The 144,179-nt window shown below is 42.3% G+C and overlaps 5 protein-coding genes and 1 pseudogene across 8 annotated transcripts in view; 3 read left to right on the top strand and 3 right to left on the bottom strand.

Annotated features, from left to right (window-relative positions):
• The window catches only part of LOC143295846 (protein kintoun-like), a 10,478-nt gene extending 9,386 nt beyond the window's left edge, over positions 1 to 1,092 (bottom strand). Inside the window, exon 1 of the mRNA XM_076607497.1 lies at positions 1 to 1,092. This exon is cut by the window's left edge and continues 553 nt beyond it. Within this exon, the coding sequence (XP_076463612.1) occupies positions 1 to 1,085 (1,085 nt within the window). The 5' untranslated portion in view covers positions 1,086 to 1,092.
• A 12,909-nt stretch (positions 1,093 to 14,001) lies between these two features.
• On the bottom strand, positions 14,002 to 19,361 carry LOC143295845 (small nuclear ribonucleoprotein Sm D2-like). Its single transcript, XM_076607496.1, has 3 exons — positions 19,229 to 19,361; positions 17,371 to 17,550; positions 14,002 to 14,823 (listed from the first exon to the last, which is right to left on the bottom strand). The coding sequence occupies exons 1-3, from the start codon at positions 19,231 to 19,233 to the stop codon at positions 14,649 to 14,651; spliced, it is 360 nt and encodes a 119-aa protein (XP_076463611.1). The 5' UTR covers positions 19,234 to 19,361; the 3' UTR covers positions 14,002 to 14,648.
• Positions 19,362 to 21,812: 2,451 nt separating this feature from the next.
• Positions 21,813 to 33,251, bottom strand: LOC143296507 (carboxylesterase NlhH-like). The gene is made up of 8 exons (XM_076608476.1): positions 32,611 to 33,251; positions 31,757 to 31,889; positions 30,963 to 31,087; positions 29,240 to 29,337; positions 26,680 to 26,774; positions 25,894 to 26,039; positions 24,475 to 24,561; positions 21,813 to 22,046 (listed from the first exon to the last, which is right to left on the bottom strand). The coding sequence occupies exons 1-8, from the start codon at positions 32,978 to 32,980 to the stop codon at positions 21,979 to 21,981; spliced, it is 1,122 nt and encodes a 373-aa protein (XP_076464591.1). The 5' UTR covers positions 32,981 to 33,251; the 3' UTR covers positions 21,813 to 21,978.
• A 2,802-nt stretch (positions 33,252 to 36,053) lies between these two features.
• Positions 36,054 to 77,818, top strand: LOC143296296 (uncharacterized). Its single transcript, XM_076608147.1, has 22 exons — positions 36,054 to 36,153; positions 36,927 to 37,191; positions 37,795 to 37,932; positions 38,613 to 38,709; positions 39,337 to 39,447; positions 39,811 to 40,319; positions 42,833 to 44,316; positions 46,038 to 46,074; positions 47,241 to 47,522; positions 47,953 to 48,618; positions 49,976 to 50,252; positions 50,655 to 50,798; positions 51,521 to 52,622; positions 53,220 to 53,409; positions 53,953 to 54,072; positions 54,915 to 55,091; positions 55,567 to 55,650; positions 56,052 to 56,135; positions 58,319 to 58,417; positions 71,066 to 71,114; positions 71,922 to 72,046; positions 72,697 to 77,818. Exons 2-22 carry the CDS (start codon positions 36,955 to 36,957, stop codon positions 72,841 to 72,843), a joined length of 6,159 nt encoding a protein of 2,052 aa, XP_076464262.1. The 5' UTR covers positions 36,054 to 36,153; positions 36,927 to 36,954; the 3' UTR covers positions 72,844 to 77,818.
• Positions 77,819 to 106,932: 29,114 nt separating this feature from the next.
• LOC143296297 (uncharacterized) lies at positions 106,933 to 120,795 on the top strand (annotated as a pseudogene). Its single transcript, XR_013057118.1, has 4 exons — positions 106,933 to 107,232; positions 107,493 to 107,597; positions 112,392 to 112,633; positions 120,526 to 120,795. The product of XR_013057118.1 is annotated as an uncharacterized LOC143296297 (transcript).
• Positions 120,796 to 125,781: 4,986 nt separating this feature from the next.
• Positions 125,782 to 144,179, top strand: part of LOC143295747 (transmembrane protein 87A-like) — an 87,056-nt gene continuing 68,658 nt past the window's right edge. Inside the window, exons 1-10 of one of the 3 annotated variants that reach the window (XM_076607369.1) lie at positions 125,782 to 126,105; positions 127,632 to 127,692; positions 128,093 to 128,205; positions 133,209 to 133,325; positions 134,971 to 135,021; positions 135,550 to 135,876; positions 136,775 to 136,804; positions 137,890 to 137,989; positions 140,915 to 141,100; positions 142,382 to 142,444. In XM_076607369.1, coding sequence (XP_076463484.1) covers positions 126,055 to 126,105; positions 127,632 to 127,692; positions 128,093 to 128,205; positions 133,209 to 133,325; positions 134,971 to 135,021; positions 135,550 to 135,876; positions 136,775 to 136,804; positions 137,890 to 137,989; positions 140,915 to 141,100; positions 142,382 to 142,444 — 1,099 coding nt within the window. In that variant the 5' untranslated portion in view covers positions 125,782 to 126,054. The remainder of the gene's footprint in view (positions 126,106 to 127,631; positions 127,693 to 128,092; positions 128,206 to 133,208; positions 133,326 to 134,970; positions 135,022 to 135,549; positions 135,877 to 136,774; positions 136,805 to 137,889; positions 137,990 to 140,914; positions 141,101 to 142,381; positions 142,445 to 144,179) is intronic. The other 2 variants (XM_076607368.1, XM_076607370.1) reach the window with 2 other exon arrangements.

The raw sequence follows: 144,179 nt of genomic DNA on the forward strand, positions 1-144,179 counted from the left end.
TCTGGAATGACAGGCAGAGTCACTGTTAATGTTCGCTTCTGTTTGTCAAACTTGGCACTGCCATTTGCCTCATCGACCGGGAAAGGCAAAGGCAGATCCAAACGGTAAGCTGCTGGTGCTGATGATTCAAGTACCAGACGCTTTTCAAAGATGTCCAAGTTTGCCTGAGCAGCAGATTTCAACAGCGGCAATTCAATCTTGATCACCAATTCACATGGCCTTGTGCTTGTTTTTGCATCTGGAGCATTGCGATATTCTTGCATATCGAACTGGGAGCGATGAACAATTGTGTATTTGGGGTGAGTAGCGTCATCTTTATTTCCTTCCGTTTTGTTTCCAGCCTTCTTTTCTCTGTCCTTATTAACATTCTTCTTCGCAAGCTCTTCTCGCTCCTTCATTTTCTCTTGAGTGGTTTTATTGTCGTATGGGTATGGCATGTCTTTTAGTATACCACTGGAATCGGGCGATGGTTGTGGTCCTGCGGAGCTGCGGTTTCTTACAACTGTCGCTGACGGTACTCCTTTGAACTGCATTTTGGGTTTCTTGATATTTTTTCTATCCAAACAGACCCCGAATTGTTTCTCAATGCCATCCAGCGCCGTGTCTTCTACCATTTTCTTGAACCTGGCGTTATTCTCCGCCATGCGATAGGTATCTGGGTGGATAACAAAATCGAAGACTTGACACGTTTTCTTTTGCTTATCGTAATCTTCTCTTGGGGGGGCAAAGGAATGAGGAATATGCCACATAAGTCCTGTCTTACCGTCAGCGCCTGTCTTCCTTTCAGAGTTTGGTTTGTCAATCTTGTCGCTCTTGCTGATATTGATGAACGCCTTCTTGTCCCCATCAACGCTCGTCTTCAAAACGTGACCTGGTTCAGGCCGGATGAAAGTGATGTCCATTCCTCGCTCTCTTTCCATTTGTGCGATCTCTTCCTCGTACCGACGACGGTTTTCTGGATCAGATATCTCTTCAGCATACTCGCAAAACATTTTCCTGAACTTTTCATCTTTCAACGCTTCTTTAATGCGCTGAATTTCGTCTTGAGAGATGTTGAGGTCTTCGAGTTTCGAGCTCGATGCCATGTTGTTGCAGAAGTTAGTTTACACACGCTAGCAGACATGCGCTGTCGCCTTGCTCGGAAAAGGGGAATAATTCCTCAAGGTCACTGAAGTTTCCAGAAGTCACGTGGCTAACTGACCAAACCTCGCGTCACAAACACACGTGTACATTATGTCACTACCGGTACATTGCCATCTATTTTACAAGCTATGAATGAAATAAGCGATCGAGACGGATATCTCTGCCCCTGTCAGACTGAGAAGAGGACACCTACAGCAGCTGAGCCGCATCCAGTGTAGGACCCAATACAGAGGATCCTCCTTTCTGCCTAGAACCATAGCAGACTGGAATGCGCTGCCCGAAACAGCGGCAATGGCAGCCGACACCCTTGACACCTTCAAGTCAAGGGTGCCCCAAGAAAACTGAAAACCACAAAAAACTAGTTAGATAGAGTAGGTAGGATTAGGCATCCTCCTCCCAAATACCCCTACTCTTAAGAACATTTTGATTTTTTAATTTATTTTTGGGCCCAACCGCGGCCTCCCTTCTGGAGGACTGGGATCAGATCAGCTAGCTCCTGAGTGGGGTTCAAGAAAGAGCTAAAAGTAGTAGTCAGCTGATAAAACCCACATAGAGTATGCATAATGTTAACTTGATCCCTCATCTCTCTTGTTCTTTATCTTTTCTATACGACAGCATCTCAGCCGTCAGTCTATCCCCACGCAACCCTCTAGTTGCGGCACGGCAGAGTAATCGACATGACGAATGACGGTGGCCGTCAAATGGATGATGATGATGAATTGATAGTGACTATCAAACCTATCAAGAGCATAAGTTATTCATTTCATTATTTGGTGAATACTGTCGGCCTGATTATGAATCATATTTGGCTATGTTACAAAGCCCACGGCCGGGCTTATATAATTACGATCTGATCAGCGTATCCTCCTGTTTTGTATTATTTTAAATTTATTGTTTCATGATGCAAAGCCTGGGAAAAATCGAAGCAATAATGAGTTCCTGTAATCAGTTTACCCAACTAAAGATAATAGACAACATCATATCGGTTGCTGACATGAAACCATCATGGTTGTTGTCTCGTTCGTCATCAGTTTATCAGATGGATTCCCCCGTCTCCCGGCTCGACGAACTTGAAGGCGGCAGTACATCGCAGGTCCTCGGCCACTCCGTAGAGCTTCCGGGCTGCTGGGATTGGGTCGGGCTAGGTTTTCTCTCGGAGCGCTTGGTGGAGCGGGCAGGACTGCAGCATTGAGATGTTCTGTTGTCTGGCTGCCTTAGTTCTGCAGGGGCGGCACTGCTCTGTGTGGCCGATACGGGGTTACGTGTATAGGTGGTGTTTCGGGTGGTTGTGGCCTGTCCCGGCTGAGCCTGAAAATGGCTAACCGGTTGCTCTCGACGAGTCAGCAGGTATTACGGGTCTGCTCTGTTGTGGTGTGGGTGCTGCCGCTACTTCCACTTGTTCTGCAGCTTGGCCTTAGTGATGGTCCTGGATTCAGAGTAGCTGGTAGACTGACCTGTCCATCTGCTCTTTCGTAGTGCATTCCTTTGCCATGAGGGAGTCAGCAGTCTCGTTGCCAAGCACGTTGCAGTGTGAGGGAATCCACTGTAGGGTGACTGTGTGACTTGTGCAGAAGGAGGCGAGAGAGGAGGACAGATCGTTGAGTTCTGGATCTGTTGGACCAAAGGGCCTGTAAGATGGACAGCCGGAGCGTCGGTCAGGAAGACAACGTTGTGGCTGGCGTAGGGGCTGACCTCGATGTGGGCTGCTGCTGTTTTGAAGGCTTCTGCTTCGGCTCTGTAATTGGTAGAGTACAGGCCGGTAGCGAGGCAGATCTTTTCTTCTCTGCATCCTTGATACCGGCTGAACGTAGACTCCTGCCCCTCTGTTTCGGCCGAATGGCATCTGCCGCAGAGCCGTCAGTGTAGACATGAGTCCAGAACTCTTTGAGAAACTGTGTGGGGAGGTGTTCAAAGGTGAGGGACTTTCTTTCAGGGCCGCTTTGGGAATCTTTGGGGCCAACACCAGGGATGCTGCACTGGGTGAGGGGAGGGGTTCATTCGCTCACTCCAGGCAGGGACGGCAAGACACCGGGGTATCACTTTGGGGGCATGGTCAAGGATATCCTGATGTTGCCGTTCTAGGATCCTGCTCTGGTGTACGAAGCTCCCTCTCTCCAGCTGTCCTTTTGTCACAGTTGGCTGGGACAGTCTGTCCTTCATGGGGTGGCCTTGCAACCTCTTCAGTTGAACTTGGCAGCCTGAGTCAGGAGTTTGGCGTCTCTGCAGTCCTCAAGGGGCTGGAGCTCTGTGATGGTTTCAAGCTCCTGAACTGGCGTAGACCTCATGGCCCATATGATGATACGGGTTGCTTGATTCTGAACCTTGCTGATCCGTTCAAAGTTGGACTTGGCCGTAGTGCCCCATGCAGTCATGCCATACTCCAGCACTAGCCTGACTCTACTAGTGTACAGCCTCCTGAGGGTTGTGTTGTCTGCGCCCCATGTTGTTCCTGCCAGCTTCTTCATGAGGGCAAAGTCGTACTTTTGCTCTTGATTCTGCCTTCTCTGCTTGCTTCTTCCACGTCAGGCATTTGTCAAAAGTGGCTCCCAGGTACTGTACGTGGGGTTGTTCTCAGCAAGCAGAGTCTGTCCATTGATGCGCAAGTTGGCCTTCTGTTCTTTGGTTGAAAGGCTGAAAACAGTGAGTAGCCTTCTTTTACTGAGAGATCGATTTAACTTGGTAGTCATTAAGTGTAAGTGGTCTTTTTACATTAATTGTCACCAGCCACTGTTTTGTCCAGCTTTCAAGAACATTGAGCGCCTGCTGTAGTCTGTAGTTGGCAGTTGTGAGGTATTCTTCAGAGCACCATAGGACAAGATCGTCTGCATAGATGGCTCCCTGGACTTGGCGTGGCATATCTTTGACGATGTCGTTGATAAAGACGAGGAATAGTGTGGGGCTGAGGACACCTCTTTGAGGGACTCCTTCTCTCAGTGTCTTCTTCCGACTGTACGTTCCATTGACATGGACTCGGGTCTTCCTATTGTTCAGGTACTGCGAGATCCACTGGTACATACATCCAGCCACACCACTCTTCTGGAGCTTCCTCTCGAGGCCATCCTTCCAGACTTTGTTGTATGCCTTTTCCATGTCTATCCACACTATCAGTGTATGCTGTTTGTCCTGGAAGCCGACCTCGATCTTCTGGGCTATGTAGGTCACTTGGCCCTCAGTGGAATGATGTTGGCGGAAGCCTGCCTGCTCTGGAGTAATGATGTTCTTCTCCAGGTGCCAAACTAGACGCAAGTTGATCATACGCTCGAAGAGCTTGCCCACGCAGCTGGTGAGGCTGATTGGGCGATAACTATCAGCCCTGGCTCTGTCTTTGCCCTTCTTGTGGATGGGCACCATGTCAGCTTCTCACCAGCTCTGTGGAACATGCCCCGTCTTCCAACGGTTGTTGAAAAGAGCAAGAAGTTTGGTCTTTGCTTTGGTGCCAAGGTGTTTTAGCATTTCATTGGTGACTTTGTCAGGACCTGGAGATTTTTTTGTCCTGCAGACTTTATGGCTTCTTCAAACTCCTTCAGTTTGAAAGGCCTGTCCATATATTCCGGTTGGTCTTGGTCATCCTGATGATTCTTCATTTCATCATGGACTTATGATTAAATTCCACACCATATGATGAACTTTGTTGTTTTCCTGTTTGCAAATATGTGATCTATGAATGTGGGGATAGTAGGTGTGCATATTGTGGTATATGCATTTTGACATTTTTCTTAGATTTGTACATTATGTTCAACACATCAGATAGTAATGGACAGGGGGAGTGGGAGCACTGAGTCGTAAGAAGAATTAGAATTTTACATACAATTACAGGCACTGCAGGAATGTGTGTCCTTGATGTGGCACATTCAATTGTATTCTAACAGTCTTGCTGGTTCTCCCTCTGAAGCATCTACATTTAAATCTCCAATCTTTGACTAAATGATTAGGAGTTAACAGTTTCTATTCCGACATAAGCAAACATGATTATTCAGCATAAGCGGAACGTACCAGTATATATTACTTGGGGCCGACATATTGTGGTATGCTGCGACGTTGAAATCTCAATTGCCACGAAAGTATGCTTTTCAGAGCCTTTCTGTGTATTCATTCACAATCACTTCGTATTTCACTTATTTTATGATTAATATCCTCACACCTCAAAGGGTCCACAACCTAAACTACACAAAATGCAACCTTCTAAAGAAGAACCTGTTTTTGAAACTTAAAATATTTTTTATAGTAACTTCCTCCTTTTTAGTGTGATTCAGCAGTCATGATAACTTTTGCCAAAACCAGAGCATTTCAATCAAACAGAATGCGTAAAACAAATTCTATTGCACTGTTACGAAATAATTAAGTCGAAAAAAAAAAAAAAAACAGAAAAGAAAGAAGCAGATAAATAGCTGTTGAAGCTCTTGTCTCATGGCAGAGGTGGGATGGCTGAGAACATGCTGTTGAACTGGATTGCTGATTCTGTCCATGTAGAAACATTATCCTGTGGGACTCCATGTGGTTACTGCACAATACCCTGGTAATAACAATAATGGACATCTGTACAGCATTTTTTTTTTCAGAAATACTGCTCAAAGCGCTTTACATTTCATTCCCTGCTCCCCTCTCAATAGCCATCCACCCCCTCCCATATACACACACAGAGAAACAGGTACCAGAATACAATCACGCAACTGAACATTGGAAACCACCCACACAGCCATGAAGCCCTCAAAATAATGCATCCCTGCAACACCCACTCAGGTATGCACACACACACACACAAATACACGGACAATCGAAAGCACCCCGCCACTCACAAATGGCAAATGACTTCCCCACAAAAAAGCATGCATCTGAAACCAGATCATACCAAGACCAGCACTGGAAAATTACTGTTGTTGGAAAAGACCTGTTTTCAGAGCAGGTTTAAAAGATCTCAGCGAGACAGAATGTCACAAATTTCTGGCAGTTTGTTCCACAATGACAGACCCTGAAAAGAGAAAGATCTCGGACTGTTGCTTCTTCTTTACAGCAGGGATTTTTGATGGTCTGGTATCAGAAGCAGAACGAAGGCGACGAGTTGGAATGTACACTTGAAGGTGGTCAGACAGGGCAGACTTTTGTCAAGTTTACAAAGTTCTGTAGGCTTAGAAAACTTTTTTTTTTACTCTGTTCTTTCATGCAACTTGAGTAAATAATATCAAATGAAAAGAGATTTTTTTAAACACAATCGTTTCTTGTCATAAATTTGACCCATGGTCAACACATTAAATCATTTGCACAAATGGTTTACTCTGCAAATGGTGAGCGCAAAGTGCATCAAATCTAGTCCAAAATGAGTGGATAACAATCTGTATATCATTATGAATATGGACAAACCAAAGTTCTGCTATTTGTATTACCACTGTGGCAATAAGCTGGAGTTAAAAAATAGGACGACAGAGTCTGAAAGTTCAATTCCTGATCAGGTTTGTTAAGAGGCAGTCACTGGTGCATGTTTCATAATGCTTATCAAATTTTTATCAATCATTCAATTTCTCTTTTTACATCTTTCTTTATGAAAAAGGCAGAGACTGCTTTCTGGATCTTGTGACCTTAAGGCTGGATGCATAGTGGACCCAGAACGAATTCGGCTGACTGCCGTGTCACGCCTGACTGCCTGGGTCCATGAAAGCATGCATGGTAGAACCAGGCAGAGCTGGGCTGGAACTGGCAGCCCACACGTTCCCTTGGAACTCAACAAAATGACTTGCACGATGTAACAAAAATTGTTATTGTAGTGGTAGTGGTGGTGGAAGAAAAGAAACATTATGTGTTCAACACGCCATTTTGCTGTGCACTCAATCTGTGAGAGAGAGAGAGAGAGAGAGAGTGATTACTGAACTGCAATTTGTTGAAGAAATAACAAATCTATACTTAAACTAATTAAAGGTCTAATAAACCTATTCATTTTCATAGCCAGATATGGCTCCACTTTCATTAGGGATTTCATTCTTAGCAATCTGAATGTGTGAGAGGGAGGAGAGAAAGAAGAGAGGTAACTGCAATTTCTTGTACAAATTAAATCAGAATTGTGTTATAAAGTTTATCTATTCATATTTATTGCCAAACATGGTTCCACTTTCATTACATAGTTCGTTTTTAGCAATCTGAACAAAAGAGAGTGAGAGAAAAAGATGTTTGTTTTACAGTGTTTTTTTTTTCCTCCAAGGATTACATAAAAATTGGAAAAGTGAAAGTGCTTGAATGTTTAATTAATAGGAGGAGTTTGTATTATACTCCATGTTTGGTGATACATATACTTACCATGTCAAACTGATGCAAATTTAGCAATAGGCAATGGGCTTGTCTTTGGCCCATTTACCGAGTGGCTACAGTGACAAAGAATCCCCTTTGGCCGGTCACCCTAGGCAATCGAAAGCCCATAAAGTTATAAGGTCTGAACATTCCAGTGCTCCTCGAAGACATGCCTGAGACACGAGTGCTGAAACACGGATGGCATGGGCGGCATTCGGTTTGCTGTTAAGATATGATATCCCAAAAGAGTGTATAATACAAACTCCCTTATGGTGTCAATTCTTGTAATCTATTGAACAGGAGATTAAGAAACTATAACCTACCTTTTTGCCGAGTGCATATATGTATACTCAACTTGCAAGAATTCAAGCAAAGGTGGAGGAGGGGAAGGGCCTACGGTTCTGTTCATAGCCCTTTGAAACGAGAGTGAGTGTTATCCGTGACAAGGAAATCTTGGAATCCTAAGCCTGATCATCGATATCCCTGGAGTAGAAGGAAAGGGTCTAGGTAGCAGGCAAAAGATAGTCCTCCAATGGCTCAAGCTTGCGATGATGATCAACACCGACAAGTCTATGGCCACTCTCTGGTTCCTGTACATAAAGGACTACTGCACCTTGTGAGCTGAATAGGCTGTACAAAGGTTGGGACACCTAGTGTTTTTTGTGTCATGGCAGACCGTGTCCCTCGTCAATCTAAAATAGGTAGATGAGAACCCTGAGGAAGCATGAGCGAGAACGTTGCCAGTAGTATTTCGAGGCAGTAACGGGCAAATGTTCTCTACTTGGGCACAACACAGCCATTTCTCAGTGAGAAGTCAGTAAGACTCGGTGTCTCTGTCTCCTAGCATGAACTTGGAAGAAACGAGAGTATGGAACCATCTCTGTGGAAGGCCAGATCTTGTGGCATTCCACTAAGACATGAATCTCGCTTCTACGATGGCTGTGGCCAGCAACAGAAGGAAAGTGGTCTTGAGGGTGAGCAGGTCAAAAGGAATAGTCCCCAATGGCTCGAAGGGCTGTTTTCGAATGAAATCCAACACCAGGAACAAGTCCCAGAGGGGCACTCTTCTGGGATTCCTAGCTTCCTTCAGAGAGGGGCCCCTAGCCACCTCTCTGAGCTGGAAATCCGCTTCAAAGGCGGGACCACCTAGCTGTTTGATTGTGGTACAGATGGCAGACCTGTACCCTCGTTCAGAACTAGCAGACAGGTTGAGAACCGAGGAGCAGTGAGCCAGAAAGTTGGCCAGCTGCATGCTCGTAGGCTTAGTAGGGGGAATGTTCTGAGCTGCACACCAACGCAGCCATTTCTTCCAGTGAAAGTCATACAAAGTCTCCGTTCCCTCCCTCCCTCCTTGCTTTGGTGACTATGGAGAGGGTCAGAGGAGGCACCCCCCTGGGTCAGAGGCCGACACAGAGGCCAACCGAGGGGTGGAAGACTTCAATGGTGATGCTGACAGTTCCGACCGCACAGCAGCCACGCGTGCAGGTGCAGCAGTTGAGGACTGGAGTGAGGAATGACCGACGAGGCTGCCTCAGCAGATGAGGTTTGGTTTCCAGTTCCAGGGGTGGAACATGTGTCAGGGACTGAAGGACCGGAAACCAGGGCTGGGCTGGCCATTTCGGCGCAATGAGGATCAGCTGCGGGCGTTCCAACCTGGCTTTCCGTATCACCTTGGACAGGATTGGAAAGGGAGAAAACGCGTAGGCAATCAGACTGCTCCAGTCTAGAAAGAGAGCATCCACTGCCCACGCTTCTGGGTCGGCGACCGGAGAGACATAAGTGGGAAGTCTCTTGTTGAACTTTGTCGCAAAAAGGTCCACCATCGGCTGGAACCACTGTTCCCACACCCCCTGAAGGGTGTCCTTGTCCAGGGTCCACTCTGTGTGGATGACACTCTTGGACCTGCTGAAAGCATCTGCCAAGATGTTGTCTTTTCCTGCTATGTGTCTCGCTGAAAGTGCAATGCCCTTGCTGTGGCACCAACGGAGGAGAGCCTCGGTCCGCAGGGAGAGGTCTGCCGAGTGCGCTCCCCCCCCTTTGTTCACGTAACATGCGACCGTCGTTTTGTCCGTGAACAAGCGGATGGTCTTGCCAGTGGCCTCCCCCATGAAGTGCAGGAGAGCCCTGCGAACTGCCTCCAGTTCCAGAACATTGATGTGGCATAGGCGCTCCTCCGGGGACCAAGTCCCTGCTGCATGGAGTGAGTCCATGTGGGCTTCCCAGCCCAGGGAGGAGGCGTCTGTGAATAGTGCCACCTGAAGAGTAGGTGGGGCTATGGGCACCCCCTGTGTCGGAAGAGGGGTGGTTAACCACTCTGATGTCACCTCGAGGAACCACTCGCCCAGACATATCAGGGTATCCCATGGCTGAGTGCTCTGGGACCACCGTAATCTGAGTGCCCTCTGAAGAGGGCGCTTGAGAACCCTGCCCAGGGGAATGAGAGGTGCCATGGACTCCATCATGCCCAGGAGGGAAGAAAGTGTCCGCGCTGTTGCTTGGGAGGAACGGCGCAAGTGGCTGAGGAGGCCTGCCAGACGGTCCCATTTATCTGGCGTCGGAGAGACTATCATAGACCGCGTGTCGAATCTCATCCCTAAGAAGTCGAAGGACTGACTCGGGGACAGATCGCATTTCTCCTGGTTCGTGATGAAGCCCAGTTCAGAGCAAAGGTCTAGAAGTCTGGCTGTATGACTCTGGCACAGGGCCTGTGACTGGGCCAGAATAAGCCAGTCGTCCAGGTACACACAGAGATGAATGGATTCCGACCGGACGATGGATACCAATTCCCGCACACCTTGGTAAACAGGAAAGGGGCAAGGGACAGACCAAATGGGAGGACCGAGAACTGGAACACCTTGTCCCTCCACACGAACCTCAGGTACCGACGGGATGCCGGATGGATGAGGATATGAAAATAAGCATCTTTCAGATGGATGGAGGTAGCCCAATCGCCCCGTTGAATGGTCTCCCAAATCTGTGCCTGTGTGTCCATCTTGAAATTGATTTTGGGGAGGAATTTGTTAAGGGTGGACAAGTCCAAGACTGGCCTCCACCCTCCCGAGACTGGGGCCCGGGTCCGAGAGTTGAGATATCGCCCCTATAAGGAGTAGGTGCGATATCTCTTTCTCTAAGACGCTCTCCTGCTCCGTCGAGCTGGGCACATGAGGAGGAGGAGTGGATCTTAGAGGGGGGCGGTCCTCCACCCAAGGCAGCATGTACCCCGACTCTAGCACCGATACAATCCAGTCGTTGAGTCCCAGAGCACGCCACTGATGTGCATGCCGGGACAAGTTTCCTACTTGGAGGGGCTGAACGACTGGCGGTGCTGAATCGGGGCCCAGTCATTGGGGGTGCTGCCTTCTGGCCTTGGGCATGGCCGGTTGGCTTGGACAGACATGAGGTGGTTTATTCCTCTGCCGCTGATTCTGTGCATGCCGCTTTGACTTAGGTGGCGTGGTATATGGAGGGGCCCTGGTGGCGGGTCTCTTCAATGGCATAGAACCCTGGCGCCCCTGGGAGGTGTGGGCTAAATATGAGGCCACCTCCCTGTTTGTCTCTGCCCTGTGGCTGACAAAATGGGGCTCATACTGGCCAAAGAGGGAGTGCTGCTGTGCTGGGATGGACCGCAGGGCAGCACTCTCCTCTACTGGAATGTTAGAGAGGCGGAGAACAGCATCACGCCACGCTAGCACAGTATTGAAGTGAAGGCTGGTAGCTGTGTCTGCAGCTGCCGTGAGACCAGAAGCTACCCTACTGCCAAAAGTGTTTAACCTTGGGTCGGTGAAGAGGCCAGGCGGGACTGAGGAAGGAGACCCCATGTCCTGATGAACCGGACGTTGTTCCCACAGCTCATTGGCCAATTTGTCCCACTCTGCTAACGTTTTAAAGGAAAGAGTAGCTGAGGTGGGGAAGGTAGTGCGCTGTGAGACCAACATCCTGTCCTGCGCGGAGTGCTCTGCTTCCCTGTAGGCAGGGTGGTCCTGTGTGTACTAGGACCACACCCCTCCCTTAGAGGAATCTTTCAGGAAGCGCCTGGGGCAGAGAGGGACCCCCTGCCTGGAGGAGGGATGGAAGCAGCACCCCTGACAGTGCGGGCTGGCTTATTAAGCCATTCCTGCGCCATTTCTGGCACTCTGAGTTGCCTTGTGGTTCTGGAGTTAGAGTCACATGGCCGAAGGAGGGTCAAGGGTAACAAAGTTGCCTGAGGGACTGATTCGGCATGTGTGACCCAATTGGGGAGGGTCAGTTCGAGCTCGGCAAAGTCCGAGTTTGGTTCAGGCTGGTCCCTAGGGAGGCGTGGGCTCAATCTGTCCCCCTGGGATGGGGGCGAAGGGTGCTCATCCGCTTGTTCGTCCTCATCCGAAGACAGGAGCTCCCACTCATGTTCACAGTCCATCCCCTGCTGGGTGCCATCCCAAGTGGATGTACCCACTGGGGCGTCCTGTGAGCTGTGGTCAGCCCAGCGGGATGAGCTGGGACGATCCCGAGCAGGGACCATGGCCGCAGCTGTTATGTCCTTGACACCTGAAGCGGGTGGGGAGCGTGTGGACCGTAGGTCCAACCATGCTGGGGATGGTGGGTGCCACACCTTCTCAGAGAGGGCGTCCCTGGACGCCATAGGGACCCACGAGTGATGTGAGGGGACAAACACCCACTCATCTCCCTTTAGGACCGAGGGCTGGGTAGGTGGGAACCGCAGGCTCCCACAGGCTGAGCGGGGCCCCTGGGCAGCCGTCGGTCCTGAAAAGGAAGCCGTTGTGACCGTGGAGGTCACCTGTGGGTTGACAGAGGACCGATTTGAGGCTGGAGTGGCAATATTGGTCGAGGAGCTCGACCTGCCCGACAAGAAGTCAATCCCACTTGTCGGGGCTGTGTGTGTCACCCTGTGATCTGTGCTGGGTTGGGTCCGGTGGGGAGCAGACAAGGGGTTGGTCCCTGGTCCTCCCGGCAACCCAGCATGCACCATAGGTGCACCCCAGTACGGGTAGAATGGGGGTAACCACCCGTGGGCACCAGCCATCCTGTGACCCCAACCCCAAGCGTCACTGGCGCCTTGACCTCGATGAAGGGAAAAACCTGGCCAAGTCGGAGGGAGGTCAGGTCAACTTGGGTGTCAGACCCGCCCAAAGACGAGCGGTCTGACTGCCCGGAACCGCCTGACATGCGCGGGCCTCCCCCAGCAGGGGAGACCGGCCGGATAGCGGGAAGACCTGCAGAGCAGGTTGCCATGCACCCCGAATCCCCTCCCATGGGGAGACTCGGATGGCTTGGCCCGGGGTGGGCAAAGTAGAGGTCCCCCCCCGGAATCAAATTTTCCTCTCCCCCAGAAGAAGGTGGGGGAGGGGGGTCGACCGAGAAGGGAGGAGGGGGAACAGCACTGGGGCCCCTGAGGGCCGTCTCCGTGTGGGGACCCGGGTAACGGCGGGGGGCGGCCTCCCCTTGGGAGTTCGCACCCAGCCGCGAGTCCCCACCACCAAGAGAGGACTTGCTACTCCCCCCTCTACCTGCCTCGCGCTGGGACGCCTCAGGAGGCGACGCTCATATCCCTTTCCCCCTGGTCCCCTTCATGACCGTTTTACTGGAATGAGCGTCACCTCCGCGATCAGAGTCTAAAGACGCATCGCCGCGGTCCCTATCGGGAGGAATCATGAGCTCCGGGCCTGGAAGAGTCTCTTGCCGAGTCTCAGTCCCAGCATCATGATGCCTGCCTTCGTAGGATGGCATACAAGGCATGGTACCCGCGCGTAGGCACCCAGCGAAAATCCGATCCCCAGCAGAGAAAGGAAAGACAGGATCGACTTAGAGGTAGAAAAAAACGAACGAATCGAGGGGGCCGAGTCAAAACGAGTACACAGAATGTAAGAATAATATACAGACAAGCCGCATGCAGCAAAATAACGCCAAATGAACACGCTTAATAGCCAAAAAAAACCGTAAGACGAGACAGAGCGAAAACCTGACAAGATGGCGTGGAGAGCCTTGGCCAAAGGAATGGCGCTTATAGCTTTTATAGGCGTTTGATTGGCTAAGAGCGGACCGGGCAAGAAGGGGCGTCTTTTCACTGTTAGCCGCGCGAAATTTGGCCAAGCAGAGCAAACTGATAGGCCTAGTTTGCATCAGTTTGACATGGTACAGTATATGACACCAAAAGTTTCATTAGAGGAAAACTGTAATCGCTCATGGTATTTTCTTGATGCAACAAAGTGTGTGTGCACTCACACATCTCTGTGTGAGGCATCATAAGAGAGAGAGAGAGAGCGAGAGAAACCCTCAGAGTGTGTGAAAGAACTTTCAATGCTGTTACTGACCATGTGAAGGATCTGGTCTTATAATTGATTGTATGCAAAGCTGAAGAAGGGCTGAAGAGAAATTGAAAACAAACTGCAAGGTAAAGTGTGGTCATAATAAATACAGTTAGCTCAGATGCAGAACTGAGAAAAAAAACACAGCAAGTTTTAAATGTACTAGAAGGCATAAGCGAAGGAGAGGCAGTGAGAGTTGAGGACAAAAAAAAGAAAAAAAAAAAGAGATAAGTCAAACAAAAATGTCTTGTCACACATCCACACAGTCAGGAATGTAGAATTCTGGACAGGTGTCTTTGGACATTTAATGATTTATTAAAAATAAAAACAAGTGTAACCTGCAAAACGTTTCTGTTAAAAATAACCAACTGATCCAATCATCTGCCAGCTGCCATATTCTGTTCACTGATACAGTGATAACAAGTGTTGAAATCTTGTTTGTTTTGTTTGAAATCTATTTTTATTTTCAAAAATAGATTCCTAATATGTACTACATCTTTCAAGTCTGTTCTTACAATTAATTAACATTTCTAGTCTCTCAGTTGGTTTCAAATCCATTATCAATGGCCTAAGAAATTTTCCTCCAGGAACTGTAGTTCACTTCCATTTCAATTAGATGTGTGCTCTCCCTTCTTATGGTCATGCATGTCATATGTTCCTTTTGTTTTGTTTTGCTATAAAAAAAATATAAAAAAGTTTAATATCTTTTTATTATTTTTTTTATCTTTATTTTTTTAAACATACTCCCCTTGAAACAAAACAACCACAAATCTGCACAACACTCAAAGTGCAACAAACAACATTGACCTGCGTTTTTCAGTTCTTCACCACGATGAATGTGAAAACCTTTTTATCTCATGACAAAATGACAATGAAATGAATACCCTCCCAATGTCTCCTCACACTCACACAAAAACAGTTCCAAGTCTATTTTGCAGATGCCAATGGATTTTTAAGCACCAAAATCACAGAATCTCCTCTGAGGAACATTTTGGAAATGAAACGATCCTTGTTGACAGGTTTAGACTTCTTCTTGCCTTTGCCTGTCTTGGGAACCTCTGTCCACATCTCCTTCACATTCTCCAGCACCATGTTGCAATGCCTGAAAACAAAGAGAGAAAAACATTTATTCATGTCCTTTCATCTTTGATCTACCCATATCGGCATATTGCCAAATTAATATCTTGCTCATCCCTCATTTTCTGAACTTTTTTGTTACAGTGGGCAGACAGAGAATGTCCTGCTTCTGATCTGAGCTGCTTCAATTCAGTTCAAGCAAACTTATGTGCAGTGAACCTGTCTACCCCAGCATTTTGATATGAAACTGCTCTCTTCACTGTTCCTTTGTAAGTTTGATGTTAAAATTAAAAGCAATAAAACAGAGAGAATAATATTTAATTTAATAATGATACATACACTGAGGCTTCTCAAAGTGTCAAGCTGGCTCCAGAAAAACACATGTCATTTGAGTGATCAGAATGATGGCTTTAACCCCTAGGCTGCCTATATGACGAGATAACTCCTCATCGCAAGCATGTACGCTTTGCTGCCACAATGACGAGATAACTCGTCATCGAAATATTCTGACTTTTTCCTGGTTTGCATTCAGTTCGCTGACAAAAATAGTGGTAGCTTTAGCCTGGGGAATCTTTCTAGAGTCTATTCATAGCTAGAAACACCATCTACGTCATGAGGCAGTCCTTTATTTGAACATTTTGGTTGAGTTACTGTCCCAGTGTTTGCCTAGTTCCTCTCCTTGCTTGCTCAACAAAATGTCGGACCGACACCGTGCTCAAGACATGCAATCGTGGCGAACTAAATCAACCAAGATTGCTTTCTTTAGCCGATGCTCAGACTGAACTGAAGCGTAAATTTGAAGAAGACAGTGATGAACATTTATAGGATGATTTGATAGAAAATAAAGGAAGCAATCAAGAGAGTGGCCAAGATACGACTATCAGTGAGTGATGCCAGCTGTACAGACATTAGCAGATGATAGAACATGACCGAATTATTAGCAGGACACAGTGTGAGCAATATTCTTGACACTCAACCAACGCAGTCTGATGAGAACTGGATAAAGTGACTGTGTGAGAGGGGTGAAGAGGAGGAGGGTGGAGACTGAGGAGGCGTGGCCTCACATCCATATTATCACTTGGAGAAGTCACAATGCATTATGTATCTATCTAAAAAAAAAATTTAAAAAAAGAAAAAAAATATATATACTGTGGTTGTACTTCTAGTATGATTTGTGTTTGCAGATATCCATTTGTCCACAAAACAGGATATTTTAGTGCAAATTACTTGACTAATGTTTGTAATGAACAAGTTGAAAATGTGACAAAAAACAAAACACTCACTTGCAGCTTAGTCTTCCATGAAGGACTATGTCTCACACACTAGAAGTCAAATTGCACTGGGACTTAGTGCTGTAGCCTTGGGGCTAACTAGCCTTTGGGATCTGTCCCAATGGTGAGTCCTAAGGCCCTCTTGATCGAGGGACTGGGGATGCAACTTGGGCAAAACACTCTCTACTATAAATTGTATAATCAAATTACAGCCCAAACAGTCGGGACAGCAGCTGCCTCCTCTGCTTCACCCGTATGAAGAGCACAGGAACAGGAGTCATGATGGCTGCCGGAAAAAGAGGGTGCTAGTCAGGGGGGCAAAGGCGAGGTTACCTACTTCCGGGAGGTTATCAGCCGTAGCTACTTTCGTTTTCTCCGCATAGGCGGATAGTAGTTTGCACAGGACAGGAATGTCAGACCCCTTCCGGAGTCTGCACTAGTGGGTCACGGTTAAGTATGTGTAATTAAACACTGATTTCAAAACAACAGCATGTCCCTAAAAATATATAAAATGGGAAAACAGCATGTGTTTTGTATTCTTTATTCATTAAGAAAATATATACTTTTATGGGTCTTTCTCCAATAACAAAGAGCACAGAATTTTTTGAAAATTTTTACCCGTTTTTGTGAAAAGAACATGGTAAATAGATTTACACCCAAGACGTACGGCGCGCAAAATTTTAGGCGATGTACGGGTATGGTTAACATGTCTATATAATTCAAATCTTATATTCTCATAAATGTGATCATTCAATTCTTGCAATCTACAATCAAACAGTCTTGTACAAACCAGATGTTAAAATCTACGAATTTTCTTTACATCCCCATTCAACCAACTTTTGTTACCCAGTTTACTTTTCACCTGGCATTGAAGTTGAATAATGTGTTATATGCTTTCCTTGGTAACTTAACTGCTACATCTGCGTTAATTTTACTAGTACCTTTTACATCTAACCATCAAATTCAAGTACACTAACTGGGCATCAGTTGCAGTGTGTTAGTCTCAACATATCAAAGCATATGGTGTTTAAAATGAATGACAGACACAGTAAAAGTCAAATCATATATTCTGGGGAGGTAGAGTGGTCAATGTAGGAAGAATGATGTGGTTTTTTTCCACTCTCATCTGTCCATATTGAAAATCACCAAACTGATTTTTGTGGCGATCAAGTCAAATAACCCTTTCAGCCTATGAAACCCTGTGTCAAAACAGAAAAAAAAGAAGAAAAAAAGAAAAAAAAGCAGTACCAATATAGCTAGTTATTCAGTGTGGGTGTGATTACAAAATGCATATGCGATACCTGTCAAAAGCCTTCACTCTGGCTAGCAGCTTTTTGTTGTTGCGGCAGTTGATGAGCACTTGTGTGTTGTTTTTCACAGATTGGGTCAGCACTGACAATGGACCTGTGTTGAACTCTTCTTGTTCCCGGGCCTGAAGCTCCTCAGGAGACATATCACTTTTAGGCTTGGCTGATAAAGCTCTGTGCAAGAAAGTACAGACACACTCTGACAGCAAGGCCAACATACACAATTGCAACTAATATTTTTTTTAATCTTTTAAAAAAAAAAAGAAAAAAAAAAAGTATATATATATATATATATATATATATATATATATATATAAAAGGGGGGGTGGGAGGGTGGGGGGGCATGGGAAGACTGGGACACACTGTTAAGTATCACACACTTCATTGTTACGTATTTGGGTGTGCTGCTCTAAATTCCTGACCAACATTTCAAGTGTTTTTATCTCTTGGGCCCAGCTGATGCCATCATTTCATTTTGATACTGACAGGGAGCGTAGAGCGGAAGCCTTGTCAGTGGTCCCAAACTTAAACGGGCGCAATAGCTGAGTAGTTAAAGCGTTGGACTGTCAATCTGAGGGTCCCAGGTTCGATTCATGGTGACGGCGCATGGTGGGTAAAGGGTGGAGATTTTTACGATCTCCCAGGTCAACATATGTGCAGACCTGCTAGTGCCTGAACCCCCTGCGTGCGTATATGCAAACAGAAGATCAAATACGCACATTAAAGATCCTGTAATCCATGTCAGCGTTCAGTGGGTTATGGAAACATGAACATACCCAACATGCACACCCCCAAAAACGGAGTATGGCTGCCTACATGGCAGGGTAAAAACGGTCATACACGTAAAAGCCCACTCGTGTGCATACGAGTGAACGTGGGAGTTGCAGCCCACGAACGCAGAAGAAGAAGAAGTCCCAAACTTAAATGGACTCTATGCCTTACAGTAACACACATACACACTTTACTAAGACAACTGAATGATAAAGATTACTTTTCTGGTTTTCTTTTCCAATCCTGATCCTCTGAAAATGCCAATTTTTCTTCTTCTTTTTAAAACTTCATCCTCTAGACTAAAGGCCATTTTGGCCAAAAGCATTAATAGGAAACATTGTTTTTTCTTAAGATTATGTGTACGAGCAGGTGTGCAGTGTGTATGTATGATGTATCAAAGTTTCTGAATGGCAGGAAAGCACAAAACTTACCCATGCAAGGGAATTATCCACTGATTTGCACAAATGGACACACTGATTTGCAAGTATGGGCAACTTGCAACAGGCAAGTGCAAAAAGAAGTTGACCTCCTGCATTAAAAGTGTGGTCATTCATTAACTTAATGCCTTACCCTTACTTTTTGTTTTAGGATACATTGTTAACATGAACGGATGAAGCGACAAGCCGACCACTTTAGTCCTTACTGCTCGGTTCTTTCCACACATATTATGTATCAGGCGTTCATGCTCAGCTCATCGAGTCATTCTTATCCATGATCTGAAACAAACGCTGACCAAGGAAGGGGGAAGCAGTGATGTTTATATTGATTGGATATCTTCTTACCTATTTCCATCGTGTCGCTATTTACATGTAATCGTTCTATGTACTTTAACTGGCTGTACTATAAAACCTGAAAACACAACCAGTTTACTGTTCCCAGCCCTTTCTTTAGTGTGTTTCTAGCTTTATAAGAAGATAAAAGACTGAAGAAAAATTTGCTGCACATCGAATTCGAAAATGGAACAAGACTCGTTGCGTGCAAGGCATGGGACATAATCGTGGGATGTATAGATAAAAACTACCAGCTTAATCTCATACATACGATAATAATCTAAATTTCTTAGAATATTTCTAATACTTACGCCATGCTTGCTGATTTAGATGGATAAAATAACCACTGCAGATTTTATCACAACGCTGCGATTTCGTTTTTGGCGGAAACGGAATTGCTCACATGGGCATCTTTTTACAGGAATTTGGCCCAGGTTCGATTCCCGATAAATAAAGTGAATTTGAATTCCAGTTAGTGTTCTAATCCCCTCTTTATGTGTCGGTGTATGTCACTGACATACTATTCCTACATCTCAGTGGCTGTCACGAATGCCATGGATCTGTCACTGGGGTGACGGACCGCCTGGGAACGTGTCACTGACCGCCGCGGCGGGGGTGCAGTTCCGTTTTTTTTTTATTCTCAACTTTTTTTTACTTCAGTCCTTTACTCTTTCTTTCCCTGGATTTTCAGGATCTCCCCTTTTTTCGATCTTCATTCGCTCTTCTCACGCTAATTGTAGTATTTAATGCTCAATGATGGAGTGATGGCCTCAGTAGAGCCGGTTACGCGTCCACCTAGGACTGAAGCGAGCCGGAGAATCTGTGCGCGCTGGTTCGAATCACGGCTCAGCCGCCGATACTTTCTTCTCCTCCACTTGACCTTGAGTGGTAGTCTGGACGCTAGTCATTCGAATGAGACGATAAACCGAGGTCCCGTGTCAGTGCAGCACTGATGCACTTCAGTAGTGCACGTAACTTGTGAAGAACCCATGGCAACAAAAGCCGCCGGGTTGTTCCTGGCAAACTTTTGTAGAAAAATCCACGTTCGGCAGGAAAAAAACAAATACCTTACTGGCACTGCACGCAGGAAAAAATACAAATGGGTGGCGCTGTTGTGTAGCGATTGACGCGCTGTCCCTGGGGAGAGCAGCGCGAATTTCACACAGAGCCTCGGAAATCTGTTGTGACAACTGAACTGAAAAGACTCAGTGAGAAATACAACGACTATGATCCAGTACAATACAATACAATATATTTAGAACTCAAAATAAAATGTTATGGCTGACTGCTTCATTCTTCTTCTTTTCTTCCGTCTCTACAATAAAAACTGGAAGAAATGAACTGATAGTGTGTAGACCGGTATTGACGGATGCCCTTCAGTTTGCGGGGGTGTCTGGCCTGGAACTTGAATCGCGTTGTTTGGCTCTCGATTTTATACTACTTGCTTTTTCTGAAACGAGGGGTTTTGTGAACATCTGATTATCTGTCTTTCTATCTGTCTGAGTAGCTGTTGTGGTCAGTCTTGTTCTCCAGTGTGAATGCGTGTGCACTAGTGGTCACGGCGGCCACTGAGTAGATGTCAGTGGACTGTGTAGTGATCTGCCGGAGAAGACATCAGTTATACTTTATGTAATATCTGATTAGTATTTAAGTAATTTATTTACTTGTGATCATGATAAGAGAGGCAAACTCGGGAAAGAGAAAGTAGCGATCGCTGCCGGGTAGTTCCGAGAGTTTCAGGCTTCATGATTATCAGTAAATTTCACTCGCCCAGGCCAGACGATCATATCCACTGACGGACGTACACCGATGGGCCATACCGACCATGCACTGACGTTGAAAACACCGGTTTAGTCACCGAGCACCGTCGGGCCCGGTTAGTATACCTACTTGGAGAGTACGTGACCGCCTGGGAATGCCACTGCATGTGCTCTTGGCATTCTTTTCGTCATTCTGTTTTCCAAGTCAACTTCAGTCACTTTTTTTTTTAATCGATATCTCTAACCCCTTTGTCCTTTCCCATTTATTTCCCTGGATTTTCTAGATGTAAGATTTTCATTCGTTTTTTTCAAGTTCACTGTGATTTCATTTTCTATACTTAGAACTGACCAATAATAAACAGTTATGTCTGACTGCACATTTGGCGCTCAGTGGATTTTCAATTAAAAACAAAACAAAAAAAACTTGGTAATTCTGAAATGAGAACACGGAAATCTGTAAGATTTATCCACTTAATTGGTGTTTAATTAACCGGCTGCTTCAGTCACTACTGCGTTGAAGGTGGTGGTCATCACATCAGCATCCCTATCAAGCGCTACTCAGTGTAGCATTGGTGCAAACTTTCCGCAGTTGTTGCTTTGAAGGATTCACAGATAGAAGGATCCTTCAGTCTGTCTAGGCTGACTTTCAGTCTTGTGTTTCTGGGCTTGATCTTTTTGAGCTCAGTTGACTCAGAAGTTGATCACTTTCAATGTCGGCACCAGAGAACGTCCTGGTTTTTGCTCTGCTGATGCCCGACTAGAATCGATGCTGTACCAGGTCCGTCTGTTTTCGATCTGGTTGTGATATGATCCACCTAGCGCATGCCTTCATGAAGTCTTGTGCCGAGTTTTATGTGCAACTACTCAGTGAATCTATCAATATAGTGTTCTGACCTGTGTCTTCGTTACCCAAATTAACGTTCAACATATCTTTATAATTGATAGACAAGACTGAAGTAACACAAAAGGACAGGATGCTGATGATGAACAGAACTGAACTATGTTCAGTCACAAGGTCACAAAACGCACAAGCGCACACCAACGCAAACACAAAATATGCACACTCGTAAACGCACTCACCAAACACCGAAAACTGGTTGCTTTTCATAATGCTGTTTACTGTGAAAGGACAGGGTGGAGGAAAGTCATAATAAATGCAGCAATCAAACGTGGGCCTACCTAGGAAGGAAAAAAAACAAGTATGAATTTTGTTTCATATTCAAGGGGTGAAATTTGAAACTCGACTACCTCGTAATATCTATACACAACATCCATCACCCGAAGAAGACCGCCATGATAACTCATTGAAACTGACGAATAAAGTTCACTGTCTGCATGTAGGGGTCCACAGCCAGATCCCAGAAATGATCTGAAACGCGAGCAGAGAAACAATGTTGATTCCCTTCCCCCATCATTTTCAGGGCGAGGTTGTCAGTTGGTAGCTTACTGTTACTTTCACCACCAGTTCCAATACGGTTTCCCAGAGGGGCGTTGGGGTTTGCATGGAGGGGGAGGTTCTGAGGAGAGAGACAAAAATCTTCTTCTTCTTCTTCTTCTTCTGCGTTCGTGGGCTGCAACTCCCACGTTCACTCGTATGCACACGAGTGGGCTTTTACGTGTATGACCGTTTTTACCCCGCCGTGTAGGCAGCCATACTCTGTTTTTGGGGGTGTGCATGCTGGGTATGTTCATGTTTCCATAACCCACTGAACGCTGACATGGATTACAGGACCTTAAACGTGCGTATTTGATCTTCTGCTTGCATATACACACAAAGGGGGTTCAGGCACTAGCAGGGCTGCACATATGTTGACCTGGGAGATCGTAAAAATCTCCACCCTTTACCGGAGACAAAAATCGCACAAGTACATTTGAGCAATGAAAAACCCAGGAAAATGACACTTGTGCTTCATCAAACATGAAAAACATACACACACAAACCCTCAGAAAAACAACAATAAAGAAACAAGCTGTCCGTGGAAGGAATAATGCATGAAACTGAAGGTTCTCTCCCCCCCCCTCTCTCTCTCTCTCTCTCGTGCCAACGAAGTCAGGCGCGTAACAATAAAGAAACAGCTGTACGTGGAAGGAATAATGCGTGAAACTGAAGGTTCTCTTCCTCTCTCTCTCTTTCCCTCGTGCCAACGAAGCAGTCAGGCGCATTGTTGCACTATTTAAAAATGAATGAAAGAAAGAAAAAATTGTGCTCTCCAATGACTTTCACGCAAATGAGGCCACAAATGAAGAATAAAAACCCAAAACAAAAAAGAATGTTTAAAAAAAGTAGTACGTGTATGTACCACAGTGGGCTTACTTCAGTTAAGACGCCAACGAATTAACGAGGGCAGTGCACTCACAACTATTTCGCTTAATAAATTCATTGGAAAACTAACATGTTTGTTCCAAAAGTCTTGCACCAAGCCAATGTACTTCCATCTGTAAAAGCAACCTTCCAATGTGGATGGGTCATTGCCAATAATTCTGCTCAAGATACATGCTCTGGAGTTTTCACGTGAACACTGTCAATAATAATCTATTGTTGCTTTATTTCTTTTCCTTGTCTCCACCCTTTTGTATCTGTCTATCGGTGCTGATCACAGCACTAAAACAACTGTTCTTCACATCTGAATAATAAGCTGTTAGCGTCCGACTTCGGACAAATCTCCCCTCCCACTCTTCTTGACCTGTCAGCCGACTTTGACACAATAGACCATTCGATCCTTCTTCCCGTCTTCATTGTACCTTGGGCATCAAAGGCGCCGCTCTCAGATGGTTCAAATCGTATCCAGTCTTTTACAACTGACAATTACCATGAGCCCGAACCTGTCAAACTGAAGCCGAACACGGAGTTCCACAAGGCTCTGTTCTTGGCCTCGCGCTCTTCGCCGGCATTGTATACTGCCCCCTTGTTGAAATTATCAACCACCATAATGTCATTCACCATTCTTACGCTCAGCTTCAGAAAAGCGACATCCCCGAAATGTTTCCCTCTCTCTTACAAGAAACATTCGACTTCTTCCTGGGCATCCACAAATGGATGACTCAGAATTTAGCAATCAGACATGTCAACACTGCTAATATCAATTACGGCACATCAGTTCTGTTCGGAAACTTAGCCACTGGTGCAACTTCTAAACTAGTTTCTCTCATTCTTTCGACTCGACTACTGTAACTGTTGCCAGCTTCATCCATCCACTCCATTCACCACACACAAAACTCAAGTTACTCAAGTTGCTAAGCAGAAAGGGCAATACAAAAGGTGAGAGGAAGCAGGTATAATGCACCACGCGCGATTTCGTTCGTCTCTGCATGTGCGTGTGTATATATATATATATATATATATATATATATATATATATATATATATATATATATATATATATATATATATATATATATATATATATATATGAACGTATAAGTTCGCGCGCGTACGGCACGTGTATGAATAGAAAGTGGGGGTGCACAGGAGTTGCGCTCGTGCGCACGTTTGTGTCTGTATCAGTACAGCGTGTATCAGTAAGTGGCGTACACGTTTCAGCGATGAATTTGCAATATCAATGGTGTATTTGTCACGTCGTTGCGTGCGCGTGACGTGCATGCGTTCGCACAACGCGTATGTGTTTGTGTGCGAGCGAGGGCGGTGTGCGGAAGCTCATGGACGTATGCACGAGCGCTTGATAAGCTCTTATGAATATGCCTGTCAGTCCGGCAGTCTGTGCGCGTCTGCGCGTTTGTCAGTCAGGTATATAACATCATTTGTTGCGTACGAAGTGATCACACAGGCTTAAACTCACCTGGCAGTGAGAAAAAGGAGTGTGGTGCACCATTGACCTGCACCAGTTCCGTGGACACTCCCGCCTTTGTCATTTTCTTGTGGTAGGCTGCGGTCATACCAATCCATAAGTCACATTTCGTGTCTACTACATTGCTACTGCACAAAACATAACCAAATGGTACAAGATAAGCTGCATCATCCAAACAACACTGTACCTTACACCTCTGAACAATGCAACTGATGAAATGGATAAAAATGCTCTGATGAGAACATCACGGCTGTACAGTACATTATAAAACTGTACAGCATGTCACTGCACAGCAGTAGCACACTTTCGAACCACACGACATGATACATCATTGGTACGGCAGGAGCGTTCAGCACCATATGACACATTAATGCCCAATGTAAAAGGAAGTTTTAAGGCCTCACTAGCCTTTTACGGCCAACATGACAGTGAATTCGTATCTGCTGTGTCTATGGCTCGGCTAGGAAAGTGGGGCCCAATCCTAGACGTTCTCACCTGCCCCAGCCGAATAGACAAGAAGTAGAAGGGAGGTACCCATCAGTTTAGGCCTGGGTTGAGGAAAATCAAGGAAAACGCCTTTCCCACGACACAACACCACTCCGAAACACGGACTTGAATCCCGATAACTGGAGAACACCGACATGATCAGGAGTCCAACGCCTGTCAGATTCTGCCATGGTGTCTCCTGTCATCGTAGATAACATGACTTCGTGCAATGTATACTGTAGCACCACACCCCTGGCACCGCAGTGAGGCACCAGCTGCACCAAACAGCACAAACTGCGGATATATACCTACTACTGATCTATGCACTCAGCATACAACGGGTGTGTATCAAAAGGAAAAGGGGTAGGAACGTGGGTGTAGGGTGGTGGGAGTACTGTTAATAACCAAGCCGAAATACTTCCAGTAAACAAAATGTACAATTGAATGACTTGGACACTGGTTATGAAAAAACAGCAAACACTGATCACAGCAGGCAGGGTGTGTGTATCAGTGGTGCGCGCGCGTGCGCGTTTGTCTATATGAGAATGCGCGCGTTTGTGTATACTGTATGAGTGCGCACGTTTGTGTATACGAGCATGCCGCGGTGCGCGCACGTGTGTCAGTGTGTGCGGGCGTGTGTGTGTTTGTGTGGGTGCGTACACGTGTGCATCAGTGCGTGTGAGTCTGTAAGTGTATGTATGTGTATGTGTGTGTGTGTGTGTGTGTGTGTGTGTGTGTGTGTGTGAACGCGCATGTGAGTGTGTGAACGCGCCTTTGTGTGTGTGTGTGTGTGTGTGTGTGTGTGTGTAAGCGTGTTCGTGAGAGTGTGTGTGTGTGTGTAAGCGTGTTCGTGCGAGTGTGTGAATGTGTGTGTGTGTGCGCTCGCGCGCGCGAGAGAGAGCGTGCGGCCGTAGACGGACGTACCGAGGCTGTGGTCCCGGAGTGGCCCCAGCTGGGACACGACGAAAAGGGAGGGCGGAAGGCAGTGAAGGTCCGGCCTCACGAAGGGACGAAACCAGATGGCCTCCGTCAGCTCCGGCTTCGCAGTCCCAAGGAACTGAGACATAAGCCTGCAACCACAACGGATGTGCCAGTATCAGCAACAAAGAAGTGTCAAAACGTGCGGACTCATCCATAAACGCTATGTAGCTGCATCTGCTTTGGAGGGAACAAATAAAAACGCCGGAAAAGAAAAGGAGCAGATGCCTGACCATCTGCTTTGGGGGGGGGGGGGGGGGAAGAAGAAGAGCAGATCATGCCTAACCATCGCATAAACCCAACACACCGGTCAGGCCTTGAGAGCCCATCCAAGTTTTGTATAAACCATCAATTAACATAAAATGAAATAATTAAACAAAATAACCGAATTGAGTAAATGCACTAAAATATGATATTCAAGTGAAAAATACGTAACAATGAGGGTGTGGAAATGTCCGGCTGGTCAAGGAAAGGAAAGGGAATGGAGAACAGAACGGGATTTAGCCCTGAAGCGAAATGGAAGATACATTCTATATCTTTAGCTTTTCGGATGAAAACGGTAAACTGAAGTCCCGCGTTCAGCAATGAGTACTGTCCCTGGCAACAGTTTGTTGAAAAAATCTACTCTGACAGTAAAACTGCCTGCAGTTACGGATCTTTAAAAGTTCATATTGGTAAATAAATGTGTGTGTTTCCACACACACACACACACATACACACACACTGACATACCATTTCAGTCCCGTCGTGTTCATCCCAGGGGTGTTGGCAAATTCTGTGAAGGACGGACCAGCCATGGTGAAGTCCGCGATGGGGTCTATCAAAATCTGAAATCAGTCAAACATAATATAAGCTGCCTTTAAAAACGTGTATACCTATTTTCCTCGCACATAAGATAAGTGTAAAAGTACAGGTGAATGACAAACTCCCCCCCCCCCCCCCCCCCCGAAAAAAAACCCCCAAAAAAAAACAACAACAACAAGAAGAGTTGGCCTGGAGGTAACGCTCGCCTTGGAAGAGAGAATCTGAGCGCGCTGGTTCGAATCACGGCTCAGCCGTCGATATTTTCTCCCCATCCACTCTCTGAGACCTTGAGTGGTGGTCTGGACGCTAGTCATTCGGATGAGACGATAAACCGAGGTCCCGTGTGCAGCATGCATTTAGCGCACGTAAAAGAACCTACGGCAACAAAAGGGTTGTTCCTGGCAAAATTATGTAGAAAAATCCATTTCGATAGGAAAAACAAAACTGCACGCAGGAAAAAAAAAAAAAAAAATTGGGTGGCGCTGTAGTGTAGCGACGCGCTCTTCCGGGAGAGCAGCCTGAATTTCACACAGAGAAATCTGTTGTGATAAAAAGAAATACAACAACAACAACAACAAAAAAAGATGAAGGAGAAAAGCAAAAACAAAAAAACAAAAACAAAAACAAAAAACAACAAAAACAAGAACAAAAAAAACAAAAAACAAAAAAACCCACAAAAAACAAAAAACAAAACGGCCAATACCTGGCCCTCTCGCTCAAATAATAATAATAATAATAATGGATACTTATATAGCACACTATCCAGAAATCTGCTCTAGGTGCTTTACAAAAACGCTTTTGATAGCATAAAACATTATATCTATGTTACATACACACACCAAAATGTGACCACACACACACACACACACGCACGCACGCACGCACGCACGCGCACACACACACGCACGCACGCACGCACACACACACACACTGCATACATACATTTTAACATACATGTGTATCTAACAGTTACCCTAACACATACGCACACATAGGCAGGCACAAACTTACATAAACACACGCACACACAATACACATTCATATACATGCATGTAGTTGTGGACCTGCCACAATTGAACTTATTGCTGAGGGAAAAAGTGAGTTTTGAGACGAGATTTAAAAGATACGAGGGAATCAGAATGACGGAGGTTATCAGGGAGCTTGTTCCACGTCTTTGGCGATTGAAAAGAAAACGATCTGTGTCCATAGGTCTTACTTCTGACGTGAGGTATCCTGAGAAGTCGAGTATCAGAGGAAGAACGGAGCTGGCGAGACGGGGTATAGATATGGATGAGTTCAGAAAGATACTTGGGGCCAGATCCGTTGACTGCAGAAAAGGTCAGAGTGGATAGCTTATAGTCTATTCGATCAGAAACAGGCAACCAGTGGAGAGACTGAAGAAGAGGAGAAACATGGTCAAATTTAGAAGCTCTGCAAATGAGTCTGGCAGCGTTATTCTGAATTCGTTGGAGTCTGTCTAACAGGTATTTGGGAAGGCCGGCCAAAAGAGAGTTGCAGTAATCCAATCTTGAGAGAACCAGAGAGCATACAAGTGTTTTGGTTGCATCGGTTGAGAGATAGTGGCCGATAGAGCTGATTCTACGCAGTTCCAAATAGGCAACTTTACAGATATTCGAAATGTGCTGTTGGAAGGAAAGAGACTGGTCCAGGATTACACCAAGACTGCGAACAGAGGGAGAAAGTGAAAAAGGTGTGCTATTGATCAGAACAGAGTCAGGAAAGGAAGGATGTTGACGAAACTTCTTTGGACAGGTTATCATCAATTCAGTCTTATCATCATTTAATTGCAGCTTGTTGAGAGTCATCCAGTCCTTTAGGCCAGCAATGCACTCCTGTGTTTGAGTCACCAGTGCATCAAATTCAGCTATGGAGGCCGACTGATAAAGTTGTGTGTCATCAGCAAAGCTCTCATGCGACATCGCATGATGACTGATGAGCAAAAGGAATTTTCTAGGTAACTCGATCTGTCTGTCCGTTTCTGTTTCTCTCCAAAAGTTTCCGTTTCAATGCGTTCACAAAACTTAAGCCGGGTAGAATTGTGTCCTCTATATACGCTCCATGAGAGAGAGAGAGAGAGAGAGAGAGAGAGAGAGAGAGAGGGGGGGTGCTATGGTCGAGTGATATCACATATGAACATATTTTGTCAATTTCTTTGTGTCGCTTTGCGTTTTTCCGTAACACAAACTTTCCTTGAATATCTAACGTATGAGTGATATTGAGTGAGTGAGTGAGTGTGTGTGAGTGTGTGTGTGAGAGAGAGAGCGAGCGTGCACGACTCGTGCTGAGCATAGGTACGCCCGTGTGTGTGTTATGTGCATACCTGTTTCGATGTCCATCCTGAAATGGGTATCCCGGTGTAATCTACAATTACTTCAATTTACAGAGAGAGAAAGAGAGAGAGAGAGAGAGAGAGAGAGAGAGAGAGAGAGAGAGAGAGAGTAGAGGGGTGACAAACAAAATAAGCGACCTGAAAATCCAGGCCGTGGACGGTGTGAGCGATAATAGCCGCTAGGAGTGCCCCACAATCGTCCCCTCCCACACCCACAGGACTGTCCATATGGCCACCTGTCCGAAACAACAAAACTCATTATCATGACAACAACAACGACGACAAAGACAGGTTAATATATTTACCACGTCTTTCCTTATCTATCTTATCTTATTGTTACGTCCACCCAACTATGGAGGGTCGTCTTGGGACTAAAAACTTGTAACTATCGATCCAGGTGAATCCGAAACAGTAACAAAACAGCAGCAGCAGCAACAACAAACAAACACACCTATCGGTCATAACATTCATACACACGAACCTAAGATATGCCTCTGACGTTGACCGTTTCGTCAATGTTTCATCAGAGGATTAAAAATCAACCTAAACATAGACATGATTATCATATTGTACATAAAATCATATGGCAGGCATACAAAACCAAACATTGCCAACAGGCACCTCACACTTCCAATGCGAATAAAAAAAAATATATATATATAAAATAATAAAAACCACACCAAAAACCCAGAATACAAGTAGTAAGAATGCCAAATTCTTAGTTTGGCTGTCAAGTATACACATACACACTCAAGATTTTCTGGGGAAAAAAACTACAAAAAAACAAACGTGGCCATTACAGGTGAATGGAACATCAAGGCATGAAAAAAAGAGACTGACCGGCTTAGCCTGAAAGAAATGGGGAAAAGCCGGAAACAAAATGAGCGCCAGGAAAAGGGAAACTTACTGCACAACACTGGTCAAACACACACACACACACACCAACATCGAGTAACTGTATTTGGCTGTAGAAAAGTCAACTTGCTTTTTACAATCATGTTTCCGTGTTGAATACTGTAAGTTATGAAAATGCACCCCGCCTGATTTCTCTTATTTGAAATGTTGAAGTTCTTATCTTATTCTTAAAAAAAAAACACACACAATGAGATCCTACAAAGAAAATCAACACTGAACAAAGCAGTAGGATCATCTGTACCTAGCTTCCGCACAGCATCACTCTGCTGCTTGTGACAAAGACAGCAGTCCTTCCCTGTGATACAACGCTCGTGTGTCTTCAGCTGCTGCTTGATGATACTTATTATGTAAAAACCAATGAGCCATTCAACGCTCACATCAAGCAAAGCATGTCGTTTAAAACTTGGTTCCTGACTTCGGAGCAGATGTCAGCGCTCACATTCGGATGTTACTTAATTGCGGTGGTCTCGCAGCTGAACGGACAGAGAATATCTTGAGGCCCTTTTCATGTTAGCAACAACACGATTCTGTCAGATTTGTTCCTAATTCACTCCAGGTTTTTTGTTGTGTGTGTGTGTGTGTGTGTGTGTGTGTGTGTGTGTGTGTGTGTGTGTGTTTTGTTTTGTGTGGTTTTTTTGTTGTTGTTTTTTTTACAATAATTTATGTTTATTTGTTAATGTTTTGAAGACATAAACGCATTTTGCCTCAGACAAATCAAAGACTTACATTATTCCAACGAAAACCCTAATTAACTGGACAACTGACATCGTAGATGAAAGGCTTTAAACTTTCATGTTTGATTTACCACGCGCTTTCGCACTCATGCACAGAGACTGAAAACATGCACCTCACAAAATGTATGCCTCAGCCGATCCCGCTCTTTCATTCACGGACACACACACACACACACACACACACACACGCAAGCACGGGCGCGCGCGCTAACCAATTCCTTTTTTGTTGTACTTGGAGATCCAGTCGGTGACGCAGTAAGCGTCAGCTACACTGTCCAGTAACTTGTACTCAGGGGCCAGTCGGTACTCAACGCTAACCACCACACAGTTACACAGCCTGCAACACACGTTGTGGTCAGTTCACTTCCATGACATACCGGCCCAATTTGTAAGTAAGTATATATATTTTCAGCCTTTGAAAATAAGACTACCGACTATCCCATATTGGGCGATGCGATTTATTTACGAGGAAGGTGGCAGAATGGTTAAGACGCTCAGCTGCCAATACAGAGGTGTGGGTTCGAATCCCGCTCTCGCCCTTTCTCCCAAGAAAGACTGGAAAATCCAACTGAGCGTCTAGTCTTTCGGATGAGACGATAAATCAAGGTTCCGTGTGCAGCACGCAGCTGGCGCACTGAAAACCCACGGCAACGAGAGTGTTGTCCTCTGGCGAAAATATGTAAAAAGAAATCCACTCTGATAGGTACACAAATATATAAGCATGTGCTCAAGGCCTGACAAGCACATTGGGTTAAGCTGCTGTCAGGCATCTGCCTAGCAGACTCGGATGTGATGCAGCGTATATGGATTTGTCCGAACGCAGTGACGCCTCCTTGAGCTACTGAAACTGAAACTGCTGTCAGGCATCTGCCTAGCAGACTCGGATGTGATGCAGCGTATATGGATTTGTCCGAACGCAGTGACGCCTCCTTCAGAAACAAACTGAGAATAACACTGCACTAGATAAGCCTTTTTTTTTTTTCCCCCTATGGGGCATGAAATCTACCTGGCAATAGTTTTCAGCATTGTGGCGTGAGTGTTGCGGCTTCCCGTCACCAGTCCCCCTCCGTGAAAGTAGATCAAGATGACGGGTATAAACATGACGTCACGGGGCTTGTAAACCGTCATGGGCACCGGTACTGCGATGGAGAGAGAAAGAGGGAGAGAGAGAGAGAACAAGAACAGTATCAAAATTCAAATCTCCGCAGCTAGGTTGGATAAGCGATCCTTTGCTGCACTGGATTCAGTTGTTCCTGTTGAGAATTCTCCTAAGTTCATGGAATAAGTGTTGAGTTTGGAACTTTCTTAACGCTAAGAATACTTAGCGCCGCTATGTTCGCTCGTGCAACCTGACCCAGACCTCAGGCCCCTTAAAAAAACGGAAACAAAAGTATACAACATTGTGATCACGTAACGCCAACAAATGTTGATCCCCACTGATTAACACAGACGATGCACTCTTATGCCAAAATTTCAACGAATTCCGGCCGTTTTTTCAGGTGCATTAAATAAATAAATCTCCTTAAAGTATTGCAAAGGATGCACATCCATTAACAAAAGACTATACAAAACACACACACACACACACACACACACACACACACACACACACACACCTGAATATATGTGTGGTCAATCACTCCTCCCGTTTCTTTTCCCTTCCTGTGTGTGTGTGTGTGTGTGTGTGTGTGTGTGTGTGCGATTTGCATAACATTACACTGATTACATAAATTGTTCAAAAACCAGCTGATCGAGAAAGCCACCCAATTTCAAGCCCATCAGGTATCTAACACACACAAAAGAACACACAAAAACACCGCGCTGGCGCTTGAGCATATACGGATCATTTACAAACCTCACCCATTTCATCTCTGATTCTGAATCTCTCAACAAACCCCGTCTCCATTCCTTCGAAGTGTGCCACTCCTCCTAGCGCCTCGCTCACCCTCAACGCTTGCCCTCGCAGCTGTTCCACTGGGATATCGCCGTAGTTTCTGACACCCATTTCTCGAAGTTTCCGACCGTAAGCCCGAGTCTCCGGGTGGATTCGGTACTTGCTTGCTGCCTCACCCCAGAGTTTCAAATCATTGATGTCGTCGCTCGTTGTTGAGGAAACGCGATAAACGAACGAGTGCCATGGACTTGTTTTGGGTTGCCGTGGCCGCAAACTGCCATGCGTAAACAGTTTTGTGGGAAATGCAGCTTGAAATGTGCTTCGAATGAAATTCATAGTTTTGCGGAAAAAAGAAAAGAAACAAAGGAGGAAAAAAAGAAAACGAAAAAGAAAACAAAAGAAAACCAGGACCAAAATCAACAATAACAAAATTAGTACCGCACGTGAGATTGCAAGCACAACTGAAGCGACCGAAGGACAAACTAAACGGGTGTGTCAAGATCGCCAGACAGTCCAGAACTCATGGTGAAATCAGCACAACGTAAAGCTTAATCTGTAATCACTTCCAGCGACAAGTCACATCTTGGTTGCCGTCAAAGATCAACCAGATAAGGTGACGGAACGTTCTGTGCTGGTTTCTCTGCGAGAGTTGACCAGCTCACTCACTTCACTGCCTGCGTGATTGAGCCACCTTACAACTGAGTTGCACGTGCAGTTTCAATCTTACAACCCGGCCGTTATGTCGTGGTTTTCTGACGTGTTTACAATGCAGTTTACATGGCACATCATGCTGTCAGTTGCACACGCCTCTGACTGAAGCCCATCGTTCACAGTTCGCCGACTGACGCACTTTGTGCGCGTGAGCTAGTTGCAATGTCAAGACTTTTCCATGCTGGCATAGCGAAATCTTGTCATGCAGACAGTTTGCCTTTTCTTGAAGTCAGTATAATTTGTCGTCACTAAAAACCCAGCCAAATGACCAAAACGCACAGACAGGCGATACAATCGACTGAGACGTAAGACAAGTCAATGGAGGCGGAGTGGACGCGGACTAGAGCGAAGCCGTTGAAATGTTCGGCACACGCGACTTCAATCAAAGGCATTAACAAATTAATTCTGCACAAAACCGTAGCCTGCGTCACAATCCCTTATCAGTCAGTGCGACAGCTGTCTTAAAAAGAGTCGATGGTGTATCGCATACACTGAGCAAGCACTGAGGGCGCCATTGAAGATGGTGCTGGGAGCTGCTAATCACTGGGCGGGAACCTGAAAGATCAGGTGCCGAGGCATTGGATCTGTCTATCGATAGAGGCATGAGCGAAATTCGACAACTTCCTTGGCCCGCCGCGTGCGGCCGCGTCAGAACAGCCCTCTTCACTGAGGGCCGGACTGCGCCTTCCTACCCCGGCCAATGGGGAACTGAAAACTCGCCTCATACCGGTTCATGCCTGCATAGCCGTGCAGCTGATTGGACGGCCCCGGCAGTAGGCATACTGCGATTGAACAAGGCTGCGCTAGAACTGAGAAAAGCAATTGAATACCAAGGAGAAGAGACCGTTCGCTATGTCTTTCTAAGCAGCTAGTGTGCTCTCAATGAGCTTGTCCGGCGTCAGGAAGAACCACCAGGGATGCCGGCCGGCCGGCCGAGACATTTGAAGTGCAACGAAGGTCTACCTCGTGCTCACTCAGGCCTGTCACCGTCACTGGTCCCCGCCGGAGAAACCTGGTCTGGTCGTGAGTGATTCCTTCAACTGAATCATTCACCAATATTTTCCATTTCTGGCGGTCTTGGGATAGGGCCAGCTGAGTTTCAGTGGTGATCTCAGGCTCCTCCGTCTCCGGCTGTTCATTCAGTGGCGGACTATGTTGTCTGCCCGTCCAGTCAGTCGTGACTTCTTTCGCTGTCTGCAACGTTTCCTTTTCAGTCCCCTGCCATGTTCCTCTAAGCCTAGCAGGTCTCAACGCTGGGGACGGCGGAGCCCGCCAGATCTTTTTACATGGCCATACACTCAGTGGTACCAATTTCCTTCATTTTTTCATTGCCGGCTGTGTTTAGTGGGTCGTCATACCGACAAACATGCTATCTGATGGTGGACTCCACTTTAATGAAGATATACCTACTGCCGGGTTCCACACTTCGAGTCAAAACCCCTATCTAGACATTCAACTCTCCGATGACCTGAAATGGAGCACCCACATTGCCTACTGTGACACCTGCAAAAAAGCACACAGCACCCATGGCTTCCTCAGGAGACTGAACCTGCGTTTCTGCCCCCCACAATGCAAGAAAAATGCATATCTATCTCATCAGACCAGCCCTCGAGTACAGTTCCATCATATGGAGTCCCTGCCTTAAACATGATATCGATAAACTTGAAAAAGTGCAGCGCCTATCTGCCCGGTTCATCACCGGCGATTATAAATCCAGAACACCCGGCTCCATCACCAAGATGCTTCACACTCTGCAACTGCCAACACTCCAACAGCGCAGACATGAACTACGCCTCATCTTCCTCTACAAGGTGTTTGAGGGGTTGGTACCGGCCATACCACCTGCTGAGTACTTAACCCCCCATAAACCAGGACGATTCATAAGGCCATGAACATCTGGCGATCTGTACGACACTGACCACCAGTGCGATCTCTAATTACATAATAAAAACACAAGATCATTCCAAGTCAGCAGATGTCAGACAAAGCAATACAAACAGTAATTTTTTGTTAACACAGTAAAAGACTGGAACCACCTGGAAGAAAATATAGTAAGAGCACCAACTCCTGAGATCTTCAAAAAACTATTAACGTCCCAACAGTGAACTTGCCAAGCTGCGCACACACCCCACCCGTCGCGATAATGCCATAATCTTGGCGACAGCGATGTACCCAACAGATACAGATACAGAGATGCTGGTGGGAAATCATCCATTTTCCCAGTCCGCTTCAGTTTGGACACAACTCAGTCAGACCCCAAAGTATACCACTACGGGTATGGTAACAATGACAGCAGTGGATGTCTAGAAGAAGAAGGAAGTGAAGAAGCTTGGTAACAGTTGAAACTGACAACGGCAGTTGTTGTCATTCAATTGTTTGTTGTCAGCCATTAAGAATACATCTGAACATATTTGCATGTGTAAACAGTATACAGGCTTTGAAAAGTTTGTCAGTCGTTAGTTTGCAGCGTTGAATGGAAGTGGCGGGCTTATGTGATATTTCGTTTACTCTCATCTTTTTAATATTGTCATTAAAATATTATTTGTTTGAAGAGAAAAAAAGAAAGAAAGGAAGAAAGAAAAAGGAAATGATATGATGCACTTCTGTGCCAATGCAATTTACGGAGTCAATGTGACTGTCCACAACTGAAAGAGTTTTACAGAGTGGTTTCCCTTGCTTTGCAGCGCACCCTACTTCCGTTGGTACAGTTGCGTGTGGACCGGTGGTTGAGGCAGCTTTGTTTTCATTATCATCATAATTTTCCTTCACTTTGTGGATATTGGGCCTGTTGCTGAATGGTCAGATAATTAACAACATCATATTTTGTCACGTCCATTTTCTGTCACAAGTGCACACCAAGATGTTTTGTCGGCTTAAAATATCGTACTGAACACAGCAGAGGACTGAGGAGCATAAAAAGAGACGAAAACAGAAAAGTAAAATCTTGGGATTGATTCAAAATATTATTTTTATTAATAAATAAGATGACACGATGATGACAGATCGATCGACTTTATTCAAACTGATGACAGATCGATCGACATTTAGGTTGTAATACCTATAACAACTTAACAAGTACTGGTGTACAGTTTGAAAAACAATGTTTCACTTTTGATAAAATTGTATTTGTCGAGGACTGGATGCTTGTGTCATCTGTGTATACATGTATATCACTATGTCAGTATGTACGTAAAATTGTACACATAATATTATGTTTGTGTATTGGTGTGTGCATGGGTGTGTCTGTGCACACTGTCATTCGACTGATTAGTGGAACATTATTGAAATCATGACATTTGTTTGGACTGTCATTTGTCATTTCATTTTATGACAGTATGACATCTGTGCATGTGTATCTTATAGTATAATTGATAGTATTTATGTAATTACTTATAAATTAATAGACCTTGTCTCACAGTGACACCATTATTTATCAGTCATAAAATATCACATTGTGTTGTTTACAGTTCTCTCACAGTCAAAGATGCAGCTGCAGTTTTTGTTTGGAAATTTGGTGTATGGCAACTGCACTAAGCAAATGAACCTCTACATTTCTGTTTCATAATTGCAGACAGAATAGAGGGAGCTAAGACAGCAACATGTACGGGAACTGGCAGGCCATGAACCAGTATGCTGCTGCGGCAGCTCAAGCCACGGCCACCAACTTGTACGCCCAGACACAGCAAGCTGCACAGACTGGCCAAACAGGCATGCCCATGATGGGACCAGGGATGGGTGTGGACGGAAGTATGCAGCAGCAGCAACAAATGTATCAGTGGTACTATGGTAACTGGCAGCAACAGCAGCAGCAGCCTGGCATGATGCAGCAAGGCTATGTAAGTATTAAAAGCAGTGTGCATCATTGCAGTGTTTTTTTTTTTGTGTGTGTGTCACTCATGTCTGCCACTATGACTATGAGTGTGTGTTTGTGTACAAGTGTGTGTGTGTGTGTGTGTGGATGTCACTATTACATGTGTACAACTAGTGTGTCTGACTGTATGTTCATAGGAGAGGGACACGGGAAATATTTGTCACTGATTCAGCAATTCAAAAATAGGTCAGTCATTACATCTGACAAATGATTTCTTCAGATCAGTAATATTGGAATAGAGTAAATACTGAACAATTGAATGGTCAGCTGAATTTTTTTTCTATAAAAGCCTTGAATGTGAAGACCAGAATACATTAGTCTCCTCTCACAGTCTCAGTCTCTTCAGTGGTAGAATCTGCTGAATTTGACAAAACATGAAGTTTGTGAAAAGGAAAAAAATCCTACTCTTTCTACAAGTACAAGTGTCTGTTCCACTGATTCTCAGTTCCATCTGAGTCTCTAATGTGTGCTCAAACCATTGAAGGAATGAAAGTGTTGAATCTTGTTGGATTATGGCTTTGATAAATTTTTTTAAAAAAGTGCATATCAACTTTTGAAATTTTTACAGGGGCAGCAGCAATATCCCCCGCTTCCCACAGAGCAGATGTTAAACCCTGCTCCTCCTGTGGAACCCCCGAAAGATGCAAAACCACCACTGCCCCCAGAACCCCCACCGGAAGAGCCAGACAAAGAGGACATGAAAAAGGTAGGTACCTAGACTGACTAATTCTGGAATAATGGAGTAAAACTGGAAGTTGAGAAAGATGGAGGTAGTTGGCATTTACTTCTTCTTTTTCTGTTTGTATTTTTCTTAATCATGTCAATCAATTTCGATCTATATTTTTTGTTGAATTGACTTTGATTCTGAATATTTAATATAACTTGTTTTTTTATTGTGTGTAAGAAATGTTAATAACTGACAGTGATTAGCAACAAAGTAAGGTATCAAGGCAACACATCTTTTATTCATGATTGGATTTATAGTCCTTCGAGAACCTATCATCACCATCACAGACAAAGAAGGTTTTGAAATAGATCTTCATTGCACCCCACCACTGTAGTTAAGTGGTTAGTGTCATTTGAGCAAAGGCATGGGGGACCATGTGAGCTCAGCTCAGGTCCGCCTGAACAGAAGTAATTTAACCCAAAGTCTAAATGCCTCTACTCCACCCTCGTACTCTAATGCCTTTATCCATAATTTTTGTGTTCATGTGCACTTAAGCACATTTGACTCTTTGTCCATATATGTGTGCAATCTGTGGATGGTCTGAGAGTTCCTATGTCAAAATTTCCATTTCACCAGTTTATTCTGAAGTTGTTAAATGTTCACAAATAACTTTGAGAAGTAAAATGAAGGAAAAAAACAAGCAGTGTGTTGTTTTACAGCCTCCACCCCCTCTTCCATCCCAGACACCCTGGCAGCCCCCGCCTCCTGCTGATGAACCACCCAAACCTCCCCCGCCTCAGCCAGCACTAACAGAAGGTAAGTCCATTGTCTTTATGTATGCATGCTATATTACATCAGACATCACAGATGGCAATCATACAAGTGTTTTATCCAGGAATAGATCTCAAGTTGTTGAAGATCTGTATAAATCTTTTGGGAAAATGTTAGGTAGGTTCATTTTCCATCTCTGGTCTTGTTGTTGATCCCATATCTGAAATTTGCAGGTTTCTTATTTTGTTTAAATGCTTGAAAAGGCTTTCTTGAGAACACATCACAGCAACTTACTTGCTGTATTTTTATGGTGTCATTTGGGTGTTTATTATGTAAGGAGTCAAACTTCGGGAAAGAAAATTCTGTTCTGTTCTGTTCTCTGTCTTTTCTGTCTTGTGGACATGCTGGTATGTGTGTGAATACACCCCTCACACACACTTACACACATACATTCACATACACACGCATGCACACACACACACACACACACACATACACTCACATACAGTCATGGGCAGACAGACTGACAGACAGGCAGGCTGTGAAATATATGATATAATGTACAAATGTTTTCTACAAATGAATGGATGTGTTAGATATCTAAGGGTAAACTTTTATAAATGTGTCACACTTAAACGTAATTTTAGGAAGAAAATTTCCTGTTTGCTGCAGATCCTGCACTGAAATCCCAAATGGAGGGCCTGATGAGGGAGGAGAAAGAGTTTGTGGTCCAGTACGACCAGTGGAAACAGCAGTACCATGACTGGCAAGAGCAGAACAAAAGTTAGTCCTCTTTCCTGACTGATACTGCTGTTTGTGATATACAGTATGAAAGTTGATTATTGTTATTGATGGTTATTTTTGGTTGTTGAGTTGTGAGAAGTAACAGACTCTCTTTGTAGGTGGGGTGTGTGTTTAGGTGTGGATTTGCCTGTGTGTTTATGTGTATGTGTTGTGTTTCTATATGTGCTTGTGTATTTTTCATTTGTTTTTGTGTAACAGAGTGAAATAATATGATAGATATTTGCTTTGGAAATTTAAGCATTTATGCTAATGGAATGAACATAGATTGGTGATAGAATCGTTTGAAAAACTTTGTGCTTTAATCCATTAGGGCATTTTTAAGCTGTTATTTTTATTTTACAGATCACCCCAACAAAGAGCAGTTTGGTAAGTACCTGGCTCAGTGGAAGGAATATGAACAGCAAATGGAGGAACGACGCAAGGATATAGACTCTCGTAAAAAAGCCCTTCAGGACTCCATGAAGAGACCCAGCACATCCACAGCACCGCCCCAAGGTCCACCACCTCCTGCTGGTGGGAGAAACCAACGACCAGCTGGAGCATCTGCACCACCTCAAGGAACCCCAGGAGGGCCTCAGGGTTCGAACCCCACCCCAAGAGCACCTGGAGCACCACAGCTCCAGGGTTCAAGAGGGCCAATCCCAGGAGGAATGATGCAGCAAGGAGTTGGAGGTCCGAACCAGCAGTACCCCTCTGGAGGGTTTGACAGTGAAGTCGCCAGGCAGGAGCAGTACAGGCCATTGCCTGTGTCCTCTGCGCCTTCAGGTCCTGGTCAGGGCCCGTCATCAGGCTACCAGCAGAGAGGGTCAACGGCAGGGCTGCTGCCCACTCCCGAAGGGGGTCCTCACCAGGTGAGTCATCAGTAAACCCTCCCCATGTACAGATGTCTGTGCTGGGTTTGGTAGCGTTGTTGAATGTGATGTCATGTGCCATGTACAGTTATGTGTTTGTTGGAAGCCCTGTATGAGGAGAAATAAATTTGTGTTCAAAGCTCATTTAGATTTGATAAAAAAGAGACAAAGAGCTCTTATTGCACCAGTGTTTAAAGACATGGGAAATTGTTTGGTTTTGTTCATTTACTCACCCTTGTACACCACTGTGTATTACCAAAGACCAAAACACACTCAGTAAAAGCAGCAGATTCACAAAGCAACAAATAAGCCTAAATAACAATAAAGGCAAGGGAGAGGGAAGGAGGGATTGATATTAAGGGTAGGAATGGGCAATTGCGAACAGGGTGTCATTGCGAACAGATTGTATACCGCCCCACTTTGAAGTGTTCTTAACAGTTTATTTCACAATTTAACGTCTGCTTCGACCTTTTTCTAATACCCTAATGAATATCCATTTCCAAGAACCAGTCAAACATCAGCTATTTCTGGCTATTTCTGCGCTCGCTCTTCTCTTTACGCACCACTGCCGACAAAGGTTACAGACGTGCTCTGAAAATCCTAAAATCAAGAGAGGCAAGTCGTAGGACTTGAACTTTGACACAGTTTAAAATAGTTGATTTGATCGGATATGTTAAAAGCGCATTACCAGTGCTGGGAGAATTTAAGAAACATATTGGTGACAGATCAGAACGTCAGTTTTGACAGGAATGGGATATTTTGACATGAGTATATTTGTGAACGATGCTGCACAGTTACTGAGCACTCTCAAAAGGGTGTGTTTGTGTGGGGTGTGTGTTAGAATGTCTGTCTGTGTGTTTGTGTGCATGTGTGATCAAAACCAACAAGACAACAGTCTGGTGTGATGTTCCAGTAATGTTATGTCTAATGAGTTAAATATTTGCTTCTGTTTTAATTATCTACATATACCAAAGCCATCGTTCACAATTATACTTGCTCGTACGCTTTTACCCACAGGCACCCTTTCTATTTCAAACTTAGACAAAATGTCAAAGAGCAGACAAACTTTTCCTGATGCAACCAGTCGGAGAAAGCCTTCAAAAACAAAAGGACTATGTTTGACTATCGTACGACAAGTTATCATTACAGTACACACGTTGAGCTGGTCGTTTTGACTGGATCGTTAGCAATTAGGCATACCTACCATATAAAGGAGGTGTATTTAAATGTTTTCGCAAATGTCAAATAAGATATATTACAACTACAAATTGAGAAAGTTCATAAAACTGTTGGTTGTAAAACAAGACAGCACTTTTGATAAGTGTCCAACTTTTCAGACCATAGATCTGTCTTCTGGGACTGTGTTAATTCGTAATGTCAGTGGAGGTTAAGGCAAGACCTAGAAAAGTTTTTTTTAACTTTGATCAGTGAAGGAACCAAAAATGGACAGAGAAGGGAGTACAGATCAGGTTGTGGACATAAAAGAGGAAAAAGAAGCCACAGGAGGTGGATGAAGGAGGTCTAGAGTAGGGGGGATGGTGACATGGGTTGAAGAAAGAGAAAAATGATGATAATCAATAATAGATATATCATTTATGCGGTTTTTTATGTTATTATTGTTTTTCTTTTTCTTTTTTTTTGTCGTTAAAAACTTTCTATATTTGAAATTTTTACATATTTGCAATGAACTGTAACCCTTTATAATTGCAGTGAACTGTAACTCTTTCCCACCCCCTTCTCCCCTTACTCTCTCTTACACACAAACACATAACACTCACACACCAGTACCCAAACTTCATTAAAACATAATTTACTTAAATGAAATTAGCCTTTCCACTGACAAACCCATCAAAACGCTCTCAACACACCCAGATTTGAACAGAGTGACAGAGAGAGGTAGGAGGGAGGAAGACAGAGAGAGAAAGAGGGAGAGAAGGGAGTGATGGGGAGGGGCGCAGGATTGTACATGTCAGAATATTTAATTTAAATTACACATACTTAACCGTGACCCACTAGTGCAGACTCCGGCAGGGGTCTGATTCCTGCAGTCTGCACTAGTGGGTCACGATAAGTATGTTACTTAAACGCAATTTTAGGAAGAAAATTTGCTTTAAATGCATAGTGGTTGATGAATTTTTCAAAAGTGTTTTCTGAAAAATGGCTTTAGTGACAAAAACTTTCCAGCCAGTGGTTTTGAATAAAGTCAGTATCAGGGTTCATTCACAATCAATTAGAATAAAGGCAAGAATTTTACACTCGTTGATCCAAGTTTTTTTTTTTTCTTTTAAAGTTTTATGCATGGAAATATGTTCAGTGATTTGTGAGAAATCATTGTTCTCATAGTTTGGTTATTTGCTTCAGAACTGGAAGAGGTGCAGAATAGGTAATGCACAATGTGAAATTTGTATGACTGAAAGATATCTTTGTCTTTTCTTGTGTATTTTAAATTTATTTTTAAAAGTCCTATATGTATGTGTTTATTGTAAATTTATATGGACATTTCTTCCTTCCAGGATCCACTGCCTGGCACCACAGCCATGCCTGACACAGGGGAGAGAGGGGAAGATGACATGGATCTGGATGACACAGGACAGGAGGACATGAACCAGGGCCTGCAGGATTTTTCACGGCCACCACCGTTCACAGGCCCACAGGGCAACCAGGACCAAGAAGGCAACTACAGAGGACCCGGCCCACAGAACTATGGCGGACACTTTCAGGGTGGCAGAGGTGGCCCCCAGGGATTCCGGGGTGGTGGGCCACAAAACTTCAGGGGAGGACAGAATTTTCAAGGGGGCAATTTCCAGGGGGGCAATTTCCAGGGGGGTAATTTTCAGGGAGGGCCAAATTACTTGGGTGACCGTGGCTGGCAGGGCCAGGAGGAGGATCAGTGTGGACAGGGGGGAGGTGGGGGTGGGGACAGGTGGCAGGACCAGGAGAACTGGCAGGGAGCACCTCCCTTCCAGGGTCAGAGGGGGGGCTTCCGTGGCAGAGGGGGGCCACCCAATCAGAGAGGGAGAGGGGGTGGCCCTGACAGCATGGGTGGCCAGGGACAAGGGATGGGGCGGGGAGGGTTTGGTGGTCCAGATCCCTACATGGGCCAGGACAACTCGGGAGACATGGGGTACAGTGGCCCTGACAGTGGTCCTGGGCGAGGCAGGGGTGGTGGTGGAAGGTATGGTGAGGACAGTGACATGGCCATGAACCAGGGGGACATGGGATGGAGTGGACGTGACAGTATTGGGTCAGGAGAAATGAAACGCGGAGGGTTCAGAGGAAGAGGCATGGGACCTGACGGGTTCAGGGGTCGCGGGGGTCCTCCACCCTTCAGGGGACGAGGGGGCTTCACGGATCATGGTGGAAACTTTGGAGAAGACAACTTTGAAGACATGGAGGGTGAGGGGAACACAGACCAGTTCGGGCAGAACCAAGATTTCCATGACCAGCCACACAGAATGGGTGAACCACCACCATACCATGGAATGCGGGGGGGCCGGGGAGGGCCGGGCATGGGGGGGCGGGGAGGGCCAGCAGGCATGGGGGGGCGAGGAGGGCCGGGACAGTTCTCAGGCAGAGGAGGCCCTGCGCATCGAGGGCGGGGCGGTCCCTGGCAGCAAGGTCCACACCGCGACGATTGGGGGGGACAGGACTGCTATGGCCAGGAAGACTGTAGCCAGGACCAAGGGTTTGACAACCCTGATGACTATGGCGGAGATGGGGGTTATAACCAGTTTTCATCCCGCGGTCGAGGTGGTCCTCCCAGAGGTAGAGGGGGCCCTGGATTCAACGCCCCCAGGGGCGGTGGCATGATGGGGGGACCCCCTGACTTCCCTGGCCCCTATGACCAGAGGGGAAGGGGCCGTGGTCTGCTGGGACCTGGCCCTCCACCACGAGGCCGGGGTCGGGGCGGAGGTCCTATGCCTCTCATGAACATGCACTTTGATGAGCACACGATGGAGCAAAGGCTGGCAGAGACTGAAGAGGTGGAAAATGACAAGTGAGTTCTTTACTGGTGATGTCTGTGATCTGAAAAATCAAGCATTTTAAGAAAAAAAAACTTCTGTTGATTTGTAAGTAATTGAGTATTTTGTTGAAATATCTGTTTTTTATGTATGGTTTGATTTAAATGCCATAGTACTAGCATCATCTCTTTGCAAGAGATTTCTGTGTCTGTTCAGGTTCTTGTTTTTGGGTCGAGCATGTTGCCTTTGATGAATGCTATGTATTTTCAATATTTTCCTTTTCTCTTTACCATGTGTGTGCATGCATGTGTGTATGTGTGTGTGTGTGTACGTAAAATACATTTTCTCAACTGCTAATGTGGAGTTTTCTCCAAAATTTTACTTGGAACAGCTCTTTTTGAGGTGGGTTCTTTTCTGTATAAGAGCAAGCAAACAATCCTATCTTCTGAACTTGAGGGCCCAGACTGCTGCAGAAGGTTTAGTGTGAGGGAGAGGCAAGATATCGTGACTCTCATTTGAACCATGGACATGAGTTCTTCATGCTCTCTGGATAGGTGTATTATCTACTGAACCACCATGGCACTGAATTGGTTTTTAATTTGGCGTGTGTCTGTGTGTGTGTGGGAAGAAATATTTTTTTACTTTGGGCAACAGAGATTTACCAGCTTTGTAATATAGTTGGATCAAAATTGTGTTTCAGTATTAATTGATATCATGTAACACTGGAAATCAGATGATTCACAATACCTGAACAGTCCCTTATTCTGTCGCATAAACAGGGCTGCCTACCGTCCCGGGGTATGGGTATTTGTCCCGGAAAACAATGAAAACGGACAGTCCGTCCCGGGAATCCACTTTTCGGTTTCGTGTCCCGGGAAAAAGTCTTTAGGCGAATACGCATCGACTGACTATGGCCACACCGCCAAAAGTGTGACCAGCGCGCATGCGTATAGGCCGATGTGGAACTTTCGAGAGAGATTGAAATAATGGCGTCGAAGCGAAGCAGCAAGGAGTGCGAATCTACATCGAAGAAGAAAGCAAACGGCATCAAACTTTCATTGCGAAGTACACCGAGACATGGCCATTTATTAAGCGCGGCAAGACAGACACTTACGCTTGTTGTGAAATTTGTGCCTGCGAGTTTTCCATCGGTTCAGGAGGACGGGACGAAATCACTCGCCATGTGTCGACTGAAAAGCATAAAAAAACACACCAAAATTCGCGAAGCTCAGATGACTTTCCAGATCACTGGATTTCTTCAGCGTGCGAGAAAGGAGGAGAACCGTGACGCTGATGCAGTCATAAGAGCGGAGACCATGATGGTAGACTTAGCTGTTGAGCTGAATTTGCCAATAGCTGCCCTGGATAAGTTCAGCAAAGCAGTGAAACTTATGTTCCCCGACTCTGACATTGCTAAGCAGTTTCAGTGTGCGAGAAGCAAAGGCACAGCTACCGGTCTCTTCAGCCCTAGCACAGCTAAACTCACCTTTGGAGATGTTGTACATAGTGTAAATAAAGGTAATTTTTCATTTCATTTTCTTTGAGGTGGTAAAATCTGACGTCATAAGAGGTGTCCCTGGAAATCAGGCTTTGTCCCTGGTTTTTAAGATGTGTGTCCCTGGAACTTGAAAAGGGGGGTAGGCAGCACTGCATAAAACCAATGTCAGCTGGTGGGAGCCACTTTTTTTGTTGTTGTTGATGTGTCAGTCATAGGTTTTAATGATAATTGACTTCTTTTTTTTCCCTTTCTTTGCAGGGAGCCTGAGTTTGGAAGTGAATCAATTGAGGAAAAGGTGAGAAATACATGTAATTTGTAAATGACTGTCACCAAAATTAAAAACTTATCTGGTATACCATGACATTTTAGTGTGTTTATTCTACCAGTAATTAGTCTGACTTTACGACTCTTTGTGCACTTCGTGTCTGGCTGTCTGCATTTGTTCAGAAAAGTTGTATTTTTTTCCTTTTTTTTGTTGTTCAGAATTTTAATAACCCTCTTACATTAATTCCGGCCTGCAGCTGTGTCGGGCATGGATTGGAATTTTCAACTACACTGTCACCTGACCTTTGCCCACTTGTCATCAATGAAACTTTCCCCATGAAAGCTAGGTAGAACCAGTGAAAAAATAATGCTAATGAAGATGGTATACATAGTTTCATTCACACGAGAGGAGTCAGAAATTTGGCACATTCATTTTCTCAGACTGCTTGCACTCAAATGGAGGGGGAGAAGCACACATAGGAAGAATAAGAAGATATACTACAATGAATGGAGGTGTTTCAGAAATGAATATAGAATTGAATGTTGAAATCTATAAAGAAGAATATTTGGAAGAGAATAAAGTGGTGGAGAGTGATTCAGAAAGCATCGTGCCACTTTCTGCATTTCAGTCAATGTAGTATTTTACATTAGCACCGGCTGACGTAAAAAGTTTCTACCTGCAAACAGGCCCTGTTCACATACTACAGATGGACAGTGACTGTAGCACTGAATATTCTTGAAAATGTATATGGATGCATGTGTATATTTCTTTGCGCTAAACAAACATGTTATCTGGGAGTTGCGTTTACATTTGTCATTATCAGTTTGACTGAAAAACATGTATATTTTGTTATACTCGTTTGGTGGAATGTGTGACACTTGATATGGATTACTGTTGTGGTCAGAGTAACAAAGCAAGTGAAGGCCAGACTGTGTTTACTTATTTTTGACTCACAAGTGCATGTTCAGCCTGTTATTACTAACAACATAATGTCACCATGGTTTTTCCTTGAATTTGCATCTGTTTATCACTTCTGCAAAATATGATTATTCCGTTATAAATAGTATTTCATTAAGACTATGATTACTTAGGGAACCCTGATTTCCTTGCACAAAAACTGTATAAATATGAATACTAGAAAGAGTGTGTCAGTTGATGCAAGAGAGTTAAAGATATCCGCATTGTTCCTTCTGCAGGAGCCTGCCTCCTCTGACATCACACAGAAGCCAGTGGGGGTTCCTCAGGGGAAGCCCCTAAGTGGAAAAGACCTGGGCCTGGGTGACAAGCTGCCCCTGTCCTTCGGCCGAGGAGGGGGGTTTGAAATAGAGGAGGACGATCAAGAAGAGGAATCGGAAGCGCAGGGGTGGCAAATGGGCCGAGGCCATGGAAGAGGGAGAGGCAGGGGCCGTGGGCGTGGAGGATTTCACCAACAAGTGGATGAGGAGGAGACGGAGGATTTTCTTGCTGATGATGGCATGGTCAGAATCCAGGGAACAAGCGTGTTTGAGTTGATGACATTTTATTTTAGAAATTTTGTTTGTTACCAGGGTTTGTCAGGACAATTGCTGACTTGTCTTTTATGATAGATAACAAAATGGTATGAAACATATCAGGAGCCTTAGTTTTTCTTTCTGTTTCTTACGGTTCAGTTTGAAATGTTTTGATTCTGACAGTTTGAGATCATTTTTATGATGTTGGATGTTGGAAGGCTTGTTTATCTGCACTTGTTTCCTCCTCTACTTAGCTGTTGTTTTTATATTTGAAAACAGTGAATGTTTGATTGATAGTATATTCGCTGTTGTTATCTTATTTGGAAATGGAATATATTTGGTAAATATTATGTATTAATTCTTTATATGTGCATTAGAATACTTGTTACAGTTTTTCGCTTTTGTTTCCTTCCCTCAGGTGCATGAAGAAAGTGGGCGGGGAAGAAGCGGGGCATTTGACAGAGGACGAGGAAGAGGCGGGGCTTTTGGTGAACGCGGCAGGGGAAGAGGTGACCATTTCAATGAGCGTGGCCGAGGGAAGGGAGGCTTTGGTGAGCGTGGCCGAGGAAGAGGCAGAGCCTATGATGAAGGCGGTCCTGAAATGGGCGGAGCTTACGGTGAAAGTGGTCCAGAAATGGGAGGAGCTTTTGAGGACAGCAGCTGGGGAGGAGACAGAGGTTATGATGAACGAGGTCGTGGAAGAGGCAGACATTTTGTGGAAGGAGGGCGAGGAAGAGGTGGGCCCTTTGGCGGTTTCAGCCAGGACAGAGGAGAGGAGTATGAGGATTTTGAGCAGGGACCTGATAATTTGTTTGGAGAGAGAGGACGGGGCAGGGGCAGACCTTACAGTCGGGGCGGGCCACAAGGAAGGGGGAGGGGCCAGTACCCAGGGGAAAGAGACGTGGAGGGGGGTGCGGAAAGGCGACCAGGTCCTTGGGGCCCTGAAAAGGATTTGGAACCCATGGATCCAGCAGACCCCATGGGACCTCACAGACCGCCAAGGCCAGAAGACTGGCCCCCACCTCGGAGGGATCCTCTCAGAGATCCTGCAGATCCCTACTTTGATGATCCCTACCGCAGGCCGGTAAGATCTTGGTTGTCATTGTAGTTCTTTTTTTAACTTGAATGGTGCTCATTGCAGACCATTGATTATTGTTTTAGCTTTCCTCCCTTGCCTCTTTTGCAGACCAGCCTACCATTACGTTTTCTGTAGTTTCAATAGAAATCAGTGAAAAACTACTGGACTATGGTCACAAATTTTAAAATACAGTTTTTGCGTGATGGAAAATAATATTTTGAAATGATGGTCTTACGTGGTCCGAATTCGGCACGGCCGTGTTGTGTATAACCGTAGTTACAAAAACGCTCACTTCCAGCACTCGAGATGGTGACTAAGAAAGCGAAGTGTGTCCATAAGACTGATAGAGAAGACAGTGACGAAGAAAGCGGGAAAATTCATTCATCTTTCAAGAAAAGTCTGGACAAAACTTCTGAAATAAGTATTAGGAGACTGTACTCAAAGCATGCGGGAAAGGCCCAGAGTTTGCGCCCTGTATTGCTTGTCGGGAGCAATGCCAAAGGCAGTCGACATAGGCATAAGCAGCAAACACATGCTGTTCTCCATTTATTCAGTTGATAGTCTCCATTGCTACAATCAGACTCTGTACATCGTATGCATACTAAAAGAAACAAAAAAAATATGAAGCAAAAAGTCAGAAAAAAAGAAGGCTGCTGTTTCACACTGTCTGCCTCTCTCTGTTTTGCTCACAATTTCAGAGAACCAGTCAAATTTAAGAGCACAGATCATGTGATGCACTCTATACATCATGGAAGCATGGAACTCAACAGCTGTCTATTGAATTATGAATTCTGTCTCCTTCTCATTTTCTCTGTCTTTTTTTGCAGTGTGTTGTGTGTGTGTGTGCGTGAGTGTGCATGCGTGCATGCTTTGATCATAGCTGAAAAAAAAATACAGCTTGAGTCCCAACACTACTGAAAATTGGCATTTGTGGGATTTAGAACTACTGGAGGACATCTTAGAGGTTAGGTAGGTCTGCTTTTGTAAGCTTTCCACAGCTTTTTAAGATAATTGCTTTCTTGTTTTGTGATTGCAAATGTAGGGATGACCTGTTGTATTCGTATTGCTGAGAACTGGCTGTATGTATTGACAGTATTTTTACGTCATATGTACTTTGAGTCTTTGACGTATGATAATATTTCCAGTAACTGCCAAGTTTTAACAACAGCATTAAAGGTTCAGAATGCATAATTGTAGTTATTTAAGAAATTGACAATGACATTTCTTTCATCTGAATGGCTTGATTATTTTCATTCATTTTTTCATCAAGAATTTCCCCCTTTGATTACAGCATGTTTTTAATGTTGATGAAAACACGAGAATTTCCTAACCACCATCTGATTGGATTTGTATTTCCTGGCAGCCATTTGAGCCTCGTGCTCCAGTTGACCCCTATGACCCATATATGCGAAGACCCTTTGGAAGAGAGTATGACCCATACCTTGACCGTAATCCTGCACCTGGGGAGCGACGGTTGAGAGAGGACCCATACAGAGACTCCTATGGTCGTGACCCAGACCCTTGGGCCAGAGAGCGACCACTGCCAGCTGAACCTGAGAAGCGCCTGTTTGTGCCTGCAGAGAGCATCGACTATGGGCATGCTTCAAAGGCTGTACCTGCGGCAAACGACACTCCTAAAGGTTGGTCCTTGTTCATCTCTGAGCACCTGAATTGATGATAATTTCTGCTGTTTTTCCGGTCTGTTTGTGAGCATTTATATTGCTTTTGATGATTTTGGCCTTTAGTCCTGTCTGTTACACATTTTTTTTGTGTGGTTTGTTCTGTTTAAACTTGCAGTCAAAGGTTTTTCTGTTTCACCCACTCTTTGATTTTTTTTTTCTCTGATTTAGATTTGCTTTTAATATTTTGAGAGTTTCACACTTTCTTATATTCGTTGTGTTGTTTTCCCTATTTAAATATGTCATTTGGTTGTGGAAAAATGTTTAATGATGCACACAAAGAAGACATTGTTTTTATCTTTACTTTTCCATTGATAACATTTTCATTACTTTGCATGATGTTGTTTTTCTCTTTGTCACCAGTGAAGCCAGAAGTAATTGAGTATGGTCATAGTTCAAAGACGAATGACCCGCTGGCTGACTTGGATCGGGAAGCACAGCGCTTTGAAAGGGACAAAGCTGACAGATTGGCACGGTTAGACTGGGAAGACACTTCCTTCCGCAGAGGTGACCCAAAAGCACTGGTGTTATTCAAATGTTTGTGGTGTTTGAGTGAGTGTGCATCTATGAGTGTGAGTGAGTGAGTGTGTCTGTGTGCATTTTTGTAAGTGTAGTGTGTATGCATGTCATGAGGTGGAGTTGTGGCCTAGTGTTAACGCGTTTGCCTTAGAAGTGAGAGAATCTGAACGCACAGGATTGAATACCACACTTGTCAGTATTTTCTTCCTTCCACTTATCCTTGAGTGGGAGTCTGGACACTAGTTGTTTGGATGTGTGGCATGCACTTAGCACACATAAAAGAACCCACAGCAACAAATGGTAGTCCCTGGCAAAATTCTTTAGATAAATCTGCTTTGATAGGAAAACAAATGCTGATGCACTAAGAAAAAAAGAAAAAAAAAAGAAAGAAAAAAAAAGGCACTGCATTGTTGCTCTCCTTGGTTGTCAGAGGCTGTTTGAGACGCATACCACTGAACACTTTCCAGGCTGTGGGAGTTTGTCTCACTACCATTCCTGGCTATAGCAACCCAGAATGCCTGCCATTCAGTGAACCTGTTGTTTCTTGTGTTCCATGATGAATCTTTGTGTCTGTGATTGCGGCTTTTTAAAAATTTTATTTGTCTAGTATAATGCACTGAAACACAGATGGCAAAATGAGTGATGGCTGTCAGTCATATGACATTTTACCTTGGTGTTATTTAAAGCGACTTACCACTGTTGTTTGTCAGCAGAGGACAGTGGTCTTGGCCAGCCGGAGAGAGAAACGCTGAAGGAGGATGACAGGCATGACAGTGATCGCCGAGACTCCAGGGGCGGCCGAGGTGAACTGGACACTAGGGGATCTGGCTTCCCTGACGATAGAGGCAGACGTGATGACAGAAGCCGATTCGACTTGCGGCCACGTGACAGCCATGACAGGGAAAGCATTGATCGCTACAGGGATCGGTTTGGGGACAGAGGTGACAGGCCACCATATTCAGACAGGCTTGATCACCGAGAGGAACCCGGAAGGTCTGATCCCTTCAGGGAAAGAGGTAATCCAGAAGACAGAGGCAGCCCTGCAGCCAGAGAGGACAGAGTTGTGCGGGATTTTGAACGTGTCAGAGATGGACGGCCTGACCGCTATGACAGGGGTGGAGAACACCCAGGCTTTGGCAATGGAGCGGATCGATTTGACCGTGAGCCAGGCCACTGGGAGAGAGAGAGGACAGACCGAGATCGTGCAGAAAGAGACAGGTTTGGCAGAGACCGACCGGACACAGACCAGTTCAACAGAGGAGGTAGGGAGAACCTTGACAGAGACAGGATGGTCCCACCAGACCGAAGGGAAAGGGAGGACGTCTTTGACAGGGACAGAGACCCGTTCGGAAGAGACCGAGATCGAGATCGAGATCGGGATTCTTTTCGAAGAGAGCGGGATTCTTCAGGAAGAGACAGAGAATCCTTTGGCAGAGAGAGGGATGCCCTGGAACGAGAGAGAGACCCTTTCGGAAGAGACAGAGATGTGCATGGCAGATTGGAACGTACTGAGAGAGAGAGAGACTCGTTTGGGAGAGATCAAGATCAGTTTGGAAGGGACAGAGACCCTGTGGGGCGGGATAGGGATGTTTGGGGGAAAGACAGGGACACATTCGGAAGGCCTGATGCTCCTGGAAGACCAGACCGTGGAAGGCCTGATATTCCAGAGAGGGCTGGCTTTCCAGAGAGAGAGGACAGACCATTAGATTTCAGATCAGATTCTGGCCCTGGCCCTGGCCCTGGCCCTTCAGACTTGCGACCGAGGGAGGTTGATCGTCTCAGAGATTCAGATCGTGGTGGCTCGCGTGACAGGTGAGGAAATTGTTTTAGTTGATGGTGTTTTTTTCATGTTGTACACATCAGCTTTTATTTTATTTTATTTAAAAAAAAATTAACTGGGAATGAACTATTGGCGTTGGTTATTCTTTAGCTGATGAACGAGTGTTCTTCAGAGTGCGTGTGATGACTAATATACAAAAAATCATAAAATGTGTGAGCATTCTTGTTTGTGACTTTCTTCATTTGTGTGTTTTTAATGTTGGAAATGTGAACACTGAATATGGAAAATTCCTGCCAAATTAAAAAAAAAAAAAAAAAAAGTATTATTTGAGTAGGGCAGAGGGGTTGCTGGCATAGGACTAAACACTTGATGTTTGTGTTTTTTTTTCTCACATTTAACTTAAAACTGATTTGTGCTTTAGAAGTAGGTGGGGTAGGGACATCGCAGGACATAATCATTTACTTTAATTTGAAAGAAAAAAAAGCAGCAGCAGATTCTTAAGAACAAAAAAAAGAAAAAACCCAAATTTTTTGTCATAGATTTCCAAACACTGGAAGGTTTACATCATTTTGCTTGTTTGAAAAAAGAAAAAGAAAAAGAAAGAAATGTGCTTTCTTTATCCTCTCCAGGTCTCCACGAGATTTCAACCAGTCTCCCCGGGATTTCCACCCTCCCCCTTCAGCCTCGGCCAGTTTGGAGAAGGCCAAGGTGGAGGACTTGATATGTACCCCAGGTCGAGCAAGCCGTCCACCCCATCTGGTGGTCATTGTTCGCGGCCTGCCAGGAAGTGGCAAGACCTATGTCAGCAAGCTTCTCAGGGTGAGTGCTTCCCATCCAAAGATAACCAGTAAGATAGAACCAGTATGGTTTCAGTTTCGTTGAGGTTTTAAAGCATGCAGACTGATCCATATATGCTACACCACATCTGCTTAAAAACAAATAACAAATTAGTGCAGATTCCTGTTTTAAGCACTGGATGACAGGTTAAGTGTTGTGTGCATGGATTGGCCTTGTATGCTGCAATTTTTTCAGCCAATGGTTGTGGAGATGCTGTGGCAAATTTGGTTCTGATCCGGTGCTTACCAATTCTCAGGGTTCAGGAGTCCATTTCAGTATGGTGTTGTGTCTTTGGGAAAGGCATGTTAGTTTGATTTTTCGCACTCCACCCAGATGTGAATTGGTAGCTGACTTCAATTGGATAATGTTAAAATGGCAGGAGAGGACTGGGCCTTGCCATTGTATATAGACCCCCAGATAAGTAGATATGAATTCACTGTCCAGTGACTGTAAAAGGCTAAGGAACCTTTAAAAACTTTGTAATATTTTCGAGTCAAGTGATGACTGATAACTGCATTGTTTCAGGAGAAGGAAATAGCCAATGGGGGTGGTGCTCCACGCATGCTGTCCCTGGATGATTACTTCATGGTGGAGGTGGAGAAGAAAGAGGTGGACCCAGACACCGGGAAAAAGGTTACCAAGAAGGTAAGTGGTCCAGTCTCAAGTTTTCTTTCTTTTTCTCTTTCTTTTCATTTTTTTACTTTTGTTGTTATTAAATATTTGGAGTCCTTTACTGTACCATGTTAGACTGATGCAAACAAGGCATATTGGTTTGCTGTGTTGGCCAAAACTTGCCATATCTGCACCATATCAGTGACTCCCCCCTATCCCATGTAGGGTATCCCAAATTCCTGTGTACAGTCACACCAAGTCTCATCTGCCGTAGTTCGAGAGCCAGCAGTTTGCAGATAGCTGCCAGTGTTCGGTTAGGAAAAATAGTGGCTGGATGGGTCCAGATGTGGCTGTCATGCTGTGTATAGTTTTTTGGATGAGACAATAAACTTTCCTTTGTACGTATAAAGTAAGCACTTTGCGCACGTAAAAAATCCACAGCAATAAAAAGGTTGTCCTTAGCAAAAGGCTGGAGAAAAATTCACTTTGATAGTCAAACAAATATCTTGCAGGCAAAAAAAAAAAAAAAAAAAAAAGAAAAGGAAAGAAAAAGAGTGGTGCTACACTGTATTGGCATTTTCTCCTGATATATTGCAGCCCAAATGTCAAAGAGAAATGTTGTGACAAAAAGTAATACAGTACGGCACAATGTAGGGCATTCAGGATGAGCGGCATGGGGGTAATGGCACTGAAACTGCAGGGTTGACAACTTGGAAGATAGATGAGCAACAAAAAAGAAAGAAACTTTATATCTTAGAAAAGAAAAATCAGTGTACATGTTTCAGGGAAGTAAAGAGTTCAGAGTGAAAGAGTGAAAACTGATAGATTTGTCATTGTGTCTTCGACTACTGGGTTTGTGGGTGTCTGTCACACAGGTCCTGGAGTATGAGTATGAACAGGACATGGAGGAGGCCTACCTGCAAAGTCTGTTCAAGTCCTTCAAGAAAACGGTGGATGATGGCTTGTTCCCCTTCATCATTGTGGATGCCATCAACGAGAAAGTGAAGAGTTTTGAACCTTTCTGGAGCTACGCCAAGTCCAAAGGATTTCAGGTGAATTGGTTTTTAGTGTGTGTGTGTGTGTGTGTGTGTGCGTGTAGGGTGTGTGTCTGTGTGTATAGGGGGTATTTGTAGAGTGCGAGATGGTGATTGTGCATACATGTGTGTGCAAAGGGGTGCATATGCATATGTAATGTCAAGTGTGTGCATGTCTGTACCTGGGAATTAATATGTTTGCATATCTTGTGTGTTTGTATGTATTTGTGTAGATACTGGCAGAGAGAGAGATCATGTGTGTTTTAAAACATTGCATTTGTTTCTGAAGAATGATTGACTATAGACGGTACCAGACATTGTGCAAAATGTCACTAAAATGAGAATTTTAAGTTACTGTACCTGCAATGATTAGTTGAAGTTGTAGTATTGAAGATATATTTGAAATATTTAATCTCCCTGTTCCACCAACAAGTGTATGTTGCTAGTATTGAAGATATATTTGAAATATTTAATCTCCCTGTTCCACCAACAGGTGTATGTTGCTGAACTGGAAGCTGATGTTGCAACCTGTATCAACAGAAACATTCACAAATGGACAGAATATGATGTGGAAAAGGTAAACTACATTTATTTTTCTTGGTTGTTTGCACAGTTCCGGACTTACCTTCATGTCTCTTGTTTTCTAAAATACAAGAACGAGAATTCAGTTGACAGTGAGCAGTTGAACAGCGTCCTGTGTTAAATTTATATTAACACTTGCGCATAACTAAAAAGTCTTCTTCTGTTAGAAAACATTACTTGGCGATGCTGTAAAGGGTCTACTGCAAAGCTAATGTTTTTTCTGATACACTGAAAAGTTGATGAGAAATATTTGATCAGCACCTAATTTATATAAAGGTGAATGAGAACAAAGTAGCTTAACCTCAGCATTTGATTTTTTGTGACTTAGAGCGTTTAGCATTTTGTAGTATGATTCTTTCTTGAGAAAAAGGGCATTTACTGATTGTTGACTTTCAGGTGAAAGGGCGGTGGGAACCGACACCACCACATTTCTTACGTCTTGACATTCGCTGGCTGCTGCAGGATGCATCCATTACAGAGGTTAGTTGCTGTTATTGTCATTTTGTCTGTTTGCCTGTTCTCCTGCCACAGCTATATCTGTTGGTCTTCCTGATCAACTTGGAGCTTCATTAACCCCTTGACTGCTGCTGATGAGAATGACTTTGATCTTGAGGGGTGAGACAGCTTACCAGTCAGCATGTCAGTCACCTGTCTCTCTGATTTTATCCCTCGTGGGATTGCATTACTTTTGTTCAGCAAAATTGACGAAACCTTTTGAAAAGTACATAAAAGTAGTAACTGTCTTTCAGACTCATATCACTTTGATCTCATAACACAAACTTCAGCAGTCAAGGGGTTAATAACTGTTTCAAAAAGTTATTAACCAGTAGAGTGCCTATAGGACGTCAGCTGACGTCCTACAAGAAGTATTGCCATAGTGTCTATAAGACGTCCACTGATGTCCTGCATATGTTTCGATTTTTCCTTCATTGGAGTTGTTATGGACAGCTTTCACGATGGAGAAGGATCTCTCTTGTCTGATGATTGGTTTGAAACAAAGGTGATTGAAAATGACAGTGACGAAAGTGACAGCCCATTTGATACTAATTCAGTCCATCTATCCAATCAGACAGCGTTTTAGAACAAGTGGCTATGACTGACAGAATACATGCAGCGAGCGTTGGAAGGAGAGGAGAGGGAGAGGAGTGATGTAAGACGATAGGTTGAATGTCAGCCAGAGTTCATGAAGGGGGCGTGGCTTTTAGGAATGAGTGTGCTCACATTTCAATGCAGACTGTAGGATCAACAACCGCCATTGCTCCACGGTTTTCACAAAATGCAGGATGGAACCTGTACTGGATGTGAAACACGTGCTTTTTGTTTTTCACACTTTTTTTGTGTGCTGAATCAGCTGGTTGACTTGTTTGAAGAGGTGGCAAGCCAGATACACAGCAGACACTATTAATTGGCCCATGTGCAACTTGAAAGGAGTGAATCTCATCAAAGAACTTCACCCTCTCACTCCTGGACGCTCTTAGCTGTCAAAAAGCTTTCCAGTTTAGTTTCTGAGACGGTGATTGACCTTTTACGTTGACTTCACCCACCTTTGTCATTGTTGGGACAGTGATTTACTTACATGTATGCACGAGCTGATTTGTTTTTATAAACTTATAGCCAGTTTGAATTTCTTCTACAGGTATAATCTGACAATAGTCATGCTATTTCTAGCTGTATTTTGTTTCTTTTCTTTATGGATGTCATTATGTAGAGGTGGAAATAGACTTTTTTGTTGCACAAAAATTATTATCTTGACTTTACATGCCTGAACAGTTATCTACAATCAACCTAATTGGGTAAAAGAGCCCAGAAGCAGAATCTACACTCATTTTCCTTCACAAAAACGTTTACTTTCTTTCTGTATCACCCATAGCTTTTGTGCTAGATTTTTTTGTGATTTATTACCCCTGAATCCTCAAAATTCCCTGGCAGGGGGAGAGTACTTTTTTTTTTTTTTTTTTTTTAAATTCTCTGGCACTGAACTGGTTAATGATTTTGCATGTGTAAATCAGAGTGTGTCACTGTGTGTCTACAGCTTTCTCATTGCAGTCCCTTCTCTGCAAATGTGTTATCATTCAGTCTGTATCTCTCTTGCTCTCTGTCTCTCCTTTTCCCCTCTCCCCAATTTCACTCCATCCGCTGCACACCTTTCATCCACCCCATCCCTCTTTTTCATCAAGCAAATTGTACACAAAGATGTAAAAATCATTATTGTATAAAATTGCGTGATCAGCACGTTATCATTACTGGTTTGTTAAAAACCAATAGTTTAATTACACATACTTAACCGTGACCCACTAGTGCAGACTCCGGCAGGGATCTGACATTCCTGTCCTGTGCAAACTGCTATCCGCCTATGCGGAGAAAACGAAAGTAGCTACGGTTGGTTTGTTAAAAACCAATAGATTATTACAATTACTGTTACATGGACATTTTCATATTTAAAACAGTTCTTGATTTACATCATTCTGTTCATCTAAAATCAGCTACATGCAACATCTGTGGCTGATTTGTTCTGACAACAAATACCCTTTAGGTTATATATTTATCTTCTGGTGTATAGCTGATTTGAACATGGTGTTACCTTTAAACTTGATTTACAAGGAAGGATCATCCTCTTCTGCTTATTGTATGTAGTTCTTCACCTATTTCATGACCATTTTCAGGTGGAGATGGAGGACGCCCCTGAGGATGAGAAGACAGAGGCCAACAGGGAAGAGAAGAGGAAAAGAGAGGAGGAAGACGATGAGGAGGAGGATGCAGGGGTAAATGTTGTCACTTGATCTGTCTGTGTTCTTTTGCCGTGAGTGTGTATCTGGTGAATTCTGTGAACATTGAAGCAGATGGTGAAGAAGCGGAGATGTGGAATACACAGGACCTTGCAGCAACATTGGTGAGTAACTGTTTTTGTGGTGGATTGTGAGACTGGTTCCTGTTTTATCAATGGTGGAGACAAGTTGGGGGAGGGAGAGGAGGAGATCCGTTGGAGTGAAGGGAGAGGTGAGGGCCTGTCAGACATGGATGTTGTTTTATTTTTATTTTTCAGTTGTGAGCACATTGGTGTTGTGTGTTGGAGTGTAGTTTGTTGGGTGGGTAAGCATTTTGTACAAAATTGTGCAGGCATACAGACATCCATGCATATATATATATATATATATATATATGTATATATGTGCATGCATGTACATAGGTAACATATTGTGAACACAGTCACACATGCATACCTGCTCACACAGCCAATATGATTTTCACAGAAAGGTGAGCTCATAGGAGTTTGTCACAACTTTAAGTCTTGGGGAATTCTGGGGAACAATTTTGTTCTTGTTGATTTTAAAAAACCCAACTACCAAAGATATTAAAGCATTAATTATGACCAGAGGAAACAGATGTATGAAAAAAAAGTGTTTGTTACTGAAAATGTGACAGTAGAAATGATAGTGATGAGTACACTTCATAGCTTCATCTGCTAACCTGTCTTTGGTTTTCAGTAGGTGTGTGCAACTGACCGTCTGGTTTGGGATTTTGTTTTAAAATTTATCTTTACTGAGGTTAGAATGGAATGATGTCCGGAACGATAACCCAAATGTTTTGATTTGTGGTTGCGTCTTACTGGTGGATTTTTCTCCTCATGCCACATAGTGTTGACATGTTTCTGCATTGTGGACAATGACCAAGAGCTTACACAATGTCACATAAAACAAAGACTTATAGTTGAACAACAGCCAACACCTAACCCTCATCTTTTCCCTTTCCCTCAGTCTCTGTTGGCCTTAGCCTTAAATGCCAACTATTCATTGATAACTACCCATTCTGAAGCCATTGGCACAGCTACATGCGTGTATGGAACATACTACCTTTCATTGTGTTTACAGTGTGTTGGTCTGTTTCACTGTGATTGATAGCTTTAATGTCAAAGGAAAGTAACTTAGCTTACATTCACAGGCGTACATTGGCATTGGACATCAGACATAGACCAGTAAAGGATTGTGAATGTCTGATCATTTTATTGTAGAAGAGGACAGATGTCCCATTATTTTTTCATCAGTGATGTCATCTGATATGTTTCATTGCTAGCTTGGGCATCAAGTGTAACAAATTGGTGACAAAGTCGTTATCCTCCCCAAATTACCAGTCAAATCGGAACAAGGCCAGCATCAACACGCTTGCAACCTCGAGGAGCATTTAGTGAACCAGCATGTAATGACTGATGCGCTTGCTCTGGACAGGAAAGTGTCTGCTTCTTTTCTGCCCATGAAGATATGGCTATGCTTCAAACCGTTTCTCGATCTTCACAAAAAAAAACCCGACAGAAAGCGTTTCCGAGAATGAGAGACATTTGGCTGGATTTTCTGGAACAGTAGTTAGAGGATGCAGCAACATGAATGTTCAACGGTTTCCAGCATGAAACCGCTGTGACCACAACAGTAATTATGAATGTCAGTGCTGGTAAACAGTAGACAAACCCTTTCAGTTCATTGTCTAAAGACTTCATTTGGGAAAAGTAAATTTGTCAACGAAAATATCTGCTTTTTTCAAAATCAGTTTGTGATGGAATGACCAAGAGAAGTAGAGAGGGAAAGAGAGGGAGAGAGACATGGGGAGAAGTTGAGAAAATACTGAGAAAGATTTCATTTTTATATTCTTAATTTTCAAGATTTAATTTTGTTATTCATCATGTTTCCACCAATGTGTGCATACCCTCGCTCACATGCACACACACTCACACACACTATATTGTCTCCTACCCTCCCCAAAACTAACACACACACCCCTCCCCCTCCAGCCCACACATACACCTAATATTTAAAAGAATGTTTACACCTATTGCTCCGAGTTTCATAATAAAGGACAACTTAGTGGCCAGCCACAGCCTGATTGTTGTGTCAAGTTTTTGCAGTCCAGCTTTGCTTGTTAGGTATTTCCTGTCATATTCACTTAAATTTAGAAAAGGAAAATTAACATATTTTTTAAAATGTAGATTTTGAACCTTATTTACTTTTAAAAATGAATGCACATACTTTGATTTTATGGATTGGATCCTGTCACTGCTGGAAGGTATTGCTTACACTGGTGACAATATTGAGTGAGTCATCAGCTTTAGTTCAGCACAGGCTCTGTACATTACCCATACAGATATCCAGTGCGTAGTGAAATTGCTGTGTCAGAAACTTCGGACCATTTATCATCTTTTCGCTTAATCTACTGCTCACAGCATAGTGAAAAAAGTGGACAGAATGAACACAGCTGAACTATCGAAGATGCCCCATCCAATTCAGAAGTGTGAAAATGCTTTTCATAGGTTGACTGCACAGTGATGGCAACTATCATAAATTGTTAGGATGTTACAATTGTCAGAATTGTCCCAGCTGGGTTCATTATCAGCTTGCAAGGGTTACTTACCTGCTTTATTTTGTAAGCTGCTTGGTAGTTTCATGATGCACATGGCGTACTGAGCACGGGTTGGGGTAGTGACTTATACCACCAGTCTTAGGTGATGAAGCTGAGCCAAAGCCATTCATGTGGACGTTTACAGTGAACCCACTTTCACTGGACAAATCAGCTGATTTGTTTGCCCGAACAGGAAAAGATGTGACTATATTCTGGGTCAATTTATCTCTGTTGTATGTATGATGATGGGACTGAGGGTGTGGATCTTACTGAAGAATTCAAACTTTTCAGAGAAAATGCAAATTACTCCTCAAAAGAGTTAAGAGGGTTGACATCTGTGACTACAGGCCGGACACAAAGGGACAGACTTAAGCTGCACTGCTCCAAGGATCACCCACAGGCTGCAACTCTGGTGTCTAGTCACTGGCTCTGCAGAAGACAGACAATCCATGCTGTGGAAGACCGAGCATTTAACAACAGAGCTCCATTGACTTCTGTCCTGTGTGAAACTGCTGTCTGTCTGTCTGTTTTTTACAGTCCGGGCACCGTCTGGTATATGCCTTGTCTCCATCTAAGTTTGTACCTGTGAGCACATCCAGCTGGACGGAGAGTGCCAAGGTCTGTCAGGGAATGTGTACTCACCCAGTAACTCCACCAGTACCAACTCCACTGGGACATCCTCTGTGGTCACTAGACTGTCCAGTGCGACTGGAGAAGTGTTCCAGGAGTCCTGTGGTATGTTTTGACTGTCACATGGCAAGGAGGATCTGCTACAGAAGAACATAGTGATACACTGCAAGCTGTGTTGATGGAGCATCCTGTCATAGACGTGAGGGCATCATGTCAGGGAGAGCCAGGAGCCTCACAGGGAGGAGTCCCCCACTGTGTGTACAATGGAACCCCCACCATGCATCAGCAGGGAAAAGAGACCTGCCTAGCACTTGCCAGAAACCTGGTGTACACAAATCCTCAGAAGCGCACATGTGGCACTGCATGTTTTTCAGGCTTTCAACAGAGGTGTTCTATAACTCCTTCATTAAACCTGGCCTGCAGTGAAACTTCAGGCTTGTCACTGACAGAGTCTACCCACCACATGTTTCACACACACAAGGTGTTCAGAGTGAAATTAAAATTTTAAAAACAATTTCTTGTGTGAGTGATTTTGTTTGTTTGTAGAACAGTCTTTCAAGCACTGTACATGTTACAGAAAACAGATTTTGGAAATCAGTATGGCTGGTGTTTATGACATGGGTCACAAAAGTTTGCAATGAATTCAGACTCATTCAAGACCCCAACACTGAACAACTTGACCTTAAGACGCAAGCCAATAGGTATTTAAACTAAACACTACTGTCACATTCATTTCATTGCATGTTACCATTGTTAGGTGGAGAATACAAAGTGCCTCTTACCTGATTGAAAATATTGATAAAGGAGCAGGGGTGTTTGGTGGTGTACTTTGGCAAGGCTCAGAATTAATTTTTGGAAAGGTTTAAATTTTAAAGTGAACTGTACTGATCAGTTTGATGGCAGCAGAGATTTTATTTATTTATTTATTTTTTTTAATTATCATGTCTCCCTATTTACACAAATATTGTGACCAGACTTCTAGATTCAGAAAACTGCAAACCCAGAATGTTCTGGATCAAACACGGTGGTTATTGGGGAGTGGAGACAGAATTTTCAGGATCAGAAAACAGTCACTGGATATAATTTTACAAGCAACAGAGTGCAGTTGTGGATGCCAAATGTGAAGTCAGCCATATACTAAATACAGTTTTTCTTCCTTTTCCTAACAATCAAGCATGCCACTTTTAGGTGTTTCAGCAGATTTCTGAATTTTTGTTAATAGATTTTGGTTAAAAGGTATGGTTTTCTGCCGAAGCGCCAGTGATAATATCGTCTGTCTCCGCGAAAAAGTTGTATGCGGCCGTTAGTTTTGCAAGTATTGTTCCTCTTCCGTTGTTCTTGATTTCCATTGTTGCTGGCAATGAAAACGCCACGCTTCCACACCTTTCTTCACCACATGTAAACCACAAAAAGTGACTGTTTAGTCTGCTGGTTCTGCTGCTCAGTGAGTATCGGTTGTGGTGTGAACATTTCCTGTTTCTGAAGTGTGATCTTGCACAGTTCAAAAATCAATTGTTGAAGAAGTCATTGAATGGCAGTGTCGGCTTTAGGAAGATTTAACTGATTCCGAAGAGACATTTGGCAGCATAAATAAAGAGGAAGTCAGTTTGGAACATTGTGTGGAATGTGAAGTATCTGAGAAAGTCATCATCATCATCGAGAAGCTGTGTAATGGATTCATACACCATGTTGTCCATTCCAAAAAGCTGTCAGAAATGCTTCAGGCGTTGGACTGCGTTGCCTGCTGTCACCTTTTTGGTTTGTTGTCCTCATCTTGAGCACCCAGTGCCAGCTGAAGGACATGCATCCAGTAGATGGTGACAAGAAACATTCAACATTAGATGTACCGTAATATTCAGACTATTTGCCGCAACTTTTTCCACAAACTTCAACCCCTGCAGATAAAATAACGTGTGGCTTGTTTATGGATTTTTCCCGATGTTGTGGATTTTCGGAAGATGCGTTCAGGTCAAATGAAGTTGTTGCCGTCAGTCTCCAGTCTGTTTTTAGATTCACATTATGCTTCAAATCTGGTTTTGACTCTTCGTGAATTCAAAACTCACTGTAAAAGTATGCTGTTGATAACTGTTTGTTTTTTTCCTCTAAATTTGCACACAGCCTTTACACACACAGAACAGTCAGTTGATTGCCCTTGTTCAGACAACTTCCATCATGCTGAAAACATGACACAATGCTTAAGATGAAGTTTTCAAATTGAAGGCGATCAATCTGGCTATTGAAAAGCTTTATGGAGGTCTGTCGAAGGATTTTTACAGCATGGGGAAAAGTAAAACAATCTACAATCATCAATGGCTTTTGCAAGCAAAGCTGGACTCCTGATGTAGCAGATGACAGAGAAGCCACCAGCACCAGCCAGCAAGACTCGAATTCATCTGACAGTGAAAACGAGGCCGGGGTCAGTGATGCCATGGCAGAAGCAACTGTGCTTCTGTTGTTCAGTTCCGACACTGAAGATTAAGCTTTCAGTGGTTTCAGTGGAAATGATGATGATAATGAATGAATAAATGTGACTACTGGTAATTGTTAGTGGGTGTGTTAGTGTGTATCTTTGATGTTGCTGTATTTTTATTTTTGTGTTGCTTTGTCACTGAATTTGTAACTGAAGTTGTGCTTCGCGCGCGTCTGACAAGTTTCTCTGGCTGTTTAGTTTCTCATTTTTTGTGATTAATTTTTGGACGTTTCTGCACTTTTTTTTTCTCAACATTTTTGGCTTATAAACCAGTGCGGCTTGTGTGTGTTTGAATTCCAGTTTTTAAGAAAATCCAGTGGATGTGGCTTATATAACGATGTGCTCAGTAGTCCAAATTTTACGGTATGCTGACAGTCTGGCACTCATGGGGCGATAACATAATGCCAAGAAAAAACAATCAGATCTTTTGGACAAGCAGTGTTGAGAAAGAACCAGGTTGGCAGAAAGGAGATTTAGGAGCCTGTGCATCTATCATGCCACTATCTTCATGAATGGAGAACAACTGGAAGATGTCGGAATCTTCAAATATCCTGACAAAGGATGGAAGCAGCAAAGCAGAAATAAGAATTTGCATTGGCACAGCCACCGCAGCCATGACCAAACTGAACAGAGTGTGGAAAAGTAACATCCGATTCTCCACAAAATTCAAACTCTACAAAGCCCTGGTAGTCTCCATTGTACTGTATGGTTGCGAGGCATGGACACTGACGGCCGAAACCGAAAGGAAGATCCAGGACTTGGAGAACAAATGCCTGAGGAAGCTCCTTCAAATATCCTGGATATTTATGGAGCAGAATGAATATGTATGGAGCAGAATTAAGAACCTTGCTGGACCTCAGGAACCTCTCCTTTCAGCTGTGAAGAGACGCAAGCTGATATGGTTTAGGCACAACACTCGACCTACCAGTCTGTCCAAAACAATCATGCAAGGCATCATCGAGGGCGGGAGAAGAAGAGGAAGACAGCGGAAGAACTGGCATGAGAACATCAAACAATGGACCGGACTCCATACATGTGAGCTGCTGCCGGCGGCTGCTGACAGAGACAGATGGAGAAGGGAGGTTGCATCTGCGGTCCTCAGGTTTCCCCCAACTTTGTAGTTATGGGCCTGAGGTGAGGTGAGGTGAGGTGAGGCATCTATCTTCATTTCAGACCAGATGTGGCTGATGCCCAGACCAGAGCCATGGGAGGTAACGAGTTCCAGCATCAAGATGATGCAGATCTCCTTCAGACAAGACCTTTCCCGTGTCTGAATGACATGACAGTGACAAATGAAAACTTTAGTCTTCTGGACAACAGCAGAGCAATTACCAATATTGCACAAATTTGTTAAGGCATGCTAAAGGATATGTGGAATGAGTGGATAAAATAAAATGAAAAGAGAAATTCATTGATGTTCTGATCATGTGAATCTTGTCATGCCTCATTTGGTTTGTTTTGGTGTGTGTGTGTGTGTGTGTGTGTTGCAGAGGATGGTATCTGGCAGCACATTGTGTTGCTCTGATCGGTTTGTTTCAAAGGAAACAAACGCATTGTTTCATTTTCACTGCAACTTGTCTCCAGATTTATGTACTTCATTTGTCATGCTTAACGAAGGTACTGGTTTGTTCACTGCTACGGTTTTGTAACATAACAATTATCCATCAAATTTGTCTTGCCTTCCATCACTTTGTATGGGTGGCATTGCTTATACCTGCATGCACCGTTTGTGCAATGTCAGTGGAGTGGAGGGTCCATTATCTGATGTACTTACATATGAAGATTTGGACCTGATTCTTAATTATCTTAAAAAAAAAAAAATCGTTTTTAGAGAGAAAAATAAGTGCATATATTTTAATGTAAAAGTAAAACAATTCCAGAAGATGGTGGTAAATGGACATTAATCAGCATTGTTATTACTGGTATGAAAGGTCAAGAAGTCGAACTCTGTTGTGGTTCCAGAATTTTCACTTTAAATACTTTGTATTGATCTCACTTGAGATACTTTATTTTGGTTGTCCGCATTTTTCATTTAGAATACTTTACATTGTTTGTCTGGATTCATTTCAGATACTTGTTTGTCTGGATATTTCATTTTGAATACTTTAATCGTCCAGATTTTCATGATGCACACTTTGTACCATCAGCATGGGTCAGTTAGATTTCTCTCCCCATGTTTCAGGTCCTGCCCACCCACCCCTCACCATCCTCTTCCCACCTTCCCTAACATTCTCTGATTGCTCAGTCCACCTGAAGTAAAATTATGCATTCTAGATTCTGAGACTTAAGTCTTTCACTTCTGACTGCGGATATCCACGGTTTAGGGGTAACTGCAGAATCAGGTGTCCAGCTACTCATTTGGATACGCTTACCTCCTTTGCAAATGGCGACTTCCTTGATGAGTGTTGGAAGCAATATCACAGCAAGTTTTGGCTCGATTTTGATGCGTTTTTTGCGTTTTATAAGTGAAAACCTGTTGAGCCTGTCAGCATGGCTGCCAGAACATACAGTACAGAAGAGGTGGCTAGAATTTTTATTTTTCGCACAAGTCAACAATAGCAACAACAAAAATGTGATAGAAAGCGAAACTAATGTTGTTGTTGATCAACTGAAGTGATTTTGGTTATCATATTTTGATGTTACAAAGTGCATCAAAAGGTAGGGGGAGAGGTCATGATGGAAGTGGGTGTACAAAAAACCAACAGTACTTCAGCTTGAAACCTTCGTTTTAGGCTTTTCATTTTCTATGAAACCCTCCAGATGAGCTTCCAGCCAAAAATGAAAATATTGTTTACAGTGAGTCTTTGTGTTGAAATACTGTGATAGTGTTTGTGGGTGTGTGGATGGGAGGTGTGGGTGTGGATGAGTGTTTTTGTGTTTATCTTTCAAACAGCATGAGAGTGGAGGAAAACAACGTAATTGCACTTGGTTTTATGTCTGATACATTTGTAAATATTATAGTACCATTTCCACCCATAGATAAACACACTTGAATTTTCTTTTTCTTCTTCTTCTTTTTTTGATTATTTTGTTTTATTTTTTTATTTTTTTACTGTCCTTCCATGCTGTCTCATTGGCATGGACTACATACTGGTGGCTGGGAATTACCATACACTGCCACACACAGGGTCATTCTGTCAGTCCATGAGGAACTGTGTTAAGTCATCATGAAGCCACACGCCAGAGGAGACCTTGCTTTGCTGCTCAGTGCACTTTTGTCTAGGATCATGGCGTTTGTCTTTTTCGGGAATTGATGAAGTCTCACTGTTTTTGATGAAGTCTCACTGTTTGTCTTTCAACACTAATCACATTGATTGAATGATTTAGAAATAAAACATGGATTCTTTCAGCTGTTGAATATTTCATTTGAACCTTCTTCTCTCTCTCTCTCTCTCTCTCTCACCTCTTCCCCTCTCTCTCACTTCCTGTCTCCTGTGTGAAGGCATGTGTGTGTGTGCATGAGGAGAGATTCAGTGTCTCAATATCAGACTGTGTCAGACAATCTGTCAGGAAATCTTGAAACCTCACTTTTTATTTGTATTTGTTTACTTCATTAGATTCTTGATTAATAATTACTTAATGACATGTAGCATATGAATTTGACAGTGAGTTTGAACTGTACAAATTGTTCCAAACTTTAACTTAGAATTGTCTTTTTTCACATTCTTATTCACACTCTCTGTCTCTGTCTCTGCCTCTGTCTGTCTGTCTGTCTCTCTGTCTCTGTCTCTGTCTCTGTCTCTCTCTCTCTCTCTCTCTTGTTTGTTCTCTCTGTTTGTTTGTGTATGAACATTGTGTTACTCATTTTCAGTTGGGAAGACTGTATATGACAGCGATCCTCATAAATCTTTGTTGTTGTTTCTTTTACAGTATTCTAATTGCACACAAACATATGTTGGGTTTTACAAAAAATATATGACTTGGCTGATCAGTTGGTTCAAGTTCAAACAAGTTTGTTGTGTTTATTTGCTTTTGTAAGATGTTTGCTTTCCCGGATTTGCAATACTACAGTCATATGCAGACACACTGCTGGTTGCTTTCTGTGGTCATCCGTGGCTTGAGATTTTTTTCTGTGTGGTGTTTTGAACTGTTGTTTTGGACCGCCACACAGCCGCCATTATCCGTGATCGCCTTGACATAGTTTTAGTGAATGGACTTGGCCATTTTGATACAAGTGGATTTGACCACCGTTACACAGATTTAATGCTGTTCCTCCTCCAAATCTGCTTGTGTTACTAACCCTTTCTGAAGTCAGTCAGACCTGTACTGTCAGTCAGCCGAATTGTGACAGAAACGTACCAATAATATGCTTGGATTGTACTTAGATCATACTTAGGCAGAAATATGAGTTATTGCTCTTTTCACGGTGACGAGTGAAACCAAAAGTGGAGCGCAAGTCACGAAATCCCCATGCTGGGGGCAACGTGCATGGCATGGCAAGTCCGGTGATTTTAGTGGTGTGGGAGGAAAATGTGTTAAGCAAATGGATTGGACTGTTTACAGCTAAAGAGATTTCACTGATCAACCTTCCCTCCACACATCCCCCAATATCCCTCCTGTCCCCACCCCCTTCCAAGCACACGTTCTTCATCTGCTACAGTGATTCTCTGCGTTTTTATCCGTGCCTTTGACCTCAACAACTTCGTGCCATTAATTTGCGTCCGCTTCCTGTCTGTCGTCTTACACTTCACGCGTTTGTTTTGACACTTCTTGCCTGGTCTTACCGACGCTTTGCGGTGGTAGACATCTTCAGTGTGTAGGATCAGGATGTCTCCTTGTGGACAGACCACACCCTGGACAAGAGTCAAGATGAATACATGTAGTTCCAGGAGCTGGCTGTGGGACCAGCATGGCATTCAGCACTCTGGGACAAATTTGTCTTTTGCAGATTTTAAGTATAAGCTGCTTGTTTCTGGAATTAAAGCAGATTTTGAAATTCAGGCATGGTCATTTACTTTTCTGTCTTTTCTTCTTTTTAAATTTTTTATTTTTTCTTTCCTTTTTTTTTCTACCATAGTAATCTTTTCTTGATCTTGGACTGAAGTTCACTATGCACTGACCAAAGTTAAGTGGAAAAATGTTAGACTTTTGCGAATGGACATTTGATGCAATCATGCGTGAAGGGAGAGTGAGTGTTGTGTGTTAATAGCTTGATATATTTATTATGACCAGTCTGTTGTGTTGTGAATGCCTGAAAAAAATAACCCCAAGATACTGGTGTGGTGATGCTCTGATTTTTATTATGATGGCATTTGGTGCTGTGAAGAAAACTGGAGATCATCATATTTTGGTTTTAAGTTTCACCAGTGTTCCTCAGCACTTGCTCTGAGCTACTGGTCAACACTGACCGAGATGATAATCTTTCTTCATGGAATTACAGCAGTATTTTTAATTGTTTACTTCCTGCTTTTTAAGGGGTTTTAGAGGGGTGGTGGGTCGGGTAGTTGTAGAGGCAGTCCATAACACTGATTCATGCTGTTCATGGACAAGTTGACCAGTTTTGAGAACATCACACAGCACACAAGCCAGATATCCTTTACTTTATTTTGATTTTTCAAGCAACGTTCATGCTCACCCTCAGTTGGTCTGTCTGTATATGTGTTTCCTTTACTCTTCTGTTTCTCTCTCTCTGTCTGTTAGTCCAGCTGTCCTGCCTTTCTCTCTCTGTCTGTCTCAACTCATTCACTTATGATTTCTGGATACTGAATTATGAAACCGTTATTCTGATGGATCTGAGTTCCACTCTTCTTTGTTTTTACCTGTCACATTGATCTCCATCTACCCTGCACCTCCTTCCCCTACCCACCCCTCCCTACCCTTTATCCTCCTGTTTTATAAATATTAATTGTAATTATGATGATGATGATAATAGTACATTTATACGGTGGTTTCATACCTCTCAACGCCCTGTTCTGTATACATCAGGTACACACACACACACACACACACACACACACACACACACAAGCATGGAAGAAATGGATGTGGATCCAATAGAATGCAGATATTGAATGGTGTTGCTTAAAAACAGTTAAATTTTGAACAGACTGCTTGAAGAGGAATGGTTTTAGATATGTTTTAAAAGGTGAGACAAACTCTGTGATGTAAGTAAAGACACGAGAGGAGGTGCAGTCGTGAAGATGATGATTGTAAAGTTTTGATGTAACTTTGCATATTTCTGTTTTTGTATGCTGCTGTGTGATGTAAAAACTGGCTTTTCATTTTTTACTTGGCTGGGCTTATGTCAAGACTGCTGGGTGATTTTGATTGTGTTTTATACAGTTTGAAAAGGGGAAAGACCATTTTGTTGTGATTTCAATGAAATGTGTGGTAGACTTGAAATTGCTCAGTATCACACAGTGTGTGTGTGTGTGTGTGTGAGAGAGAGAGAGAGAGAGAGAGAGAGAGAGAGAGCGTGTCTGTTCTTCTGTGTTTTAACATTGACTGTGCACACACATGTGAGAGAGAGAGAGTGTGTGTGTGTGTTTGCATTTTGTGTATGTGTATGCGTGTATGAGTGTGCATTAGCATATATGTAGGTACATGTGCCTTTGTCATACCGTGCTTTTTGGTAATCTTTTCCCATGCAGGCCTGGCGATTTTCTGTTCAAAATTAGCGTTGTACTTTTTCCACATGACCACTTTTTTTTTTCTAATTCAGTTAAATAATTGATTGATTTTATTTATTTGCTTTCTTTCTCTCCCGTATATTGTTACTGACACACCTGGCAGAAGATCAGTTGCACACTTTGTGAATGTACACAGGAACAGAATTTACACACCACAGAAACCGCAGTGGATATAAATACACATTCACACTAGTGACTACCATTCATTTTTGGGGGGTTCTGTGACATATGAAGAAACTGTGCATGCCTGTACGTATGTGGTGTGATGCTCATTATGCCAGATGCTCTGTGTACAGGTGTATAAGAAGTCCAGGTGGGAGCTTGATACCTCTGAAGTCAAACTAGGTAAGTGCGGTCAGCTGTGCAGGTTTCGTTTGTTTGTTTGTTTATTTATTTGTAATGAGATAATGCTCTGCTGTTTGTTGGGAATATTGTACATGGTTCATTATCATTTAGAATTATTTTGTTTGTGGTGGGAGTGTGGGGGGATTTTGATTTTTTTTTTTTTTTTTTTTTCTTGAGATAAGATATTTCTTTGAAGTATAATAGTATTGTTGTTTCAACTGTTATATTTGCTCATTAAGCAGAATAACAAGAAATATTGTAGTATGGGTTACCTGAATGTTTCATTCTGTATTGGTGCCTCTGCAGGCAAAAACTTCAAAAAGCATGTTGACATGATGTTCTTTAGACAGCGTTTTTGTGGGCATGGTATGATGGAGCTATTGTTCTTCATTCAGCTTTCCTGAATTATATCATAACGGGCTGGAATTAAGAGCATGTGTACAGTTATATAAATGTGAGTCCATAATGCACTTGATACTGTTGGTAAAGGTGGTCCTGAATTACGGTTCGACTTCAGATGAAGTACATAAGGTACTCTTCCTTGTGCCTGCAATGTGAAGAGTTTCTTTTCCAGTATGATTTGTTGTTGATATGATATTGATTATTATCATGATTTGTTATAAATTTATTGCTTTTAGAAGTTTAGATAATTCAGTTGCTGTACCCTCATATCACGTTCTTTCAGAATAAAAATGTCTATTTTCTGCCATGATTAATGTCAGTGTTCTCTCACAACATTTTGTTGTCAGGACAGATTTAGCCACAGAAAAAGAAAATGATTAATACTTTTTCTTTTATTTTCTTCAGACAAACTGGATGGACTGGCTCACGGCATGCACAAAAGTGAGAAACAAAGCAGCACCTCTATGGAAGACTATTTGCAGCTCTCCGATGATTATTATAAACGCAAAAGTACTCCTGGCAAGAAAATGGTGGGTTCTACTTTTGTTTGCTCTGTGGTTGGTTTTGTTTTCTTTTGCCCACAGGTTGATGTGAATGGATTTTCAAAGCCAGTCAAAGTTTTTTTTATTATTGAATCGTGTATTCTTGCTCTTTCAAACACGCGCAATATTCAGTTGCTGTGTGACCAAATATGCATGTGTGTACACTGCTATACACGCATATATGCCCACATGCACTCATATGCACACACATATATACACTCACACACACACACACACACACACACACACACACACACACACAATTAATACTACCAGTAATGCTAAAACTGTCTCTGTTGTTGAAATAGTATATGACACTTAACATGCTTCAAGTATTGTGCAAGTGGTACTTGTCTGCATGAAACCTTCCATGCATAATTAAAATGGATGATTGAAAGTTTTTGCTGTGCACAGTTCATTAGCGATTGTGGTTTTCCAGCAGCCATCAGTTCCTTGAAATAAATGGCTGGAAACTCTGAAGCAAAAAATTCAATACATAAAGGCTTCAGTCATTGTTCTTATAATAATATAGGAGTTTGTTGATGTGTGTTCTTTTGGCTTCAACCTCCCTTCTCCCTATTAGTTTTAAAGATGTCATAGTGTGTGCCCTTAACTGGTGACTCATTCTTTGACAACAGGTACGATGGGCTGATCTTGAAGAGAAAAAGGAGCAGAATCGTCGGCGTGAGCTGGGTTTTGTGGTGGGGCAGACTCAGAAAGACTGGGACCGAATCACAGACGACACATTTGCGGAAAAGGCTCTGAATCAGACCAAGTACTTTTGATGATATTTGTTTGGCACAGAGCCTGACAGCAATGCCCTGCCACAGTGTTTTGGTTCCTTGAGGGCGCCAATGGATTATGTGTATTATTTGATGATCTGCATGTGTTCTGCGTATAGCTGGAGCTTTTACCTTTCTGTTCGTCTTGAAATTGTTGTTGCTTTTGTATGGTTAGAATTGCAGTTCATGACTGATTGACAGCTATTACGTTTTAATAAAATGAAGGAATATGGTGTATTGTGTTTGCTGTCAGTACTTTTATTTTTAATCATTAGTGTGGTTGTAGGTGATTCATGCTTTACACCAACATCAGACGGTGACTGATCACAGATATGTGGTTGAGAAAACAACCTGAATGAAGGTATTGACCTACAGCAGTAGTTTTGTACAAAGACAATGATGTGAAGTTGCCTGAAACACACAGTGATTTTGATATTTACTGTTTGGTTTAGAAATAATTAAGAAATAGCCCTAATCTGATATGGGTTTAGCAGCATCCAGTGGTGTCCGTATGACCTTGGCACGTACAGGATAGAAGAAGAAAAAGCATCCTTACTTTGGATTTTTTCATTTTCACCACCATTGGTCCATGCAAGCACTGAATTATTCTATGTGCTGTTTTGTCAGCATGGTTTTGCCGATCCGCAGATCAGAATTACTGTGTGAGCTTTTACTGTTAACATTGATTAATTTCTAGGTGGTTTGCCTGACATGATACACAACATAATCAGTTCAGTTTGTGTATGGCTGTGTGTGTGTCTGTGTTTGTGTGTATGTGCACACATCTTTGTTGAGATCTGTTATCCGAAAGAGACTTTTTTTTTTATATATACCTCAAGATGACTGTTGCAGTTATTAGAGCAAACCAGCATACACAAGGCTACATGCTCATGCTCCTTTGCTTGTGAGTGACTATCCAGGTAAATGGTAGATGATATCAACTAACATACTCAAATTCTTGCACCACCTCAACTGCTGAATCCATTCTTAAAAATTGCATGGCAACAGCCCAAAATTCCAGAAACAACAAAAATGAATAAAGATGCTAAAAACTAAAACTGCAGCAGCAGAGGACTTGGGGAATGACTATGAAGCCAAAGCAGATGCTCTGACAGCCTCAGTCCAGCTGCAGTTGACCACATAAAAAAGAAAGCAGTCGTGTGACTGTTTGTGACAGTGGGAAGAACAGTTCTGGGGATTTTCTGTTGTCTCAGGCTCAGTGGACTGGCTTGGCAGAGCATGTGACATGTTCAGAATTTCTTTGCTTGTACATGTTCCTTTGATGCAGTTGGTTGTCGCGTGCGAGGTGAAGTGTGTGTGTGTGTGTGTGTGTGAAGTCTCATTTTCTGCTCTAATATCTTTGTTCAGAGAATACAGATTGATGATCTTTGCATGTGTTGTTTATACAGCAAAACACATAGTTAATGTGAATTACAGTGAGTATTCATTAGTAAATCATTCTCACTCTGATTGCCGCTGGGCCAGTCAGGATTGTTTAAAACACTTTGTACAGTTTTAAAGTCAACCTGTTATGATGTCTGTTACGAAACTCTTATGTCAGGATTCTCATTAATTGTGAATAGATCTTTGTTTAATTTTGAGATCTCTCTTCGTAACTCATGAAAAGGTCTTTGTTCAGTTAGGTCATAGATACAACTTCGAATGAATGTACACATTTCAGTGGATATAACAGAAATAGGAGAATTTACTGGTAAACAAAAGTGCAAAAGTGTTTTGTGTGTGAGCCTTCCAAAGTATATTCTTTGACTAAGGCATCACTGTTCACCCTCTGAAATGACTGTACTGTGCAGTGTGGAAGCGTGTTTACTAATGTTTACTCCATGGTGTTATACACAACATGTTCTGGAATGTTACACACACAACAGTAACAGAATACAGTGTATTTGACATTGCTCACTCTGAATCCACTGGAACTGTGAAATCAGCTCTGGCACAAATTACTGGGAACCTGAATAGAAAGTCTTATGAATGTTAGAGAAAAAATGTGAGCCTTGGAAAACAATTTTTTATTTGCTGTTTGGAAATGTCAGGGAATCTGTGAAGGGTTTGCCCAGATATTTTAAACATACTGAAGATGAAATCGGCTAAACCGATGAAAGGGAAGTGAATGTTGCTACTGCTGTTCACATCTCACGTTGCTGAATGCAGCTACAATGAACAGCAGACTTGGGTGTGTAGTGTGCCAGTGATTGCGTATCCCATTTTATAGACAAACCTACTTGCAACCATTGTAGTCACGTCCATCAGTTTTATGGAGTCTTGTAAACGTTAGAATGGTATATTAAGTTTGGGAGAATGTGTCGGAGAAAGTATGGACTGTCCATTTCCCCAGCCTGTTTGAAGCCTGTGATTGTTTCACTGCCCAGTTTGCAGGTTGTGTGACTAGCACTGCCCCTACCATGTGCATCCTAAACTTCCCTTTACATAGCCACATCCAGGCTTGTCTGCAACAGTCCTGTCGACATAGAGTCCTGTAATTGTACATGCATCTGGTTCAGACAGTATTTCATTCTGAAAAAGTCATCAGCCAGCTCTGTTCATCATGAGAAGTGAATCACAAAAAAGTGATTATTGAGCTCAAGGAAAAATGTTGAATTGTGTGGTGTATGATAATAATAATAATGAATACTTGTTGAGCGCTTTCCTCCCTTAAAGGGAGCTCAAAGCACTTTACAAAAAAACCCATTAAGCACAGATACACAACAAAACGCATGTGTATACTTGCAGGAGACCTGTAAAATACTGTCACCAAGGGTTTTGGTGTCTTTTATCAGTGTTCAATAAACATGGGTCATAGGATGACACCAGTGGAATGATTTCAAAAAGGAAGGTTGAGTGTATGTTTGGTACCTGTTCATATTGGATGTTGATAGTTTAGCTTTTGGTTTTTGCCATTTTGAACCAGGCCCACCCCATGACTCAACCCTACCTTCTCCACCTTCCTCTCCCACTATGCCTGGGAAAATCAGAAAACGTGTCAAACAGTTCACTTGATGATAATGAGAAAAGTTTTGTACGAGTTCACTTATGATGAGAAAAATCTTGTAATAGCCCACCTGTTGGTTTTGTGGCTGCGTTGTCATCTCTGGATGTTGTATGACTCGGTGCAAACGGAGTTCATGATTGATTGTACAGTATTCTTTGCTGGCATGGCTGACTTTACCATTGCTGTATTTTGTGGTTGTAGCTTCTGTACTGGCACCAGTCAGAAATAAAATTTAATTTCTGGAAAAAGAATCTGAACTGTTCTTCCCAACGTACAAATGCCAGGATATAAGTTAGATTCCCCAATCCCCACCCCCAGAAGCTGAAGCAGAGATTTGCCCATAGAAGTTGAGATACATCCATTAACTTCATGTTAGTCTGGTTTAAAAAGAAAAAAAAAGTTCTTTAATTACAAGGTAACAGAGCGATAATCTTGCATCAGATTCATGTCACAAAATGTAATTGTCATGGACAGTATTTCATGACTGATTTGTTCTTAATAGTTATATATCATGTATATCATTCTATTGGGTAAGATTATTCAGTTATTTTTATTGCAAAATGTAGTCCTAATTCATGAGGTGATACTTGTCAAAAAGTCACAAGTAAAACATTAAGAAATGTGTGTACTGTAGCAATGGAGGGAAGACTCCCTTTGCTGTACCATTGGCATGTGTTGTAGATCCAGACGTGAAGCTAACAGAACTGTGGGGATGTTGATCATACCTCTGTAGTTTTCTGTTCACTTCTCTGTTCACTGCCAACATGCAGACAAGACACGACATGTGAAATGGGTTGCTCAAATCTCATATTCAGACAGATGTTATGCTCAGCAGGCATAGAATGAAGCACACTGCAGCCAGCATTGTGTTGTTCATTTTACAGCATGTAACTTCAGGGCTGCCTCCATCTTCTGTCCACTTGCATCCTTTGTTTTCAGTGAGAGGTGAACTTCTAATGGGTCAACACAGGCACTGCTTTGGTGACATCTTTTTTTTGTTTTTGTTTTTTTTGCCTTCTACTGCCAGTGAATAGTTATCAACTGTGTCTAGGGCTCTGCAGAGGAAAGTGGGGCCCAATCCTCTCCTGTTGTTTTAACCGTCCCTGACCGATGTCAGTTACCCTTTCAGGCCTGGAAGGAGTGAAGAAAATAGAGTAAATTGCCTTTCCCCAAAACACAGTACCATGCAGAAATGGGGCCTTTAACCCTGACCACAGGTGAACATTGGATCAGAATCCAACACATGACCAATTGTGCCTCTGTCAACTGGTGATGAAGGGTTAATTTGCAAACATGTTTGGAGCTTATGTTTCCTCAGACCAGATCCTATCAACCTGTCTGTTGATAATGTTATTCCAAAATGTCCTGCACACTTCCTAACTGAAGTTGCAATGTAGATAATTGAACTTATAGTGTTGGTGCAGTGCAAAGCATACATTCCCGCTGGTGATATGCGCAACATACTTTCTTGCATTTACCCTTTCTTTCTTTCTTAAAAAAAAAAAAAAATTATCATGATGCGCAAATATGCAGTTTGTGTTATCAAAGCAAAGCACAGCTTGTACAAAGCAAACCAAACTGTTGTATTGAAGACATGGACTTCTTGCTGACTTCAGTTGAAACGGAAGGAAGCATGAGTGGAGCATTGCAAGGAGACATGTAGACCAAACAAAGTGGGTAGTTTGTTTTTCTTTTCCCCCAAACAGTCCCTGAGTGTCAGCTCTGAGGGAAAGTGGTGCTTTGTGCAGAAGCTTTTCCCTTTTTTAAACTTGTGAGGATTTCTCTCTCTTTCTCTATCTTTCTCTCTGATTGTGTCTGTCACTGCTGAATGTGTTAGGGTTTCTCTAATTTTCTCTTTCTCTTCTACTGTCTCACAGACAAACTTTTTCTTCCCTTATCATGATGTATACATGCTTTGTTTGTGAAGTGTGCCCTGCATAGATATCATATTGCGCCCTCCCACCACCCCCCTCTCTTTCTCACAAAGAAATCTTTTTCAGTATCATCCCTTTTCATGATGTAGACATGCTTTGAATGTGAAGTATGCCGTGCAGTGTTGCATTGTTCTCTCTCTACCTCTCACTCTATCTCTCTGTGTGTCTGTCTCCCCCTCTCTTTCTCTCTGTGATTGAATAAAGCATCATATACAATGGGTGCAGTCAAAAACTTTTCTGGAAAAGAGAGAAGAGCCACATATGTTTGAAAGGAAAAACACATCACGTTTATCAGAAGCAGCATGATGAAACATTCAGACTCTTGTCAGTTTGAATGGTATTATATAATGATAGTCAAACCAGATGTATGATGTTACCATACCTGCATGTACAAAACATTGGGCTGTCTGTGAAGTCCTGTTGAAGCTGTTCTGACATGTAAACGTGTGTATATGTGGACAGTGGCTCATTGTCTTTTTCGGTTTTTGTTGTTGTTGTTGTTGTTCTCCGGTGGAGACCTATTGTCTGTGGAGTGACAGTAAAAAGTACTTAAGAGTCGTGCATTGCATTTCAGGTGAATGGTTACCATGTTCATCAAGCCTGTGAAAAGGTCTTATTGATTACAACTATTCATTTAAAATGATTTATTTATGAAAGAGAAAGAAAAAAAAACAGTGGGGGGAGGGGGTTGAGGGTGGGGGGGGGGGGGGGTAATGTTTATGGTATCCATGGGCACATCAACTGTAATACCCAAAATACATTATCAGGCTGGAGAGTGCCATTCTGTATTGCACAGTTTACCTGGGAATAGAACGGGTGTAACTGATGTTGTGTGATCTGTTAGATGGTGTGTTTAAAACCACAAACAGCAGCTTTTAATTTCAGCATTACATACACCCTGCCTCGGTATTCAGCATCTGAACCAGCCAGTTTTCAATGCATCATTGTCAGAAACACTTGTAAAGTGAGGTTTTACTGTATTCTGTATAAACCTAACACTCACATCTCAATCCCACACACTCCCCACCCACCTGCCAATAAGTTAACCCCACCCCCACCCCCCACACCCCAGTCTTTGTTTTCTTTTCTAAACTGAATGATTTTGCATTACGCTTGAATGAATTTTGTGTTTGTTGGTTTCCTCACAAAAACAAGTGAAGGGAAAAAAGCCAAATGAAACTGAAGGCAATTATCAGTTCATCGATCAAATTTTTTGTTCAATTCGGTAAAGTATTATGTTAAGGTGGGTTTTTTTTAAATTTTTTTTATTGAATTTTTATTTTTAAGTGATGTCAAGTGCAAGTGAATGTTCTTATGGTCAGTGAAAGTGTTCAGTACTGCAATTGTTTTTGAAATAAAGGTGCTTCAACACCACATCGACTGCATTAATTTCTTCATACCTTCATACCTTGTCTGAATTAATTTCTTCATACCTTCATACCTTGTCTGAATTAATTTCTTCATACCTTCATACCTTGTCTTTAGTGGTGAAGAAGTCTGTTTCAGGTTACACAGGAACTCAGAACTGTATGGAAAGGAAACCTAACTGAAGTACAGCATCTTCCCCAGGACACTGATTATGTGGTTGAGGAGTAAAAAAAACAAAAAAACCAAAAACAAACAAACCGGCATTTCTAGCACATACATGATACAGAACTGAAAGGTCATAATTCATATTTTGAAATGTCTATTTCTCTGTTTGGCTTTTTTTCTGACTGTCCACTGAAATTGACAATATTTCCATGGCGTGCAGGAAGGTATGAACTACGGGGTTCACAAAAATTTAAGGACCACTTGGGAACTTAGTTTTCTTCTTTGGGGGCATTGTGAAATGAAACAGCGGCTGTATGCAGCCTGTGTATTGAACACCACGTGAGTACCAAAGGTACTTTATTGCAGTTTTTTAAACACCACTCATAACCAAAGGTACTTTCATTCTTCTGTCATTTCTTCTGTCATTGCTGCTGTGTGCACATGTCAAATGATCGGTATAAGAGCAAGCTCTGCGCTTCCTTTTTGGGGGAGGTGTCTGGGTTTGTTCCAGTGTACCTTTTGTTTACCTGTGTGCTGGCCGAGTTGGTGGTGTAGGCAGCGTTGGCTTGAGGTTGTGTACCTTGTGTGTGGAGAGAGTTACCACTCTTTACTATTTGTTAATCATTTGATCTCCTGGCCTCATTGTTAATTAATTTCATTTTAGCAGTTTTTGTTACAATGAAAATCCACAGTTATTGTTTATATACCTCTGATGAACTGTAAATTTTTGGCTTGAGAGGCCAGTGGTAGACAGGCAACCTGCATAATTTGAATTATCTTTCGATTAATTTTTGTTTGTTTTTGTTTTTTTGTGTTTTTTTTTACAGCATTTTATAGAAACAGATCTGCTTTTGTGAAGTGGTCATTTTTTTTAGGTGAGGTCTGTTGATGTGGTCATATCTACATCTGTTCTGCCAGTGACATTATGAATGGAAATAATTTCTGTTTGAATGGACTAGTCATGAGTTGTATAGAGCACAATTACAATATTGAACAGTCCACTTCAGTCTGACACCACATTTTTGTTAAGTGTATACACAGTATGTCTGTGCATTAACGGTGTTCAGTTGTCTGCGTGTCCATGCACATGGTGTGTGTGTGTGTGTGTGCTCATATCAGCATTGGCATTTTCTCAGCAACCACAGATGGTAGACTTAAGAAAAACAGGCTGGAAGGAAGAAATGATAAAACCTGTCTGGCCGTGACATTGTCGGTGGCTTCAAATGGTGTGTTAATCAGCAACATGACTGTCATGTTTGGCTTCTTCCCTCAACTTTTAATTTAAAAGTCTCAATTGAGATTCTGGCATCACAATAGTAATTGCCAGCAGGCTCCTTCCTCACCCTCCTTTCTCTGTGTGTGGAAACCCATACCCTGATTGATCCAAACGTCCATACTTTTTTCTCTTTTTTAATTTTTTTTTAATATATATTTTTTTTAAGAAGATAGAACGAGAAAAAGATGAAGAACAAACCATCTTCCGCCATCTGAAGAGTTCGTCGAGTGTACTTCAGGCCTTTTTCTCAGCTTTCCCTGTCAGGACTGGTGGACCCTGTTATGTGAATATTGGAAGCCCTATCTACAGAACCGTTCGTGCATGAAGATCAACACTAATGAACATGACATATGCAAATCACATACTACGAGCGTGAATTGTTGTAATCCAGTGTAAAGGGTTTAACTTGTCATTTTATGTGATTCATCCAATCACTGCTCTTTAAGAATGTTGCTGCTTTGTGGATTAACAAAGGAGATTTTAAAGTTGAGAACACTTTCAGAGACACCCATCTTTGCTACCTTCTTGTCACAAATTTTAAGGAGAAAGCATGCAGGAAAATAATTTTTGGCAATTTATCTCCAAATCTGGATGAAAAGTCAGCAACAATTTTTTTTCATGGCAGTTTACGATAAAAGTTGAATCGGACAGTGGGATATCCATGGATATGATAAGCAGTGATTGCACACATCATGTAACATGGTCTAAGAGTCAGTCTAACGCCTGACATGTTTTGGAAATAAAAAGCTAATGTGAGTGAGAAAGGCCCAAGTCCTGTCTCCCATTCCTTGCTTATTAACTTACAGGTGTGTGCGCACAGCTTCCTGGCAGTCAGCAAAAATGCAAACAGGGGAAACGGGGAAAGGCAGTGATTTGATCCAGAAATGTTAACAGATCTGACTGAATTGATGTCATTCCAAACCCTCGTCCTTCCACCCCGATCATTTTACTGTTTGAAAAAAAAAGTCTCTGCATTTTGTAATATTGTCAGCAGTGCATATGGCTGCCAATCATCACAACAAATTTTGTAGAATGACTAAACGAATGTCTGTTGAGAAATGTCACGCAACTCCTCCTGCAGATGGAACAGCTGACAGATGTTGGCTGGAGATGGATGATTGTCTGAATTGCTGTGACCGTGGTGACCTGGAGATGGATTGTCTGAACTGCTGTGACCATGGTGACGTGGAGATGGATGATTGTCTGAACTGCTGTGACCATGGTGACGTGAAGATGGATGATTGTCTGAACTGCTGTGACCATGGTGACCTGGAGATGGATTGTCTGAACTGCTGTGACCATGGTGACATGAAGATGGATTGTCTGAACTGCTGTGACCATGGTGACGTGGAGATGGATGATGTCTGAACTGCTGTGACCAGGGTGACCTGGAGATGGATTGTCTGAACTGCAGGGACCATGGTGACGTGGAGATGGATGATGTCTGAACTGCTGTGACCATGGTGACAAGGAGATGTATGATGTATGAACTGCTGTGACCATGGTGACATGAAGATGGATGATGTATGAACTGCTGTGACCATGGTGATGTGGAGATGGATAATGTCTGAACTGCTGTGACCATGGTGACAAGGAGATGGATAATGTCTGAACTAATCTGACAAGGCGATTGATAATGTCTGAACTGCAGTGACCAGGGTGACGTGGAATGTATAATGTCTGAACTGCAGTGACCAGGGTGACGTGGAATCGATAATGTCTGAACTGCTGTGACCATGGTGACATGGAGATGTATGTCTGAACTGCAGTGACCTTGGTGACGTGGAGATGTATGATGTCTGAACTGCTGTGGCCAGGGTGACGTGGAGATGTATAATGTCTGAACTAATCTGACAAGGGGATTTTATAATGTCTGAACTGCTGTGACCTTGGAGACATGAAGATGGATGATGTATGAACTGCTGTGACCATGGTGACGTGGAGATGGATAATGTCTGAACTGCAGCGACCAGGGTGACGTGGAGATGGATAATGTCTGAACTGCAGTGACCAGGGTGACGTGGAGATGGATAATGTCTGAACTGCAGCGACCAGGGTGACGTGGAGATGGATAATGTCTGAACTGCAGCGACCAGGCTACGTGGAGATGGATAATGTCTGAACTGCAGCGACCAGGCTACGTGGAGATGGATAATGTCTGAACTGCAGCGACCAGGCTACGTGGAGATGGATAATGTCTGAACTGCAGCGACCAGGGTGACGTGGAGATGGATAATGTCTGAACTGCAGTGACCAGGGTGATGTGGAGATGTATGATGTCTGAACTGCAGTGACCAGGGTGACGTGGAGATGGATAATGTCTGAACTGCAGTGACCAGGGTGACGTGGAAATGTATTACCAGGCTGACTCAGAAATAGATGACTGAACCACTGTGACCAGTGTGACATGGAGATGAATGATTGAACCGCAGTGACCAGTGTGACATGGAGATTGATGATTGAACCACAGTGACCAGGGTGATGCGTGCTGCGAAGTCCATGGTAAGTGCCGGGCAGACAGGTCCAACCAGCTAACGTATCTGCTGCAGGATATAAACCAGCCAACGTAGTTTGCATTGTAAGGATGTTGAAAGGCAGCTCATTTTTGTTTCTGTATTAGACACTAGTCAATATGTGCTTCCTGGACACGATGGGCGAAATTCCTGCAATGACAATGAACCCACTGACTGGCCCCACTGAACTGGGTGGTGTGCATGCATGCAAGGACCTCCTAGATGCTGCCACATCCTGCGGCCTGCCTCAGTGGGGGACAAGGTGTTGCGAGATTTGTTGGTGGAGAGAACAACAGTGCCTGCTGCCGCCTGGTTCAGCGGTATTGGTGGTGACAACACATCGGACTACAAGCCACAAGATGCGCTGAAATTACAGACAGACAGACAGCATCTCTTTCCCATGGAGGCCTGACTTATGTGAAGCCAATCTTGGATAGTTGGATGGCAGACATTGACATGAGCTACTGCTTCCGAGCTGTTAGTTCAAGCCTCGTTGAGGTGATGATGTGTTGTGCAGGGTTATCAGCATGAGGAGGATGTAATCATCAGGACGATTTACACGTCTGGCATGTCCTGAGCCTGGGCTTCCTTCCGTTCGGTACTTCCAGTGACCCTGAGGCATCAAATCATAATGTTTTTCACCTCTTTGCACCTGGAGACATCTTGGCAAGAAGTGTCTTCCTTATATCAACATGTATCCCACAACAATCCAACAGTCTCCTACTTCTTGTGACCATGCTGGGTAGAGCTCTCATTGCAATCTTTTGAATGAGAGACACCATTACTGACACAATGAGAGCTGTTCACGTGATCATTGCTCACGCGTGCATCATGCTGATTTCTTGCTTTGGCCTTGTGAGAACGGTCGAGTTTCTTCGCGCTTGTAGAATGTTAGGAGTTGTGCAAACAGTAAACACTATTGACGAACAGCAAGGTCAGAGCTTGTATAAAACAATTATCTAAAAACTTATTATAACTGAGTAGGTGACTGAAGAAGCTTTTTAAAATCAGGATGAATCTAATTTGCACTTGGGCTCTAAAACCTCACCAGTTCTCTCTCTCTCTCTCTCTTTCCCTCTGTCTCTCTCAACTGCACCCGCATACTGTGTGGGTGGGCAGTAAGTGTGAGGCATCAGATTGTCAGTAGTGTGTTTTATTTCAGTTCCTACAATTACATCCAGAACTCTCTCTCTCTCTCTCTCTCACATGCCTTCTTCTCAGCAATCTAAAACGCCGTGCAATTAACCTTTTCCAGATGCCGTTTTTGACAACACAGTCATCATGATGTGGGTTTACAACTGAGTAACCATACATTTTAAAGAAGCTTAAAGAACTTAGTATTAAGTGGTGGTAGAACTCGTCACATTGAATTTGTAGTTCGTACCTTAGGTTGGAGTCCAACACCATAAATATACACAATTCCCATATCTCGCCACACACGTAAGGAAGATGATGTTTATTGTGGTTTATGCAATGAGCATTTTTTCAGCTTCTTGGACTGGTCACACTGACTGTCAAGTAACAAAGGCAGGGAAACTTAATTTCCCATACCATAAGCAGCAACTGTAACGAAACCCTATTTCACTGCAGTGATCTTTGCCAACTTTAGCATTGTCACGTGCATTTTCTTACAGGTCATCTGAGATTTGCTCACAGTCTGAAGAAACTATTTGCATCGGAGCAAGAGAAAGGGAGATGTCCAACTGCATCACAACTCAGTTACACACACACACATTCACACAGACAGACACACACACACACACACACACACACACACACACAGAAGATGGGGAGGCCATTGTGTTGAATTTTTGCAAGCAGTGTATTCGAGACCGGGTCCGGTTCGCTTGAGTTGTGACCGCCTTATTCGCGGCGGCGACTGACGAAGACTGCACGAGCAATATTTTCGATAACTGTGGGGCTTGGACGGCGAAAATTTCTTCTTCCAAGAATAATTTCAATGGCTCCGACAGCTCCAAAGAAGAGCAAGGTTGCTCGTCGGTCTTCCTGTTCGTCTTAATCAAAACCAAACCTGAACAACAGCACGTGTAAACTAAGATTTAATTACACATACTTAACCGTGACCCAACTAGTGCAGACTCCGGCAGGGGTCTGACATTCCTGTCCTGTGCAAACAACTATCCGCCTATGCGGAGAAAACGAAAGCAACTACGGCCGATAACCTCCCGGAAGTAGGTAACCTCCCCTTTGTCCCGCTGGCTAGCGCCCTTTTTTTCCGGCAGCCATTATGACTCCTGTTCCTGTGCTCTTCATACGGCTAATTTTTTTTTCCGTATTTTCTGTCTGTTGATTCTCTGGCGTTTTGTTTTTTGTCAAATTATGTCTCCCCCCCGTGCTGTAAGATTTAAACTCATCAAGTGGAATGAAAAATGAAGAACGGTGCAGGACCGTGACAGCACACCGAAGTGTTCACCACATTCAGTTAGAATCGTCGTGAATGCAGAATAGGCAGCAAATTGTGGCTTCAAACTCATTGCCATTGCAAAGACCTGCCCGATCTTCATTGTCTCGGCACCTCTTCCCTGTGTCAAACAATGCACACAGTACATTAAATGATGCTGAGGTGATGCATACACTGTTGAAGTTGACTGGTGGAAAGAAAGAAAAGATGGAACGAGAAACGCTGAGAGATACCACAAATCATGTTCAAGTTTCTTGATAAGGTGAGGACTTTTCGGATCTATACGTAGCTAAACTAAAGCAAGGTCACTTCTTTCTGACAATGAACGGCGGGGTGCTGTTCAGGGTGTCAGTGGAGCCTGTACTTCAGCGACTTGAAGGCCTCACAACTTGAAGTCAGAATTGATGCTACATGCTGTGACAAGGATCTCTGTAGGTATTTGTGAAAGAATTTCGTCTCTTTCCATGAATTGGTTGTCAACCGCATACAGTCATGTGTTTTCAGTAAAACCTGTCAAGCTGTGCTCACATTTAGGATGGAATGACCAATACTTATTCAGATCGCATCGCGCTTATTGTTCTGAATAAAGTGACAGATGCGTTTGTTTATGCCCGGCACATACCCCCATGCCCCCTAAAGCGAGTGTCCACACATATCTTGTGACAAACGAAGAGGTCTGCAGCAATCAACAGGACAAGCAATAGGACCTCATGATAATCTCGTCACGGTCGTCAAGAAACCGGAAATGAAATTGTATGGAAATGTTTCCCTCAGCACTGAGGACTTGCAAAGACCATCTTGCAAGAGAGTCAGAGGAAGCTGTGGGAAGGCAATATGAGAATGGACAGAAAGGAACCTGGCGCAATCCCAGAGCGCGGTGGCTGACAGAGACAGGTTGAGGAGAGCGGTGGCGTCAGTTGTCTTCACTTGTGTCCCTACAACATCAACGGAAGTCAAGGGATACGTAACAGGTAAATGTTCAAAAGGAAGTTAGTTGTCTCGAATTTTAGTTGGAACAGATAATGTCAGTGTCATACGAGGGCAAGTTAACGGTCAGAACTAAACGGCCGAGCCATTGATACCTCACTGTGCTTCGCAGAAAAAAACAACAAAAAAACTTACTGAAACTTTTCATGCTGGAATTAGTAGGTTAAAGACCTGCATCTCTATACTTACGCTATAGCAATGAAAAAAACTGACACAATTCTGCAGATACTTGGCTGTGGTCTTTAGCTTTAGAACTTACGTTGCACTAAGCCGTGATTCAATCGCCAAGTTGAGCGGCACGGGCATGTAAATGTCTCTCTGAAACTGATTCCGGTAAAAAGGAAACTGTTCTGTTTCTCAACTGAAGTGTTTAAAACATAATCACAAACAGAATTTTAAAAGCAGGCACTTGCACGCTTACACAAGGCACACGTTGCATTAAAGACACACTTACACATGCGCACACATAGTCTCTCTCTCTCTCTCTGAGAACCTCCCTCACACTCAGTCCCCATTCTGGTCTGTGGGATGGTGTGTGTTGTGTGTATTTGTTTTTTTTCATTTTGTTCTCTCTTTTTTTCCTGTGTATTTTACTAACACCATGCTTGTGCCTGTGTGTGTGTGTGTGTGTTTTCCGGCCCACTCTCTTATGTAGGCTATTTCTATTAACACCATGTTTTACTGAATTTTATACAGTATTGTAGACCCTGTTCAGGGCGTGGACTGGATGTAAAAAAGCACACCAGTGCTTATCTATTATCATCGAAATAAAGATTTTTGTCCGTCTTGTCTTGTCTTCTCTCTCTCTCTCCGTCTCTCTCTCTCTCTCTCTCTCTCTCAGTCTCTCTCACCTGCACCTGCATACTGTGTGGGTGGGCAGTAAGTGTGAGGCACACTCGCACGCACACAAACACACTGCACACACACACACACACACACTCCAGGTCTTAGATACGCTATAAATCAGATCAGTAATAACTGATGATTTATTTTCATAGGAAAAGTCGGATAGAAAAAGACTCCAGACTTTGACCCCTCCCGAACTCCTGCTGTACCTTGTCGCGGTGGGAGGGCTTAGTAAGGGAATGCACGCACGCCGCAAATTACTTGGATGTGTACAAGTGCTTGTAACAGCCATGACGTGTGGATGATTTAGCTTGCAGCTACGTGCACTGTTTATCCTAAGTGACTAAGCATTTTTGCGGCGTGCATCCCTGAAGCCAAAACAGCAGGATTTTTCTTTCACTATTAACATTCTATCCGGTTTCACCGGGCCTCCTGCCCCATCCCAAAGTGAGCACTGAATGCAGGAAGTCCTCCTTATTTCTTAATTTTATTATTTTAAAGAAGAGGTTCATTTGGCATGACCGTAAAGGGAAAGCCTGTATCGATCTAAAACTTAATCACTTGCCCTTCCACTTCTAATTACACATCATTTTGGCAACTTTCTCTTGATGATCCCCTCCCCCTTCACAGTTTAAAAAAATGTGAACACGATCATAGCCATCATTGATACCATCATTCGCACCACTTTCACACTCAGTGTTCTCCTACTCCTGTTCTTTTGAAAACACGTTTTCTTTTTGTGCCTTTTTCCACACTGGAAATATCGTTCAGTGTCTTTGAATGGGCACTGCCACGAGTTACACAGTACACCACACGGCGAAACTGAAGCGACGCTTGTCAGTGGACGATGGTTTGGAGTATTGTCGTCTGTCATCTTCTGGTTTGATGTTCCTGTCTGGTCGCTCTAGTAACAGCCAGCACCTACATCGTACACTCCGGTGACGATCCTCTCAGGAACACTGCATTTTCTGGATATTCCTGGCAGCAGCATGGTGAAACTCAGTAATCTGAAATGCTCTATCTGGAGTGATAAGTCACTATCTGGAATACCAAGAAGCTCAACTAGATACATCTGGACATGCTCCTCTTTTTTCCTCCTATCTCGAGAATAAAAACAAAACACTGACACTGGCCTCGGACAGCTTTGGTTTGAAGTGACAGATTGTCAACCAGATCACACACTTAAAATGATGTATCTTTTGGTTTCTTCAGCACGGGATCATTTAGCTCGTAAGTACAATTTTGTTGAAATTTTACGCAATGCACAACTCGGAAATACTTCATGATCTGTTTATCAACGTATAGAATATGAATATCTAAATATGTGTTAACCAGGTTTATTTAAATGAACATTTTCGGAGCACTGTCCAAACAATTAATTCAGAAAGGTCGGAAGGCAGATGATGGCAAAACCGACCAACATGTCTTGATGCAGTGTGAAAAGATCGGTATGAAAAACATCTTTTTCATTGGAAATGAACTGGCATTTGCAAATGTGACTCATGAACCCTGGCGCAGTAGACGCCAGTTTATCGTGGGGTATAACTAATGATAATGATAATAATAACAGTAATAATAAAATCATATATTTATTAATAATTGTATAAAACGTTGTTGTAACATGTGTGACACTGAATCCAAGTTACCCAAACTAACTTTCCCAACATAGTTTGAATTACTGGATTCATAATAATGCTAATAATGAATTTATCATGCAATCCTTAACCCATGCAATGAAATCAAACAAAATCTGCGCAAAATTATGTATTTTATCAATGATTACCTGAAATCTTATGACATATGTAACATGGTACCCAAAATACCTAAGCTAACTTTCCCACTCTGGGTGATTAATTTTTATGATTTTTTAAGAAACATTGCGGGCACTCCATTTTCACATTCTCTCGAATGTTTAGCCGTTTAAAGTACTACTGTTCATTTTATTATGAAATGGGAATAGTATAGTTCATATCGCTTGATACAAGTTAAACTCTTTCTGAAGAATTTCATTTTATTATGAAATGGGAATGGTGTAGTTCATATCACTTGACACAAGTTAAACTCTATCTGACGAATTGTGATAAAAACACCAGATTCTTTATCTTTTTATTCGATCAATCAACAGAATAACTGATTAGCCTTTTCCCCCACAGTAAACAAATCTGTAGGACCACAGGTGGTTTACGTCTGTTACGCGGTTTTTTTTGCGTAATACTTCAAACTTGATATTCCTGTTGTCTTTCTTTTTTAAAATTAAAAACTTTTTTTTAAATTGATGATCGAGGTTTTATTAGAACAACAAATGAATATTGATCATGTCTACATGGACTGGATTTTGATAAGTTTGTACTTAATTGTTTCTGACCACTTCATGTTCAGACACATTGCTGTGTCACAAAATGTCGCCGAAATTTTGGATATTCTAATTATTTTCAACATATTTAAGACACAAGATCAAAACAGATATTCACAGAATTGTTGCAGGTGTTTCTTTTATTCAGTTGCAATCCTGATGACATGCGAAACATTTGAATAATCTTTGTAAACATATCTCTATATTGAATCAGACTGAGAGACCCCCCATTTCCAACAAAGTTCTGGAGACTGACCCATTTTCATCTTCCAAGCAGTCTTTGCCCTTCATGACTATCTGATGGTTAACACGTATTTATACATTAACATTTTACATTGTGACGTTAATAAGCACAGCATTAGGTTTTTCTTGTGCATTGTGATAAATGTCAACAAAATTGTACTCAGGAACTAAATGATTCCGTGTTGCCTTCTCAAATTCACCTTTGCAGTTAGTATTGTTATAGTGTCAGGTTATGGTTGGGTTGTGGCATCCCCAAGCCACAATACACTACCCCTTGTTTACCACCTCCCCCTACTCTCCCCTGCCCCCAATCCCCACTCCACCCCCACTTGCGACTGTTGGTCACAGGAAGTCCCTTCCCTCTCCACCCCCCCTCCACCCCTCTCTCCCAGCCCTCTCATCCCTTGCTAAGCCCACATACCTGCTCTGTTGTCAAGCCACTTGCAGGCACCTCACAGTCAAACATAGCCAGAACAATTAGACTCTCAGACACAGCTTCAACTTCCTCCTCCCCCACTCTCCTTATCCCTCCCCCCACCCTTTCCCTGCTGAAGTGTTTCTAGGGATCAGGACAGTGTCTGTGTGTTGCATCCTGGCTATCGGTCATCCTCTTCTGACCAACCAGAGGTGTCCGTTTGCAACATTTTATACACATAGTGTGTTTACAACCAGTCAGGTGATGTGTCTCTAAATCATAGACAGACTGGAGTGTTGGGACCATTGGTCCATTGGGTTGTACCAGCTGGGAAAGCATGAATATAAACAGCAAGCTCACATGGATGCAGCCTTTTCCCTGCTGTTAGCAAACTAAGGAGCCAGACTGAGAGACTGAGGCTCCACCGAGAAACACATCTGTTGACCAGGAGGGCTCGAAGTAGTGAACTAGGATCTATTTTCGGACTTGGTTGAATGTTTAATTTCAAGTATTGGGTTCTGTGACTAACACACTGCCCCAGTGGGATTGTGTTCTGTCACAAGAACACGAAGTGAACTGTGATGTTTATCACATAATCACTATTGAGCGGATGTGCTACTGCACATAGTTATAAGTGTAACAAACATGTGTTTGATTCAGAAACCATGAGTTGTGTCAGAGTACAGCCAGCATGTGTGTGACTTGTTGAGTGAAAGAAAAATGGTTAAGGTATAAAATGTAGCCAATACTTTGCTGAATGGAAATACTGGTTTGAGTCTTTGACTAGCCCCCCCCCCCCAACCCCCCAACCCTTGTCATGCTATTTTGCTATAGGTATTATGGTATGATGTTTTGATATCATGTTTGGGTTTAATTGGTGTTATATCTTGGCTCGCATAAATGACAATGTTCAGTGATACGTCGGTTGTGTATCAGTTGACCTACTGTGGGAACAGTGTAAGCAGTGTGTTATGAGAAGCTACAAAGATGATAATTGTGTGTAGTATCTGTGTGTAGAACAGAATGTTTTGTTAAGTTGCTCATGGAGTTAGAGATATTACCTACCTGTTTGTATGTTAGGTGGTGACGGTTATATTTAAGGCGAACAAATATACCGGCTAACTGTGTGTGGAGGATATTCCGTGTGTGTGTGTGTGTGTGTGTGTGTGTGTGTGCACCAGGGTGATACAGCAAACTGTTATGGGAGACATGTTTGACTAGTTGGTAGTTGTGATTCCCATGTGCTGTAGTCATGTGTTAATGCCAGTGGGACAACACATAATTGTAATGTGTTTAAAAGATTTGAGACCACTGAGAGTCAGTCCTATAATGGTGCACACAGGTTTCTAAATATTCACCAGAGACAACTTATTTGGTACTGTGATTACCAGTGAGATACTTTGTTGAGACATAGGGAAGATATGTTCAGTACTTTGTAAACAGTTATTATTGTACGGTGGTTTAACTGCGGTTATGAACACTGAGAGTTTGTATTTTTGTCAGTGACATGTTTGGTGCACAGTTTGTATTAGTCATATATTTGGTACAATATTTTATGTCACTAATTGTTGGTTAAGGATAAACTAAAGTAAATGGAGCTTCTGTATTCTACATGGATTTCTTTGAGGAGAGTGTATACATTTGCATACGTGGTGAATCGGTCTGACGACATATTGATGTTTGCATGTTATTCTAGCCTTTCATGGCAATGATGTTTAGCATATGTTTTGGTATTGTTTTGACCTGGGTTTTGGTTTTTTGTATGTGTTCCAGGTGTGTTGCTAAATGCTAGCTGCTGCTAACTGCTGAGTTAGGATGTGCTGCTAAGTTCTGTTAAGTTAGAGAAATAAACACCTCAATTCATCTTACTAAAAGACCCTGCTGTGGTACGAGGAGAGAGCGGATTGTGCACCTATCCTCTGCCTGTTATCCTGCCCCTTCCTCCTTCTCGTTTTACCCCAAACCCCACCTTTTTACAGTATAATACTGTTTTCATTCTTTGTGAAATGTCATGACTGGTGAGAAACTGGATAACATTCATAAAAGCAAATTTGCGTGTTCTACGAATTTACTGAGTATGAAATACATGAAATTGAAAATGTTTGTTTCCTTTTGACTCCAAATAGTTCTCTTAGTTTCTAGTGTGAAAAATAATTTCTGAAAATCAAAATCTAATTATGTTCCCGCCCTCCTACAGCGGTAAACTTCATATCAGTGTGGTCAGTATGATTTATTCTGTTTTCTTGCTCACGTTGGGTTCTTTCTTGTATCTGCCCTGGACTAATCGTAACTTTGACAACCACGCTTGGCTGGAGATGAATTGAAGGGCCATGCCTGAGTAATCATCTGGGGTAAGTAAATGTCCAGGGAGGGGGAAGGTGGGTGGCTAGCGTGCCTGAGTGAAGCCCAGATAGGAGAGTGAAAGGAAGAGGAGGGGTTAGAGAAAGAGGTTGGGGACGTGGGCAGAGGGAAGAGGAGGGCGTTGGAGAGAGACAGACGTGGGATGTGGGCACCCAGCTGAATACAAGACAAGACCAGGCATACAGTTTATCATCGAGAGCAATGGATAAGCAAGGAACATACTTTTACTTGCATCTAGCCCATGCCCATAAGAGGGACAAGAGCTAAAGAATATGAGGAAACAAAACAACGGAAACACCCCGATTGCTTGAATACTCCACCCGTCAGCGCCATGCCAGCCAGAGCAGAGTGAAAGAAAACAGCATGAGAGCAGAACAACAAAAGCGTGCAGTTACCATGTCCGTGGGCGTGAACCTGTGGTCACTGGACCATGGACGGACAAGAAAGGAACCACCATTGAGTCGTCGACGAGGGTTTTTTTGTATTTTTTTAAATTCATTTTTATTTATACAACACACACACACACACACACACACACACACACACACACACATATATATATATATATATATTCATACATACATATAATGATCTATTTATTTATTTTATCTGTCTGTGCTTGTGTACACACATATATATGTGTTTCTCTGTGTGTGTGTGTGTATGTGTGTGTTATTTTGATGTCCTTTGTTTTATTTAATGTTGATGTTGGCATGATTATGGACCTGTCCAAGAGCACGCTTTGAAACCTAAAAACTTCGGCTGAGACGGCGAGTGACAGTGGCTGGCCAGTGTGGGACGACGCCGTCAACATACAGGGTTCACAAAAAGTTAAGGGCCAGTCGGGAACTTGCCACAGCTTTCTTCTTTGGGAGGCAGTGTGAAAAGATGCTGAATGTTCTGGCATTCTCCGGTGCATGCAGCAAACGTAATGAACACCAGGGGTGCTTTCTTGCATTGACTTATACCTCCTCTTGTGTGCATGTGTGTGTGTGTGTGTGTGTGTGTGTGTGTGTGTGTGTGTTTATTGAAAAATGAGCCACTGCATAACGATACATGTTTAGGCTGAAACATCGATTTCTCAAAAGCATTTTTCAAGCTGTTCATGGGTGCACGTGTGCCTGAAGCAGCCGTTAGTATATTCAGTGAGAGGCCAGTGGTAGACCACATGCAACCAGCGTGATTTGAATCATCTCTTGATTTCGTTAAAACATTGTACCTGCTTTTATGAAGTGGTCCTTAACCTTTTGTGAGGTCTATATGAGACTGACCCCTGCCGAAGAGGCGAGCGAGCTCGCGCGCGCACACACACACATACCCTTCCACCCCCACCTCCCCCCACACAAAGAGTGCCTGGCAGGGAGTGGACACTTGCTACAGATAATGGTAGTTAAGCTGTACCGAGCGGTCTGGATTCTTACGCAGTGGCACATCATAGGCAATTCTTCAAACGAAAAGGCGAGTTTGTATTATTATGGTGTGGCTGTTTGTTGTGCGCGTGCAAGTGTGTGTCTGTGTCAGTGTGTGTGTGTTGTCTGCCCTTTACAAGGGCAAAGATGGTAAGTTGGTATCCAGACGGTTGGCTCTTACGACACAGTTTTTTTTTTGTTTTTTTTTGTGTGTGTGTGTTTTTTGTTGTTGTTGTTAATGTTTACACAGTATCAACAGTTGGTTTATTTTTGCATCAATTTGTTCGTAAGTACGCCGTGTTTCTTCTTCTTCTTCGTTCCCAAAGTCATGCTGTCAGATGGTCAGTCCAGTCTGCAACACGAAGTCCGCCGTCCTCTGCAGTGCAGCAGGTGGTCCCCAGAGCTTCTCGTGGAGTTCCACCACACAGGGCCAAGTTTGAGTCCCTCCTCTGCACCAAAACCTGGGCAGAACTGTAGCAAACTCTGTGGTGTCTGCAAACCCGTGCCACATGGGCACTCCTCAGTAGGGGAAAGTGTCCGTCTAAAGAGGTAGGGAAAGGAGCACACAATGCCCAGCTCTCAGTAGGAAGAGGACTACTTGCTGTGCGTTTAAAGTCCAGAGATCATCCTCCTCCGATCCAGCTTGGTGTTTGTTTCTCCATTGCTCTCTGAACTGGTTCTTCACGATTGCTCGTGCTTCTCTATAGGAGACAGGATGAACAGTCTGTTCCATTTCTCTGCCCACCATTGAGAACCTGTCAGCTACCTCATTTCCGCTGACTCCACAGTGCGATGGGATCCACTGGAGGGTCAGCACTGTCCTCTGGCTCAATGTCCCCAGTGCCTGCCTGATGTCTCGCAGGATCTGGCTTTCTTCTCCTACAAGAAGACTTTGCAGCACTGATTTGCAGTCTGTCAGGATGACTGTGTGCGTAGGCAGCTCTTCTCTAATATTCAGAGTCTGTGCTGAATGAAGCAGTGCACAAGCCTCCGCTCTGTAGTTTGTGGACAGCTGACCTGTAGGGATGGACTTTGTGACACGGCTGCTATCTGGGAATCCAATGAGAAAACCCCCGCCACCATTTTTTCACAGCACTCTCAGCAGAGCCATCTGTCTAGATATGAGTCCATCTGTCACACGGATAGTCTTGGTCAAGGAACTTGAGGGTCATGTTTCTCGATTCTGCATCAATGTGGCTATCCTCCTTACCTGCTCCAGGATCATGGAGGACTATGTTCAGCTCCTCTGACTTCTGTAGGGATTTCACCTGTTGTTGTGGGTGGAAGCATGACGCTAGTAAGGTGTCGTTGGTTCGCCTTTACAAGGTGGTTCAGACTTTGTCTCTTTAATCTGTTTTCTGTTGGTTCCTGGAGCCTAGCATGTAATGAATGGGGATGGCAGTCTCTTCATGTTTTCTGTTGGTTCCTGGAGCCTAGCATGTAATGAATGGGGATGGCAGTCTCTTCATGTTTTCTGTTGGTTCCTGGAGCCTAGCATGTAATGAATGGGGATGGCAGTCTCTTCATGTTTTCTGTTGGTTCCTGGAGCCTAGCATGTAATGAATGGGGATGGCAGTCTCTTCATGTTTTCTGTTGGTTCCTGGAGCCTAGCATGTAATGAATGGGGATGGCAGTCTCTTCATGTTTTCTGTTGGTTCCTGGAGCCTAGCATGTAATGAATGGGGATGGCAGTCTCTTCATGTTTTCTGTTGGTTCCTGGAGCCTAGCATGTAATGAATGGGGATGGCAGTCTCTTCATGTTTTCTGCGTGATGCAGGGTCTTGCACTGCGCCGTTCTTCCAGTGAGTGAAGACGTGTCGTCTTTTCCATTGCATTGGTAATCATGTTTAAACTATAAATGAGTGTAAAGAAGTAAAAAATCTGGGAGTGATGTTTGATGACAAACTTTCTTTTGGGCCTCTCATTCAGAGAGTTACAAATAAAGCTAAGCAAATGATTGGAATTATAAAGAGAGTTTTTACTTAACGCTGGAATTTCAAGCGATAAATTCTGAAATTGTCCCATCGTTCAGTTTATGCAAACCAGTCCCAGATATTTTTCGGCTCCTTCAGCTGATCTGGAGTTAATTCCCATATATTAGAGATGCGAATGCCTTCATTTCCAGACCAAATGAATATGTAGCTGAACTGTCTTTCTGCATGCACAATGTTTGCAATGAGCCAGTATTCACACATTTGCTTAAATTCCGCTAGTGCTGTTGATCTGTCGGGATTCGACCAGTCCATTGAGGGATTTGGTAAGCCACCGTACGCCATTCTGCTTCAAAATGATATGCTACAATATGAAAATGATATTGTAAAAATATAGATCTAATCTTCGATTACAGGGTCACAGTCTGTTCGTTGTCGAGTAGCGCTACGACGATGTCTGGGGCCGACAAATAGAGTTGAGACGCTTGCAACCTGTCGCTGCCACCATGAAATGTTCTGTTGTTGTATGTTGTATGTATTGTAGATCTCTAATGGAGCGAACAAATACATGCTACCGATGATCGTGCAACAGAGTCGAAGAACACAGAGGTAACAGTCTTGGTTGTTTATTCTGCCATGACTGGATACCAAGAGACACGGATGTTATCAAGGGACATTCCATCGTTTTGCCCTCGTCTGTCAGATGCCAGTTCATTTCTGTGTCCAGGTTGAACCATTTTGTTTCGCAGTGCTTTTTCACCTTTCACTCCTTGATTTTCTTCTTCTGCGTTCGTGGGTTTCAGCTCTTACAGATATACGGGTGGTCGTTTGCATGCATGACCGTTTTTGCCCCGTCGTTTTGTCAACTGCCACACTCGCTGCGCGTTTGTACGTGGAGGCACGAAAAGTTGCAGGGTGTATGATGGAAAATCCTCCTTGCTCTGCATTGTCAAGAATGACGCCTTTGGTCAGCCATAGTGTCCTAGGTTATAAAATATGACTGATATCCCGCTGCGTCGGGCTTGTAAGTTATCTGACCCATAGTCATGACAACCGTATGTTCCAAATCATGTGTGGTTCTGGAACGCATTGATTTTCTGTGACAGTATGAGCCGGGGTGGACCGCAGTAGTACTGATTCTGACTGTTATTTGTGGTGAAAAAAACCCAACAAAACACACACACACGCGCGCGCGCGCGCACGCACACACGCACACACACACACACACACACAAGCGTCTTAAAAAATATAGGAGGAAAGGGAAAGGAACGAAATGGTGGGGTGTGGGTGTGTGGAGAATGGCGGTGCAAGGGTAAGGGATGGGGGGCTGTCAGTGTACAAGGCTGGCTGGTCGTGTTCACACTTCACTGAACAACTGGGGCCAGTGGACCTTGAAATAGACGAGCGTTGTAAGTACCGTCCACTGTGGCATGCGTTTCTGGCTGGGTTGTTCCTTGAAGACAACTGCGGTCAGTATGGGGCACTTACACGTACAGTTCTGTTGAACTCTTCGCTGTGTTGCTAGAAATACCGGCGTGACCCGAGCTTCCGTACGCCTTGTCAGCTTGGTCTGGTGTCCTTGTGGACACAAGTCAAATTATGTATTTTCCAGTACAACTGATAAACAGTTACGTGCTGTTTTTTCATCCAATATCCGCTTTACACACACACACACACATATATTTATTCATTTATGTAAAGACAAAACCAGAAGTATACAATGGGGAAAACACACAAGTTCTAGTCCAACTGCTATGCGATTTATACAATGAAGCTGTCAACTGTGAACGAGCATTGTGTATTGAGGAGTGAGAGTGTAAAATGAGTGCTTGGAAATATTGTTCATAATAGGTTGCATGGACGGGTTATTTTAGTGATTATAACTTATGATTTGAAATCTTCATTATATTTTCATTTCTTTATACACAAAAAACATCGTTTGAAATTATGCATAAAAAATTTCATTCTATTTTCTTTTCTGTTCAAAAACAACCAACCAACCATTTTTGTTGTTGTTGAGATTCAGCATAATAAAGTGATCTTGTCCTCTTGTCTTGTGCTGTCTTAAAAAGAAACCCAAGCCAGACATCGCCATCTGAGGTCGATCTGCAATACTCAACATCACATCCGCGTGTGCGTGCGTGCGTGCGCGCGCGCGCGTGTGTGTGCGTGCGTGCGTGTGTGTGTGTGTGTGTGTGTGTGTGTGTGTGTGTGTGTCCCCGCGTGGCCTTGTGTCTGGGGGAGAGTGGAGCAGACCACAGGGAAGGCGGAAGGCTGAAGAAAGAGCAGAGCTCTCACAAGTCGCACAGCGTTGATGATGCCATTTAGGATAAGCCAAGGTGAGGACTCTTACGGTTTCGCTGTTGACCCCCGATACGTTGTGTTGATGTTGATCGTTCCGTTCTATTGATGACCAAATGTTTGTTGTATCGCTGACCGTTCCGTTACACTGTTGACCGTTTTGTTGTATTGTTGACCATTGCATTGTACTGTTGACCATTTTGTTGTATTGTTGACCATTGCATTGTACTGTTGACCATTTTGTTGTATTGTTGACCATTGCATTGTACTGTTGACCATTTTGGTGTATTGTTGACCATTGCATTGTACTGTTGACCATTTTGGTGTATCGCTGACCATTCCGTTGTATTATTAACCAATGTGTTGCATTGTTGACCATTCACTCAAAGCGCTTATTTTCTGACTTGCCTAAGCCTTCATCTATCCTGTTTGGAACCTCAGACATACCTTTCTCAGCATCTGCACGCAATTTTGGGTACATGCTTTCAGATGACATGACGCTTAACATGCACATCAACCACATTTGTAGGTCAGCATATTCAGCATTCCGACAAACCAGCTCCATTTGCCAATATATAACCACAGAAACCACAAAGACTTTGATTTGTTCTTTTGTTCTATCTAGATTACATTATGGAAATGCTCTTCTTGCTGACTGCCCCAAACACTGTGTTGACAAACTTCAAAAAGTTCAAAACTGCAGCACGACTCACTCTCAAAGCTAAGAAACATCAACACATCATTCCTCTACTCACTTCCCTTCACTGGCTCCCCATTCAAGCACAAATACTATACAAACTCTCAGTCTTTTTTCACCATTTCTTCACTGATTCTTGTCCTGTCTATCTTTCGGATCTACTTTCTGTCTATTCACCGTCCAGACAACTTCGTTCTTCAAACTGTCTGTTCCAAAGATTCGTACAAAAACTTACGGTGAATGTTCCTTTTCTTTTGTTGCACCTAAACGGCAGTGGAATTCACTGCCCTCACACCTCCGTTACAGCCCAACACCCGCATTCAAGAGAGCACTCAAAACATATCTTTACAAACTGTGCTTTTCTCACTGAAACTTTTTCTGCATATGCTTTCTGTGATCTTAGTGTCAGGTGTGCTCTTTGTGTTCATTTGTATGCATTTGTGATGATTTTTTGGTGTTGTGATGCTGGTTCCTTGGTGTTTATTTTTTGACTATGGTGAATGTGATATGCCTTGTATTGCTGTGATTTGTGTCTGTGTGATTTGAGACTGTGATGGTGCCCCAGTGCGTTGATTTACATATTTTTATGTCACTTAGTCTCAAATATGTATATTTTAGCCAATGTCATGTGAGATTGTGTTGACTTTGTACATAATTGTACGCCCCTTAGTCTTAAATTTGTATATTTTATTATAAAGCGTGGAGAGCCCATCTCAGATGGGGGTACTGCGCTATATAAGCCTGCATTTTAATCTTATTATTTAAAAAAATGAAAATATGTTCATGTTCTGTGGCATAGTTTGTTATGCCTTGAAAAAGAGGGGAAAAGAAACTGCATAATGTGTACATTTTGTTTTCCTTTAATAAAAAAAAAAGAAGAAGAAGTTATTTTGGGAATGTAACAAACTAAAATCTTGTCTACCTTTCAGTTCCAAAATGTTTAATCCATGTTGGTCCATTTCCCTCTTTATTTCCGGTATTTTGTGTGTCAAAAATGTTTGTATGCATCTCCTTTGCGAACAGGCTGGTGGTCTTGCAATAAACTATTTCTGAGTTCTGAGTTCTGAGTTATCCTCAGTGGCAGCGTTCCTGGTATTATGTGGCTTTGCTTGGGGCGCTCTGTACCTTACCATGCGGAGGGTCCAGCCGGCAGAACCACTGCCTGTCCCAGCAATGGTCACCAAGACAGTCAAAAAGAGCAAGTATCATTAATTAATTGGCCTTCGTTTGTATCGTCCCCATTGCCATTGTTGTAACTGCATTACTCGTAATATCTTAATCCTATCTGATTATGGGGTTAGGCGCAACACATACCGCTGTCCTCAAAGTCTTAACCGACCTTCTCTTCATTTTTGATGATGACAGAATTTCTCTTTTATCCATTTTGGATCTTTCTGCGGCTTTCGAAACTGTTGATCACGAGATCCTTCTACCTAAACTTCAAAAAGTCTTTCGGCATTTCTGGCGCTGTTTTAAACTGGGTGAAATCATATCTCCACGCCTGGCCACAGACAATGTCTATAGACGGCCTTTCTTAATCTGCATCACCACTTAACGATGGGGTCCCTCAGGGTTCTGTGCTCGGACGTGTCCTGTTCGTTTTGTAAGTCAGAACATGATCACTATCACCAAAAACTGCATTACAGACTTGACATAATGGATGACATTGAACAAGCTACCATGAAGAGAAAACAGAAGTCATGCTCCTTGCTCTCTCTTAATTTCAGAATAACCCTTTTCTTCCTGCGTCTGTCTGCTTTGGCACCAACAGTACTGACTTTTCTTTTACAGTCCGCAATCTCGGTGTCACATTTGATCCCTCTCTTTCCTTCAAACAGCATGCATCCAATATCTGTAAAGTAGCCTTCTTGGAATACCAGAAACCAGTTCCATTCGACATTTCCTTTCCATTGAAACTACAAGAACAATGCAATTCAGTGCTAGGATTAACTTGACTATTGTAACGGTCTCCTGGTTGGTTTACCTGAGTATCTTCTTCAAAAGGTCCAGAACAGAATAATTTCTATAGTACCCATTCAGAATACCAGCTAACTGCTTCACAAAAGAGTAATTCTCGCCTTGTATTAAGTAGTTAAAGCGCGATCATGTTTCACTACGTCTTCACACACTTCGTTAGCTTTACTGGTCTGCAGGCTCCGTTCACCGGGGCAGGCCTCAGACCGATCTACCGGCTTGCTGGTCTTCTTACCAAAGGTAGACACGGCAGCGTTGTAAATTGCTTTCCCGGAGTGCTCACATCTTTTACGAGTGTTTACGCGGGGTGGGCCCGAAAGAAATTCCTCTGGCGCACGTGTTCTTGGTCGCGTGCCTTGCTGGTATCAGTGTGTGTGAGGTCTGCCCTCCTTTCTCGTGTGGTACAGTTTCTTCATCCGCAAGTTTACCTTGCTGAACACCATGCAGTGGTCAGTTTCACATTCAGTGCTCAAGTGGTTGCTTGTGAGCTTGACACTGGGTAGACTGGAGCTCCTGGTAAGAATCAGGTCGAGATGGTTCAAGTTCCTGGATCGAGGTTGTCTCCAGGAGACTCTGTAGTGAGCCTTCGTGTTGAGAAATGTGTTGCCGACGCAGAGAACATGATGACAATAGAGCTCCAGATGGGTTCTCCATGCTCGTTCATCTTCCCAGTGCTGAACTGACCCAAACAGGTGGACCAGGTGTTGTGATCGGCTCCTACTCTGGCTTGAAGTCACCAAGTGTAAAAAGCAACTCCCTTTCAGGGATTCTTCTGACGACAGTGCTGAGGTCATCGTAGAATTTGTCCCAAGCTTCAGACGAGGAAGTTAGCACTGACGCATAGGTACCGATTAGGCTGACTAGTCCCACTGAGGAGTGGAGGTGGAGAGACAAAATTCGCTTGGTTCCCTCTGAATGTAGGATGGAAGGTCCCTGCTGGCTGATTCTGACCGCGAATTACCATGTTCCCTAGTCTCATTTTGTGGTTTCGTCGTCGTCATCAAAAACATCTCAATGCATGGAGAAGAAGTCGTCATTAACATCGCAATCATCGTCGTCATTATCATCATCATCATTATCATCATCGTCGTTGTCTCCCCCCGTAGGGATGCCGGGGGTCTTTCAGTATAAATAGCATCACCACTTTCTGGAAGTTCTGTGATATCACTCTCTTTGTTTCTTCTTTTTTCTTTCTTTCTTCACTGTTGTCTCCTTTTTCTGCCTTCCCAGTCCATTCCCCTTTCTTTTTTCAAACAAGCATTGAAACTTTTTTTCTTTCTTATCTTTCTGCAGTCTGTGATGTACTATCTGTGCTGTTTTGCTCTGGCGATTAGATAGTGAGATGTAAACACTGGGATGGGCACTAGCTGCCCATTCTGCAGTGTTATTTGCCTATTATGGCCTTTTTGTGTAATTTTTGTTTGGCTTTGACGTATTGTTTTTTTCCTTTTTTACGATTTAAAAAAAGATCTGGGGATGATAAATTAAGCGGAATGGCTGGCGTTCTCAGCATGGCCTCGTCTCATTTGCCATCAGGAGCTAAATGGTTGGGATACTGTGTCATGAACTGTGTTTTGTGGGTTTGTATTAGTGGTGTGTTTTTTGTTGTTGTATGTGACAGTTTTGGGTTGACATGGTTGAGCATTTGTTTGGTTTGATAGTCCTGATACTATATGGCCCTTTGCGGTCAGCTGGACTATAAGCTACAAGAATAAGAATAAGAATCGTCGTTGTCGTCGTCATCATCATCATCACCACCCAAGTGAATAATGTCTTCAGCACAAACGTATCCATCTCCCTTTTATTCTCACAATGAACAGGTTCCATTGCATTAGTAATTAGTCATCAGAATCACATCAAGATAATCATTAAATCTGTCGTCTACATTAGCTATCCTTAAAAAAATACAAATGTGACAATTTTTGTAGATGAATATGCCACAGATTTTGTCATGTTGCCCATGTAGTGTTGATGTTTGACAGTTCAAGAGAGCCACAAAAAACAACAAAAAACAAGTATCCTTTATTCTGTTCTGTGGATATGCGTGCAGAGGGAAGTTTGTGGATAGGTTGGAGAGGGGGTGGAAAAGGTGGGAGAGGGTACAAAAGAGCATGTATGTATAAGTGCAGTTTTTGTTTTCCATAAGAGCGTTTTTGTAAGTTGTTTTGACTGGAAATGAGAGAAAACATAATGGAGTGGTCACTGGAGAATATCAAATTTATATATACATGATTTATCTCTATCCCCTCACAAACCCTGATCGTTGTCAACGGCAATTATTCTTGGATGATCATTGATTACGGCTTTTATCACACGAACACTGTTCGTTCCGGGATATTGTCATTCTGAACATTCCCCCTAGATCTCTTTTCATGTTTTGTATTTTATTTTATTTTTTTATTTATTATTATTAACATCCATTCACTGAATTATTCTGTCTTTGTGTGTGGATGAGCAGTACCCTTGGCAAGACCGCACTCCGAGGGAAGGGATGACGGGGGTCAGAAAGATGACCCCAACTTTGAGGAATTGCTGCAGGTGTTGCAGACAAGACTAGACAGTAAGGAAGCTCTTATAATATATATATATATATCCTATCTGACTGCCTGTGGACGTTGGAAATTAGTGTGCGTGCGTGCGTGCGCGCGCGCACGTGTGTGTGTGTGTCTGTGACACGGACTGACAGAGTGAGAGACCGACAGACTGAGACAGAGGAAGAGAGAGAGAGAGAGAGAGAGAGAGAGACAAACACGGACGGATAAACGGATAGACAGAGAAAGAAACAGAAACAAAGAAACCGAAACAAACACACCAGAGAGACAGACAGAGAGAGAGAAATTTCTCAGCGTCGGAAACTATTCAGGAATATAATTTCGTTAACTGGGTCTGCTCTAGTGTTACATTTACAATTATCGTCCACTTCTCGAGTTGGCGAATCGCTACGAGAACAATTTTGTAAAATGTGTTGCGAATAATATTGGAGCAGAATACCATATTATTCTCGGGCAGATATATCCTGCGTACTCGAGTATTCGTAAGCAGTTACTGCACACTTGTATAGATCCGTCAGTATTCACCCTGTATTTTCTACAGTGGAAATAATCCGAATCGTCACAATGTACAGTCAAAGGCCTTTAACTTGAATACGTGTATGTGGGGATCCTTGGTACAATGTGGTCTGATCAGCCTCAGAGTGTATTGTATTGTATTATATTGTATTGTATTGTTTTACTTTTTGTCACAACATGTTTCCACAGTGCAACGTCACCCATATTTCTTTTCCCTTCTTTTCTGTATGCAAGTGTAGGTATACTTATTTCTCAACTGTGACTGAAGTGGAATGTTTCCTGCAGAACCTTTGCCAGGGACATCACTTTTTGATGCAGCGTGCTCTTTTACGTGCGGCAATACCACAAAGTTACTATTGTTCACTATGTTTTTACTTCCATTTTTTAAAGGCTTGAATACATTAACACGAATGCGAACTATAAAAAATAAAAAAAAAAATCGGTGATGGCGAAAGTCGCCACGAAGTTTATTACACTTGCATGCTTCTTCTTCTTCCTTTTTTTTTTTTTTTTTTTTTTTGGATTGATATAGTTACTCATAAAGAACCTGTCTTCGGTCGGAAACCGAGCTCTAAGCGCTTTACAAACACTGACGGGGTCATTTACACAACAGGCTGCCTACCTGGGTAGAGCCGACTGATGGCTGCCATTTGGGCGCTCATCATTCGTTTCCTATGTCATTCAATCAGAATTCAGGCACGCACACACACACACTCAGACAAACATGTAACATTGTACGTGTATGACAGTTGTTGTTGTTGTTGTTTGTTGTTTTTTTTTATTTACCCCGCCAAGTAGGCAGCCATACTCGGTTTTCGGAGGTGTGCATGGAGTGCTGGGTATGTTCTTGTTTCCATAACCCACCGAACGCTGACATGGATTACAGGATCTTTAACGTGCGTATCTGATCTTCTGCGTGCGTATATACACGAAGGGGGTTCAGGCACTGGCAGGTCTGCACGTGTGTTGACCTGGGAGATCGCCCCGGAAAAATCTCCACCCTTTACCCACCAGGCGCCACCGAGATTCGAACCCGGGACCCTCAGATTGAAAGTCCAACGCTTTAACCACTCGGCTATAGCTTCTTCCGTTGATGTCACTGTGCCAATTCATAGGTGTGAAAATCTCACAACGTTTCGTGCATGTTTCGCGGCGACACTTTCTCTTTTTCGTGCCTTCTAAGATTAAAATGATGATACTCATACTAATTCTGATAACAAAATTTACATTAGGAAAAAAAAGGAGAGCACCAAAAAAGACAAAAACCCCCACAAAAAACAAACACAAAACACACCAAGAGCAGCACACACACACACACACACACACACAAATCATCATCATCAACAACAACAATAACAATAATGATAATAATAACTTCAGTATAGCGCATAATCTTGAGTAATATACATACAACTTGTGTCTTCTCTTACGAATTTCACGGCGACAATTTTTTTTCTTTCTTCTTCTTCATGTCTTCTTTAAATAGAAATGATGATAATAATAGGTATACTAAAAACAACAACAATAACAATGAGAATAATGATAAGGATTTCTATAGAGTGCATCATCTTATGTAGTGCAACTCGGTGCGCTGTGTACGCTCCACTCATACATTTCATGCACTTACACCACCCACATACACTCACTAACAGGCCATCCACACATACACACACACACGCACGCGCGCGCACACACACACACACGTTCGAACGAACGAACGAACGCTTAGGAAAGTATATATGACTCGAGATCGATTTTAAACTCACTGGTTATACAAGTGTAGATGGCAGCAAGTTCTGATTCTTTTTTTGAAGCAGATAGACGAATAATACCACGTTCCCCGACAGTCTTCATGTTTTGTTTCAGGTTTCAAGAAACCACCGAGGAACATCAGTGCAAGCAGGAAATGCGAGAAATATGGGCCTAGGTGTAAGTCGTGTGGTCACCATCCTCGTCATTGTCACAATGATAGCTCAGGATTATTGTCGTCATCATCATTGTCATCGTCGTCACATTGATAGATCGTCATTATGTCTTCGTCGTCGTCATCATTTTCGTCGTCACCGTTGTTGTCATTGTCACAGATAAGAAATTCTCTCTCTCTCTTGTTCTTTATTTGTGCGTGTCTACGTAAAATTTATTTATTTATTATTATTTTATTATTATTATTACTACCTCTTTTTATATCATAATTATTATTTATTTATTTACTTATTTATCTAAGCTTATCTGTTATTTATTCACCTTTTCTTTTCAAGGCCTGACTAAGCGCGTTGGGTTACGCTGCTGATCAGGCATCTGCTTGGCAGATGTGGTGTAGCGTATATGGATTTGTCCGAACGCAGTGACGCCTCCTTGAGCTCTGAACTGAAACTGCGTGTCTGCCTCCACCTCTCTCTCTCTCTGTCTAGTTCTCTGTTAGTTTGTCTGTCTCTCAAGCTCGGTTTCTCTCTCACTGTGTCTCTGTGTGTGTTTCTGTCCCTCATTCTCTGGTCAATTTCTCTCTTTCATTCTGCTCTGCGTGTGTGTGTGTGTGTGTGTGTGTGTTTTCGTGCTTGTGTGTGTGTGTGTGTGTTTGTTTGTTTGCGCACGCGCGCGCACTCGTGCGTTTGTATAGGTACGTGAGTGTGCACCCGTGGGCATACGTACATGTGTGTGTGCCTTTGCGCACGAGCGTGCGTGTAACTTTTTTCTTTTTCTTTTTTATTTATTTTTTTTTTTTTACGCAGATGTTGTGTGTTGTGTATGGATCAGTCTGCACGCTTTAACACCTCCTGGAAACTGAAATCGAACCGTAATAACCGTCACTGAACTTTTCAGCAATGAGCTGTTTCGACACCACATGTCCTGGTCAGTTTTCACCCTCGCTGCGGACAAGACTGAAGCAGGTCCTGGCCACACGGTCCCCCATCCCGGCCCAGTATCTGCAGGCTATGGCGTCAGCCGCGCAGTCCGTGACGTCACACAAGTACATTGTCGTCACGGGTGCGTCATCGAACCACTACTTTGAAATGCAGCTGCTTCTACACGTCATGTTTCAAACTCTCTTCCGGAAAATGGCGGACAAGGATTTCGCATTCGTCATATATAACCTTGGGCTGACTGCTGAGGAGAAAAGACTGGTAAGACTGCCAAGTTTAAATTACGGAAAAATGCAGGAGGTGATTAAATATAGCCACTGTTTTCCTTCCCTGGGTCCTGTAAATGACTTTTTTTTCTGTGCAATGATTGTTTTACAGACGGAAAGTGTGAAATGTATGTGTATGTTCAACTGACAGAGAGAAGCAGTCTTCGTTTCCTTGCTTGTTTAAGTGTTGTTCGTGTGCAGTGAAAGTTTTACACAGGAAAAATGTGAAATGTATGTGTGATGTATGTTCATCAGACAGAGAAGCATTGTCGCTGTACCGTGGTAGACTTTCCATTCTCTGCTCTACCGGACTTCGTCAGTGAACTAAAATGCTACACCTGGAAACCACTCATTGTTGCTGTGAGTATAACAGTAATAATAATAATGATAATATTTATTGTACTGACATGGAGCAAACTCCCCATGTAATGGGCTCTACGCGCCTCACTTAAAACAATACATATACAACAGTGCATTACTCCGCACAAGAGCACATCAGGTCCCAGAAGTGAAAAACAAAATATATACAATGCTACCAGTTGCAGATATGAATAATTGCAGACAAAAAAGGCACAAAATATATCCCCCCCCCCAAAAAAAAAAAAAAAAAACACAAAAAAAAACACACACACACACACGTACGCGCGCGTGCACACACAGAGAATAAACACCGACCTCCAAGCACACACACTATAGGAAGGCTCCAGTGGAGGTGGGGCTTTTCGGGGGGAGGGGATGTGGGGGGGCGGGGGGGGGGGCACAAAGGCAGTTAAAAGGGTTGGAGGAGACATAGGACTATGCTTCGTCACATCCAAAGGTAATTTTGAACAGTTGGGATTTTAGTTTTCTTTTGAAAAAGGACTGAATTAGTGAGTGCCAGAGATCAAGAAGAAGAGAATTATAGACAGAATGTGCTTGATACTGAAAAGCCCTTTGACCAAATGCCTGAGGAGATTTTGGGGACTTGAAAGGGCTTTTCTCCAGAAGAGCTGTAGAGAACGGGATGGAGTGTAAATGTGAAGGACCGAAGATGAGATGGGAGATAACCATCGAAGTGGCGATGGACCAATATGCCAATTTTGTACCGAAGTCTGTACTGCGTGAGCAACCAATGAAGGTGACGCAAGATAGGATAACATGATCTTTTTAAAATAACTTTTTGAGAATGACCCTGGCAGCATTGTTTAGGATCGTCTGAAGGCATGATATCAGATCAGGGGGCAAACCAGCGAGTAGTGAATTGCAGTATATGCAGAAATGCGACTGAGAATTCAGGAACAGACAAGCTGAGAGGTTGCTTCAACAGTCAGATAAGGTCGAATGGTACGGGTTTTTCTCGGTTGGAAGTTCGCAGTTTTACATAAATTACTGACATGGTCATGCATGTACAGATCTGAATCATGAATTACACCCAGGTACCTGACATAATTTTGAAAGTTGACAACAGCATAGCAGACGAATACGAATGGTCCGAAACACGATTGAGCACACACCTAGAACCTACAAGTATGGCTTCGGTCTTGACGTCATTGAGTCTGAGCTTACTTATCAACACCCATTGTTTCAATGCAACAATGCACATCTCTCTGTTTTGGTGAAGGACAGCAAAAGAACCTGGGGAAGAACTTTATAAACAGACCCGCTACACACACACACACACACACACACACACACACACACACACACACACACACACACGGAACTCAGAACTCAGAAATATTTTACTGCTAGGCCACCGGCCTGTTTGCAAAGGAGGTACATACATACAATTGCGACACACAAAATACCGAACATAAAGGGGGGAGGGACCAGTGTCATGGACACAACATTTCATAACTGAAAAAAGTAGACACAGATTTTTGGCTCGTGACATTTCCTAGAGTAACTTTAAGGTTTTTGAAAAGTTATATAATCATGTCATTTCTTCTTCTCTCTTTTTTAAGGCGTAATAAATAAACATTGCCACAGAACGAGTCATAAGCCTGTTTTCATTTTGTCAAAGTAGCGCTAAGTCTGTGTATTCATTTATGTTTCTGAACATTTTCACGAGGTAATTTTTCCCTGATTAACTGATACATTGGACATACTACCAGAAAATGGCGTTCGTCTTCAGCGTTGCAGAAAGGGCAGGAGTTTGATCTTACTGTGTATCTTTTGTGCAAATTTATATCACTTATGCCCAACCTGAATCTAGCAAAGACTGAAATGTACTTTTCTGGTTGCAACAATGACTTAAAACAAAGATATGTAGAGTATCTATCAAATAGTTTACTTGACCAGTCTTGTTTGTGACAGTCTGTTATGCGTTGCTTAAAAACTTGTATGAATGCGTTTTCGTTTCCAACTCCTCCGTTCAACCAAACATCTGAATATATATCTAGGCAATGCTTAACTGTGTTGGCCCAGTTGTGTTTGTTCCGTAAGCTTTTTTTGCAGTCTGGTAAGATCTAATCATACTGTCAACATATAGGGGGTACCAACCTAGTTCACCATACACCATCAGGTTTGGAGTTTTGGGACCAACTCGGAGAAAACGCTTACAGGCAAATAGTATATGAGGGGCTTCTACAGACTGAAAACGAGTCAAACCCCAAATTTCAGCTGCATACAACAACATAGGCTTTACCTGTGCATCAAATGATTTAAAGAAAATTGAGTATTCCATGTTTCCAAGGCTCCACATTGTTTCAATGATTTCTACCACTCTGCCTTTCGCTCTGTATGCAATTTCTTCCAATACAATATCAAATGACAATTTTGTAGTTAACGTGAATTTCATATACTTGTAACTATTGACAATTTCTATCTCTTTTTCCATCCAAAAAACCATTTTTCTGCTTTTACTAGATGCCTTCCTCCTCTAAACACCATAATTTTTGTTTTGTTCAAGTTTACATTCAAACCAAGAGACTTCGAAGTTCTCTGCAAGATTGTTTATCTGATTTTGTAAACCCACGGGTGTGGATGAGATCAAACAAATGTCATCTGCATAAAAGCAAAAATATTTCTTGAAGACCAGGTAAAAACTGAAAACCATGCTTTCCTTTTTTGTTCACATTTTCAGCAACTTCTGTAAATAATAAAGAAAAAATCAGGGGAGACAACAAACAACCTTGCTTCACCCCGGCAGGACAGTCAAAGAAGTCAGACATTTCGGATCCCCAGCAAACACAACACTGAATTGATTTATACATCCCTTGGAGCATTCGAAGCATTTTCGTAGACGTTTTTACTTTCTGTAAGACTAACCAAAGACTACTTATGTCTACTGAATCGAAAGCCTTCATATAGTCAATAAATGCAACATAGAATTTACTTTTCTTATCCCCATACAAACATTTCTTAATCATAGACACAAGTATAAAAATACGATCAGAGGTGGCATAGTTTTTACGAAAGCCAGCTTGCTCCTCACTTACTTTATATTCATTCCCTGCCCAATTGTACAGTCGTTTATTCAGAATAGATGTAAATATTTTACTTATGGTACTTAAAAGAAAAATGCCACGATAGTTTTCTGGATTATTTTTATCTCCCTTTTTAAACAGAGGAACAATAACAGACCGGGTCCTCTCTTCCGGGAAAATACCTTTATCAAACAAATGATTAAACATTTTGGTCAAAACAGGTGCAATTACGTCTTCGGCTGCTTTCAAAAACTCACTCGAGATTTCGTCTAAACCTGCGGCTTTACCTGTTTTAAGTTTATGAATAGCCTGTTTAACTTCATTCACTGTAATTTCTTCATCTAACTCGGGAACGTGTACATCATAATCATCAGTCAGTAACTGGTTTTGTTCTGAAGTAGTCGCTATACGCTGTCCTAGCACTCTGGTAGATTTATGATTTTTCCATGTTTCTATGTCTGTTGATGCTTCATTGTGCACTTTAGGTCGAGCTCGCTTGACTGTTGACCAAAATTTGTTGCTGTCACTTCTGTTTTGTACCAAAGATTCACGTACTGAATGCCTATATGCTTTTCTCTTTTCCTTTAATGTAGAATGGTATTTTGATCTTTTTTTTCTAATAACTGCGCTTTGTCTTCGTTATACAGCGTTCGTCTATAACTATTTAAAGAATTACTAAGCTGACATTTTAAGATCCTACACTCGTCATCAAACCATTTATTTGTGCGCCGCGTGCGACCGCCGTGAAAAACAGTGCACCGCATGCACTGACTGTCCTTGAGCAACACAGAAACGAGTTTATCAAGTGTACTGTCAATGTTCTCTTCAATGCAGTCTGCTACTTCGTCTGTTGCTGACTTACCTGTGAGAGAGAGAGAGAGAGAGAGAGAGAGAGAGCAAAAAGTAATCACTGTGTGATCAAGTTTATGAACCTTCACAACAAAATGATATCATTATCATTTGGGTTAGTTTTTCTTCGTTGTTTTCCAATTTTTTCAATATTCCTTTTTATCTTTCTTCTTCATCAGAAACATACTCACAATTATAATCTTCATAATCATAAGCATCATTATCATGATCAGCATTATCATCTTTTTCTTCTTCTTACATACTCATCCTAATCCTTATCATCGTTTGACGACTTTTCTTTTCGTGTGGTTTACGGTGCACGAGACTGTTGAATGTGAAAAAGAAAACCCGACCTTGTGATCGAGATGCATGTCACCGCACAATGCGGTGCTTTGAGGAGCGCTGCGTGGCATGGAATGGCATGATATGACAAGACATCGCATGACATAGTCTTGTGCTGTGTGTTTTGTGTTGTCTTATGTATTGTGCTTCGTTTGTAAAAATAATGTCCACTTGTGTGGTATCGTATACAATCGCCATGCTTTGGTGCTAGTTTGGATCCCATCGTCTGCTTCGTGTTTACTTATGTGTTGGTTTGTTTTCTTTTCTCATTCGTTATTTTCTGCTACTGTACTCGATTTCTGTTGTTTTTTTTATATTTCTGGTATCACTATACCCCAACTACACCACCCCTGACAGTGCTGCGTCTGTTGCTGGTATTGGATATTGTTGTTATGCACGTTGCTGGTACCGTATGCTCTACTGTTATGCTTCTGTTTGTGAAAGTAAATATGTTAAAAAAACAACAACAACAACTAAACAAATAAATAGAACAAACAGTTGTTGTTGTTTTTCTTTACCACATACACATACTACTACTTTTGATAAACCTCGGCAGTCGTTGCTGGAGAAGGCAGAGTACCTCATCTGGGCAGATGCCTCCACCCGGTTCAAGAATTCCACCCCAATTGAAGTGTTGTTCAAGCGAGCCAGGGAGTACGGCTTCCAGACTGGATCCAACGGTGGGTCCTTGGCAGTACGCACCAGACCTTCCATGGCAGAGTTCTTCGGGGACCACATCTGCCAGTACTCCCCCTTCACCGAGCTAGAAGCCACCTTAATCATTATGTACAATGACTTGTAAGTATGATCGTATATATGTAGCCCGGTGATAGGGGAAGGGAGATGGAGGGAGGAAAGTGGGCAGGTTGGGGTGGAGGGTCAAGGTAGGAGGGAAGTTTTTGACTCACTTGTGTAAACAAAGTGAGTCTATGTTTTAACCCGGTGTTCGGTTGTCTGTGTGTGTGTGTGTGTGTGTGTCCATGGTAAACTTTAACATTGACATTTTCTCTGCAAATACTTTGTCAGTTGACACCAAAGTTGGCATAAAAATAGGAAAAATTCAGTTCTTTCCAGTCATCTTGTTTAAAACAATATTGCACCTCTGGGATGGGCACAAAAAAATAAATGATGAAGCCTAATTATATGCAAACTGCATTTACTGTTATATTTATATTTTTTGTATTCTCTAAACTTGGCACTTTGATCTGATATTCTGACCCAACAACAAGAGGAGTCATTATTATCATTTTTTGTTCAAACAGGAACTTCTTTTGCTAAGCATGGAAGTTTTATTTATTTTGCAAACGTTTTGGTGCAGTTAGTAAAATTTTGAAATTATACTAATGCATAAAAAGCTTGTGTGTTTTACTCTCAGTCACAAGTAAGTCTTGAAGGCCTTGCCTCTCTTGTTCTTTAATGGTTTTGGAAATTTGATATTTCATGAAAGTTGTGTTTTTTAGCCTCTTGTGTTCAGTGCATGGAAAACGTGTTATTCTACAATCTGTGTATAATCCATGAAAGTGGGGAAAAAAACAGCAACCCACCAAAAATGGTGGCAGTTAACGCCAGTTAAAGTGCTGCCACAATTCAGGTCTTACTTTTAGGAGAAAGGAAATGTTTTCAATAAAGTCTTGAAGGGGGCTTTCCACGCTTTCTCGATCACACATTGCAAGAAAGCGTGGAGGGCCTCCAACCTCCCCACGCTTTCTCATAATTTCAGTGTGCGAATAAATGTGGAAACGCTAGAAATCATGGGCTAGCAGGGTTCGTAAAAAGGTGAAAAGACAGAAACTGCTGTTCAACAACATAAAAGGACAAAACGCACACATTAATGTTCACTTGCGCATTATCCACAAACTTAAAAAAAAATTCATGGACATGGTTTCATGAATAAATACACAGGGAGAAAGCAAGACAGTCTTCTTCATCGTTTTCTTCTTCTTCTTCTTCTTCTTCTTCTAGGCATGTTTTAGATTGGACAGGACAAAATGAAGAGGACATGGGCTGCTGTGTTTTGAGCCGTCTGCATGTTAACCTTCTGGCTTATGATCCTTACACAGTCATGGTAGATTATTATCTTTTAATTGCAGGCTCTCTCTCTCTCTCTCTCTCTCTCTCTCTCTCTCTCTCTCTCTCTCTCTCTCTTAAGATCATAATAAATAAAAGGCATTAAATGTGACTTGCTAGGCTTAGCTTGAGAGCACTTGGACTGAATGCCAACAAAAGACGGTTCGATAGCAGCAACATCTCCGTGTCCAGTTTGCAGCGAAAGCCCAGAAGATGAAAAAAAACAAACATTTCCTGTTTACTGCAAAGAATACGAAGAAGTGCGAAACAAACGGTATCCTATTTAATACAGTTTAGTACATAAAAATGAACTGTTCAGCATACTAAGGGCAGAAAATGGGGACATGATACTCTCACTTGCAAAATGTGTCTCCGAGACAGCAAATATACGTAAAAAGATCATAAAAGCACCAAATACACATTAATCAATGAGGAATTCTTGCGGAGAGAGATAAAAAGTAAGGGTATCATTTGGGTGGCCAATTTATGTATTATAGATATGATGTGTGCCCATGTTACACGCTAGAATACCTGCTATAACGATGTAAGTCTGTGTTTTTCTTGTATTGTTCAAACTTTGGAGTCGAATGGCAGAGAAAAGACAATGTCATAAGGGCCTTCAACTTCAATCTAATGACAGAAAAAGTATCAAAGTATTTATTATCGCTTATTATTGATTGACTCAAAACTGTTTTTTTTTCTGTTCTGTTTTGTTTGTTTTCACTATTATATCGTTCTGACCTGTAGCTCCATGTCACCAGAGCTGTTCAGCTGTTGACATTGATCATTTCACTGTTCAGTGTTCTCTCTCTCTGTCTCTCTCTGTCTGTCTCTCTCTCAGTTAATCAGACTTTGTATTATTTTCATCAAAAGAGACAACTCTGAGTTCTGAGAACTCTCTTCAGTCAAAATAATACAGAGTCTGTCTGCTACTGATGAGCACATAACTGATTTGGCTATTAATCGTTATTTGGGGTTATTACAAGAAAGAAAGTGTATACATGAGTGTGAACCAATACTTTTTTCTTCAATACGTTTACGTGCATGTATGCGTTCTGATCTACTCTGTGTGTGTGTGTGTGTGTGTGTGAGAGAGAGAGAGAGAGAGAGAGAGAGCAAACGCATCCTTACACTCAGTATACAGAAGTACGCATATGTACAAATTATTGCTATTATTATTGTTCTTATTATCATCATTGTATTACACACACACACACACATTCACACACTCACTCACTCACTCACTCATACTCACGCACACTCACGCACATACACGCGTGCGCATGGAAGAAAACATGACAAACATCACACCTGTGCCGATGGTTGGAAACTCACTGGTACATGTGTTCTGTTGATGAATCGTATTACTGTCACAAAGCAGAAACAGTCAAATCAAGTATCAAACACATAGTTGATGGAATTATGAAACACGTGAGGTATTGATAAAAGAATCAACATTCACGGTGTCAGCTCGGGTAATACACATACGCGACTCCAACGTAGGTCGTGAAATCAAATTACTAAAAGACATTTATTCATATTTCAGTGCAACCTCCCACAGTTTATTGCTGATATTATGGACTTTTAAGCAACATCTGGTTTAGAGGATTACTGTTCAAACTTAAACCATTACACAAAAACTGTTTTCAAAGCTGGTCCGCATATGGTGACCCTTCAGCCATGAGGCAGAGTACAAATAAACATAAAAACCACATATGTACAAGAAAAGAAGAAAGAAAGGAAAAATTCGAATTATGTTCGACTCTGAAGATAAGCTACTAAACATTTAACATATATCTTTTAATACAGACCACTGTTAACTTTTATTGCAAAGAGAAAACTAGTGTCAGTTGAAGCGGTGTTACCACTGTTTGTAAGCCTGTTGAGTTTGACATGACCTGTAGACTTAACAAAGTTCACAAACAAAATCAGCTTCCGTTTGTTCCGGCACAATCTTTATGTGCCCATCTTCTTCACGGTCTGCAACAGATCATATCCTCCATTCCGCAGACATGCAGATGCTGATCCGGCACAATCTTTATGTGCCCATCTTCTTCACGGTCTGCAACAGATCATATCCTCCATTCCGAAGACGTGCAGAAGTTTCCAATCGTATCCAGAGAGGACTGATATGATAGACAACCACTTGGGCTAAATGAAATGAAAATCATGTACGGCTCTTTCCAGAAAAAAGATGATTGATGACCTGCAACAGATCATATCCTCCATTCTACATTCATTGCACATGAAACAGTGCCAGTCATTTATGTTTGTGCAGCTGCTTTCGCTCGTCTTGATGTGTTACTTTCTCTCTGCACTTGCTGCTGATAGCTTTACACCCACCCTTTCCTCTGTGAGACGTCCACCGTTCTGTCTGTTTCCGTCCTGACTTCTGCTGCTTCTTGTTTTGCTTGGTTGTGCCATCGGAAAGATGCTTCTTATACGGACAGAATATACGAATATATATACGGCTGCGAGGCAACCATGTGTTTGTTCTGTATTGTCCGTATATTCTGTGTAGCACATTCAGGACTATGCCAGTCCAGAATAAAAAGCTAATTTGTTTGTTTGGACTTTTTTTTCTGTCATTGCTGCAATGTGCACATGTCAAAATTTATGACCAGTGTAAAGACAGGCCCAGTAGTTTCCAAGATTGTCCCCCACCCCAAAAACATCCCCGCGGGACAATTTGACCGCAGGAAATGTCCCCGGTGGACTTTCTCACCCCGTCCATAATGTCCCCTGCGGACATTTTCAACGGCCAAAATGTCCCATATTTTGCGTTCTAGCCTTGTTTAAGTGTCTCCCTTTACTTTAAAAATGTCCTCTTGTATTCCGTAACGCCCCATCCACCGAAAATACCCCCGACCCCTTTTTCTCCTACAAAACATTTGCTACATATGTGAGCGCATGTTGTGTGTGTGTGTGTGTGTGTGTGTGTGTGTGTGTGTGCACACACACACACACGCGTGTGTGTGTATGCATGCATGTGTGTCTCTGTATATGTGTGTGTGTGTGTGCCTGTGTTTATAAGTGAGTGACTGTATTGGTGTAGGTCGTGTCAGCAGTCAAAACAGGGTCCTCCTTCTCTGAAGTATACCAACCGTCACATCAAGAACAGCGGAAGTTGTTACATATATATGTGTGTGTGTGTGTGTGTGTGTGTGTGTGTGTGGTTTTGCGGTGACTGTTTGATTTTTCTTTGCAAGAGTGTTAAAACCGGATGTATCGAATTCAGCATGGGTGACTGATGAAAAGTACCGGTATGCCGATGTGGTTTCGTACTTGGAAAAAAAAAGTATTTGCCAAAGTGTGCTCAGGGATGCAGAACAAACAAAAAAAAGTCGAGAAAAGAGCATTTCGCAGAATTGCTGGCCTCTACACAATACGAAGAGATATTCTGCACCACAAAGGCAATTAACATTTTTCTAGTTAAATTATATATATATATATATATATATATATATATATATATATAATTGTTATTTTATTTTGTTGTCGTAGTTGTTGATTTGGAAAATCTCCAACAGAAAACTCGTATGTCCAACATTTCTTTTTAAACAAAGTTTTACTTAATTCATTGATTAATTAACCAGTCTTAAAGATGAAAGATGATTTTATCATGAACCATGCTGAGTTGCTGTCTTTGTTTGGTAGAGTGGTTATATAATTACAATATTTCTTTTTGTATATAGACACACGTCTGTCTTTCTCTCTGTCCAGCTTCCCTCGCTGTCCGTCCCTCTTTCTGTCTCTGTTTCTCTCTCTCCCTCTCTCAGATTTCGACTAAGGACACTTGGATTTAATGCAAATAAAAGATGGTTTCAGCCTGGGACATCCACAGAATCACCATGCCCTTTGTGTGCTTTTAGTGTAGATGATGAAAAACATTACTTGTTTCAATGTAAATCATTCGATAGGGTAAGAGATAAGTACGAGTTCTTTCAGTCTGATGTAGCTAAAAGGCACGACATTGTTTCTGCTTTGTCGTCTGATGATGACCTCACAATACTGTCAATGGCTAAATTTCTTGTAAAAGCACAAAGAATAAGATGTTGTCTTACTGTTCAGAACAATACCAGAGTAAATGAGGGGGGTAACAATGTATAATGTCTACTATCTTGTGTTCAGACTGTAAGCCAGTAAGGTAGACATTAAACAGTATCGTTAATAGAATGGATGGTCGAGTAATGGTGTTTTTTTCTTTTTCTTTTTTTTCTTTTTTTTTCCTTTTTTTTTTGCTTTCCTGTTGTAAGGATGTTGTATTTCGATAAAAGCTGTTTTGTTTTTCTTTGTTTGCATGTTTTGTTTTGTTTTGATGGATTAAGCAGAGTGTGGTATGGTACTTGTGGTGACATAAGAATTAACCCTATCACCCCCTTGTCAATAGACCTATGCAGGTAATGACAATAAAATATCAAAGCGTCTGCCCCCCTCTCTCTCTCTCCCTCTCTCTCTTTCCTCCATGATTATAGATGATCTATTCAGTTTCGTCAACTGAGTCATGTTCCGAGATTTTGACTGACAGAAAGACCGGGAATAAATACCAAAGATTATGCATTGAAAAATCATCGCAAATAAGGTTCACATATACCTACATGTGCACGCGTATATGCATACAGACACATTCGCACGCTCTTCGCTACCCCTCCCGTCCCCCCCCCCCCCCCCCGCCCCCAACTCACACACACACGTATGCACGCACACAGACAGACAGACAAACACACACACACAGACACATGCGTACGCGCGTGTAAAAGTACATATTATATTCATAAGCATGAACCCAGTGTATGGCATACAACTGGATGTATACACCTATACATCGGCTTACGGCTTGCATGCTGGCTTTAAACAAGAAAACAAGACACAGACATATATGAACAGACTCAGACCCCCCCCCCTCCCACCTTCTACACCCCCCCCACCACCCCCCCACACACACACGCGCACACACACATATATATATTTCTCTACCCACTCCTCCACCCTCACAGTATTCTTCTTTTTCTGTTCCGTGGTCTCCGACAATTGGGGCATCACTGACCCCCACCCCCCCCCCCCTCCACACACACACACACACACACACACACGCGCACGCGCACGCGCACACACACACACACACATATATTTCTCTACCCACTCCCCCACCCTCACAATATTCTTCTTTTTCTGTTCCGTGGTCTCCGACAATTGGGGCACCACTGCCCCCCCCCCCACACACACACACACACACACACGCGCGCGCGCGCGCGCGCACACACATATATATTTCTCTACCCACTCCCCCACCCTCACAATATTCTTTTTCTGTTCCGTGGTCTCCGACAATTGGGGCACCACTGACCCCCCCACCCCTCACCCCCCCCCACACACACACACGCGCGCGCGCGCACACACACACACACACACACATATATTTCTCTACCCACTCCCCCACCCTCACAATATTCTTCTTTTTCTGTTCCGTGGTCTCCGACAATCGAGGCACCACCTATGACCTGGCAATCAGTTCTCTCTATATACATCGCCTCTCTTTGGGCGTTGCTCAGTTTCAGGTCTTTTCAATCTAGAATGTATTTTTCCCCCCTGTCTGTTTCACTTCCTCCTTCCTTGCACAGTGCTTTGCAGGATTGTCTTTGCAAGCCCTGCTGGTCATGATACCACTGTGGTTTGATCTTCATAGGATCTGATGGTTTGCCTGACTCTGTCTCTCACCTCCTCATTGTTGTTGTAATCTCTGTAGCGGGACATACCGAGAAGTTTTCAGAAGCATCTCATCTCTGTGGCCTGTATCCTTTTCTTCATGTCATCTGTCAAAGTTCATGACTCACAGGCGTACAGAAATGTTGAGACGATCAAGGAGCGTGTGAATCTTACTTTTGAGCTGAGCGTGATGTTCCTGTCACACAAAATGGTCATGAGTTTTGTCAGTGCTGTTGTTTGTGCAGTCACGGACAACATCCCAGGCTTTGATCCCTGCTCTGTATTTGTTGCTCCCAGGTATTTGAAACTTTCCAGTTTATCGCTGTTGATTCCGATGCCAGTTCTGATGCCGTCCATGTTGTTGGCCATGACCTTAGTCTTTTCTGCAGTGATCTCCATGCCGCAGGCTGCAGAGGTCCAGGCGTTCTATCCATCTTGTTACTCTTCTTCTTTCCCTGCTAGGCCATCGGCAAAACGTAAGTTGGTGATTGTTCTGCCTCCGATGCTGACGGTTCCTTCGTGTTATTCGAATGCAAAGGTCGTGTCGTGATTCTGACGGGGAAAATGTTAAAGAGAGTAGGTGAGAGCAGACAGCTTTGCCTGACTCCTGACTGTCGTCCTGAACCAGCCCCCTATGCTGCCAGTGAAGCAGATTGCGCAAGGTGCCTTGTTGTAGAGGTACTCTGTGGGTGTGATCAGGCTGGCGTTGATGTTGAACAATCTCATCGGGTCAACCATGACTCAACATTCAATATTCGTTTCGTATGAGTACATAATGATAATAACTTAATGATAATAATAATGATGATGATTACTATTATTATCATTATTGTTGTTGTTTATTTAATCATTTATTTATTTATTTAGTAATAATCATAATCATAATAATCATATTGATGAATCTTCTTTCTGAACAGGTTCAACAGGGAAGCGATTATAAAGCCCTGGCTGAGTTGCGCCTTCAACAGAAGCTGCATGTGCGTCCACAACCACACCCAGTACCTCAAGACATGTACTAGGGGGCCGGCCCAGAGAACCTACGGCCGCTGCCACCGCTTCGACCAGTCCTCTCTCGGCATGATCTGTCAAAGCTGTACCTGGACAAACGGTCCATGCTGCACATGCCGCGCAAGAGTGTGAACATAGCCAGGAGAACTGTGATGAGCTGGTTCAACGAGACACGCTGAAAATGGTGTTCGATGATCGATTGGGGCGAGCAAGTCTTTGGCATTCTGGTTGATTCTTGTAAGACAAGGCAAGGCAAATCAAGGCAAGGCAAGATAATTACAACTTTATTTTTTATCTGTAAACTCACAGAAAAGATTTAGCCCGAGTATACGTGAATTTAAACATAAAAAACGCAATCACTTTTTTGTTGCTGTTGAGATATCGTGACGATTCATTAAAATATCCATCACAATAATTTCATTGATAAAAAAACAAACAAAAAACCAAAACAATCAACTAATGTTGACTAGTTAAGAAAAACACACGTCATTCGGACTGAAATTTAAGAAATGGCGTAGAGGAGTGCCCAAAGAATAAACAAAACAACAATATCAACAACAAAGAAAAACAACAAAGACATGTACCACTCTTCTCTACTTTCATTATGCGGTTGGCCGACTATCCTAAAAAACCTCTTCGCCGAGAGAGTGGGGATGTAACTTGCGCAGAACACTTTCCACGACAGTCAAATTCTAACCCAGATAGTCGGGACAGCAGTTGCCTCCACCGCTGATCTGATGGGCACAGTCGGACACGACCGACTATCACAACCCATGCATTTCACCAGAGTTTTGGACTTACTTTACCCGGTGTATATATCTGAAGTTGATCCTTACCCAGTACTTGAAGCGATCATATGATTGTGAGTTGGAAAAAAAAATTAATAGATAAACTATTCTGGCATCCCATTCATAAGGCCGTAGTGTGTTAAAAAAATAAAATAAAATAAGAGAGAGAGAGAGAGAGAGAAGAAGAAGAAAAAAACTAACAAAAAATATTTGTCGGGTAAGTTGGGAAGCCCTCAGATATTTATTGGTTTATTATTGTTTTTTATAATAATAATAATAATAGTGGTATTTATATAGCCTGCGCTGAATCTTGTGCATAGAGAAATCAAAGCGCTTTCGCACCAGTCATTCACACGCATGCATAACTCTAAAACTGGAGAAACTGAGACAAGGAAGAGGTAGGGAAGGGAGGCTATTTTGGGAAGAGGCGGGTTTTAAGGCCAGACTTGAAAGAGCTGAGTGTGGAGACTTGACGAAGCGAAAGAGGAAGTTAATTCTAATTGCAAGGTCCAGAGACAGAAAGAACGGCAGCCAACAGTCGAGAGTTTGAATCTGGGTGTGCGTAAACAGAGTGGATCCGAAGCTGATCGTAGCGAGCGAGATGGAGTGTAGAGGTGAAGGCAGCCACAGAGATAGGAAGGGGCTAATTTGTGAATACATTTATAACATAGAGTGCTGATCTTGTACTGTCTTCTGTGTGAGACAGGGAGCCAGTGGAGATGTTGCAAAAGAGGAGTGATGTGCTCAGATCTTTTCTTTCTGAGGACGAGTCAGGAAGCAGAGTTTTGTATGCGCTGAAGGGACTGAATGGGTGAAGTAGGCAAACCAGACAATAGAGAGTTACAGTAGTCAAGGCGAGAGAGAATGAGAGAAACAAGTCTAGATGTTGCGTCAATGGACAGATATTTCCGGATGGAACTGATGCGCCGCAATTGACAGTAGCAGGATTGACATGTCTGACTGATAAATTTTTGCATGGACAGTGTGTTGTCAAGGGCAACGCCGAGGTTTTTTGGATGTGAATTTCACGGGGAGCGGGGGTTGGGGGTTATACCGGGTGGTGCTTTCAGCTCAGTTTGGCACAAAGTGTGAAGGGGGTTAATGGGTTAATGAGACTTTGGGTAAGTGATTTTCACCTGTGTAAAAAAGTAAAGTATTTAAGTGTGGTACAATCAAACGCAAGAGAGGGTCACTTGGAGAAGCAGAGCTGAGGGCTGTATGTCCTCTAGCTTATAACTCTTTTGTTGGGTGTCTAGGGAAATCACATCCCCACCTGACGTCTTGCTGTAAAGCCGTATTGGGATGGCAAAAGTACGAAGTGTGTTGATGTTTTTGCACCTTGAGTACTGGACTGTGTGTGAATTCATTGTGCTACACACTGGCAGAGGAACAGTTTTTTTCCAGGTGAAGTAAATTATAGACACATTTACCTACTGTTTCTGGTAAGTAAATGGAAATCCTTTTGTTGTTCAATACGTGCTGCCGTGTTACATCCGTTTGTGCGTTAACTGTCTTTGGATGTTAGAGGGTTTCTGACATTGTAACATAGTGTGCCAGTGACCTGACCAGTGTTGTAAACTTCCCTTCCCAGTGTAATAGGTGCTTTTACAAGCAGAAAAGACTGTGTGCTCGAAAACGGCTTCCTTTTTTTTTTCTTTTAAGAGGAAGAGAGAATATGTCAGTGGATTTTCATTGATCTGGACGGGAAAATGAAATGAATTAAATTACATATGAAGTAATATAAGATGATGATTCATATAGTATTAAGAGAGAGTTGACAAAAATGTGATTAATCTATTTTGATATGTTATTTTTTCGCTGCGTAAATGATGGGATCTCATACTGTGTCTGTTGGAAGCTGAGAGTTATGAACTTGAGTTCTTGTGCACGAACGAGTAAACGCATCAGCCTTCTGACAGTATTCATAAAATATGGATGGATTATTTTGACTGTTGCAAATAACCCGTTCAGTGTATCTCTTTCTTCTCCTCCTCCATCTCATCCTTGCCTTCCGCTTCTACATTTGTGAGTGTGTGTGTGTGTGTGTGTGTGTGTGTGTGTGTGTGTGTGTGTGGTCTTCTCTTTCCATTATATTTAAAAAATGAAATTAAGAATGTGTTTTTAAAAAATGTGGGGCATGTGGTTAAAGGGTACATTACCTTTGAGGTGATTGTCCCAGATATTTTGCTTGTATTTTTCTTTATTTATATTTCAAAGAAGGTGCATAAATTGTACAGGGTTTATTTGGGAAATAAACTGGTTTTCAAAAAGTACCCGGTTTTTGTTTGTATTGAACAAATTCTGTTGTATAAGATATATATATATATGCACACACACATATATATTTCTCACACTTCTGTTGATAAACAGCTCAGTACCTTGTCATACTATGTGTATACAATTCTGTATTACCTACACCCACAGCCACAAACGCCTACTATCTCTCTCTCTCTTTCTCCCTCTCTCCTTCACACACACTCTCTCTCTCTTTCACAGACACAAACACATCACACTACACACATTCACATGCACACACGATCTCTCTCTGTCTCTCTCTGTCTCTCTCTGTCTCTCTCTCTCTCTCTCTCTCTCTCACACACACACACACACACACACACTATCGACTGCAGCTAAGTGTGATTTTTAAGTTATTTTCCCCAAGTGAAACAAATACTGACTGCGACCATATATTTTTTTATTATTCTGTGGTGCTATTTACCCATACTATTTACAAATGTTGGCAGCAACCTAAATCAAATATTTGTAAGCAGATAGAATACAAACAGTTTGATATTTATGCTGACTGTAGCTAAGTTTGACTATATTTTCTCATTAAAATCACAAATATTAACCGAATGATTAGCAGTTGGTAAGCAACTGATTTTAGATAACATTTCAACTTCCTTATCTACCATTTGATTTGATAATATTTTGACACAGCTTGTCATCCATCATAGGTCTGAGTGCAATCAAAGACTTATCTGTCTTATTTCACCTTCAGCCCCTTCCCTTCGCAGTTAGTTCTTACAGAGTTTGCCAAATGATTTGTATGTGGGTATCTTGAGCACTGCTGCGTGCTCCATGTGTGGGTATCTTGAGCACCGCTATATGCTGCATGTGTGAGTATAATGAGCGCCGCTCCATGCTGCGTGTGCCGGTACCTGGAGCACCGTTGTATGCTGAGTATGTTTATTTGTATTTGTATTACTCTTTTTTGTCACAACAGATTTCGGGCTACTCTCTTCAGGAATGCGCATTGCTACACTGACAGTGCCACCCCCCCTTTTTTTCGTTTTTTTTCTGCAAGCAGTTTTATTTGTTTTCCTATCGAAGTGGATTTTTCTACAGAATTTTGCCAGGGACAACCCCGGCTTATGCCGGTTGTTGTGGGTTCTTTTACGTGCGCTAAATGCATGCTGCACACAAGACCTCAGTTTATCGTCTCATCTGAACTGATGCTGACTAGTTTCCAGACCACCACTCAAGGTCTAGGGACAAAATACTAGCGACTGCCGGTGTGATTCGAACCTGTGTGCTCAGATTATCTCGCTTCCTAGGCGGATGCGTTACCTCTAGGCCAACACTACAGCATGTGGGAATTATGTGTGTGTGTGTGTGTGTGCCAGTGTGTGTGTGTGTGTGGGGGGGGGGGGGGGTGGCTCGGGGGGGGGGGGGGGGTATCTTCCAATCACAGCTATGTGCTGCCTGTATGTGTATCTTTGAGCACTGCATTGTTCTGCGTGTGTGAGTATATACCTATTTCTGAGCCCTGCTCCATGCTGCTTATGTGAGTGCCTTGATAATCGCTCACTGTGTGTGTGTGTGTGTGTGTGTGTGTGTGTGTGTGTGTGTGTTTACTTTGTCAGCATACATTCATTTCACTGAGTCGAGGTGAATCAGTTTTACTGTTAAGCTTGGAAACGGAGGTGTGAGTGTGTTTGTCACAGACGGTGCGTGTGTGTATCTGTGTGTGTGTGTGGCCAGGGGGAGGGGGGTTCACAGTGTGTGTGGGTGCCGGGGAGTGTGTGTGTGTGTGTGTGTGTGTGTGTGAGTGTGTGTATGTGTGTGTGTGTGTTTCACTGGAGGGGAGCAGGTGAATGTAGTTGTAAGACGGAGAGAGAGAGATCACTACACATTGATTAACATTACTGTAGTATTGGTGAACAGTTCTTCAATGTAGCACCCCAGTGACACTTCAGTCTCTCTTCAGAAGACTAGCAGACAGCAGATGCGCTAACGTTATCAGTCCGCATGTTTTTACACCGCCTCCTTGACACTGAAACAGAAGCGATTTGAGGGGTGGGAAAGGAGAGAGGCTGTACAAGGGAATTGGAGGAAGTGTGTGTGTGTGTGTGTGCGTTGCGGCTGTACTCCGGAGATGAGATGTTTTTCAGATGGCAGCCGAGCAGACGATATTTTTTCATTCAAATATAACTGCGCATTTTATGTACTATTTTGCTTTTCATAACTGATGACCTGTTTGATGAGTTTGGATTGATATTATAGTTGCTTTGTTTTTCCGTGTGTTCGAAACAGCAGCATTCGCTGCTGAATGATACTTCCGTGTTGTCAATAAATGATGGGTTATGTCGTTACCATTCTTGTGGGTCTCTTCTCAGTTTCTGTTTTGGCTGAACCAGAACAGGGCAAATGGATTTTCGATATGGACGAGGTAAACTGGGACATTCGTTTATAAAGATGGTAATATCCAATTTCAGCATCATAAATTCCTTGTTTCAATTAGTGAGTCAATATCTTTCTCTCTTTGTCAGATTGTCACTCTAACCAAGTTATGTTTTCACAGAGATGCTAGTTTCGGTATATTATATATAAAAAGAAAAGATTTGCTTATCTTGGTTCTCATTATGTGTTTGGCCGTATTGTCACATTGTGTTTTATATTATATTTGTGTGTGTTGGAATCAGAAAATAATGAGAAATATACAATGTCACATTGCTTTTACTGTTGGTGTGAATAGTTCACTGGAGTGCCTGTAGGTGCATGTGTTGTCAATGAAGCATTATTTAGATCTAAGTGGTTAATTTTCGCTTCACATATTAAAATATTCATAATGTAAAGTTTATATAGATATTAAAATGATTTATTGGAACCATTGGAACCCTTTCACCGCCCCACGCCCCTCTCCCTACCCCCCCTTCACCCCCCAAAAAAAGAAAATTGTATTTGTCCTAACCAGCTGACCAGACCAGCCCTGTTTCTGGGTCAACCATTTGCAACCTAAAAAAAATGAAAATGAAAATAAAAATGCCAATCTGAATGGAAGACTCGGGGAGTGGATATAATTATGTTTGCCATTTTGAGTTGCCTCTCTTTATTGCACAACATCAATCAATTTAATGTTGTGTTTGCTTGTGCCTGCACAGATTTCATCAGCTTTACAGCATATGCTAAGATATATAACAAACAAAAAAAAAGTGCCAAAACTTGCCTTTTGTTAATAGTTTCTGATAGAGGGTTCTCCTAGACTTCTTGTAAGTCTTTGCCCATGCATTCAACATTGAATCCCATTAAAGTGCTTCATCGATCAGAGTTTGATACTTTCAAATATGATATTTTATTATTTTGATATGGCTGAAAACATAACTCCTACCCACGTTACACACAAATCTAATTTTTATTTTCTGTTGACATCATGTCTCAAAACTTACAGTCAAACTAAGTTTGCAATTGAAGCCTGGTAAAAGATAAAACAGAAGATTTTTTTTTCACCACAGAAAAGACCTGTCACATTTCTATTAAATCATTTTATGAGGTCTGATATCATGCTTGTGCTTTGTACAGTATTGTACAAAGTTACTTTGCCATGCACATAGGACACACAAGAACCTCTGGGGAAAAAATGTAAGAAAGTGTGTTTCTATTCTAAGCCTTTAAACAAAAAGAAAAAAAGATTCCAACAGATTCACGTATACCATTACTATACATGTACTGGTCTTTAGGTACATGAGGGTGTCACATGAAATTATTGTCATTTATAACAGCTCCATTTTTTTCTTTTTCTCATGACCAAAAATATGTTTCTATAATAAAAAGAAAACATATTATATATATATATATGTGTGTGTGTGTGTGTGTGTGTGTTGTTCAATATTTGCTTTTGAAAGGAAGGGTTAAACTTAAAAAGGCAAGGAAGGAAGCAAACAAACAACTGATATGTTCTGTTTATTGCTTCTCTTGATTGTGTATGATCACATTGTTTCCAACAGGACCGTCGATACAAAGCAGTATCCAAACATATGTACAAGGACAGCAAACTCTTGGTGACAGGTCAGTGATTTTGCCTTGCATATAATTATGTGGTCAGCTATTTTGGTTGAGGGATTTACGCCTTTGTCATTTATGTGTTTTGTTTTAAATAAAAAATCAGCTCAGGATAAAACTAAGCTAGTTTAGTTTTCAGGTCTGACTTTTCAGCGACATATATATATATATATATATATATATATATATATATATATCCATCATTAAATTCATTTACCTACTGATTATTGAATGTATGGATTGTTATTTTATGTGGTGTTGTGTCTTTAACATTGGTTATTTAAGTTATTAACTCAGAATAGCCTGTGCTTTGTATGTATTGATTATTATAATATCATATTATTATTTATGAAATGGAATGCAACTGTTTAAAAATTTTGTGCTGTTATAATATGCTTGTGTGCAGTGTCGCTGGATTGTGACAAAGATGGTGTTGAAATCGGCTGGTTATTACAAATGTCTCCATGTGCCATGGAATTCATTTCGGCAACAGACGAGATTAACAATATCAAAACGCAGGTAAGTGCTTACGAATGTTTGATATGGGTCATTCTTCAGTGTTGGTCACACAAAATGGGAAATGAAGCACATTTTAAATTGGTTAAACACAGTTTAAACTGGTTGTTAAATAATCTAAATCCTTTTTATTTTCAGGCGTAATTGTAAGAAAACAACGAGTTATTTATTTCCAACTTATATACAGATAATGTGGGGATGTACATGTCAGTGACACTTGTGACACTGTCTAAAAGTGCTTTATACTGGACACAGAAATCTAACAGAAGCAACTTAATTTCCCTGGAAGACTTCTAATACACTTGACATATAACAACAAATTCATGCGCATGTTTTAGCATGCTTAGAAACCAGATGAGACGCACATCACGAATGGTACAGCTCTACTTTTTTTTTTTTTCCAACATTTAAACAGAACTTTGTTCAAATGAAGTAATTCTCTCTCTCTCTCTCTCTCTCTCTCTCTCTCTCTCTCTCTATATATATATATATATATATATATATATACATCATGAACTCTAAGAAACACAGTCATTATCAACATGCAACACAAACTGATATTCTCCAAATTGGGCAATAAACCTAATGGCAAAATGCTTGCGACATGACACATTTTACAAAGAGGAATGATGAATTAAACACTGACCTAGATGTACGTGTTCAAGCCTTTATTCTTTTCTTTTCATGCTGCTTTTCACATTTTAGAAAGGTCTGATTTTTTTTTTTTTTTTTTTTTTTTTCACTGAAAATTGTAGTGGTTCAGGTAAAGCCATGTAAATTTTAAGTGGAGTCGCACAGCACAAGCACGACCATAACATAACAGAATTAACAAAATGTCTGAAATCAATCATTTAAGCTAAAGTATATATGAAAGAAGGGATGTAAAGTTTATAAAATAAACTCAGCATTTAACAAAATGTCTGAAATCAATCAGTTAAGCTAAAGTATATATGAAAGAAGGGATGTAGAGTTTATAAAATAAACTCAGCATTTAACAAAATGTCTGAAATCAATCAGTTAAGCTAAAGTATATATGAAAGAAGGGATGTAGAGTTTATAAAATAAACTCAGCATTTAACAAAATGTCTGAAATCAATCAGTTAAGCTAAAGTATATATGAAAGAAGGGATGTAGAGTTTATAAAATAAACTCAGCATTTAACAAAATGTCTGAAATCAATCAGTTAAGCTAAAGTATATGTGAAAGAAGGGATGTAGAGTTTATAAAATAAACTCAGCATTTAACAAAATGTCTGAAATCAATCAGTTAAGCTAAAGTATATGTGAAAGAAGGGATGTAGAGTTTATAAAATAAACTCAGCATTTAACAAAATGTCTGAAATCAATCAGTTAAGCTAAAGTATATGTGAAAGAAGGGATGTAGAGTTTATAAAATAAACTCAGCATTTAACAAAATGTCTGAAATCAATCAGTTAAGCTAAAGTATATGTGAAAGAAGGGATGTAGAGTTTATAAAATAAACTCAGCATTTAACAAAATGTCTGAAATCAATCAGTTAAGCTAAAGTATATGTGAAAGAAGGGATGTAGAGTTTATAAAATAAACTCAGCATTTAACAAAATGTCTTAAATCAATCAGTTAAGCTAAAGTATATATGAAAGAAGGGATGTAGAGTTTATAAAATAAACTCAGCATTTAACAAAATGTCTTAAATCAATCAGTTAAGCTAAAGTATATGTGAAAGAAGGGATGTAAAGTTTATAAAATAAACTCAGCATTTAACAAAATGTCTGAAATCAATCAGTTAAGCTAAAGTATATATGAAAGAAGGGATGTAAAGTTTATAAAATAAACTCAGCATTTAACAAAATGTCTGAAATCAATCAGTTAAGCTAAAGTATATGTGAAAGAAGGGATGTAAAGTTTATAAAATAAACTCAGCATTTAACAAAATGTCTGAAATCAATCAGTTAAGCTAAAGTATATGTGAAAGAAGGGATGTAGAGTTTATAAAATAAACTCAGCATTTAACAAAATGTCTGAAATCAATCAGTTAAGCTAAAGTATATATGAAAGAAGGGATGTAAAGTTTATAAAATAAACTCAGCATTCAATGACCTTCAAAAGTAATGGAATTTCTGTATTTGATCTGTAGTGAACACTCACAACTTACTGTCATTGATCAGCCCACTGTTGTCAGAAAGACTCAAGGGAATTAACTGAATGGAAAACATGGTTTGATAACATCTATTTTGGGAATCTTAGAGAGAAGTTTCCAAGCGCTGGCATGGTTTTGTGCCTCTGTTGATTTTATTGGGAAGACAATTTCTACTGCTATGCTCATGAAGAAACGTGACGCACAGAGTTTAAGCAAATGCAAAATCTTTTTGATTAATTAATATCTGAAGCAGTTTCACTTCAAAACATAAAGAAGGGTATGACAGCTATAACCTTGCAACCATACCAACTTCCATTTGTGGCTTTGTTCTTGAGTAAAACAGTGTAGAATGCTTGCATTAAGTAGGCACCAACGATGTCAAAAAGTAGTTTTCAGTCAGTATGCAAAGTTTATGTAGTTGCTAGTATGCAGTCATAAATATCCAATGGTAAAATTCTAAATGATCTTTTTTTCTTTTTCTTTTTTTATTACAAGCATGATTAACACCTTAAGATAATGCATTGCCGATGGTTTTTAATGTTTTTGGCGCACAAGTTATATGCAATCAGAGGACTTTGCTTTGAATTATGTTGCATAATTCATCTGTAAATTTCCCCAAATTGGTTGATCGTCAGCATTTGTTTCCAGAACTTAGCTGGTGATAAATCTTGAATTAGTAGACCACAATGAGAATGAACCAAAGACTGTTTATTGTTGTTGAATGAGCCACAATTTATTGTTGACTCTTAAGAGTGTGAATATTGAAGTGCTGATGAAAATGTGAATGGAGTCTTGAACTCTTGATTGTGTTTGTGCTCATTCCAGCTTGCGTGCAAATGTGTGTGTTCTTCTGAATGTGAGGAAGGGAGAGAGAGAGAGATGAGGGATAAAAAGTCGTCAATTTAGGAAGTAATGTATAAACTGTGGAGTTGATATTTTTATTTTTATGCTATATTTTTAGTTATGAATTTATGATGTTGCATTTTATGAAATAATAAAGGGATTTATTTCACCATAGATGTTTCTGGGCCTGTAATTGCTGTTTCTATGCCTTATTTGTTTAACCGTTGCTGTGTGTTGTGCAGCTTGGTATTGTTTAACCCATTGCCTGCCAAACGTTTCAGCAATTTTGTTATTCCTGTGTGCTAAGGAAAAACATATGGTTTCCACCTGAGTGGAAATAAAGAAGAAAAAAAAGAAGAAGAAGAGGAGAAAAAAAAAGCTAGGGAAAAAAAAGCACTACTTCCTCAAATACAAAAAATGCCTTGAAAGTTTGTGTGATGATTGTTTATACATTGTACTTTTAGATGGTGATAAAGTTGAAATGATGCCTTTGTATAACTGTTGTTATTGTTGTTTTGATTCCGAGTCAAAGAAAATTTCCATGAAATCATGTGATTAATAATTCTCTACATTACAAATAATTCCAGGATTTCCGGGTGTTTTTTTTTTCATTGGGTGCCCTTGACCCGGTATAAAATGAGTATTACACCACAGTGTGATGAAAAGTAAACTGGGCCAACTAGCTCTCAGTTGGCACCCAGCCAATAGATACCGCCCTCCCCTCCCCATTACCTTCCTCACCCTCTATCCCCCATTCTGGTGTGTAGTGCGATGTGTGTTGTGTGTGTTTGTTTCTTTCATTTTTTTCCCTATGCATTTTACTAACACCATGCTAGTGCATGTATGCCATGTGTGTGTGTGTTTGTGTGCGTGTGTGTGTGTGTGTGTGTGTGTGTGTTCGTGTTTGTGTGTGTTGTGTGTGTATGTGTGTGTGTTGTTTTGTTTTGATTTATGTATATTTTTTCCTCTATTATGTATCTCTACTAACACCATGCTTTCATTTTATTAAATATTGTGTAGTGTAGACCCTATTCAGGGCAGGGACTGGATGTAAAAAAACACACACCAGTGCTTATCTATTATCCTCGAAATAAAGAATTTGTCTTGTAAAGAATTTGTCTTGTCTTGTCTTGTCTCTCCACCTGTTGGTGGCGAGCTGGACTGACTGCCACTCTCCTCACACCCCTTCCCTTTCAAGCTTCATATGTACTGTGACAGTACTTGTACTGGCAGCTGGTTCATATCCACTGTTACATTACTCCTGGCATGCCACAGACACAGCCTGACCAGTCTCAAGCACAAAACTTACATCTCTGTTATTTTCACCCTGTGTCGTGAAGTGGGTGGTGACTGTTATCATCATATGCCAAATGTGTACCTGAATCACCACCCTCACCATGACACAGGGCATCTTGCCCACTGTCCATATCTTTCAGTATTTGTTGAGCCACTTTTAAGGCTGAAAACCTTTGAAAAATGAGCCGAGACTGATCTTAGCCAGACAACACCATTTTGACCAACCATATCTGCAGGTGACTTCGGAATTTCCATTTGCCTACGAGTCATACAGTATGAACCATACATGTCCAATGGATGTAAACAATCTTCAAACATTCTAGAAGACAGAGAGAAACAAAGTAAGTCATTTCTCTTTAATCATCAACCGTGAATTGTTGATAAAAATGGAATGTGAGAGCATGTTCTGTGGACATACAACAGTGCAACAAAAAGGACACAAGTCTCACGTCCCAAGATAGGCAACGGGTTAATAAGGACCACCGTATATGTACAGTATGTTGAACAAGTATACATGCAAAAAAAAAGAAAGCATGGGTGCATGCATACAGGCATGTATGTTTGTGTGTGATGTTTAAATAGTGGGAAGGTGATGTTTTTATCAGACTTGCTTTGCTATGAGTGAGTGTGTGTGTTTCCTTTACTGTTACACTCTGTATGTACTGTGGACATCACCATACTCAATTTCTTTTCCTGAGATGATAAAACTAAAGTTATTTTTGATTCTGATTCTTATTGTGCACATTCAGGAAGGCATAGGACGATATATGATTAAGCCCTATTATGAACTCAACGTTTTGTATAACGTGGAATGGATGAACGGGAGCTCCAGTCACAGCTGCTCTGAAGAGGAATTCAAGCTGGAGGTAAGTATGATGTTAGGCAGGCACTGCTTTTGAGATTAGGAAAAAAGAGATTACCAGACTGAAAATTCAAGGCAGAAGTCCACCATATACTGTACTCTTTAAGGTACTTATGAGACCATCCTGAAGACTAAACTTTAAATGACAATGAATGCTTAATTTATTTTGATATTATGTATGTTAACATGTGATGAATTTAACGGCATGAATAATGGTGATACATCCAGGACTAAGTCATCAGTGCAAAAAGAGCAACAACAGCAGCAGCAAACATAAAAGCACTAACAGGTCCTCCTTGACATCAGCGGAGGAACGTTACAGAAACAAAATGTACTAGATCTCCTGGACAGATGTCAGCGTCTTGTCCATGGAAACTGGCATGAGGATAGTTACAAATTGGATGAATAAAGGAGTGATGATGATGATGATGATATGGATACTTATACAGTGCCTATCCTTGGTTAGAGACCAAGCTCTGAGCACTATATAAACACAGTCATTTGCATAATAGGCTGCCTACCCAGGTAGAGCCAACTGAGGGCTGTCTTTTGGGTGCTCATCCATCATTTCCTGTGTCTTTCAGTCAGGTTTAAGTCACTCACACACACAGAGATATAATGTTTAACATGTATTAACATGTATAACCATTTTCTTTATTTTTTAAATTCCACCATGAAGGCAGTCATATTTTGTTTTCAGGGCGTGCATGCTGGATATGTTATTGTTTCCATAACCCACCAAATGCTGACATGGATTACAGTATCTTAAACATGTGTATTTGATCTGCATGCTTATACACATCGAGGGGGTTCAAGAACTGGCAGGTCTGCACATATGTTGCCCTGGGAGATAGGAAAAATCTCCAGACGTGCTGAAACCGGGAATCGAAATCAGGAAACTCCGGCAAGAATCCAGTGCTTTAACCATTCAGCCATTGCACCAGTCATTGAATCCAAAACAAAATAAAAAACCCCAAAGACCTTTTTCTGCAATTGGTGAAGTTTTCATTGTGTGAGGAAGCCAGTCAGGCAAAACGTCATTGTTAGGAAAGCTGTTGCAAGGTTTCAGGGGAGCGGCACCTGGGTTATATATTAGGGAAATGACATTTCCCCAAATCCCTTGCTTTTTGCTGTGGTGACAGTGATCATGATGGAGACCCAGCACATGAACTCATTTGAATGGAATGTTCTGGCCATGTGCGTTTGTGTTGAGCTACGAAACATGATTGCATTTGGTGCTCACTCCATTCACATGCTGTGTTCAAGAAGTAAATTGGACTTTGATGAACACTTGAAGAAATTGAGTCAAGTGAGACATTCACAAAACATAAAGGCAACATGCACATAAAGAAAGTGAAAAAGGTTGGGAAATAGGACATAAACCTGTTCATTGTTCTGTTTCACTGTAATAGAATGAATAAAGTGGAAGTGTTCAGCACTGAAGGAACGAATCATGCTGATTGGCTGAGCAAGAACTCCACATGGGAGGGTATTGTAACACCATTTCAGCCACAGAAATTGCCCAACAGAGCAAAATAACTGGTATTGCTTGCACCAGTTTGACTTGATCAGTGTGCTAGCCAGACGGGGTTATACAAAGGAATGCTTTTCACTCAAATGATTTTCACATTTTGAAATGTTTGTTTCAGGGAATGCCTGGTCAGAAACTGCAAGTGTTCAATGTTCCACAAACAGCCAAGGTAAAGTTAAGCAGTTCAGGTTTCAATTTCATTTTATAGATGATTCACAGTTTTAGCTTCTCTTTCCTTTATGGCTTGTATGAGTGCATGTTGTTTGTGCTGTATTACCTGTGTGTGTGTGTGTGTGTGTGTGTGTTTCTGTGTGCACCATGTTTTGGGGTGTGAACATGTGTGTCTCAGTATGATATGCTTAATTATGTTTCCTACTTTCAATAATTAGCCGTGGTTTAACAATGAAGTATAAACAGAACTGTTGAAACATTGCTATTGAGGGGTGGAATGAGATCACATTGGTTGGTTCACAAATGTTTTTTTAATTGTATCTGAATTGAAGATATACCTTTTTTTTTTTTCATTTGTTGATCCGTGTTCTTTGTTTTTCATTTGTTGATTAGCATCATTGTAGGATTGGCAGAAGTGTGTTGACACTGATGCAGATGATATCCACCAGGGTTAGTTTTTAATAGTGATCACTGCAGTGTGCCAGTGAACTTTGCTGAACTGACACATATTCCACAATTTCCCCAGAACTCTACAACCCAGAGCAAGACATCGGACTCCTCCACTGCTGACAGTGGCACCAAAAAAACAGCAGTGTCTTCAAATGCCCCGAAGACGCCAGCTCCTCCCAACGCCCCCTCCTCCCCTGATCAGCCGGGTCCTGACAAGGAGGGCGCGTCTGCAGACACTGGCAAGCCGGGGACTGGTGCAGGGACTCCTGTCCCATCTAATTCTGACACGGCACACAAAGGCGGGGCTACCCCAGGGCCATCAGGCAGCAAAGCCACATCTTCTCCTCCCTCCAGGAAGAAGAGGGCAGAGTCTGCTGGTGCAGATAGATCTAGTGTGACAAAGGTGACGGATGTTGGAGTTCGTTCTTTAGTTTAGTGTCTTTTTACTATCAGTGATATTAGACGATTAAAAAAAAAAAGTGGGGGGATGGGGGTGGGGGAAGAGGAAAACAGAAAAGGTAGAAAACTACGAAAAAATGCATAACTAACATGCAGTTACATTTAACAGAAACAATTCAATAATGCTAATAATAATCAGAAACTACTAACACAATTCTGAAGTACATTAAAGGAATGTAGAAATGGGGCTATGAACTAATGCCTGAGAAAGTTTGACCATAAGAACCTCGTCAGAAATAACTTTCCAAAAATCATTTGCAGAATAGTTGGGCAAGAAGGTATGTAACTGCTGACAGTGAAACAAACAATGATGCAAGCTGAACTGCTTACCACAGATGCATGTAACATTTTTACTATACTTTACTATACTTGTTGATGTTGGGGTCTGTTCACGCATGTGTGTGTGTGCGTGCTTGTGCATGTTTGTGCACTGGTCAACTTATTAACTGTGAATACTGCAGAAGCACAAGATATGTTTGCTTATATTAAATAGATTTGGGCACAGTGTAAGAATATGACTGTGAGATGTGATTTGTTTCATGTCATCAGAATGTCTACAGATAATTTGATATTCCTGTTGTGTGACAGGGGTCATTGTGTTTGAATGTTTATGAGAGATCTGTGGTAGCACAGAGGTATGCAGAGGCAGTTTGCTGGTGTGTGTGGAATGAATCCTTGTAGGTAACAACATGGTCATAGTGCAGGTGGAATTCAGCTGTGTGAGTTGTGTAGAAACAGCACTGTTTTCCATGAATTGTAGTAAATTAAGAATGTCTTGTGCAGTTTAGAAGAGTGCTGATACAGGCCATCTTTTTCTGTTTTTTTGTTGTTGTTATTTTCAGGCTTCCAAGCCAGCTGACAAACTAAAGCAGGTAATATACCCTTTAGTGCTCATTTGATTACAGTTTCAGTTCTTTTTGTTTTTGTTTTTTCTTTTCACCATCACTTTAGGAAATGTTCATTCAAATAATTTGTTTTTACAAATGGATTTATGAATAATTGTATTCTTTCTCCTTTGAAGATTAGTTTTATTTGTTTTTTGTTTCAAACATCCTTAGATTGGAATAAGATGCCTTTCCCAAGGACACAACACATTTCTGAAATGGGGCCTCGTACCCTGATCATTTGTAAACTCTTGATCAGAAGTCCAACGCTTAATCGACTCTGCCATCACACCTCTCTTTTAAGGGGATTTTCTCTGATTTTCTCACTCCACCCAGGTTTGAATGGACACTTGACGTTGGTTGATGTAGGTTAACTCATTGAATCCTGCACCCGAGTAATGCCCTGGCGTAAAAAGTTGTCTCATTAAAACTTTTTTCATGTCCCTACATGTGCATAAATCTCATAGAAAGGGAACTAACTTCTACATTATTTCTGCATGTGTCACAGTTATTTTGGAGGAAAAACAGTATATTTTCTGTGTTTTTGCCGCATTAGTATGACATGGAAGCCTGCCAAGGCTGAAACTCTCCAGGGTTGAATGGGTTAAAATGGTGGAAAGAGAAGATTGGGCCCCACTTCCTGTGCCAAGCCCTTGACTCAGTAAATATGAATTCACTGTTCCTATGGCTGAAAAAGAGTATTGGACCTTTAACCTTAACTTCTTAAGAAAAACAAAAACAAATGTGAATGCTATAACTAGGAAATAGAAAAAAAACAAAAACAAACCAGTCCACACACATTTCTATGTTACTCTCATTTTGTTGGTTGATCCATTATGGAGTTTGCAATGGTTGTGGAAATGGGAACATATCCAGTATACACATCCACCAGAACAGAAGATTTGTTGCCTGTATGGGATAGAAACGGTCAAATTTGTAAAAGCCCATTTGCAGATCTACACACAATTGAACAGGGGCATTGCAGCCCCCGAATGCCAAAAGAAAACAAAAAACCGAAAGTACACATGAAGTGTACAAAGTTATCATTCTGTGGTTGACTGTTGCATGTTCAGCTGGATCACCCTGTGGTGGCCAGTACCTGGGTGGATGGGAATTACCTGTTTGTCATCCACCTGCGTCCAAAGAAGGAAGGCAGCACATTCAAAGCTCAGGGTGGGTTAACCTTTGCTGATATTTTTTTTCACTCCAGTGTATTTTGTTTGTACGTGTACAGTATAGTACAGTATAGTATATGCATGCTCACATTAATGTGTACATTTGTGTGCGTGAAACTGTTTGCCAAGGAAGGGTGTATGCTGTGTTGGGGGGCTTGGGGTGGGTTGTGCATGTGTGTGTCTGCGTGCATGTGAAAATGTGTAGCAAAGGACTGTCTTCGAACGCTGTATGTGTGTGTGTGAATTTGTACACATGTGCATGTTGTGTGATGTGTATGTGTGCGCATGTGAAACTGTTTTGCAAGGGATAGTTTGTTCACTCTGTGTGTGTGCACATGTGTGTGTGTGCAGTGTAGTAATTGTAATCTTTAATTTTATGTCTTCTATTTCAAGAGACGTGAAAAAAAAATGAAGGAAGGGGAGAGGAAACAGAGAGTGGGCCTTTCACACCGCACTTTTCATGGTGACCTTGGTTTCAATTCCCCTCCACCTCCATGCTTGGAATGAGTGGATGAGTTCCTGTCAAGGTGTTTCATGTCAGCAGAGTCACTGTAGGGCTGTCGTTGGAGAGTGGTGGTGGCATTCTGCACTGTGGAAGTGTTGCTCTTGCAGTCTGGCTGCTCTGCACTGTGATCAGAGTGTGGTTTAGTATGTGGTGGTCTGTGTATGTTGAATTAGAAGAAGCGGAACCAGACACCACTTGGCGGCAGTGCTAGTTGGCAACTTCTGACTTCACTGCCGTCATGTTGAAGTGTGTGTTGGACACAGGTTGCTGAGACGCAACTCTGCTTGCGAAGAATCTCCAGCCCTGTGAGGAAGTATCAGATGATTTTCTTTCCTCCATGGGTCTGGATACCACAGAGGCGTTAATGATCCTCAAGTGCCAAGATTTCAAGGGGCCATCCTACGGCAGTGAACTGAGAGACAGTTTGTTGCAGAATTGCAACCTTGGGTTTTGAGGAAGTAAATGTGTTTAAATACAAAGACAGTCAGTATGCCATTGTCTGCTGCAAAAATATTTGAAAATGTGCAGTATAGTAATTAAAAGAAGGAAAAAAAAAGTGTTTAGAACTGCAAAAGCAATGTGCCATGTTGTTTTGGGTGTGATACTGAATATAGTCCTGCCGTCTTCCAGATATCCCTCTGATGGTGAAAATAATCCTGTCAAAGCCTGTTCAGGGATTGGCAGGTCTGCTAAAGTTTTGCAGTGGTGCGCGCGCGCGCGCGTGCGCGCGTGTGTGTGTGTGTGTGTATGTGTGTACCTGGGAAGTGAACATTTTTAACCAGATTTGAAGGTTTTAAACTATGGAAGTTTTTTTAAAACTTTGGAGTGGAAAGTTTGAAGTGGTGACTCATTTTAATTGTTTTGTTTTTTTTATCCTTGTAGTAGTTATTAATGCAGCGATAGCCTTGAGATGGCCTTAGTGGTCGGCGAGGCTCTAAGCACCATAATTTCATTTCATTTCACCTGGGTGGATGGGAATTACCTGTTGGTCATCTGCATCCTCTGAAGAAATGATAGGCATCCTGTTCAAAGATGAGGGTGGGTTACCTTTGCTGAGAACCATTCTTTTTACCCTGTGAGTTTTTCTAAACAAGTAAGTGACTGTTTGCTTAAGACAAAAAAACAAACACAAAAAAACCCAACAAAAACAACAATAACAAAAAACACCGGAAGACAAGGTATATAAGTTTAATGACAAAGATGCTTGTTAGTCAACTTAGTGATATATGCAAATCTCAGTTCAAAAGTGGCTAATTAGTTCTGTGTGTGTGTGTGTGTGTGTGTGTGTGTGTGTGTGTGTGTTAGATCTCAATATCAGTTCCTTAATTAGTAAATAGTTCTTTGCTTATGTATGTGTGTGTGTTTGTGCATGCATGAGTGTATGTATTCTATACTCTGTATTGATAACAATACTTTTAATGACTTAGTGTTAATCATAATGTATGATGAATTATGGCATGCTTGTTTTTATGCCAATTCCATTACTGTGATAATGCATGCAAATGATAATGATCGTTGTCTGTCAGGTTTATGTCAACTTAACATTAGTGTCAACCAAGCATCTAAACACTTAATGTCTTTAATGTATTCCTATTCAATGAATGATTCTCAGTGTTTACGTAACATACACAAATTAATTTTATTTATTTATGGAGATAATTCATGAGAAGTCCATAGCGAATGATGAAGACATCAGTGACTTCAGAGATGTGAACACAGCCCAAAGGAATAGTGGAATCACTGAATCCTGGGTGGAAAAAACAGGTGAATGGAAGCACTGGGTTGCCCAAGCACCATTAATTCCCTCCTGGCCCAGCCGCTGTAGCCTGCAGGAACGCAGAGCGTCATGTCCTGATCATGACAGAGCTGCCAGAATGGTAATGGGGATCATTACCAAGCTGCTTTAGGGGCTCCACTTCTGATTTTTTGTGGAGGGAAGAGAGGATGGTGTACTTCCCGGGAGATAAAGTATTGTGTATTTTGTAATGTTTCCCTGATGATGATGATGAAGCATTTTGTATTTTGTAATGTTTCCCTGACGATGATGAAGCATTTTGTATTTTGTAGTGTTTCCCTGACAATGATAAAAGTATTGTGTATTTTGTAATGTTTCCCTGATGAAGATAAAGTATTATGTATTTTGTAGCGTTTCCCTGACAATGATAAAAGAATTGTGTATTTTGTAGTGTTTCCCTGTCGATGATAAAGTATTGTGTATTTTGTAATGTTTCCCTGATGATGGTGAAGCATTTTGTATTTTGTAATGTTTCTCTTACAATGATAAAGTATTATGTATTTTGTAGTGTTTCCCTGATGATGATAAAGTATTGTGTATTTTGTAGCGTTTCCCTGTCGATGATAAAGTATTGAGTATTTGGTAATGTTTCCCTGATATATGTGTGTTATGGTGATGTCCAGTGACGATCCGCACCTTCTACGGGGAGGAGAACTTCATCTCGGCCAAGGACCACCCACTGCTCATTTTCTATGGCATCATGGGACTGGTGTACATCGTCTATGGCCTGGTGTGGTTGGTGCTGCTGGCCTGTAACTGGCGAGACCTGCTGCGTGTGCAGTTCTTGATTGGGGGAGTCATTCTGCTGGGTGAGCCTTCCCCCACGATCGCTGGGCTATTTTTTGAGGGTTGTTTTGCTCAAGTGTATGAACAAAATGATACTCTGTTATAAGTCTGTTTTGGTTGTTTACGTGTCTTTGTATGTGTTTGAGTTTGTGTGTATGTGCTTTTCTGAGTGTGTGTGTGTGTGTGTGTGTGTGTGTGATCATGCACATGTATTTTGTGGACTTGCCTGTCAACATCTTTTTACAGTCGTGACACAGTATTGTTAGCCGTGTGTGTTACATTGTAACATTTGTCCTGCTTGAGAGTTGTGTTTGTCTTCTTTTTCTTCTCTATTAAATTCTCAGAGTGATTGGGGCACCGCACAAAAGAACCATTCTTTAGGTTCCTCCAGGTCTGTTGGTTGCACGTCAAAGCCTGGGTCTCTGCAAAGGGTTTTCCTGCCCATTCTGTCGTCAGTCTATCGGGTTTGTTTTTTTTTCTTTGTCTTCCCCTTTGTCTCCCTATCTCAGCATTTTCCTGGAGGATTGTTTAAGTGCGTGCATTGAATCTTGTTACCAACTAATTTTTTTGTTGTAACTTTAATCACAAATTTTTATATGGTCCAGTGTGCTGCTCGATGGTTTGGTGCACTTGTTCATTGATGATGTGATCTGATTTCTAGTATCTGGCAATAAATCCTCAGTTGCATGGCTTGGATTCTTCTTTCCAAATCCAGCATGAGATACTATGCCTCACATGCAGATGGGAAGATGGAATATTCCAGTGTACGTGGGAGCCTGATCATGAAGATGTTCTTCCATAAGGGTTTCAGTGTGGACAGTGCTGATGTGTGTGCTAACCTCGAGAGGATTTCTGATTTGGATCCTTGATCCTGTTTGGAGTCTGAACAAAACTTGTTTCAGTTCTCTGTTTCTGCGTCACACGTGAACTGTTTACTTGCTCAAACACACACACACACACACACACACACACACACACGCACACATGTAGATAAGTACATGCACGCAGTTGCACACAGCACAACCATACTGTCTCTCACACAAACACAGACTTATAGACGCAGACAGACAGCATCAGTATCAGTGTCAGTAGGTCAAGGAGGCGTCACTGTGTTCGGACAAATCCATATACGCTACACCACATCTGCCAAGCAGATGCCTGACCAGCAGCGTAACCCAGTGCAAGACAGACAGACACATGCTACACAAGAAACAGAGAGAGAGAGAGAGAGAGAGAGAGCATACATACACACACATATACACACTGACCCACAGTGATTGATTTCATTTGTTTCTGTGTTACAGGCATGTTGGAAGAAGCAGTATTCTTTGCAGAGTATGAAATCATCAACAAGACTGGACAGAGTGGTGAGTTTCAGTTTCAAGGAGGTGTCAAAGTTTGCGTACTGATCCATATATGTCACACCACATCTGCTTAAGGGCATCAAATATCATCCATGGATACATCTCTGCTGGTCTACAGATCCCAGATTTTCCAACCCATGGCTCAGTAGAGTGATTCCAAAAACAATGTTTTTGGGGAGGTAACCTACTTCGGGAGGTTATCGGCCGTAGCTTTCTGTTTTCTCCGCATAGGCGGATAGTAGTTTGCACAGGACAGGAATCAGACCCCTGCCGGAGTCTGCACTAAGCATGTTATTTAAACATAATTTTAGGAAGAAAATTTCTTTTTTGAAATACACACAGTATTTCCACCTTAGGGAGACCTCCAACACACCTGGTGGTGACAGCCCTTACTGTGACCTGTACAGGATTGGGCCCTTCATCAGCATGATCCAACCACTGTTCAAGTCACCATTCAACCTTTGGTCCAGACCGGAGCACATGAACGGCCATCTAAATCAAAAGATCTGCTTGCCTTACAATCAGGGGTTCATCACCATTAAAGTTAACTTGCACTACACATGCGCATCTGATGTTTATAGTGGGAATATCACGGTTTTAACTCAGTCCCTACTAATTACCTGATATCAAGTAATGGCAGGCCAGAGCGTTGCCTACTGATTACCGCTATAGACGTTCTGACCTTCAAAAATTTCCACACCTCCCACAGCTGGGAATGGACAATGTTGAATGGGTCTACTGTCTTGCCTTAATAGCATAGCAAAACATCAGACCACTGGTACTGGCCAATCATTGCTTGTCACTGAGATTTCAAGCTATTTTTATTCCAACCTGGACTGAGTGATTGCACGTGTGACAATAGCCTCACGAAAGAGACAAGAAATTCGTGCTTTCAGCTTTCAGGATCAAAGGGATGGCTTTGACTGGGAAGGGGATGGAGAAAGGAGAGTTATTTTAGTCCATCAGGAGGGCAATGTGTACTGGACAGTGAAACTGGTGTGAGTGGCAGGGGAAGGGGGAGGGGCAGTTGATGTGGCAAGTGACAGGCAGTTGGAATGGAGAGGGTGGTTGGTGGTGAATATGCTAATGAACCACTGGCTGTTGAAACAGAGGAAGGGTTTGTTTGATTGACGTTTCTTTTCCAACACTTCCACCATCCATGGGGCAAGACACACACAGACAAAAGTTACATTACAAGGCATGACAGACCACGCCCCCACCCACCCCCACCCCAGACCCCCCCACAACCCCTCGAGTTGAAGTAAGTTCACTTGCAATTTGTAGACGCTCCCATTCATTCATCATTTACACTCTAATGGGATTCTAAGAGTGAGATTTGTGGAAAACAATGCTTTTTTCATGAACAGTGCAGACTTCACCTGTACAAATTCTATATCACCCTCACATTTTATGTAATGAAAAAATATCATTCTTGACCTCCTGCTGTACAGAAAGCATTTTAGAAGTTAGAGTTATGAAACATTGTGCTTTCTTAATTCAATACCTCAACAGTTGTGTATCCAAATTTCATTAGACTGTGTTTACTCGTTATTTTTTAACAATTTTTAAAGAAACCTATGCAAACGCCCAGTATACAGAGGAACTCATGGTTCCAAATCACCCAGTAGGGAGTGGTGTGGTGATACTGTTGATGGGTGTGGTTTTCAGTGTGTGGTGTGGTGATACTGTTCATGGGTGTGGTTTTCAGTGTGTGGTGTGGTGATACTGTTGATGGGTG

The sequence above is a fragment of the Babylonia areolata genome, chromosome 21, assembly GCF_041734735.1.
Source record: "Babylonia areolata isolate BAREFJ2019XMU chromosome 21, ASM4173473v1, whole genome shotgun sequence".
Taxonomy (NCBI): Eukaryota; Metazoa; Mollusca; class Gastropoda; order Neogastropoda; family Buccinidae; genus Babylonia; species Babylonia areolata.

Bases quoted from the DNA above. Each gene is read 5' to 3' on its own strand.
- LOC143295845 (XM_076607496.1), bottom strand. The intron at 14,824-17,370 runs GTATCGCATATG...CTTTGTTTTCAG, and splicing joins AGAGTGAAGGCTTTTGACAG to GCATTGCAACATGGTGCTGG.
- LOC143296507 (XM_076608476.1), bottom strand. From the start codon at position 32,980: ATGAATTTCATTCGAAGCACATTTCAAGCTGCATTTCCCACAAAACTG. The intron at 26,775-29,239 runs GTCGCTTATTTT...GACTGATTTCAG, and splicing joins TCCACGGCCTGGATTTTCAG to ATTTTGATAGACCCCATCGC. The intron at 24,562-25,893 runs GTACGTCCGTCT...GTATGACCGCAG, and splicing joins ACTCCGGGACCACAGCCTCG to CCTACCACAAGAAAATGACA.
- LOC143296296 (XM_076608147.1), top strand. From the start codon at position 36,955: ATGTACGGGAACTGGCAGGCCATGAACCAGTATGCTGCTGCGGCAGCT. The intron at 47,523-47,952 runs GTCAGAATCCAG...TCCTTCCCTCAG, and splicing joins TTCTTGCTGATGATGGCATG to GTGCATGAAGAAAGTGGGCG. The intron at 52,623-53,219 runs GTGAGGAAATTG...TATCCTCTCCAG, and splicing joins CGTGGTGGCTCGCGTGACAG to GTCTCCACGAGATTTCAACC.